Genomic DNA, 144,179 nt, shown 5'->3' with positions numbered 1-144,179 from the left:
GAGATGGCTAACATGAAACTCGATGAACTGTATAAGGGCAGAACCATTTGATTTTTTGGGGGGGGTATGGAGAAATGGGTATGGGAGCAATTTTTTTTTCTTCGTCACAGTGACAGCAATTTTTTTTTTACTGTCAGAGCTGCGTCATTTTTTTATTCAAATGGAGTAGCAATGCAAATTTTTTTTCTTTGTCATCAAGTTTGTGATGCGTTGTCATTATTTACGGCCTGAAACTCAGAAATTTCGAGTGACGCCCCCCCCCCCCAACCATGATGAATTTGAGTAACTCCCCTCTCTAACTCTGAAATTTTGACTGATCCCGCCCACTTAGAAAAGTTAAATACAAATACATGTATTTGTAAAATTTACAAAATACAGCAACAGTAAAGACCTTTGAAATCCTGATGTACTCTGCTAGACTATCATCAGTTATCTCATGATCGTTCAAAAAAGGTGAACCCATCAAATGAAATTGCAAGTCACAATAAAATAAAAGCTCACGCAGTATCTAACCATATAATATATTGTTTAATTTGGATGGGTATTATGACAGGGTTTTCACTAGGATATCTGACCGGGCAGAATTTGAAAGTACAAGGGGAACATGCGAGAGGCTTAGGGGGAAAGAGTCACAGGGGCTTTCCCCTATCTTGCATGGAAATTTTTAAGATATTGATGTGTGCAATGGTGCAGTCTGGTGCAATCTGAGCGGTGTTTTTTAATTTTTTTACTATGTGAAACTGTTATAACACCCCAAGGGGGAGAGCACGAGAGGGGGTTTCCCCCTCTCGTATTGGAAATTTTGGGAAATTGATGTGTTTAATGGTGCAATCTGAGAGGAGTTTCAGGTTATTTTGCACTCGGTAAAACTGTTTGAAAATGACATTGAACACTGCAATATTTTTTTACATTTTATGCATGATCAGTGTTTGTGTCACAATATTCAACACCAAACAATGACAATACAATTTGTGAAAAACAGTTCTGTTTGCCAGAGACTGAAGATAAATAAATTTACAGGAACGGAAAATCTGTGACCTTCTTGTGTCATTTCTCCAGCTGCCAGCTTCTAATGAAAAGCATGAATATGGTATGTTTAACTGTCAAAATGGTCACTAAACTGAGGTAAATGAAAACATGTTTCTGTGATAATAAAGGATGAATTCACAACAGTTCAATTTTGTCCTAGATCCTGTGAAAATTTGAGAAATTGATGTGTTTAATAGTGCAATGTAGTGCAATCCGATAGGTATTTTAAATTGTCTTTTACCAGTAAAACTGTTAGAAGACCCAAGGGGGAAAGCACGAGAGGGGGTGCCCCCCCTCTCGCATTGAAAATTTTGAGAAATGGATGTGTGCAATGGTGCAATCTGAGATGTGTTTCAATTTATTTCGCCAAAAAAAAAATGAGTAACCCCGCCCCCTTCTTCCTCTCCACATTTTGAGTAACGCCCCCCTGAAGTTTTCAAATTTTTTAGTGCATGACCCCCTCCCTTGTATTTCATTATATTTGTTGTTCCTCAATTTTTCATGGTCAACTTGTACATCTTCCTAATATATTTATATCGAGAGAATAATATATTGATTTTAACAATAGTTTATTGACTCCTGTCTTGTGTTTTAAAATTTTAACAATTTACAGAAGTCAAAAAGTCCCTTTAGATAGTGCCTTTGCCATTGAGATATTGCAACAGAAATCCTGAAATTTAGTCCGCCGCTGGAACGCTATATGAGAACTTATGGACTTAATGGTTATACTGCAGATTATCGGGACTTAATGGTTATACTGCATAACCAATCGGCCTAGTTTCCGCCAACCATTCATTAGTATCTTGATCATATAACTGTACTCTTTTAATATCATTGGCAGCCATTATCTTCTTGCGCGCCTCGCTTCTAACACTCCAGGTCGCCGCACAAACTGTACAAAACATGCTGGTTCTGGGGTCTTTCCAGTTTCAAACAAATCTTTATAATATTCAAAGTTAAGATGCTTCCGAACGCATCCGTTTGGTGCGCAACAACAGGTTGCGGTATTTCGTTTAAAGATCACCTATTTAACAGCAACCTTCAAATCAGGTCTTTCTGCCGTTTTCACGTCTACTTTACAATTCGAAGGATATTACATGAAATGGAGGTCGCCATTACCAGATGATTCTGTATTTAATGCATTAGACAATCCTTACAACAAAGTAAAGTATGAGCTTCTCTGCAGTGAATTTGGAATTTCGGAGATGTCTGATTTTCGTTACCGCAAGGGGCAAAATAATGGGCTAGGATATAGTTACGAGTATTACACTGGACGTGGACCTGTTCGTCAAAACAATGCTGTATACAATGGTCATGACTTTTTCATATCTGCTTACAATGTTTATTATACGGATACATTATTCGGGAAGAAAAAGCATATTCGTCCAGATAGTGCCAGAGCTCACTATTATTTCTTTAGAAATGATGGAACGGAGACCCAATACAATAGTTTCATAGCCAATGGTGAGGCGGGGTTAACTAACGCAGGATTAGCCCGGTTGAACGAAAGTATAGAAGCATATGTTTATTGTATATTTGGCGCCCAGGCGAATATCCGAAGCACTATAATAGGAAACACAGGCAGCGCACAACAGGTTAGAAAAGAATTCGCCGTCCTCCTTGAAGATGAAATCAGTAATAACGACAAAGTTATAAGTTACAGGCGCTATCAGGATACAATAACGAACACAGGTGTAAAGCTAGACCTTGCAATTTCGCCGAATTTACTTTTACTGCCTAGTGAGAAGGTTATTCTTTCAGGCCTCGCAATTGCCGGTTATAGTAATGAATTGCAGTATGCGACGGGGGATATGAAATTTGGAGTAAATGATGATATAAACACAGAAGTCAAAGAGAATGCAATACATTAAATGGAGAGACCTCCAGAGCCAGTACAATATCAAGAGCCGCCGCCAACGGTGGTAACTCCAGACATTACAGCTAAGCATGTGCCCGCAGAAACCCCAGACATCATCCACGAACTTACTAAAACTGAGTTGTTAGCCTTAGCGGTGCTGTTTAGTTTATTTTACGTCAATATATAGACATGCAATACCTAGAGCCGCCATTCAACATGATTAAACCGGACCGACCTGTTGTGGTAAGGGAGCCTTCAGTAATTACAGGGGGTGGGCCGGGGGAATTGGGGGGAGGGTCACTTTTTAGAAAACACTTCAATTGGGAGGGTCACTTTTTATAAATCTATCTTGGGGGAGGGTCACTTTCGACAGAAGCTGATTTTGATTGTCCATGTGATATTTCTTGAATTGGAAATCACCAACAAAATACCTACACATTATAGACCGCCATGCATAGTGAATTGACATTTCGGTGAAATTCCAAATCAAATTTCTTACACAACCATGGACTTGTAACCACTCTAGTTTAATCAAGAACAATAATCTAAATAATCAAGCATACATAAATGCACAGATTCATCTAATTTTTACTGAAAAAAGTATTCATAGTTTTATCATAGACCGCAATGCATAGTGAATTGACATTTCAGTGAAATTCAAAAATCAAATTTCTTGCACAACCATAGTCTTGTAACCACTCAAGTCGAATCAAGAACATTAACATTAATAATCAAGAGTACACAAATGCGAAGATTTACCTATTTTTGTATTGGAAAAAACTTTCATAATTTCATCATAGACACCATAATAGTGAACCAACTTTTTAGATGAAATTCAGAAATCAATTTCTTGTACAAATATTCACATTTTACTTCCCTATTCAAGCAAAGTACATTTAAATACATTATCAAACATATAAAATATACATATATAGCATGTTTTGTGGGGGTAAATTGTCAATAATTTGCCTAATAGACTCCCTTGTATTATGATTTGATGTTTTTGGTTGAAGCACTAAATCAGCCACATCTTTCCTTCTTATAGTTGCACAAAATATGGTGACCCTCCCTTAAATGTATGAAATACCATATCTCTTTAAAAAATTCTTGCGGATAAATTGCGACTGTCCCTCCAAAAACACAAGCCCTCCCCTTTGTAATTTGTCACTAACGTAACAATTGAACCAATTGTTATGTAAATTAGCTGGTACTGTTTTAGTTATTCCTGGGGAGAATACCGCAGTGGTTGGGGGGGAGGGTCAAGTTTTAGAATGTCGGACAAGGGGAGGATCACATTTTAGACGGAAGGATAGGGGGGGGGTCACATTTTACGGTACAGGTGTGCGCGAAATTCCCCCGCCCCCCTGTTATTACAGAAGGCTCCCTAAAACTAAATATGTTATGGATCTACTCACCGGTCCGTATTATAGGAAATTTGAATATGTAGTTTTCAATCGTCCAACATTTTTGAATAATAAAACATATAATCAAAAGTTTATATTCCAAGACGATGACGTGTTTGTCCTTCCGGTTGAACATGGTGGCAACCTTTAATATTCTCGTTAACGTTCACTGTAGTACTCATCGCTGCCATTGCGGTTTACATGTAATAGAAGTAAAATCAGTGACGATGTGTTTTTATTTGACGTAACACAGATAGGTCGCGTCAACGGCTGCCCGTGCTATGGCCTTCTTTTCACCATCTGACCACATACGTAACATTGTCTGTGCTTGAGGTTCGCTTCATACACTATGCCACAGTGAGGCCTGGTGACACCAGTAGCGATTGTTTTGTGAATCTGCATTGAAAAGTAGAGCGAAACTAACCAAACTCATTGCGTTTTAGGGGAACGGGTTTCGTCGTATTTCGATTATAGTTCGAAAACTAACTATATGCCTCGGTGAAGCTGTAGAAATTGTGTGCGTTTGCAATTTTCAATCGTTCGTTTACATGGTTACTCTACACCTTTTGATTTGAAGTATTTGCTCGTCAAAAACCTTCACAAGTTTAAATTTTATTCCAGCAATGTTTCATCATTATAATGTAATGTGTGAGTTCGTTTTGTCATTTCATTGTCGGATTTTTGAACCTTCGAATTGTCATGCAGAGGACTCGGCCGGGGGAGAAGTTAAACACATGACTTTTGTTTGCCACACGTACATGCACGTTTACATTATCCACGGTTCATAATCTGCACTGGAAAGAATTTAGAGCCTTCACACCGACAAACGACGAAATGTAGATGGTCATTTCTACATTAAAGTCAATCCACTGTGAGGGTCCTCGGGTTGTTATTGGAACACGAACCGGTAAGCTTAATCCTGGCACGGGTGAGTGAATGATAAAAATGGTTGGAAATATTTACCATGTCTACACAATGTATCTTATAAGAATTTAACTCCAGCAGAAAGTCTTGCTATGGCACATATATAAGTCCCTGGGCTGACGACAATGCACAATATTTCAACTAATTAGAAATGGAATTCGGATGAAATGTCAGTACTCGTCCAGACAACTGTGCAATGCTGTGTAATGTTATTTGGCGATAGATAGCGCCGCCAGCGACCACTGAGAAAACTACTGCGAACCGAAAAGCACTAGGCGAGTGATTGGCTGTGTTGCTGCAGCTTGCATTTTCCCTTCTTCCACGAAAATTAGAAAACCGTGAGCTACAGCATCGTGTTTGCGTATGACCTAGATATTCTTGAACCATGTCAAGAAAAAGGGCAGCCTGTTATGACAACAACCCCGGTTCATCGGCGCGCGGGGTGGTAACTTTATGGTTGCTATGGTAAAGAATTCAAAGCGCTTGCGAGAAGCAAAGCTCAAATATTTCGTCCGTTGCTATAAAGACCGTTAACAAACAAGTAATAAGGATTCGTTATTTTCAGCTTTAAATGACCTTTAAAAGCTGACCTTTAAAGTCAGTTTCCTGTTTGTTTATTTGCTTGCTTACTTACTTTCGAGATACAGAGAGACAGAGAGAGAAGACAAACAGAGAAAGAGAGGAGGGAGGGGAGAGAGACAGAGAAGATAAGAAGACAGACTGACAGACAAAGAGACAGACAGGGAGACAAAGACTTACAGAGACACAGAGATAACGTCGCACTAAGGGGAGAACAAAGATTGAAAGAGAGGGCCAGTCAAATACAAATTTTATTTCATATTCAATAATGCTCAGTAATAAACATACACTGAAGTAAAATAAAGCAAATAAAATAAAAATAATAAAGTACTGCAAGATTTAAAACTTACATGGATTGCTTGCTTTTACAGAAAAGGAAGCGAACGTTCTTTTCCAAAGACTACAATCAAAGGGAAAGAGACTTGGATTTTGAGAAAACGCGAGCTTTATTTAAAACCGCTGCAAAGTTTTCGCGTTTCGATGCGCAATAGCAGAAACTGTTGGGAATCTGGGTTTTCGTATGGAGACAAATGAAAGTAAACCTACTTTTGACGAAATATAAGGAAAAAACCGGCATACGGACATTTAGAGGGTCTGCATGCCTTAGGCTTCACCTTTAAGATGAATACCTCAATCACAGGAGAGATGGTTCAAGACATTGAGTACACTCAAGTAGAAAGATAGTTAGACCTAACATCTAGGGGCTGTGAATGTTGTGTTTTCCCTGAGTACTTCATCTTGGAAGCCCCTTTGATTGTTTGTAATGGCGATGATTCTCGTAGTATTCGTGCGGCAATTCAACATTATATTCACACAGTTCTTGACTTTTCTTTTAGATCAATGTATGTAAACCGTAGAGTAAGCATCGAATGGATAGCTCGTAGCCTAGGTGAGGAAACGGTCATCATTTGTTTATGTCTATATGTTAGCCTTGATGAGTCATCGCTATACAGAGTTTTGCGAAAACTCTTGCCCGGACGGATGTCCTAGCCTATTAGTACAGGGTGACAAACAGATGTAAAAGAGCGTTCAAAGAGCACAGCTAAAGCTTGCATTCGCAGTTGTATGGATCAAGAAATGGGGAAATTTATTCAGGCCTAGATACAAGTTATGATAAAGGGGAGATAGCACACAGGTTGCACATTTGAGTTTCCCAAACTGCTCCATTTGAAATATAAAAACCAAATAAGCCCTGTCTTTATTTTACAACTCCCTATCAATGTTTCACGGAAAATAAACACACACTGGTTGTTTACATTAAAAGTTACATGTATGTCATTTATCGTTTTTGGAAAGTTACCTGGACTCAATACCATGTGGACTTACTCACATTCTCTCGACAAACACAAACAATATAGCGCCAACAAAGTTAAATAATAATAACAATCCACTACATTTACGACAAGACAATTAGTATCTATTCCCAAACTGTTCAAACAAAAAGGCAGTAATTGAGCAGAAAGGACAGAAATTCCTAGTTTTCCCTTGTGAGAGATTCAAATTTTTTTCATACGTAATTCTCATTTGAAGTGGAAATCGGTAGAACAGAATATAGACATAAAGAATACCCCAGAGAGATGTATGCATATCATAGAGTCTGTTTGCTTTGATTCATACATCAGTGTTTTCCATCCATTCTATAGAAGCTTGATGTAACACGCACCACAGCAATGAATTTATCATACAAGTCACTGTCCACAATGTCCAGGCAGTGCTGTCTTTCTTCCAGATATCCCGTGAATGCATCTGCTTCTCCTCAAGAACGTAAGTCTATAAACAATCCCAGAGCTTCTGTCCAGTCGAGCGTTTCAGCTCTTCTCTCTCTCTGTAGGGTGGCCATGCATGCAACATCCTTCGTGGATCAAAGTTTTCGCGGTCATAAATTTGTAGAGATACTTCACTCCCCGCTCTGTCAGAGTTGAGTTCTCTCCGCAAAGGACACGATGATTCTCATTCTGAAGCTGGTAAATATTCATAAATATCTTATGGATGCACGTGAAGTCTTTCGAAATGATCGTGTTGCCGAACTCTCCATGCCGGTGTAGGCATACTCAAAATTTACGGGCGGGATGTCTGTACACAGCTGTGCAAAACGCTCAGTAACTCATACAAAACTCCGTAAACAGGAAATTAAATAATAGCACATACTCTCAGGCTGCACGAATGAAATTATTCGGGTCAGTGAAGTATGTGATATTCAGAGTAGGTTATCCACTAGGTTACACATGTGGTGACCAGTGTCATCAGAGAATGACATTCGGACGGCAACTGGATTACACATGTGGTAATCACGTCGATATGCACCTTTAATAATCAGTAACGACTAGGAGAGACATTGAATACTTTGCAAATTACAAATAAATCAAGAGTGGATTTGGCGACCACTGCTGCTCGGCCAAAAAAGTGGATGGCTCAAAGACGAAGACCATCAGGGGAGTTGTCGGTTTCTCCAGCCGAGGTGTTGCGGTGGACTTTTTTAAGGACATCAAAAAGTGGCCGACAATTACCGGAAAAAAGATGACCCCCCCCCCCATGCCAACATTGGAAAGCAGTGGGACTCCCCCTCCAAGAAAAATAGGGGGTTAATCAATTATGTTTCTTAAAAATGCTCTTCCATGACCTGTTTGTTAACACCAAACAGGGAATTTTATCAAAAAATGATGACCCCTCCCCTCTCCCTCCACACACACACACCACCATACCAAATCCAAATCAGGTTGAAGCCATAAATATCCACCGGTCCCCTTGTGTCGAAGAAACTAATCAGTCCTGTAGCCAAAGAATTACTGCACGTGTTTCCTATTGCCCACCCAACATGCACATTAAAAATAACATACCGGCACTACCCCCCCCCCCTCCTTTCAAAAATACCGTGCTACCGTGTAGATAGGTCCTCAGCGTCATCAAGTGAAATGTAACTAATGGATAGGCAACCTTACCGGGAAAATGTCAATATTGTTTGGTTTTAAGCTCACATTATGAGGCAAAGAGGCACAATATCACTATTATGATCAACATCCTCCCATTGCTGTGCGGCGGCGCTCTTTGTAGGAGGGCAAACCTTTAACCACAGTCCCTCCCAAAAAGTCACTCATGTGCTTTAGCAGACGGTTAGTCTCCACTCTTTCGACATTCCGCTCCAGTAAGGCACGTCAAACGTTCCAGAGAAGACAGTCCAAATTGCAATGGCTACGCTGTAATATAAGCAGAAAGGAAAGGTCGTTGGCCTATGTCACTGTATGTTATTTTTCTTACTTAGTAAGAGACAGGCAAGTGACCGTTCATGCACATGTGAGGGTGCGAGGAATGACCTAGGGTAATGTTCATCAATTCATCATTTATTATACATAGTAGTGTGACGCATGTGTGTATATCTCCATGGTACCATAGTTACTCACAGTCTATAGTATTTCATGAAACTTCATTAAACCATCAGAAAACTTTTATTATTTGTTTATTGTATTTTCCAAGAGGCGAAAGGCCAAATACAAAGTTAGGTATGCTCTTTTGCAAATGTGAGGTGTCTATAGTCCATGAATGGGCACAACACTGTGCTCAAGTCTCGAAGTCCCAATCCTTAGAAAGCGAGTTCAGTACCCTGCACCCTACGCCGCGCCATAGACTGTCGACAGTCCCTCGTGCCTTCTTTGTCCGGATTCACATTATTAAAGTGCGGTAGCAATCCAACGTAGGCGATCGAGCGCCGAAGGCGCGAGGCCGAGTGCCGAAGGCGCGAGATCGAGTGCCGAAGGCACGAGCTATAAATACCGGAAGCTACGCGGACCAAGCAGTACAAGCGACTGGCGAGAGTCTACCTACGCCACGATGTCTACTATCATCTCTATTGTGCCTGTGACGTCAGTTCAGCTTTCTCTACGCTGATTCCGAAGTATGAAAATATTCGTGAAAAGAACAAGAAAGCAAACAAAGTGTCACCCCGTGTACTGTAACAAATCAAAATTAAATTTATATACAGTTATCTTTGCAACACTATTCCTTGGTCCAAAAAATAATACACCAGAAAGTTATGTGAATGACCCTCAAGACCATAATGGTGTTTCTTTAAAATTAGAACAAACTCCATTGATCTCGAGGGATATAAACTAAACTGGGCAAATAATAAAGACATGGAAAGTGTAAACTTTGTTGTTGTGACGAAATAGAGGACACCAACCACTTTCTTTTTACATCTAATTACTTCACTGAAAAGAGAAATTCTTTTTTACCCGCATTTAAATGAGGTACTTTCAGAATCTGGTAACAGTACAATTATTAAGTTCAAGGAGCTTGGAGTTTAGGTTCAACTTTTTATTTAGTACCTTGTGGGAGATAGACCACAACTTGGGGAGAAAATGTTTCAAAATTGACCAAGACATACATAAAACTCTCTGCAATATGACGAACACTGCTTTTAAAGACACAACTTATTTGTGTTTATAATGATGGGCATTTTCTTCCTTTGGCGTCTTCTTGTATGTGTGTGGGTTTTTTAACTTACGGACACCTCTTTTTTTTCCTTTGCTTTTAAACCGTTTCAAAAGTAAAAATAAATGAATAAAATAAATAGTCAAGAGATGAGGAATATAGAGCGGATACGATTATGCTGAACCAAAATGTAAATTTCAAATAAATTTTGTAACCTTGGTAACGAATTCGAAACACATGAATCACTCTTAAAACAAATGTATTAAAATTAGCTTAGAGTATCTTCTCTTCTGTGAGACACAACTGTGCTTTTTTTTATCCATTTTAAAGGTATTACATTCCCTTAACATATTTTGTTACTTACTGTTTAATTTCTAGTGCGGCATTCTGACATTACAAATTCAAAAAAATTAAGCCTGTATTGTAAATTTAAGTCACAGCTTGAACCAGAAAAATACTTAAACCACATCAGCTGCAGTGGCATAGATAAAATTGTTTTTGCAAATTTTTGATGTTCAAGCCACAAACTGAATATTGAGATCGGTCGCCATTTAAGTGTATGATGTGAGCAAAGAATATGTTTATACTGTAACAATACAAATGGAGTCGATGTTATTGAAAATGAAATCCATTTTGTATTTATTTGTCCACTGTATAATGATATAAGGTACCAATATATTTTTCAGTCATATGTAAATTATCCATATGAAGGAAAGCTTATTCATGTATTATCCTCAGAAAATATTTATAAAATCAGAAATTTTGCCATTTAGTTACGTAGATCCTTTCATAGACGAGAGAAATGTGTCCCAGTACTGTCTTAACTTAATAACTTTTGTAACCTTTTTCTAAGTGAAACACATGTATATAATTGTACAATTACACATACTTTATTTGCTGGCTTTGTTATATTTTTGCCACATCTCCTGTTGTGTATTTTATTTAACTGAAATATACCATGGGCTGAGGCCTTGTACTGTAATAAATGAACTCAAACGAACTCATTCACTCAATTTCCAGTGCGCTACTTTAGAATTTCCTGAGTTACTGTGAACAGATGTTGTTTGTTACGAAGAGTGAGGTTTTTAAAAATATGTTTGCAACATTTCCGCATATTCTGTAAATTATGAAGCCATAGTTACAAAATGACGTTAGATTGACTCCTGTGGAAACCACACCGAGACTTTTCAGACGTTGAATGGTTCATTAGCTGTTGAACGTTGACGTGTTTTCTGCAATTTCCGTAATGTTTGCGAAGTACGGTTTCTCGTTCTGCTCACCAAATCACGTCGATATTGCCGGGTGTTCAACTTAGCTTGTCAAAACAATTGTTGTATGTAAGGACCAATGTTGTTATTGACGACGACTGAATTCTAGTCCGCACTGGAATTTGTTTGTCAACAATGAACCACACCTAGCGACGGTATACCACCAGAGTTTGACCAGTTCAAGTTCACGACATTTGTGCACGAGCGAAAGCGAGTATGGAGTGAACTGGTCAAAATCGAGTGGTTTACCCGTTTCTAAGTTGGTTTATTGCTATAATATCTTACGAAAAGCACTTTTTTCTCTGGTTTAAAGCTCGCGCCTGTTCAGACCGCGATATATCACGAATATAGCACGGTAATTTTCACACCTCGACCAATCAGATCGCTGTGTTTGCGCCATCAATGTCTAGCGTGATATTGTATTGCATATTGCACAAAATGCATTGTGTTCACAGGGCTAATACTTTGTATTACAACACACCAGTATATTGATGGCGCAAATACTGCGATCTGATTGGTCGAGACGTGAAAATAACCATGCTATATTCGCGATATAGCACTGTCGTAACACGCGCGAGCTCTCAGCAAGAGAAAAATGTCTTTTTTCAACATTTTGCGCCAGAATTTCAATATACTGTTATGATATAATAGTAATAAACCACCCCAGCAACGGGTATACCACTTGAGTTTGACCAGTTGACTCCATGTATGTGAACTCCATATATATATCGCTCGTGCATATATTTCGTGAACTGGTCAAAATCTCGTGGTATACCGTCGCCCGGTGTGGTTTGTCGCTCAATTTCATCATACTTTAGGCAGGAGAAGAACAATTGTACATGTCTTCTACAACAAAAATACAGCTATTATATTGTCCCTCTAAATACACACTAATGGAAAAGTACAGATAGGTGCGCGGGGAGGTTTATCGTGAAAGCGGCTGAAGGAGTTAGGCAGTCTGGAGCTTGTTTTCATCGCTGGAAAATACAGTGTATGAAAGCATGGAGGTAGGAAGAGATCTCTTCCTACCTCCATGATGAAAGCAAGAGACGTAGAGACGTGATTGGCAGAGCCATGTCTTACATAATAATATAATAACAGAAAAAAGTCCCAGTCCACTGATGTACGGATCGGCGCTGATCGATAACACAACCGTGACCGTGGAATTTTTCCATGAAACACGCAGCTGTCGGAGAAATTTCAAATCCGATAATTGCAGATAACTGACCCATGGCAGGTCATGTTGCACTAACAAAACAGTTGGTTTGCAAGACAGAGATTTGATACTGGGCATGACCTTGGCCTGACATCTGGGGGACTTTCTTCACCTAGAACAAAAATTGTCGTCTCTGTCAGTGTTAGAGCAGTGAACGCCGATAAATGCACTTTCAAATTTGTGTTTATACCCTTTAAGACCCAAAGACCGTCAGTGCAAGCCATCGATCGTGGAAAAGATACAACCAATTGTTTCAGTTAATGCTATAATTGCCCTTTATCGATAAAACAGAAAATTCCAAATAGGTGCCTGCCATTTTAACGATGCTGTAACTGTACCACTCGCATTCAATTATGCTTGAGTGAAATTTTTACGTAAATTTGACCGTCGCATTGTTTCAATGGCTACACTGATAGTTTACGTTTACATTCATATGAAACATTTGATGTGTTGTGTTGTGTTTCTGTGCTTGTATACTTATCGTATGTCACCGCGTTAATACTTCACAGCGTAGACAGTAAGGAGACAGGTTTATTCAATTATTTATTTACGCTTCAAACTGGCGACCGATTTCTGTGAATCTGAGTTATAAATATTCTTCGGGTTAAGATTTGAAAATATTTTGCAAATATTAGTACTGTATGCTAATAGAGACTCGTCTCCTACAAATATTTTAAAACTATCGATTATAAAACTAAAAACAAGATTGCCATCATTTACGAAGGGGTTGGGACTAACGACACGTTGATACCATCTAAGTTGTAGTCATGCATCTATGTCATATGGGTGCGTGTGTGGGTGGGTGTACACACCCATGTGTGTGTATGTATGTATGTATGTATGTATGTATGTATGTATGTATGTATGTATGTATGTATGTATGTATGTATGTATGTATGAATGGATGGATGGATGTTTGGATGCCGGGATGGATGGTTAATCTGGGCTGAAATGGAACATTTTATTTAATCCTCTAGTTCAATTAATTCGTTTCACGTCTACAAGACGAGTGTACAGCGTACCTCCGACGGATTTAAATAATTATGATCTTGAACATTACTGACTATATACACCTATGCTTCTAAAAGTGGTTCTGTCATAGCACGGGACTCGGCAGACGTGATTGCAACACATCACATCTTAGATGCGTTTAATAGAACAGGCGAGAATCTCGTAGAATAGGAGAACAGAGATCGAATGGGTGACTTGGGAATTCCGACGTTAAGCTTCAGGAATCTTCGTCTGACGCGCTTGGCATTTTAATTAATAGGTGCCAGGCAATGATACGCGCATGCGGCGTTTTGAGAATACCAATCTGGTTGAGATATGTTGTGTCAGTAGCCCTCTGCAGTTTGGTGCCCCTGGGAATGAGTTTATTCAACAAACGCCGTTATATGCGTTCGGTCATCATTTCATCCATATAGCTAGTCCTTTTCCCTCCTCGTCATTCCAAAGTAAAATTCTTGAGCGGTAAGACAAATATAATGGAGATCGTGCATATGCCTCGATGCATGATACTGCTGTCCACTCTTTAGTATTTGGGTTATGCTATTCTCGTCCTTCCACGTCATTCCGCTTGATTTGGCATATGGTCTTGCATGTTCACATCACCACTCCTCTCTTTTTTTCAGTTCAACACATTGTCAAGACGTTTTGATGAGCTTTACCGCCGCTCACCTCAAATGATTGCCATATACAAAATTTTGAATCGATCACATGAACAATCCATAGTTCGACATTGTCTTCTCAAGGCAACTAGAAAAAAAAAACAAAAACAAAACAAAAGCCCTTGATAGCCTGAAAGCTTGTGAAATACGAGCTGCGTGATCATTCTTGTCATTCGTACCTGGAGGATGAATCGAGCGATCAAAGATTACCGTCACAGATCGATAAATGGTTCTTTTGCTCCGATGCACTCGAATAGCCCTAGACTTGGAATACAGCGACGTCAAATTTGCTAATCAAAAGAAGCTGAAATATTTATTACTATACTTTTTATGGTTGGTAAGCCGTGGCTGTAAAGAGGGACAGAATCAGTGTTGTGGCTAATTCCCCGTCGCACAGGTGAATTTTGCCGGCAGGTTTATCCATCAACTGGGCTCGTGTCAAGACAAGTCAACAAGACGTTAATCGTCTTTGGGGCATCATCGCACCCCCTAGCGCAGAAGTAGGATTAGATTACAAAGTCCGTGACTCCAATCCGATCCGATCGAAGCTGACACAAGCGCAATAGAGCAAAAAGTCGTTAAAAATCGCTGGTGAACACCGTGGGACTCCAACTCGATTCATCAGTCTGTGTCAGGTCGATGCTGTTAATTTACGGTGGACGCAGTGCCTGTCCGCATCATCAGGTCACTACATATCAAACCTGTCTTCTGATTCTGCGCCATGCGCAGCTTGGTGTTCGCAGTTGGTCAACAGGTAGCTTCCGTATAGCACAGAACAATGTGTCAGGGGTAAACTGATATGTTTTCAAGGTTTCGAGTTTCATTCAGGCGGAGAGAAGAATTTGCATACACTTGATTAATATATCGCTGAAGAGGTTTACGGTACGCTGTGCGGAGAGAAGACGGAGAATGGACGGGATGGAAACGAAAGCTTCCGTCTTTTTGCTGGTCTTACTTTGGACTGTATGGCAGTGTTGTGGACGCGAGTTCATCTGTGAAATTCCGTCCGATTGGACCGGTATTAAACTGGAATCACGGGTCTATTACGCCGACGTGGTGGTTTATGGCATGGTGTTGAAACATTTTGCTTTGCCCGGCGAGCTGCAGCAGTACTTCCCTGACAGCTACGGTGCCGAAATGGAAGTGTTCTGCACATTTAAGGGCGGTCGGCTCCCTCGCTTGATAAACGTCACCAACATTGCTACGACCGACTGCAGTTTTACGCGCACTCAGCCATACGATCTGTTCGTTCTTCTTTTGCACTACAACCCAGACGGACAGCTGGAGCCCTACGAACCAAACATGCACTCAGCGGCGCTGAACCCGCAGGACGCCCGGATCACCCGCACTATTCTATCGGTGTGCGGCACGGGTATATCGCAGCCCATTGGTGTGCAAGTGAATGATAGCATTTGTCTTCAAACAACGCAATCCCCTTGTATAAGCGGGGCCCAACGTGGAACAGAGTGCGTCTTTCAGCCTCTCCTTGCCATGGCAGCTCTGGTCCTTGTCCTCCAACTTTGTTACGTGCGTTGAAATCTGAACGACCACAGACAAAAGCAACGACTGCAACCAAACACCGAAGAACTTTGCACTTTTAATTTCACAAACAAACCTTGTGGGCAGCGAATGACAAGACCTCACCCAAAGCGCCAACGACGAGAAAGCTCAATGGACGTAATACTTTGAAGATATTTCAGCGAACGAGATACGGTATGCTCACAGTTTAAATATTATGTTTCTTAATTTATTACGCACTATCAAACAAAATTTACTGAGCGTACCATATGTCCGATTGATCGTTCTTGAACGTGGACATTGACAATTATTGAAGAAAGTTTGTTCTGACAGTTATTTAATTCATTAATTTTTTCACGACGTACTCTAACGTCCGTCGAACTATTTATAACGTAACATTATAGAGGACCTTTTTTACGGCAGCCGAGCTTCAATTTACTGCTCGGTGGCAGCCAAAAAGAACCGCGTAATTATTGGCCATCGTTCTGAACTGATGTATGTATTCAGATTCCATGCTACCGTGAAGTCGAAAGGCCTGGATCTGTTGAAGACGGTTGCCAACTGTGGAAGTTGTTATCTTCCGTATGTGCAAGACATCGCCGTGTGCGGTGATGAGTTACAGCTTGGCACGCATTACTGCGAGGATACCAGATTTAACATAGAAGTATATTCTAACCAGGGTCGCTGTGTGATAACAGTCTCTTCAAGGGCATCTTTAACATCTGAAGGGGCGACATAATGATCAAAAGATAGAACATCGGAGGCTCAATCAATACGAAACCCAATAAACTGTTACAACACAGGGTGACTATGGGAGCTCCAACCAAACAAATTAGTCACACCATCGATTTGGAACAAAGACAGAGCTCACCGAACCAGAAGTGAAAACGTCAATAATAGCAAATTACAAGTGTTACAAATCATAAAAGGGACCATAATCATAGGTGTCGTGGAATGTGACATGACCAGGCATGTATGGTCTGATGGTCTGTTTGGCAGTTCATTGAAAGAGTTCACTTTTATCGGCGTCGTATTTTTAGAATGGCAGTATTTATTTCGTTGTCCATGTTAAGACTGGTCTATATCCGTCGAGAATATGTATACTGGTCTTCGGTTCCAACGAGTATTGCTGACGCTCTCCGAACATGATCCGGGTAGCAAATAGCCCAGGAGAACACAGCACCCTTTGTTTGAACACCTTTAGAATTTGACTATACGAAACCCATTATGAAGAGCGATTTGCCCTGAACAATTCGAACATTGTTGAAAATCAGTTAGGCTCATGGGCTAATGATGGGCGATAAAAAGAGAATCTCTGATGTTTGTGGTGATAAATATCGCCCAACGGTAAATTTGACTTTGTGGCTATCTAACGTTTGGCGTGTTACGTCAAGAAGACGATTTGTACGCTGCGTAGTTGTTGCCGTCACTGGGACAGCAACACAACACAGGAAACTATTTGAACTTTCTCAGGGTCAAATTTGACCTAAGTAGAAAACCCAAGAACCAAACTCCTAGTGTTTTACAATCGCAAGTGAAATATGTAAGTCAATCATTTGCATTCTTCTACGAGCCTAAAGCCACCAGAAAGCGAAGTAGAAAGCGTTGCCAAATGTTTGGTCTAAAAGCGAAGGCACATTTTCAAGTAGCTTTACAAAAAGTCATCTGATGCGAGGGCGGTATCTAACAATGAACAAACTGAATAGCTGTGATGACACAGAATTTCACCCCAAGGCCTCAACTTTATCTTCACGTTTCCTATTGTTAATATCAATGCTCACACAAATTCCCATCATTTCATTATGATAGAAAAAATACGATGGCCTTAAGTCACTGAATAAAGACCTTACTTGAGATAGAAATATACACAGATAATCAGTTTTCAGAATTCCACTGGCAAAGATCGGTGAAGAAGTGAGGTTAAATTCCTTGTTATACCAAGAAGAGGTATTTAGAAGTTGTGCATGCGAGGGTCAGCACATTGTCACGAGAATGCTATATTGTTTTTCAATACGTAGAGTCACTTGAATTTGTTCCCTCCGTACAAACGTACAGCACCTGTACGTGAAATTGATTCCGTCGTGTATATATTTCCATATATTTGCATTTCTCTCTACGCAAAAGAAGAGACAGTCTTATTTCACAATGCAACGTGGTGTTTTTTTTTCATAACACATCTTTGTCGACTATTTGAACGTTTTCCATCGTATTTTAATGTCTGCATTCTTTTTTTGTTTTATTTAGAGGGGGAGTTTTATGGGTTTTAAGTAGTTAACCACACAAACAATGTCGTCTGTGAGATGTAAAACATGACTTATTTTATATTGACGATACACGTTGATTCATATCCGATGTAAGGGTCAGGATGTGCTCACACCGTGCAAAATACTTGACACCCACATCTGTCCAATTCCTTTGCTACGCGATATCATTGTTCTGTTGTCGACTACATTTTCATTTCGGTTTTTTCCTAGTTTTCAACACATTCAAGCGCTTCTACCTTTGCTTAAACATTTTTTGATTACACTGGCGATGAACGGTCTTGCACTTCGAACACGGTTCAAACTGAAAGTCTTTCGGAGAAATTGAGAAACGACATTACGTCAACGTTTCTAGCAATCCATCAGAATGGTGCCATTTTCGCGCGGTGCAAGGGCACAGAGATGTTACCATAGAAACAGGATGATCCGAGATGGTTAGAGTGATCGGAAATGTTGCACACATGAAGAATTCGATCTCGATTTCCCTCCAAAGCGTCCATTGTTCATCTTTCTCTTCGTGTGCATTTTCCCTCAAAGTGTTGCATCGTAGGTATAATTATCTATATTGTCTCCATGGTCACGTTTCTGGGATCCCAGCATATTTAGCGTATTCATACGTTACCAAGGTGACGTTTGAGATGTAGGATTCATCACTATGGAAGTGTCAAAAGCGTTTTATATTTATTTATTCAGTGTATTGAGAAAATTTTGAAAAACAATTATTTACATATTATAATGTCAGTGTTAATGTAAAATCCAAAGCGAAGAATAAAGTTACATTTATGGACCATAAAATTGACGTGTTGTATATGTTACAATAATTTATGTGAAGGGAAAATGACAAAATCGCATTAACATTTCATGTCTGCATTATTTGATTCATTCCAAGCAGTAACCTACGACCTTTTCCATCCCATATGCTCAATAAATCTGTTGGATGTGTCCATTGATGAATTGAAGCGGTGGAAAAGGTTTAGTCAGTCTGTACGGAAGTGTGTGTGTAGTTCTTTTATCCACTCGATCTGTCGGTTGCCGCATCTTATTCACACCATCCAGATCTGAATCATGCTATCTCGCGCTGTTTTGAATTAAGTTACACAAATTAGTTAATGTGAGCAATATATCATATTGCGACAGCTATTCGTGTTAAATTGAAAAAAAAAATCATTGTGAATGACACCTTTTATCATGATGGAGCACATGTTTATCTTGTTTGACTTACTCCCGGAAAAGCAAATCTCATAACTTTACAAAACAATATCCTAGGGCCGGGAGAAAGTTGAGGAATTGTCACCCGGAATCGTCGTTCGCCGCAGATGCAACAAATCACCCGAAAATACTCTTATTGTGGTCGCCCTCTGCTTCATCAATCACCATAGCTTTTTTGATTGCGCAGAGAAATGCATTTGTTGACAATAATGTGTAGTTATCTATCGGATGTGTAAGCTTATTGTTTGATCATGTCTGTATTTTTCATGTCATCAATGCCAAAACAACCAAGCCACATCATGTCTCCTTGCATTTCAGCACGCTATTGCGTGTTATATGGTCATATAGCTATAATACTGTAACGCCCTCCCAGTGACCTGCCCATGAATTTGGCTGTTGGTTGATGACATGATATCAAACTTTATACCTCGATGCATCGGTCACTTGGACAAGGTGTGTGAAGGTTGAATCAATATTTTTCTGAGGAGAAAGCGCCACACCTTTAAATTTGTAGTAAAACTTGAATGAGAACGTTCGAGAACGAGATAAACATGGTGTGATCATGTTTTATCTTAGGAAACAATCAACGAGTGACGAACATTTCCATCAGATGGCCATACTCTAGTCATGATAATGTTATAGATATGTAAGTTTAGAAAAAAATATAAATTTGAAGAGGATGTAGGATACAGGAGATTCGACATCACGTTAGCCATCTCGCCTTCAACCGCCATCTTGGTGCGTCAGATTCAGTTACTGAAAGCATTGCGATCCAGATTCAGGTACTTCAACTCGTAGTCTTCAAACTACGTGCGTAACAATACTACTAGCTTTCCGGTTTAGTACTTTGTCAAGGAAATGTGCCTTAGTTATATTCATTTGGTGAAAGAGTTACCTGGGCTTTGTCATTACTCCAAACGATAAATGCAAAGCCGCCATATTTTTTTCCAGTTCGGCCCACCTGCACAGCACCTGCACACTAATAAAAGATCGAATCTTCAGAGAAGCATCGCTGGCATAGGAACAATGGCGTCAGAACGGCATCAAAAGTATACCGATATAGACTTAATTTGGTTGAGTTTGTAACAGTAAAGACAGAAGAAACTTATACTTTCTATGGTAACGGTGAATGTCATGATGTCATTGTAATAACATACAATTCAAACACGCTATTTTAATCCTATTTGAAAACACGCAAACTCTCGATGGAATTAGCCCTGATGCCGGTGCCTTGCCAACATTTCTCACGAGAATGTGGTGTATGCCATTACGTCCATGCTGTAGCTGCTTCGCCGAATAATCTCTGCAAATTTATTTTGTAGTAAATTCAGTATTGCCGCAGCGAGGCCGCAATTGAGAATGCAACACAAGCACAACGTAGTCAACAGAGTTTTCAGGTCTCGCGTGACTAAGGGTGTGACTTTTTGCTGCAGAGTTCAGCCTTAATTGATTTTATCGACGATTTGTATGCACATCACATTCAAGGGAAAGTTCCTTGCGGCAATCTTGACTAATGACTTATTCGGAGCGAAGGAATACAACATTTACCTTGGAGGCATGGTGGTTGAGATTTCATCGTCTCAGTGTGAATTGCTGTTTCGTTAATGGAGTTATCCATACCGGTGATTACTGAATCTGCTTTTCAAGGGTAATTAGCCAGAAGGACATAAAGGAAATAATAAATAAAATTGCGATTTAATTAACTCAAATAAACTACCCCGAAGGCGCACGAGATATAATTTTGTCGCCCTGTAAATGGCTGTTTTGTCAGAGTAGAGATTGATTTAGCAGATTTATTTGTTACTGTTAATCAGCCCGATTGTGATAAGAGACAAGCAGTAAAATAACAATTTGGTAATCATTTAACGTCCTGCGCTCATTTCTTGCAATTTAAAAGGTCCCGATAAAGCTATCATGGCCTTATGGAATTGCAAGCAAACAAGATCTATTTTTTACGATACGTCTTTGACCCTCGCATTACTGCTAGCTCAGTCCCTCTTTACGGCGTTATGGTTCGAGATAGTGTAGTGTTCTCCCTGAAGTTACGCCTCCTGACGAATATATACACAGTTGTTGATTCTGTAATGGTTAATGCCCCTGTAAAATGCCAATCGAGTCTCTGTTTAGGAAAACACAGAAATAAAAGTATTTAAAGCATTTCTATTGTTCCCCAGAACATCGTTACTACAACAAGGTTGATGGAAACGAGCTTTTCGATTCTGGAATTCACGCGAAAGGTTTGTTGTCTTGTATTTCTACGTCGTGTTTTTCTGTATTGTCGCCGATGATTGGCGATTTGACCTTCGGTGAGTCATCCGAGTCATAATTTATCTACATTGGCGGAGGCTTGGACTCTGATTGGACAATCAAATGATAATTCCTACGAAAAACATTAATGCATCCTGTCCTTTGTATTTCACGTAGTTTGCGAATGTGTAACTCTATATACAGATGAGTTATTCTTGTCACTAAACAGTTCAGGTTAGAAGATGGATGAGCTGATTGCAGTGTCTTTTCGGTCTTCATTTCATTGATGTTTATTTCATCGCTTCTCATCGTGTGAAATTGTAGCTCCTTTTGAAGCCAACCCGCGTGACAACACCATGATCCAACAAACGTGAGATCTGAAAGCAGGCCAGAAATCCCACTCGTACAAACAAAGGCTGAGCCCTCGGCGGTTTGAATTAGGATTTATAAGAGAGTTCGAAAAATCGATTGCATACTGAGGTCTTCTAAAGTCGTACAGGGTATCAGCAAAGAGTCTATATCACCCAGTCTATCAGCGCCAGCATAATTACGATTAGAAATGGCGAACTTTGGTACTATGGATGTACATGAAAGTGAAGCAATGACGTAAAGAAGGAGACAGTCCTTGAGAATCAACGGAATATGTTTCCATAGTATTTTCTGAAGTATTTTAAAATCTTTTCGTTAATATTCCACCATTGCGCGTTTCAATCTATAGACTCTATTATTTGTTGGTATGATGACAGTCGCTCCATCGAGGTAGTATGATAGAAAGCGTTGTCAAATTGTCGTCAAATGTGCTGTTACGTAATAAGACGGACGACGGGGGGAACGACCATCCTAGTGGCATTGCTGATGACAGATTTAGAGTTATATAGTCGACAGAATATTGCCCAAAAAATTATATCGATTTTAAAGTATTGTCAAAGATAACCACCAAATCGAATGGGGCACAGCCAACCACTGCATCCTAGTGACAAAAATCAACCATGTGAACGTCAGGAACGTTGATGAAGTAAAGTTTATAAGCTTATTTAACGACTTTGTCGGCTAACTTGTAACTTGCTGATGACTTTTTACCATAAAGTGCCTTTAGAGCATGGAGCTCCATGCTTAGAGTATAGACCCTTTGCAGAATTTATGCTTAGAGTGCCCGTTACATATACAAGAACATGTGTATGAAAGACAGTCGATTATATCCCCTCCCAACTATGTGCGGAGACGTATTTTCACGTGCATGTGAACGTGCAGCGGGATGCACTGTAAAAACAAGTATTTAATCGGCCACCTTTATTAGTCTTCAGCAACAAACACTGTCATCATGATCCTGCAATTATAGCAATTACACAGGGCAGACCCCATTGTTTGGTGGACGCTAGAAAGATGCAAATCAAACCCATTTTGGAGGGTCAGGTACGGACTGAGTTTTGCAAGGACCCCCCTGGGACGTGCCCGAACAAATAGTTTAGAACGTTTGGTAGCAAGTGGGCGATAAACACGATAATCAGTCGGATGCTCTATTGTTAAAGTAGATGTCAATTGAAAAAACACAAACATACGATGAATCTAAGCTGTAAATACTGAAAGTTTTCATCTATTGTTGGCGTTGTAATCTTGTGAAACTGAGCGCCCTCGAGAACGAATTTGTAAAACTTAGGAGTCCTTCTAGCGCAGCGTGTCGCCTGCTGAAGTAAAATACTGTAAAGAAGATTTCTGAACGTACAGTCGGCAAAGAGGTCAATGGCTTAGGAGAAAATCAGCCAGCACATGTACATTCGTTCCGTTCACACACGGTACCTCCTTTTGTGGAGGGACTGTGGTCCATGATAGCTCTATGAGTGCGTCGTGAGTGTTCGGCTGTTGGCCGCTTATAGAGACTACAGACTGTAGAGAGGCGCGTAGTCAACCCCCGAAAACACTTCAGATGGGGCTACCTCTACAACTAGGTGCCAGGGATCGGGAATACTGGTCATTTTGAATGTCACAGTGTGGTAAATTGGTGGCATTTTATTTTACCACAGCCATCAATCAATTTCATGATTTTTTTTCGAAAATGCGTCGCATTTTCTTCTGACGGGAACTTGAGAATGACGGATAGAGGTGTATGTGTTTGTTACACATCTACACACGGAGGAAGTGAAATATTTCAATGCGTACATTAACTGTCCCCCAGGAAAACTATTCCGTTCACTTCTCCTAACCAAATAAAAGAAACGAAATGACAAAGAAACCGCCAAACAGTCAGCACTGCTCACCGCGGAGACCAAATGTCTCACCATTTAATCTGCTCAATGAAACTACGTATATAGCAGCCCCGATGGGACGATTATTGAACTGAATTCCTGCACCTTATGTAATAGATAACATGTTCTTGCTATTATCGTCTTGTTTTCAGAATAAACCGTATCCGCCCGTTATTATTCAAATGAAAGTATTTGTCTCAGTCTATCAATCGTCAAACCTAATGTTTTACTAGAGAATGTGTAACTGTGCTGTCACGTCATTCTGGTCTTCTGACTTTTCCCATTTCCTCTCGTTTTTTTTCTTTGTCTTTCGATCCGTCTGTCCGCTTCTTTCCGCCCGTTTATCTCTGTGTGCGTGTGTCTGCATCTACCCTGTCTGTCTGCCTCGGTTTGTCTCTGTCTGTCTGTCCGTCCGTCTTTGCCTTTGTCTTCACTCTGTCTGTCTGTCTGTCTGTCTGTCTGTCTTTCCCTGTCCCTGTCTCGTCCCTGTCTGTCCGTATTTTCCTGTCTCTCGTCCCTGTGCAATTCTCCGTCGCGTGTCCCTGTGTCGTTCATTTCTAGCAGCTGCCTCAGGCCTGCTGCAACCTTGTACGAATGACTGACATGGCAAATTCTGAACAGCTTCCACAAGCAATTTTTGGGGGTCAAGCACGTTGTATGCTGCACCATCAGTCTAAATCAGCCATAAACGAATGCTATGAAGAAACACGGCCCCTCCACAAAAAGGACCGTGGAAGAAATTACGTATACTGACAGAGAGTGTTATTAAAAATTTATTAAATTGCAATCACAGAACCCCCCTCCACCCACAAAGCAAAAGTCCCTCTGTGAAGAAGTCTTGACTTGAAAATGTCACGCTTTCACGATCTAAGACTGATTTTGATTTTTTACGTTAAATTCAACAGCTTGTGGCTCTCAGGAGTGGTCGAAATATGACAATACACTTTTCCACCGTCAGCTGCTATTTTACATGTAATGTGCATTCAGAGCACTTTAACATCGATGGCAACGAAGTAAACTTTGTGGGAAGAATATTCAAATGGAAAAAGTAAGGCACATTTCTGTAGCAACGATTAATGGTGTCTAGGTATTCGCAACGTTTATATGATTAATATCCAGAAAGACGCCTGCCTGTAAAATCTAGGTTCACTACACGATTAATCGTCAACTTACACGCCGAATTTTGAGTGGAGTTAGGGGCAACATCAAAAGTTCAACATAATAAATCTAACTTAATTGCTTAAGTTTGGCCTCAGACCCCACCCCCCACCCCCCTTCTAACTTAACTGACCTAAAATTGAAAAACATTGCGGACTCATACCCTGTACTAATTCTTTCAAACGACGTACCAATGTACCATTGAATTAAATAAAAATTGAAAACCATTATAAAGTAACAAAAATACGGGTGACTGGATCGGTTTTAGCGTACAAAAAACAGCCTTGAAATTGTAAAATTTGCCAAAAAGACGTTAAATCGTTTTTGACTGCACAGAAATTAATTTGGCCAAAAACCCCCACCCCCAAACTTAAGCAATTAAGTTTTTTTTCAAACATCGATCTTTTGACGTCGCCCCTTAGGCTCTCCTTATCTTCTGCGTTTTCAAGCTATATCTTTAAAGGGGGTCCATTTTCGTAGGCACTTATCTTTAGCCCGCCTTTTCATCATTGAAATGAATCTAAACATCCGACATGTAGTATATATTTTGTTAGCTCAACAATTGAAGATCATATTGTGAGAATATTTCAAAATCTGCGTGCGTGTGTTTGTTTTGCTCAAAAATGTGTGTTTTTGAGTTTTTTCACATAAAATTTTAAGTACAAGGGGTAATATTAATGGTTACTGGTGAGCTGTTGACGTCTATATCGACAGCCATAGACCCTAGTTTTTTCTCGAGGGTCTAAGGTAAACCCGTGTCATGCATTTTTATACTCCGCTTTGTTTTTGCACAATTGGTCTTGAAAGTGATAAGTGGTGGATTTGAATAAATTCACGGCTTTCGTTACAGTTTGTCACGATATCTTTTGTTTTCACAAAATTATCATTATTTTGAGACACTGTTTTGTAAAAGTAGTCTACCACCTGTGCAAAGATAAGACTAATCCATCAACGTGGCACCGAGTTACACTCTGCAGAAAGTGCCATGCATTGCCAAAAACGGAACTGAGCAAATCGCAGAAATGTGTATGCGACCATTTGAGTCCCATAAAGTCAACTAAAAATCCAAGTCGCTCACATTTTTTGTGGAAAATTCCTAACCCTAGTAAAGGTCAAGACTTTTGACACAATTGTTTGAATTTGTGGTGTGAATGAAATAATACATGGCGTGAAAATGGTATCTGACGAGGTGCGCCCTCTTTAGTCGTCGTATGCTTGTGAGATGTCAAAACATTTCCCTGGAACGACTTGGGAGCAGCTAGTTCAGCTATACGAAACCATTTACCGCGAACGACCACTCGAACACCACGAGAGCATCTGTGATATACATTGACAAGCTTAAGATTTCTGTTGAAATTGATATTACTAAACATTCTTCATTGAGCATTGTAGCGTTTATCATTCTACATAGTAGCAATCACAGTATAGTAATGAGATGTTTTTGATTAAATATTTGAAGGAATTTTATGGACTCTTGCATCAAAATCGAATTTTGTACCTATGTATGTACACGTGTGTGTGTATGTATGTATGTATGTATGTATGTATGTATGTATGTATGTATGTATGTATGTATGTATGTATGTATGTATGTATGTATGTATGTATGTATGTATGTATGTAAAGTGTATATGTATACATATAAAGTACATGGACAAACGAATAAATCAATATGAATTCATTAAAAACTTAATAGTGAAGAGCTAGGGAGATTGATGAATGTGTAAAGAAAAAGAAAACTCGAAAATGTATGCACACGCAATCGTGAAAACGTCTTTATGATATCGTTTCTTGTTTGAGAAAAGAGCCATGGTCGTCGTATTCACGGCTAATTTCTCAGTATTGACTTTGGCAACATCACAAGCATGTAGAAACAATGATAGCTTGTCAGATGGTATTTATAAAATGATGGAGTCGGTTCAAGAAATACATGCATTGTACTAATCTGATAATTTCGGGTTTTTTAATCTCAAATATTGTATTTTCATAATGACGGCAATGCCCATTTGCAAATTTAAAGCTCACTAATTGAATGCATCATCTTACCTTACTAGTCTGTTTGATTCCACCACAGTCCCTCCCACGTGCGTTCGGCTTTTATGATTATGGTCCTAAATTATCCCCTAAATATTCCAGACTCTCATTTCCTTTGCGTCCCGAAGCAATTGTTTTGATGGCAGTAATTTCAAGCAATTTGAAGTGCGACACTCCTCTAGCTTTGATAACCCGGTCCCAATTCATGGTATCATTTACCAGCGATGCTGAGCGTAGAACTAATGATTTAGCTTTCAGGTATATCCGGTTTAGTCAACCTGTGATGGCTGTATAGTTTCGCATGCATGGGAGACGAGTCTGCTGGAGTATGGGTGTGATTCTGTTGCACGATGGAAGATTTGCCCATGCCTAAAATTAATGAAGCTGAGACATTACGGTAAAGTGCAATTTTAGCTCGTTTAATGTAGCTTGACCAAAGTCTATAAATAAAACGGCGGAAACGTTTTATATATAGTACACAGCAAATACGCCCGACCACAATTTGCAAACCATTATTAGCAAGACATCCTAGTTAATAATGATGCCATAGAGCTCCAGATCTGGGATATGCCATGTGATGCCTTGGGAGTTTTAATTTAGTGATTTTTAAGGGACTCGGTTTCCAGTCTGGTTTGGAAAAAAATCTAAATTAATAATTTCAAGGAAACAAATGTTTTCTGAACTTTCGGTCTTGGAAATAAACCGTACCATGGTGGAATTCTCTCAGTGTTTGCTTTCTCATAACAAGGGAATTTTCAACTCTCTTATCGTCGTTTCCGATTCATCATTAAACTCAAGTTTGGTTTCAAGCCACGGACACAATACCAGAGCTGCCACGATAATCTATGGCCTGCTATTCTGACTTAGAGCTGCGAAGCTGATGCTAGCAAAACAGTAACGACCTAAGTCTATGTCTTTAGAGTTCATGCCCTTCCGTCTGGTACAATAGTAAAAGAAACACAAACTTCTGAAGAACAAAGTAGCTGTTGCTTCTTTGCTAAAGATAAACGAAAGGATTCGAGGATAACCCTGTTTCAGTAATCAACCTGCAACAACGCCTTAGAAAAAAATCATATCGTCCGCGTGCATGCATGAAAAGTTGGCTCAGGTGTACAATTAGCGCTGTCTCGCTATTAGAATCATTTAAAGCTATGTTATGACTAATAGACGACCTTAATCATTAGCATGTACTTAGCCACAATAAACTGAGACCATCAATGTAGAGAAGTTTGTTCCACATTAATGTAGATTTTTAAATATTAACCTTCAAAGTGTTTGAAGTCTCAGTAAATGATAAAACTTCACGATATTATCGGTGTTTCACGTACAAGTGTATTTTCACAAGCGACGCTGTGCCCTATATTGACGAAACATGTCTAAACATCACGTGACTTACTATCGCTTGACTGTACATTGCAAATATGAGATACTTTTCCACTTTAATTAAGAACATGTCCGCAAATGATAAAAGTTTATTCAGAAGTGTATTTCACAAAATTTATGAAAAACAATGTATGCTAACCCTATGATTCATGCGACTTGTTGTTTTGTTACCTGCACTAACATTGACGTGTTGAGATACACAGTATTCAGCTGCATGGTCAACTCAGCCTGTACATGGGTAGACGGCATTATCATTATTGACAAATAAATTCTGGTCCGGGCTAGAATTCCAATGTAAACAACAACAGTGCATTTGACACGTATAGACATTATGATGACAAGCCACAACAATAGTGGGCGTTACAACATGTTTTGGGGAATGCAGTTGATATAGAATGCAAAAATATTGAAACCGAATCACTGAAGGTTACAGCTACTAGCACTGACGCGATCAACCTACCGCTATAATCAAACACGTCTCAATAGTCAATTACCACTGTTTGTAGATAACGTTCACGCTCAGCACAGCCTACGTACATGTGCTCTCACTACTGTTAGCTTTTTGGTTTTGTTTTATTTCATTCCCTTTCTTTTTCACCTAGCCTGTTCTACAGTGGTGAAGGAGTGATTTTCGAGGCGTATCAAGAAGGACCAACTGTCCTTCTACACCTCGTCACGGACAAGGAGAATTCTTCCCTTGTCTGTGAACTAGTAATCAAAACATGTACCGTAATTGATGTCTGATTGAGAATGCACCAGCAAATGTTGGCCATGGCAAGCTATGTATGGGTTTATGAAATGTGAAAACTTCACAGTTCACCTTCAAACCCTGCATCTGCTACACTGGAGATATGAACGAAAAAGTTTATGAAAATATTTTTATTGAAATAACTTAGGGTTTCAAGTGAAAAACAATCGCATGCTGCTGTCTGAATTCCGATTTATTTGTCAACACTTTGTGTTCAGTTTTGTGATTCTAACATTTGTCTTCAAGTTACTATAAAGGCTTTCGGAAAATCGCGGAGTTTCGATTCGGGAAAGTGAAAGGCCAAAGGACACGATATCAGTCTACAGAGGGCGCAACGCTGCGGAAACCGGACCTCTTTTCCTACACACCCTGAAGATCAACCATCGCTCTGATTGAATGCGGTGATAGCAGAGTATTGATCAATTCATCAGCTTGATAAGCACTTCGATAGGTTTAGGACGTACACTATACTGCATTTGAAGTTTGAATTGGCGTGTTCACGTGACACAAAGAGGAACACCTTGTTGCTTTTACATTTATAGAATTATGGAAGGTTTTCCTGTTCAGAGTTTAGACAATGTCATTATAAAATCAATTGCAGGTCATCTTATAGCTATGTTTGCTACAAAAGTTTCCAGAAAGAAATCATTTCACACGAGAATAACTTCAACCAATAAGGTTGCGTTTATCGACGCAAAACGTTGTTGTTGGATGATAAAGCCGTGTTTAAAAACTTAACACACACACACACACACACACACACACACACACACACACACACTATATATATATATATATATATATATATATAATATATATATATATATATATAATATATATATTAGTATATGAATAGTACATCTGATCATTGTGGAAGTGCATGAAAGTTATGACCTGAAATGTCCTTTTCGCGATGAGTAACTATTTTAATTGCAAACTACGCGACAAAGGTTACTATGATCGTTTCTGATGACAGGTAACGTTTTAACCGATATAGATATGAACGGAGAAGATACAACAGGGTGCTGTTATTAAGTTTTCTATCATTATATATTTACAAACTTAACACACTCATATATATATATTTATATATATATATATATAATATATATATCTAATTATATATATTATATATATATATATATATATATATATATATATATATATATATATATATATATATATATAAACAAGTTACTTCAAGCACAAAGTAATGAGAAGAAGTGAAAGGATTCTTAGCTCAACACTCTTATATATGTATGATCGGGACATACCATTCTATTTGTAGGTGGTGTTAAAAATTGATAAATAATATTTTCTTTGGTGGCGATGTTTTGAAACCAACTCCGAAATGTCGCCACCAAAACAAATATTATTCATCAAATTTTAACACCACCTACAAATAGAATGGTATGTCCCGATCATACCACAAGATTCCAACATGAGGGCTCGACAGTACAACAGGCTTGTTCTCACCGTTTTGGGGACACGCCAGACGATTTCGATATGATAATTTGTATACATTCCTCACGCGTGACAACACCCTGACAGGCAAATTTTAATGCATTACTAAAGACATTAGCTTTTCTCCTTCAATCGTAGAAGCTCCACCATGTTGGCATGAGTTCCTGCTTAGTTTAGTTTAGAATAATTTGTAGTTTACCTTCGTTAGTTAGAATATGGAGCTACCAAAAGGAGTAACGACAATTATCTTGGTGTCTCACCCTCAGAGTTAAAGAAAGTCTTCAGTTCAACCTTTCATCTTGGTATCAGACTCAGTATATTTCCAAGTAATTCCCAGCTCAAGTTCCCGAGTAGTCTGAGTACTACCTTGAGCTAACAAAAGAGAGTATCATTCCCCTCTCAGAGAATTCCCCTGGCTTCTCGTTGTTTTTTATTATTTCACGGTATTTTGTATTAATAGTGTATTTTAAAGACGACGCATGATTTTTCATGTGTCATATTATGTCAAAACTGAAACCCTGGTTATTTTTTTCATTGAATTGGAGTATCATTTTCACAGAGGAGTCCAGATTTGCTGTGCATACGCACTTGAGTCGAATGAGAATCTAGTTCGTTGTTATACAAGCAATGTCAAAGATAGCAATGACCGCGCTCGATATTCGATATATGGATCAAAACAGTTCCACAGTCAAAAGGATATGCAGTTGTGTTGAGTTATAAGCGCCAGGGAATTCATATAAGTAAGGTTGATTATCCCGGCAATGCTATCGAGATGACACAAATCAACTGCGTGTCGAACAGATCGAAAACAGCTCTTTCATGTTTCTCATGGTTAACATGCATCGCGCCGAAAGAAACTCGCCTAATGTGTACGCGTTTGGAAACCCTATTGCTTTTGGTCGCTCTGGCAACTTGTATATCCTCTAAAGTACACAAGAGTTTGTCATTTTAGTCCCCACTCTTTGCAATAGCTTTTCAGGCTTTCCTTGCATGCTATCCACTAAAGCTTGGGCATTGTACAATTTTGTTTTGCTTACCGACTATACGATATTACTTTGCTCTTCGTCGTAGAGTCTTTATGTCGGTTCAGAATAAGAGCGGCGTTGGAAGAAGTTCATAATTGATTTCTTTACTTTGATGAAGACTTCACTGATAATGGCATATATCACTTACACGGTGTTCTGTCAGTCTAGTGATTGGAGGGCTGTAATTGCCACAAGGTCATTATGGTGTGCAATATAATGGAGGAAGGGGAAGTAACCACGTCACGGTTGCAAAATGTTACATGATAATACGCTTCCATGGTGGTAAATGGTTCGTCATCGTGAAGTCTTACATGTAATATATGTCAAGAATTGATGATAAAAGACTGTCCACTAAGGGAAAGGGTGTCTGTCTTCCTCGAAGCCATTCATACCTCACAGCCATTAGATCAAAAGACGCTTCGACGTGACAGCATCGGTGATCTTTGGTTCAACACGAAGAAGGCACAGCGATTTGCCCTGAACTCGTCGCCTATCTTTCTTTCAACGTAGTCGAACCCAAGACAATGGTATCTCGGTGTAGAACTGGTCCGCAGTTCGTTGTCAGGATGTTAATCCTACTTGCGTGTTTCCGTCCATCATCATCTTGCATCTCAATTGGCGAGTGGAGAGAGTTCGATCTTGAAACGCGTGTCTTTATGGCCGACATTGTGGCTTATGTCGAAGTTGTGCGGCATTACCACTTCGACTTCAGTGATGAGTACACAAACGTCACATGGCCGAACTATCCATACAGCGAGTTCGGCTACATCTCTCTTTTCAAGATTCTCTGTCACTATTACGGGGAAGAATTACCTCTGTTCCTCAACGTCACGGGAGCTGGCACACGATCGGAGTCGAAATGCACCAACGAGGACGCCGAAGTAGGCCGGCGGTACATCGCTTTCCTATTTCGAAGCGACAACTACGAGGAATTTGGATATTTCGACGACATTGAAATCGATCCTATCAACAAACAAGAATCGCTCATCGAACCGAACGAAGAGAACTTTAGAGTGGTACATGGGGTTTGCAAAGTGACACCAAAATCCGTCCACGGAGATGCCGGAGAATGTCCCTTCGCCGAAGAGCTTAGCACGGGATCCTGTTACTCCTACGACGATTACGCCGCCAGGTACATCGAGAAGACGGAAAATGAAGCTGAGATGGCCCGCAAGACGACAACCGCAGCAGTCGTGACGGCTACGATAGCGGTGGAAAACCACCATTCATCTGTCCGCACCATAATGAGAAACAGCGAGTCTCCGTTCAGACAGGACTCAGTTAATGTTAACTCAGCCGCATCCATTTACAGAGGTCTGACTCTTGTATTCCTGATGGTCCTTATTAATAGATGGGTGAATTAGGAAGGAGTGACAGCCTCGAGCATATTTATCTCGTTCAATTTGCCCTCAGAAATTATTTCTGAAACTTCAGCTCTCAATCAATATCGTTGAAGACAGTCTGATATATGAAACGACTGCAACTAAGCCAAACAAGTCAAGTAAGGGAACTTATTGTTAAATATTTATACCGAATCTGAATATTGATGTTTACACTGAGGGAAGTGTCTTCCCTCCGCACCTCACCTTTTCGTTTATACGTTTTCATACTGTCTTTTTTGTTTTGTTCAGTAAACCTTTGCTCTTTTGTATTTCAATAATTCACAGTGCAGTGGACCTGACTCCGGTAATTCAAACTGTGTACATGTTTTGAAAATACTTTTATCCATCCTAACAACCTTGGGTGTAGACCGCAGTGAGCGTGGGCTCACAGCACGTGACTGAATAATAAAAAGAACCAGAAAAACAAACCAAAAATAGACAAAATATTCACAGTCTGGATATACTGACGTTTGCAATAGTCCAACTGTCAACAATAATGGTCCTGAGAGTCGATTAATTTTAGCGATTATACCAAAAGTGTTGGCTGTTGTCAAAGTGTGATAAGCTGTCGCTAATTCTATTTCCAGACTTTTTCCTTAACCGATATCTATTGGCGCTACATCGTGCTTCGAAAAAACACTTTTATTTCTTTGCGGTGACACTTTGGTTGATATGATCGATATTGAAACCACCTCTTGAAAAAGTAAACCTACGCTTGGTAGGGACGATATATCATGCTTTGGAACTCATCCGTTACCCTTCCGTGCTTTGCTTGCAATGGAAAATAGGATTCTGTATACACACACATGTAACTAAATAAAGAGTTAGTGGATCGATTTTATTTGGGAGACAGAATGTACAGTAAGTCAGTGTTAATTATTCTTGTTGTATGATATCAGTATATCATTTTGTTAATCTAAAATGTTGAGGGGTGAGATTTTTATTCCCTGTACGTTTATTCTTTCAATCCCATGTCACCAAGTTAGAGTTCTTGTCCGCCTGTATTTTCTGCCTAAGAAAACACTTTGCTCGAGCCATTTTCAATATTTTGTAAAATAACACGTTTGGAACTAATTTGGGATAATTGGTTGGTGAAGTAAGGTCGTTTTAACCTGCAAATGCAAGCTCAGATGCTTTTCCTTTAAAGTTACACACTTGTTTTTATGAGTAATTTGTAATATTCCAACATATAAGCTATATGTCACCTCACACTTTTGAGAAAAAATATGAAGATCCAATTATCTTAAATTAGTTCCAATGGTGTTAAATCCAAATCAACAGCATACCGACCTATAGGAAATTTCAAGGCGTATGTGTACCTGTATCTCAATTTGTTACAGTAACCAAATACGTAGTGACACTTCGCCTTGCGAGGCTGTTTCTGCCCACCTTCGGAGTTGGAGTAATTGCTCTGATATGCTTCAAAAGTTACTCATTGGATCGCCAGGGTATCATCATCATGGTCGTCGTTTTCATCGTAGTCATTATCATCATCATCGTCATCATCGTCATCATCGTCATCATCATCATCATCGTCGTCGTCGTCAATATCATCATCATCATCATCATCATCATCATCATCGTCGTCGTCGTCATCATCATCGTCGTCGTCATTATCATCATCATCATCATCACATCATCATCATCATCATCATCGTCATCATCATCATCATCATCATCATCATTGATAGGAGAATAAAGGATTAAAAATCATATAAACACTCGATGTCAACTTGCTTCCCGACTGATTCTGTCTCTCATGGGAGTGACGTCACTGCAATTTGGTTAAATCGCTTTTCTCTTTCCCACGCGTTATGCAATTGCATGCATCCTTTTGTATGAGAAACAATGTAATTAGAGTCCCCACGATATGATGTATCGTGTAGACTCCTTGGCAGGCCGGGATAGTTTTCCCTTCTGGATACGTGAGAAAATTGACTTTGTTTTCTTTACTGTGTTACCTCTCTCCTGCAAATTCACAGCTACAGCATGTGTGTACCTGTCTACCCCGTTCACCTACTCAGGTCAACACGTTTGTAAAACACAAGGTAATTAGATGAAATGCATATAATTTAACCAGATGATCGGGCAAGTATTTGACGGTGCCATATTAAGGGTCTGTCACGATGTATGTTCTATTAGATTTACAAAAATGTCATACTCTGCAGAATGTACAGGCTGTTATGGCGAGTTCTTGTATCTCATGTTTAACCCATTTATGTGCTGATGTCTAGTTTTATATGTAATTTATCATATTATACATATCCGTTTCTTCTGGAAAGAAATGACATCGTTTGTTAGAATCTCCCTTGAAAAGTAAATTGGGAATCGAAACTGTCACACTTCTGAGCACGGGTTAAACAACGTGCTGGACATGTAACACTGTCCGTTACAGTGATCGAGTATTCTCGGTGTATTCTGAAAATACGGGCAAGTTTACTCCACTTATTGGTTAGAGTTAACTGAATAGCATGTGATGATGTTGCATTGGAACACAAACTCTTGCCAACGAAGAAATAAAAGGACATTTAATTATACTTAGAAAGCTGAGTCATGTCATTTGAACCTACTTACTATGGTATATTCTAGGTCTGCATCTGTGTCCCTAATGATGTCAGTTTCCGTTCAATCACAGTTCAACTCACATGATTTGTCGTTAAGGAGCTTACAGCATAACTAACAATTTTCACAGCATTCATGCATCTAGTCTTACTTTGTAAGTCCATCTATCTGCCTGCCCATCTATCCGCTTGAGCGTATATCCATCCAACTGTCTGTCTATCCGTCTATAGCATGTATTATTCATCTTTATATTTATCTATATTGTCTCATCTATCTATCTATCTATCTATCTATCTATCTATCTATCTATCTATCTATCTATCTATCTATCTATCTATCTATCTATCTATCTATCTATCTATGTATCTATCTATCTATCTATCTATCTATCTATCTATCTATCTATCTATCTATCTATCTATCTATCTATCTATCTATCTATCTACCTATCTATCTGCCTATCCCTACCGACTTATATGTTAATTATATCCAAAGCTATCTGTCTGTCTGTGTCTGTCTGTCTGTCTGTCTGTCTGTCTGTCTATCTGTGCCTGTTCATTCTTTCCGTAAGTGCGTCCATATCCAATGTTTTGTAAAATAAAACCATAGCCGTGATCACAGCATTGTCAACCCATCATACCAGCATATATTCGAAGCAGGGCGCTGGTGAAAATTTCTGTTTACTGAAGTCATCCCTATAAGCTATACGACACTAATCGTCTTAAGCCTCCTTGTCCTGGATGGGCGCAGTACATGACAGTTCTAACAAACAAACAAACAAACAAAAACTGGATTGGAACAATTTCCAGGACCGTAGCCTGAGTAAGGGAGTGCCCCCTGGAATTTTCCACACTGTCAATATTTCAGTGTTTTAGCTGCAAAGCATTGATTAATTGACGATTTTTGTCTTAAATCTAACGCATCTGTCTATGGTACAATAAAATGGCTACATACGTGAATGTGTAACTTTTAGGCGTGCAAAGTTGCAAATCTTGAGCAATTACGCACGTTATTGTCAATGCTACGCATGCACAAACAGTGGTGCCAGTCCCTCTTCAATTCCACTGCATTCCCGTTTTCATGCGTGCGGCACGAGTGTATAAAGGCGTCAGGGCTTTAGGCTGCAACTATAGGTGTTTCACAGTGTCATTGAACTTCATTTGAATCGGAGATATCAGGTCTCAAGTATGTCCAAAATTAATATTTCCAAGAGACAACGTTGTATCCAGCAATCTACTTTGATTTTTGTCAACAAACAGACAGGGCAAGCTGTCAGTTTAGCATTGTAACGAAAACTGGCCGGTCAGTGAAAACTGAGAAAATTCAAGTAAAGATTCTTCCCTGCGCTCAAAATATTGACTCGAAGTTTGGCATAGTTCTTTTGAAAAATACGAAATATATCCCAAGCCCTAAGGTAGTTTATTCACGAAAAAACAACTGGGAAAAAAATTATTGAGCCAAGTAGGTATTTAGAAATTCGACCACGAAGTTGTGCTTGTACACTGATATTCACTATCTTTTATTATGAGGAGTAATCCTTTAAACTTTTTCATTCAAAACATACTAAAGCAATTCAGAGAATTAAAAAAATGGCGAAGGACACCAAGATATAGAACCAATCAGTACAATCTGAGATCATACAAGCACTATTCTTTCACACTTTGTTTTAATTACTAAGTCCTAATCAGAATTGAAAAAAAGAAGCAAAAATCATAATGAACATGTTTATAATCACAAATCTTTTAAGTGTGATTTTTATAAACTTTGACCGAAAGTATAGAACTCAGAATGTTTATTATTTCATATATCACACACATAAACTATATCATTGTTATAGCTTAGTTTTCGCGATGACCAGGATGTATATCCAGCGGATGCGTAGACATAATAATTGCTACGGTCGATGTTGGTTGATATTTAAATGCAAATAATATGCATAATATGTAAATTTATGTAAATTACCCAACGGTATGATTTAAAGGGTTGAACGGTACACTTATTTTAGCGTTTTGGAAAAGGTTACAGTTGAAAATCGTTACTATTTTCATAAAAGGTTATCTGAAACAACAGCAAACAAACAGGACACATGAAGGCAACGAATCCAAGAAATGAAAATACTTATATGACCGACATGAAACACTAATGTGTTACTTTTTAATCATGAAACAAAATTCTATCCTTTAACTATCCAAAATATTCCTAGGTATAAATCGGAGACTACAAAAAATTAAACAGTCTTTAAAACGGCTGATTTCAAAGAGCCTGGAACGTTTAATCGACGGCCTTTCAGTGAAACACATGGTACTCATTTAAATCACCCACAAAATAAAGTACTTGATTGACGTAATGTCTGGATTTTAAAATTAATTTCACAGTGGCTATGATCGTTCGTTGAATGTGATAAAGTCGTACGAACGACCATGAAATTGACGGAAGTTTTTGTTGTGAGTCACGACTCCATAATAACGACAGGGTTGATCCAGTGAATTAAAAAGCCTACCTTCTGTCAATCTCGACCGTTGTTTCGAAATTAAGAGTGTTTTCAATCCATATCCAATTAATCCATTGAGATGACTAATAGTAATCACGTGATATAATCTGATGGGGTACACAGTGTTCGACTGATTCAACAGTCGACCCAAGATAGTATGGTATTCACAGGAACGCCTTTAACTGAAATTAGTTTGTAAGGGTAGCTTGCGTCTCCGATCTTACTTTCATTAGTAAAATGACCTTTCACGTTCATAACTCTCATCTCTCAAATCACAGAGGTGATGGGAGTAAAAGGGCCATTTGGTTTGAGATACACTTTTGAGCTCCCATGTTCATATGCGTATATCGTACTGGTGTCATTGTGCGTGTGTTTGTCTGCATGTCTATTTGTCAGGTCATTGTCTAAAGAGAGAATTATCGAGAAACTAAATGGATTGAAATCGAATAGAAAATGCAGATACAAATACAGCCAGTAGCGAGTACAGATTAGAGTTTGGAGCTATTGATTTAAATAATAGTGAACTTGATAGATGTAATAGCTGTTAACAAAAGTAGCCTATATGAGTATAAATTTACCTATCATTTCGGTTGGTAGGTGAAAGTATTTGATGTAGTGCAATGTTGTGTTTAATAACTTTCATGATACGATCCGGCTTTGCTGTTATTAGGCGACCTTTCCCTTTGTCATTTATTGAGACATGCATGTTAGGTTGACCATTTCAATTCTAAAAGTTGACACAGAGAAAAACTACGAGTACTACAAAACCTTCAACAAACTACTATGCATATGTATACCAATGCGTTTTGCAAAATGCTCCCGGACCAATATGGCCGTTAGGTGTCGTTTTAGTAAATTGTGATGTTTGGAGCGGTTACTCAGATATGTTCAACCTGATTTTAAACTTTTAACAAGAACACTACACAAAAACGCAAGAATATTCAGTTCACATCATCTTATTTATCTGGAGGTAAAAAACGATAAAGCTAGACAAATTTAACCGGGAAATATTATCTAGCCCTCATAATATATATTGACGCAAATTTTAGCATAAACAGTAGAAACTTCTATTGTCTATGATTTTAGGGACAATATGATCACATATGACGATGTGATAAACTATAGCTAATGCAGTATTGTCGAGCAGTATTGTCGAATATAGCTTCCTCGTGTCTATTATGTAACATTATGTTTGAGGTCATTACCCAGTGATGTCAACTGACCACATTCAAAGTTGGCACATGGGCGATGTACAATGACCAGCATTTACTCGCTAATGTGGGCCATCGCGTTACCCTACGATCACACCACAGTCTGACAAAGTACAGAGCTTCGATTTCGCTATCACCACACCACTAACACGACAGCCTGTTGAAGTTTATTGGTTAATTTACTCAGTTTTGGTGATTGTATGCCCACAGACTTTGGGCAAACCTCGGAAAGCTAATGTTTCCCTCGGCAGGGAACTTTCAAAAGTATCTGCCTGGACGTTTGATTATGTTTTCCAAGAATATATCTTACACTGCAATAACATTGATTTGTGTCATACTAACGTCGGTAAAAATGATTAATATATATATTACTGCCTGAATACATGGGTTTGCATGCCCGAGAGCAGGTGACAATTTGCCCGACGCCAGGTGGGCAAATTGTCTCCTGCTTAGAGGGCACTTCAACCCATGTATTCAGGCAATAATATTTTTTTTTACATACCTCTTCACAGTTAATGCTATATGACATTTAGTTACATGCAGGGAATTTTCGAACAATTTTACCACTATCGACCAGCATCAAACAGATTTTAACGAAGGTCAATATAGCAGTGCGTACATTGATGTTACATCTAGTAACCATGGAAACCGGTCAGTACATCGTTCACCGGCCCGCTAGCTCCCCGGATGTTCCTATTCAAATCAATGTACTGATTTGCACTCACATCGAGGCGTGTAATAATCCAGTATGTTATTCTTACCCATGTACATAATCTTACTGAGAGAATATGATCAGAGCTTTGGTATTACTACGCCGGCCGATCAGCCGGTTTTAGAGAATGTTGCATATCGAGGTAAGTATTGGGTTTGCTGTTTGGTTTGTGTTAACACTTGTAGGAAAAAAGATCTACAATTACACGGCGGTCGGGTCTTGACATCGGTTTATTTCTCCAAGAGTGCTCCTTATGGGAGGCCCGGCATTGTGTGAGATGAGACATGATGGAGAAAGTCGACACAATGTGTGAGCATGATTTGGAACATATTGGTAATGGTGTATTTATTGATATGTTACAGTTTCTCGATATATTAAAATTAAGGTAATGGCACATTTTATTAGCTACACGGCGAACTCCGCAGCAAATGCTATCTTTGATATTGAGGTTTGTAATTGAGTGGCGCAAAACGTAATAGCCTATAATGAGCTCGACTCGGAGTCAGGGGTTCCAGGTAGTAGGTCATCACGAAAATTCATGGTTGTTAATTTTTCATTGATGTGTTGAGTGTGTACCGATTTTTTTTAAATCGATCTAGGCATCAAGCTGGTGGGGAGGGGAAACTTCCCTCTCCACGGTATTAAACAACATGGTATAATTTTCAAAGACGCAATTTTTTGATAATCTAAGGCTGCGTTCACAAATAACGTTGAGGGTGGGGGCTGGAAGAATCGCGATTGAAATCTCTTTTTTTCAGATCCCCTCAATACCCTCAAACATTTCAAGCGCCCCCCGTCTATATGATCAAAAGCGGTCAAGTCCCCCCAGTTATTAGCGATGCAAGCAAAGCAAGAAATAACATGTATATATTGGGCAGTTCTGCTCGCAGATGTTCGACACTACCAATTATAAGCACTTTGTTGAGCCATATTTCTAAGGCAAGTCCTTAAATTGGTTATTTTTCAAACGCATCAGTGGACCTTTTGGATTTATCAGTCTAAGTAGATTTTTTGGTAAATAAAAGTCTGGCCAGGTCAACGACACATGTTAACGAGCACACAAAATGACGATCATGAGAGAGTATGCAAATTGTGAATTCCTGGCTACGTTTTACCCTTGTAAAAAACTTAACACAGTGATCTACCAAAAAATTTTTTTCTGAAGTGCAAGACAGATATGTCTTAGATGCTGCTCAAAATTGACAATACTGGATGGTTAAAATATTCCATAAAATAAACGTTTTAATCGTGATATCTTAAATTCTGGGTGTAATAATGGCAAATTCGGTGAAAAATGAATAATTCCATTTAGTTGCACATTTTTTCATTAAATTACAGTCTTTAGTGTTCAAAGTTTTACTTTTGTTTTATTTTACGATGAGAGTATATGTAAAAAAAATTAGGAAATCACGCAAGGTGCCCCGTCTTCTTTCTTTAATATTTGGTTATTCTCATATGCCAGAATTCAAAAATTCCTGATACTTTCAAGTCTCCTGGTCTTCCTTATAAGAAGTATATATCAATGTAATGAGCGTCATTTAACCCAAACTTTTCTTCAACTATATCAGAGTCAGAGCTCTGTCACTGCTGGTATACAGTGACAGTGACACTGCAGTAGCAGGGCAGGATATGATAGTGACACTGCCCGTAGCTGTATTAACTTTGATCATTTTGACAATGTTGTTGTTCAGTTTATACAGCTGCGTTCTTGTTCTACTCCCTACAGCATGTTTAACTGCATGTCCAGTATTCAGCTTGCCAACACAGCCTGTGTATGTGTTCCTTGCATTTGTATCATTGACTATTAAATGGCTTTCAGTCTGGACTCTAATTTAATTATCGCCCAATACATATTTATAATTTATATACAGGCTTTGTCAACAAACTGAATATTGTGTGTTTCAGCATGCTGTAGGGAGACAGCAAGAAACTGCATTTGATATATTGCATAGAAATATTGAAAAAAGTATCAACAGTTGCCGCTTCTTGGCCGTTACTTGGCCCACATGTTTTTTTTTTTACAAAAATCATATGTGTTTAGATTTTGTTTGAGATTAAAAGTCATGAAATGTGGCAAAGTTGTTCTAGGTTTTGCTTTAGGGATACAGTCGTCGGAAATGCACTCAAAGGTTGTATGGGACCCATACGACCGTTGTAAACACTGTATCCAAGGTACCATGGTGATTGATGAAAGTTAAAACATGTCTGTCATAATCTAACATGTCTGTCATAATCTACTTCGTATAATTGAAATGTTGCAGCTTTGATGATGAGGTGCATCTAGATATCCTGCACGAAATATATTGTTTGTAAACAAGAAAATATCACAGGCGCAGTTCCGACGACCGTTTCCTTTAATTATTACTAACATTAGAACAATTGGGATGACATTAAAATGTTATTCATTTTTCATTTAATTGCCTACCAAACTTGGAATCGGAAAATGCGAAAAGTAAAAGGGAACGAACACATTTTCAGGTCCCCCTATATAGCAAACATTCAAGTTCCCATTCTTCCACCCCCAAAAGTTATAATCCCCTGAATCCCTCAACCCTCAACAGTTTTCTTGAACGCAACCTAAAGACGAAAAGACAAATAAAGAACGCAAGCTTTAGTCAAAGTACCGGGTACATAATACACGTATAGAGAGGCAAAACTTCAAAGTGTGCCTGTCCGTCAGTACGTCTGTCCTTCCGTCCGAACGCCTAGTATACAGGCCCAACTCTGCCTTCGTTCCATATTGAAGCTGCCCTGTTCGTCTCTCTCTCATTTTTACCTGTCCATGGACACGTTTTTGGTCTGTCCCTGTTCTATCGCAGAGAAGAGTTTCATCGCGTTTATGATTTGTTTCGAAGTACATGTGCGTGGGCACATTTCTGCACAGTGGTCGTGTTTGCAATGTCAACTTATGTTAGCCAATTGACTTTTTTCAAACATTTAATTTCTGTGGTTGACTCTCAGTGCCATATGTGCTTTGATTCCGTGAGCTGGTCTGGAGATCTCGTTAAGAAAAAAAGACCATTAACTTAATCAGCAAATTGTTGCAACAGCTTGGAGCAAATTATTTTACGTACTAATTTCCCTGCTATTATGTAATTACCAAGCTCAGTAGCGAGTGAAATTAAAACACTTGGGACCTATCTGTCATTAGTTTTATTCTCCAGGACAGCATTATTATTTAAAAGAGCAAAACACCGGCAGATAATTTGTTTTTGGTCGGTTTCATTTACCCTACTGAGCAACAAAACGTGTTGAAATGCTACCGCGGTTCCCCTGAAGATCTAGGAACTATAGTTGCTGAGCAAGATTCTCCTAGGTATGTTATCTGCAAAGCACGTTCATGCATATGCGTCCGCGTTGACAGGTACGCTCGTAATGGCTGGACACCAATTTTATACCTTCTCTCAATGACGCAATTTTGAAAGCAACATTAATATTCGTATTAACTTTTTTCTATTGAAAGCTAATGTTGGAATAAATAATGACAAGTGTGATCAAAACCTGGCTGGTGACGCAGTTTGCTTTACTGAAAAGTAGATTCTGAGCTGATCAAACATATATTTTGTGTCGATTGCAGTCGAGGGAGAAATTCTACGAGACGATTCCATCCACATCTGGTTGAATTTGTATGGTGTGCGTTTATAGGCTGCAGAGACGTTTGGACTTCTCACTTCGATTTCCACCAATGAGCCCTTGAATTGCTGCACAAAATTATTTGGGAAGTTTTAACATTATAGTTCAACTGCCACCGCATTCTCGTGTTTTCTTTCGTGTCGAAAGATGTTTCGCACAAAGGATTAAAAATACAAAATCAAATAAAAAATATCGCATAGCTTGTGTGACAAACGGTTATTCATTGTTGACTTGTGATGAACTGGTACAGGGGAACTGTGGAAATCATCAAACTTATACAAGAACGATGCTAATTTTTCACCGACAACTGACAAAAGTTACTGGATCAAAGAACTCCTGCCAATACCGGAATGGTGGGGTTGTTGATGTACAAGTGGAACGCCCAAAGCATCAATGTGACAATTCCAATCGCTGGTAATGCAGTAATACTTCGAACCAACAAACTCGGGGCAGGATGGAGGTGAGCGATCATAGATATGCACGTCTTTGAATTATTTCCCTGGCGTGGAGACTACGACTTGGGAGGAAATCGCTTGGTTTTGAATGTTTGGACCACGTACAATGTTAATGTATGTACTTAATGCGCTCACTGGTGGTCACACGTGTCACTCAATTTAACACCTCTTTTTTTATCTCTGCACACGTTGGAGGTCGCGTTGATGGCCGTCACATGTTCTGTGGGCAACAGATAAATTCTTGTTTTTACATGTAAAACAAGTGAAAACGTCATTTAATCCACAGTTCCTCTATCACTGTTTAAAGCTCCATAAGCTGTATCTTTTGGCTGTTTTTTCAGAACTTTTGTTTTGTGGTTTCCCTACACTTTCTGCATTGAATCCCTGAACTGTAATTTAATGCCAAGTATTTAGCATATCAACACAACCTATATGAGTATAATCTAAATTGTTATTGTTGAAAATTGTATTCAAGTCCGGACTAGAATTCATTTGTAAACAATAAACAATGATCACTACACACATACGAGCTGTGTTGACAAAAAGAATACTTGAAATTTCAGCATGACAAACGGATTAGGGTCGGACATGGTAGTTGATATATGAAGCAGAATACTGACAAACTTAACACAAGTTACAGCTTATGTATGTCCCTTTAATGGAAGGATCTCTACAGGAGTCCACAAGAGCAGCAGACCATAAACGTATAGCTAACACCTTACCTTACACAAACACACAGAGACACAAATTTCATTGAAATTCGTATATTCTTTATCGGAAATGATTTTGAAATTACATTTCTTAATGTATGACTATGCTAGGGAGATATAGCTTACATGGTACAATTGATACGGCAGAGCGGTTGATGAAAAAGTAAATTTGTTGTTCAGTTTAACATACCAAGGGTAATATTCATGAGTAGCTGTGATTGTAAACCCAGTGATTGACTTTTCTCTCCACCCTGAAGATGTTAATATACCCTAAAGAATAACGGTCACACAAGTAAATTGTATATACTGAATCCTACATGCAATACAACTATCTATGTGTTCTAGCAGGGTGTAGCTGATACACTGTGGAGAAAGCTCCGTCAGACCAGCCATCTCTGAAAAATACATTCAAACTGAATTTCATTCCAAGGCATCAAAAATGAAGAACTTGCCTATAAAATGGCAGTGGTGAATCACACAGATGCTGCAAATGGCGCCATGCTGTCACCCCTATTCACTGCACAAATTGGTCAGACCTCGCATATGAAAATGACAGAGGGCCATACCAACATCAACATGCAGTCAGCTGACAGGGTCCAGTAGCTAGCCATGTAGCAACTAGGCTGTGTAGGCTCAGTATTAATGGCAGTGGTATCAAGTTGCGTCACTAAAAACTTACATCATTGTCTACAAAAATATACATTACTGATATAAAAGAAGAAAAAAATATAACACTGATTGCTTTGATCAAGATCACTCAGGAAGAAGATAGAGACTTTTGCTACTATATACATAACAAAATAAAGATACAAATATCTAAAGAAAATTACATATTAGGAGAGTCTGACATACTTATTGACAATTAGTGGAATGTTCAATGAAAATATCATGGTAGAACAATCAAACATTTCAAATAAGCACTTTCTACTTAGACTACTACATTATTTGTATAACTTTTTGAAAATGAAAGAATGGTTTTTTTGTACAAGTGTCAACAAAAGATGTGAGATTGATTGTCTGGTCATGAATTTGGGTGATAATGACAGAAAAAAACACTGTGAGCAATATTCAGTGACATGTAGGAAATGCAATCACATCACAGACTGACATTCATAAGCTCACACACAGTACAGAATATCTTAAATGATTGCTGAAATGGCAACACAAAGCCTTACAAATATTCTTATCAAAGATATATTAATTTATAGAGACATTTAGAAGCATTAAGCCTCTAAGGAAAGGCAGTCTTTGTCCCAGATAGCATTGCATTCTGGGTTCCATCATTATCGGAGGCATTACTGAGCTCCAGTGGTAACCATGGTAACCGGACATACTGTCAGGGGTATGCAGATCTCAAACAAAAGATACACTTTGCATCTTTATCATAAACATGAGAAGATAATGTGGTGTCTAATGAGAACAAATAGGTTTTGATTGGCATGGCATTTACATGATATTTCCTGGCAATAATTTGGTTATCACTTTCCATGACAAGATCCGATATCTATATACACACAGTTAATGATGTATTTGATGCAAATCATCTACAAATTCAAGACAGGAAAATCAAAGATTATCCTCACTTTGAAAGTTCCATTGCATTACATGTCATTACATCTTGTTTTACCCTTAATTGTAAATAATCCATTTTTCGTCATTTTGTTTTGCATATTCTTGCCTTTACACTGCATATGAAAAACACCTCACAATGAAAAATGGGGTAAATTTATCAATGATAAACAAGTTACAATGTACCTTGGCAAAAGGGCAAAATTCTATGATAATTGTGAACATAAAGTCATAACTGCAACCCCTGCCCCTCAACCAAGAGAATGATAAACACCAGCATTCACTCTGTCTATGGCAACGCACATTTTCAACATCATATCTCGCATTTTTTAAAACCTGATAGCACCCTTGATGTCGACAATCCATGCCTGTTTCTCTGCTTGATGGAAAAAAAACTCTCATTGAGAACAGTGTACAAACATGTATTTTCAAAAATTACAATCAATTTGTCTTGTTGTGATTTCAGAGCAATCCAAAAGGGAATAGAAATTATACTGTTATGATGCAGTGGATGCTTGTTTTCCTGTAAGCAACAAGTACATTTTGATGACAAGATTATCCGCCATCTCACATGACAAGGTCTAACATTGGTTTGATATATCATTGTATTATATAACATAGGCCATCAGGTGAGAAACTTTTCCCCTATTTCCATCTGAAGCCAGAGACTGGGAAAACTATGGCTTACTGTGTCATCAATATTTAACCAAAGATAAAGCGGAAAAAATGATCTAACCTACAAAGCAGCTGACAAAACAAATGAAATGCACTTCATTGTATTTTGATAGACTAGGTCCAATATTTCTTTATGCCAGAGATTAGTCTACTGCAGAGATATACACTATCCTATCTCTTACTGTTGGTGAGAAAAAAATCCGAAATTGCAAATTTTAGTCTTGTAAATAATATTTTTGGCAGTTAAAAAAGGTAATTTATCCTGGATTGTTATAGCTTTGGTCAATAATATTACTTGATCATGTAATACAAGAATAACAAAACAAAGTTTAACAAACACACACACGATAGTGTTGCTAGCTTTATGATTTGCAAGACTGATTCTTCAATTTTTTTTTGTGCTGATATGTTTGGAGGTTCCAAGGTCACTTCTTGTTGGTCTCTTCTTGAAAAAAGTTGGTGACATTGTGGCAGTTTTCACGTTGGTTTCCCTCACAGGGGATGGATTTTCTCATTTCACAATATGCTGCTATTTCCACTGTTGACTGGTGACTTGAAGTCAATGACAGGGTCCGTGATTGTCATCTGTGTCATAGAGAAAAGACCAGTAGGTGTTTTATATAAAATTGTTTGGTCTAATATTGAATTTTCCTTCAGGGTTGTGATACGCAAAAGAAAATTACACAGGCTTACTCACGCCTCTTTCTGAGCTTTGAATTCAAAATTCAGCAGAGGACAAATCACATTCTCAAGTTTTAAATCCTGAATTTTAAATTTGGACGAAATCTCTCAGAGCTTGCAGAACTCAGAACATCCGGGTAAATATACATGTTTATCTTTTAATTTGTATAGGTCTCTCTCTCCCTTTCACTTTAGACAAACAAACAAACATAAGATAAACAACACCCACATTCAAAAAGAGCATGTGGATGGACCACAAGTTTACCACACACCTATGTATATGATAAACATAATAATTGGCAATTTATTAAACTGGAATTTGAATAGCCAACAGTACAAACAAAACCACCATCAAATCATACATATTATCTCTTGGGTGCACTTTGTCAGTAGAACACCACCTGTTGTTTTTATCCTGGAGTAGAAGCATTTTACTGTAACTGTGTATATACCTCACTTTGGGTGCCATCTGCAACCTTTTGCTAAACATTATTATACTTGTGTTTTTTATGTTATCTTCAGTCAAAACCTGTGAAGTGCTATATAATGTCTTGATTTCTTTGATTATAAGAGCAATGAGATGGGTCTACAATAGACCCTCTTGAAGGAAGTCAAATTTCACATTACTCACCGTTGATCTCAATGGTGACTGTCTCTTGAATGGCGAATCATTGAAATCAATTAACTGAAGAAAAAAAATATCAAAACAAGGTAACATTAAAACATGAATCATGGCTTTGTTAGAGTAGCAAATGTTAGACTCAAGATGCCCGTTATGATCTCCTATAAAACAGTCAAAATATAGACAATATTCTCTTACCATGTCCACAGCTGGTGAATTCTTGACTGTTTTATCAGTGGCTCTCACATTCTCTTTGTTTTCCACATGTTTATCATTATCATCATCAATAGAGAACTTTGGTGGAGGGTGTGTTACTATGGACCTATTGGTAGAAGAGCTGGCCCTGTGTTTTGGCTTTCTGATGGATAGTGGGCTGCTGAGAGGACTGCAAACAGAAAGGAAAAACATAATTTGCACTGCAGATAACTTGTAGATAGTCTCTTCTGAAAAACCTGACAAGCTATGTGGTGGGTTCAATCTAGACTTCTAGACTTTCTCCTTCCATGAATACATCATGGAAAAATACATTGACGCGATCGGTGATACATGCATTTAGCAAATAAATTTAGCAAATAAATTATAAAACTATGTACAAGGAGTGACGATGTGCACCTTTTGTCAACATTGTCTGTACATTTTAACATACTGAACAAACTACGATAATTTGTTGCTCTTTCTACCAGGCTCTGTAGACAAACCATAGAAATAAATGCCACTTGGGAGAAAGAGGATTAACCCTTTGAGTGCCAAAGTCAACTTTTGTTTTTCCTGAAAATTATCATGCAGACAATTTTCTTCAGATTCAGACAATTTTTTTCAGATTTTTCACAACATTTTGATCAAAAATTGTTGCTAATGAAAAGTTATAGTCCATTTGATCCAAAATTATCATTATAATTACAAAAAAGTTCATAAAAATTTGTGAAATGTTGCACTAGAATTTTGGAGGGAAAAATTACAGCACTCAAAGGGTTAACAATTGTGGTGACACAAGAGTTCGATCATCGATCACTACCTTGAAATGTGTGATTGACCAACAAAGCTGAAGAAAAGCAAAAAGGGCAGATTTGTGTCAGTGTCACTTTCTACATGTATGTATGGCTGAAATACGTTAAGTCACTTCGATGAAGTGTTTGCAATCGTCTACACAATGAAGAGAGACACTTTAATATGTATATTGCTACCTTGGAGGCATCATTGAGGTATTGGAACCGTATCTTGATTTCACAGATGCACTTCGCATTGGTGTAGGGATGTTTGATCGGCGACGTGTCACAGACTTTGGTGTAGCACTTACTGTTGACCTGCCACTAGTACTGTTCATTGGAGTGGGTGGGGTGCTTGCAAACACAGAATCCATGCTGCTGTTTGACCTCAACCTATTTATGGTGTGGAAAATATTAACTTGTGAAAACACATCAAAATAGCCTTAGAATGACACCAATTATATGAGATAATTATGCTGGAATGATGCTTCCAGAAAATAAGAGGAGCGATTTACAGCAGAGGGAGCTAGCACAGTGGAACAGCTGTAACGGTATTTGAATGGTTTGCCTAAATTTACATCACGAACCTAGGTCTACATTCATGTTGATTTTTAGTTTTACTTAACCCTTTCATGATAATGATTAGTGGCCAATACCCACAACAGTGAAATAGCATGAAACACAATGTACACTGTCAAAGCAGATGTTGATATTCTGATGATGACTTACTTTGAAGCTGATCCCGGGATACTGTCTGTACTGCTTACACTGCTTAGAGAAGATCCCATCAGTCGTTTTGGCATGCTCATCTTTTCCCTGGTCTTTGGTGTACTGGCTGTCACACCGGATACCTTGGGTGTGGCTGACTTGACACAACCTGGAAGACAAAGTTGCTCATGGTCAGTTTCGTTTGTTTGTTACATTTTACAAATCACAGCCATTCTATCAGATGAAATAATACATTTCAGTTCTAGCATAGACCCTTGGAAAATACGGTACTCTAGGGTCTATGGTTCTAGTGATGGCATCACTATTTCTGATTTGTATAGCCACTGTGCATCTTACTCAAAGTTACTTTCAAGTCATGTTTTCAGTTCAAAAACTGGAATATCATAATGTGTCCAACTCAATGAAAGATATATTTGTGTCTTTTCAACACTCACAAAGAGCTGATATTTAGCAGTCTGATATACCTTGGTATGGTATTACCGGTATGTTATAAACAGGTTAAAGTCAGTAAAAATCATGCTTAAAACTTTATCCATGTTTGTAAGGGTCTTCAAATGTTCAAGTCTTTGTTAAATTACAACATGTGGGACATGCTATGCCTGACTGTTTTTTTAAGCCAGCTTGACCTGATGGTGACATATGAACTTGGCAGGGTAAGGGTTAGAGTTCACCATGTGGGGGCATGCTATGCCGCACTGGTTTTAACTAACTTGACCTGATGATGACATACAAACGTGACAGGAAAAGAGTCTAGTGTGCGTATGGACAACGGTAGACTGATCACTTTGACCACACACATACAAGTATTGAATGTGATGCTACAGAGGAAATTTGGCCAAGCACTGGCATTGCAAAGTGATTTGAATTGTGATTGCCAAAAAAACAGCAAATGGACGATAATAGTGTGCAACAGAAACACTATTACAGTATATTACAGTGGATTACGATCAATCATGTATCATTATGCTGGAAGGTCACTGCATTAATGAGATTGATATCGCTTGTAATGACTTTCACTTGCCATCAAACACCTGATGTATCAGTGTTGCTCATCAAATTTATGTTATTTTTATATTTCATAGTACTTATCAGATCAGAGGCATGGATGTTAGGTTTGTGCTTTGAGTTTGAACAGTGTACAGTAACAGTGTTACATGCCAGTTATAAAATTGTAAAAAGGAGATCAAAATGGGAAACTATGAAGAATGCATAAAAAGGACTTTTGACTACAATTAGTACTTTCCAATGCCTGCGCTTAAGACGAACATGGGCCTAGACAATATTTGTGTCATTGTATCGTAGGATTTAATGTCAAAGGCGTTTTTTTTGCTAAAAAAATCAAACTTCATAGTTTAAAAGATGTCTTACAAAGTAGGACTGCTATGAGCACCTGCTGGGCCAACTTTGAGCAATCACACAAATTTTGTTTGAAACAAAAATCAAACCAGGGTGGTAAGGAAATTTAGAACTTACCCCTCTGACCAATTTTGCCAGGTGTTGCTCCATGTGGTATTGGTATCATGGCTTTCATAGGTTGCGGTTTGCTCAATTTACTGCCAGATGACATCTTACCAGCTTGGTTGTTTGTCCTGCTAACCCCTGCAGATTTCTTCTGCAAGGAACTGGGTCTGATCAGACTGGGCTTGTAAGCCGGTACTGGCAATCCACCTAATTTCTTACCTGCAAATTAAAATGAAAGAGAACGTGTAAGCTCTACAATGTCTTCTCCCTCCAACTGAATTATATTCTGTAATGCCGAGAATGAATGCAGTCGATATCCACAATTTCAATTTGATTTGTTAAGTCATCTGATTAAAACTGCTATCAATTGTGAGAATATGGATGGTTTATTTTTGAAATATCAAAATGACTATAAGAAGTTGGAATGGACGAATTTTTCATAATTTTCAAGATGTAACAAGCTAAACAGAGCTAAAGAAATTAAAACAAGCTTGAACTTTGTAAAAGAGGATTGACAAATATTCTGGTCTACAAAGTAATCAAAAGTTAGTGAACCAAATCTTGCAATATGATATACCGGTACTGTGTTGGCTTACTTATTTAATGGACCTCCAGGACAGATATTGATATTCAGATTCTAATTTTCAAAATACTTTTCTGATCTACCTCTTGTGTTGGCTCATTTGGAGCATTTGGAGTAAAACTTTTCACCAACTTATTATTGTGATAATCGAAAATTGATTTTATTCCATAGAGTTAACACAGGCATAGTAGCCATTTTGAATTTCAAATATCAATAAATTAAGGTAATATGCTTCTTTGGTGCCAAAATTTGCACAGTGATTCCGGTTACTTCTGATTTTGAAAGAGAATGGTTGAAAGTTTCCTTGAGGAAAGTTTGAGTAAAATTTAAGTCTTTCACTTTCGAAGGTTATCATGTAATGATGGTGAGGAACAAGCCCAGGTTTCTAAATGAACAGTGTTTGTGGGCTTCAATGTTACTTTAAATAATGCTAATCTGACACTAGCTTCACCGATAATCCTGTAGTACATATATCACATGCCAAAACAATTCTGTATACCACAAATACAGCATTGCAAAGTTGCAGAGTTCCGTTTCAAGCACAAGGTACATATGCTCAATCTTGAAAATAAATAAAACATGGTTAGCAGTGAAATGGTGAAAGGTACAAAAAGGAGAAAGAAAAACACTATTACCGTAATCTCTGACTGAGTCATTCAATGAATGGAATGAACTGTTACTGGACGCAGATGAAGAAGTAGAACTGAGAGACCTCATTGACGGTGGTCTAAGGCCGCTTGGTCTTGTCTACAGTAAGGTGGAAAACAGAAAAATGTCAATTAGCCAAATTTCATGTGTGCTACATGTGATCGGTAAAAGAAAAAGAAAGTGCCTCCTCATAAACTGCTAAGAAATGTTTTGCCATTAACTCACTGAATTCATCCTTAAAGTTTGATGGATAGCTATTTAGAACACATTCCCAAGAGAGATGAATTTTAATTTTGCTTCCATATAGTGAAGATAGGTTGCTAACCATTTTGTAATGTCCATAGTCCTTTAAACAATGAGTTACAATATACCAACCTCCATGTCATTTCCAGATTGAGACATTTCACAGCCTGGCTGTTGGTCAAGGTTTGTGACAGTAAAGGAGTACATGGAAGCACACAAATAGAAGTAAAACCAAAGGATGAATCAAATGATTAATAACTAGCAGCTTAGCAGGCACCAACAACTGTTTACAAGTATAGTTGCCAGTTTTGACATTGCTCTGTATGAATGGGAAACATGGTTGATTGACAGTTTATTGTTCTGTTTATTGGACATGCAGCAGTGAAAAGCATGATGACACTGAGGCAGATAATACATGAATGACTGATTTTCTAAAAGACAAGGCCAAAATTAAAAATATATGTGCATACTTGTGCTTCCTGTATAAACATGTCAGGGAGACAAACGATGTGAGTTTGTGTGACTCCTCTTTTTTTTGAAATGTTGAGAAAAGCTACCCTTAATTTGGACAATGCATAGAAAGTTACGGAGGAATGGTTTATGAAGAAGATTGGACTATTGCAAATACACACACATCAATTTCTTTGGGCTGATGTGCAGCGTCTTGGAAGTTATCAATTGGGTGGATGAACCTTACCGTTATTATTGAATAATACAAATAGATCTCTAACTTGCAGTGAAAAGTGACAATCGACCAATCAGATATAGCCTTCCGAGGACACTGCACATCAGATTTCTTTGGTCTCCAAAAGAATGAACATGCCTACTCACCGGTCTGTCTACTGGCAGTGGTCTTTTTCCTGATGATATGCTAAGGTTGCAACCATCGCTGGTATCTGACGCCACACTACATGTGTCTGACATAGCTTCCTCAGAGCCAGCGCTGTTCAGTCTTTTCCTCTTAGGTGGGCTGTACACCTTGCTTGCATTAGCAGATGGAGACTAAATATGAAAAATAGTGACAATAATCACTGTTCGCTCCCATATAGTTATCAAAACAAACCAACAATTGTATGAAACATGGACATACACATACAGACAGACTGACATTCACAGACTGACACAGAGTGATGACATTGACCCCAAGTGTGCCTTGGCCCATGAAGAGTGATAAAGATATAACAAAAAGCTGAATGTAATGATAAAATAGTTAAGTATAGGCCTACAGACACTGAGGGTGAATATGTTACAGCAATTTGATTAGTTTCTTTTCGTTTTCTACTTCTGTGATAATTTTTAAGACAATCAAACTGCAAGGCAGTTTTAATATGTATTGACAAACATGTTATCTTTTACAAGCACACAGCAAACTGTTCATGATTTTTCATTTACAATATTTGACATAGACTGAAATACATAACATGCAACTGATATTTACATTTTGCCCATGCACCAGATACATGGAGAGATTTCAACATACAATCATCAACTCAGAAACCCTACAGGGAAAAGTAAACATTGTTGTCTTCCAGAACAGCTGGTACATCCACATCTGGAGCAACTTACAAACTTAACCAATTACACAAGGATGATGACACAAGAGATAAAGTTAAGAAATTTAACTGTGGTGAACTTGACTATTCCTTTCAAATCCTTACCTAACTTGATTGACATCTTAAACTAAAATACACTGCATGGTTAATTGCACACAAAAATACATCAGGGGTGTACCATTTAATAAAAGGGGCTTGTCTGGAAGATTGATGAGGAACATTATCTTTTTTATCCGATACATTGTACATTCTTTTTTTCCCACTATCCCACCTTTTCTTTTGACAAACCTTCTGTGGCTGATTTTTTTTATTGACATTTGTTTGGATTTTTTTCAAAATCTGCCAGGACCCCCCACCCCTCCATCACTCTTTAACATTGAAAAAACTTTGAATATATTTGTTTGAAACCAAACCTGCTGAAATCAGCTCAGCTATGTTTTCTCATCATTTTTTACTGCATTTCAACACCAAATACAGTAGTTTACCATTTCAAATGCTTACTGAATCACCGCATTATCTTAAACATAGGGCCAATGTCCCTGAAGCTACTATAGACATGGATACAAAATTAAGTATTTCCTCACTGTATGAAATCATCTCACTAAGGTCATCCTAGGGACCTGTTAGCCAAATATTAAAGCTGTCTGACCAGCGGTTTTAAAAAAAACAAGCGACCCAATAGTCGACAGAGCTCTGCTGTGTTATGTAGAGAGCAACTTTTCATGACATATGTATTGATGAAGAAGATTGAGATCTTTGATAGCTCATTTCAGGATGGCCTGACCTAAAATGGCAAAATTAGCTGCAAAAATACAAAATTGATGATTTCATCATAATTATGTATAAAAATGTATACCAAATATCAAAGCTATCACATGAGTAACTTTTGAGAAACAAATATTTTGACCAAAAACGGCAAAAATTGACCCAAAAAATACAAAAATTGAAGATTTCATCAAATTTCACTATATCACACTAAGAGAACCCCTAGAAACCTGTATACCAAATATCAAAGGCATCAGACAAGTACTTTTTGCGAAACACATTTTTTGACCAAAAATGGCAAAAATTGCACCAAAAATACAAAATTGCAGATTTCATCATATATTCTATATATCATATTTAGTTTATCTGTAGGAACCTGTATACCAAATATCAAAGCTGTCAGACGAGCGGTTTTGATGAAATAAATTTTTGACCAAAAATGACAAAAAAATTCCTTAAAAATACAGATTTGCATATTTCATCACAATTTGAACAAATCCAAGTTGGGTTATCCCTAGGGACCTGTATACTAAATATCAAAGCTGTCTGACCAGCGGTTATGAAGAAGAAGATTTTTTACCAAAAACGCCTTTTTTGGCACTAATTTGCATATTTTCAACAATATCAAAAAATCAAAAAAAGCACAATTATTTCAGGTCAGCCCAAAGTACCTACATGCAAATTTTTCATGTAATCTGCTCAGTGGTTATTGAGTTTTTCAATTTTGACTGTTTTTACACTTTTTCATTTAATTTGCATATTTTTGGCAATGACAACTTCATTTGAACAAAATCTCATCTACAGCCCATCATCCATGTACACACCAAATATCAAGATGAAATGTGCAGCGGTTTTGGAGTTTTTGATGTTGACGGACAGACATACAGACATACAGACATACAGACATACAGACACACAGACATACAGACATACAGACATACAGACATACATACATACAGACATTTTCCTAGCCTATAAGAATAGCTTCCATTGCCATATATACATATGGCTATGGGAGCTAAATATGAAAAACAGTACAGTTCAAACATCCATTAAGTGCAATTAAGTCAGCAGATATAGTATATAGCAAAGGGGAATGCTAGTGAAAGGGTTATTAGCACTGCCAAAATGGTTAGCCAGTAACTGAAACTACAGTGTTCATTGCAGTTATGCACAAAACAATATTTATTATTGACATAGAGTAATGCAATACTTTTACCATTAGTCTGTTGTGTACTTGGATTACCAGATTACATGTAACTTAGGTAAAGAAACAAAATTGTATTGCATGTCGTTTGTCTATTTCTGTGATGGACTACATAAATTGAGGAAACATGTATGTATGAGAGATTACCATCTAACATATTCTCTAAAGCAAAAATCATTTTCACAGTGATAAGATATTCACCTTGCTGTTTGTTGTACCTGGTTTGACAAGTTTGCTGGGTCTGGTGAGTTTTGACTTTGCAGCAATGCTACCTGGTTTTTGCAGAGATCTCCTCTTAGCGGGCTGTTTGCAGTCCCTGGCAGTGGATTGGGCAGTAAATGTATGCACTGGAGGTGCAGTTCGTGTTGATATCCTTGGTGATGCCTGAATTTTTGACACAGCAGCCTGCTGTGTAGATGGAGTACCTAGCTTACTCTTCTGTGGTGGTTTTAATCCTCTGGTCTGGTTCATACTGGAACCCTGATACTTTACCGTTGTTTTTTGTTTTCGCTGCAGTGCAGGTGGCATTTCATGTTCTGAACTGAGACCCACCACGTATGTTTCTCTCCTTGGCGACCTTGGGCTCGTCTTGGAGTCCATCTCAAGGACAAAAGTCTCTCTTCTCGGCGATCGTGGACTCTTGATCTGAACTTGATCATCCAGTACAGCCTGGCAGGCCTTTGTTGGTGACAAGTTCTGAGTTTTATTCTTCATGGTTAACTTTCCCAGCTTGACGATTAAATTCTCATCCTCTGTGCTCGACTTCTTCTGTTTCTTTTTCTCCTCTTCAATGCTGCATTTCTCAAAGAATAGTGACAGAGTGATTGCCTCTTTGAATACCTCGGCGTACTGTTCTCCACTCAACGGACTCAGAGTTTTGTATTCTTTCTCCTCTTGCTTGATTTCATGATTCACAGCAATGCATTTTTCCTTGTGACCGACTGGTCCAAAAAACACCTCTTCATCATCATCATCATCATCATCATTATCATCGCCATCATTGACATTTGTCTGATTGTCCACTGTCTCCTTACCCCTGGCAAGGCAAACATGGTATGAAACCTAGCATGCTTTTTTTGTAAATCTTAAATTTCAGTGTTATGAACACAAACACGAAACGATGTTTCACTTGCAATAGAAAACTGGTAAAATCATTTTTGTTACACCGTTACAGAATAAATGAAGTGATTTCTGCAGATGGACCAGAAAGTTTGATTAACCTTTACTGAGTGGATTAGAAATACACAAATAGCTACACCATGATTAAAAGAACAAAAAAAATGCAGCACACACACACACACACATTAACACACAGACAAATATAACATTAAAAGATCAGCCTTTGGGCCAGACCCATCCATCTATGTAGAGAACAAAAACTCAGAGAAGCATAAAAAGTTTGTCATACCTTTCCGGAGGAGATATCGGTAAATCAAAATCAAATACTTCATTCTGAATCAGCTGCATTTCTGTTGATGAATTAATAAAACAGACATTACTAGACTATATACTAGTATACAAAGGGAAAATGCGTGATATATTTCTTATTGGTTTGTGGGATAGTTTAATGGTTTACCTGCTAAAGTTGCTCTACGTGTCCCAAGAAGACTTACAGCACACTTTATAATAAGTGTAGAATTTATAGACTGTTCTTTCTAACATTATGTTTGCAGAAAAATGCCTGATACGGCATTTTGCAGTGTTAAGGAACACCATCATGGTGATTTCAGTAGTCCTGAAAACTAGATTATTGTTCAAAATGTAATCGTCAAAGTTCAGTTGATCTAGTTTTCATCACTCTGTACAAATGTAGCACTTTCAGACTTACAAACGGGTTAACCCACTGGCTTCATCCAAACAAAATACTTCATGTTTGACAAGATTTTCAACATCTTGGCCCACTAGATTTTATGCTTATGCTAATTTTTTTCTTTCAGCAAGTGTTCCGGTATATGCCGATGTTTTTGCGAGTGCATGTTGTATACTGTATGCCACTTGGTACATATCAGATATGCACAGATTCATTCTGATTAAATTCATTAAATTTATCACTCAAATTGTTTCATTTTTAAATTATCTCAAGTTGTATTCCAAGCTCAGAGGCATGACCAGTTCAGTAAACCTCCATGGTCTTGGTTAATACCCTCTTTCTATCACTGCTGAACTACAAATTTGAAGTGCAAATATTGGATGACAAAATAATGATTTAAACAACCCAAAACAATAAAATAATGGAATACGTGGTCCAAAGTTCATATTGCTGACAGGGTTTTGAATGATGAACATTTTATAATAAACATCTGAACTGTGATAGAGCGTCAAACATGCTGCACATGTTTACATGGTTACCCCCACCCTCAAAGAAGTCACAAAACCCAGGACCTGACATGATGATAGGCTCATAAGACATGTTAGCATGTAAAGAAGAATGTATCAAAAGAAAGTTACATATTTGTCCACGTCTAAATATGGGACTTGTATTGCATAGTTTCTGAACAATTATTTCCTATGGGTGCATAAAATGCTGCATACTTTTTACACATTTCACATTAGTTAAGGTATTACATGTATCTTATACCTGAAGTTGGTGATAAAATGCTATCACACATCCAGTTATTCTTCTTTGTTTCATTTTCCATTCCATTTGTGGTATTTCCATCATTTGTAGTAGCTCCATTGTTTGAATTCAAATTTCCACTGGTAGCACTTTCACATTTATCCTGTGAGTCTCCTGTGGAAAGAATAACACAAGAAATACTGGCACTGTAAATATGTATCAGTTTATCATTGAGACACACATGCAAATGTAAACAACACTGCTGAAAAGTAACACTGGTGAATTGTTATCTTTACGTAAAGATTTAGCTGTACTTTCCCTGTTGGGCTATTATTACAGACTTTGTTCAAATTTACATGCAATTTCCATGTTACAAGGTGTATTCACAAATTTTGGTAGTACACCAAATTTCTAGGGCAAAAATATACCTCTATAGGAGGGAGTTGGTAAATTATCATTAGCATTTATAGTGTCTGTTCACCATTACTGTTGATTTGCAATTTAAAGACTTCATTGATCTTATGAGAGAGAAATTCTAAAAGTGGTTCTGTGTAAATTCAAAGTAGCTGGGTATATGAAAGTAAGGACTCCTTAGATGATTGTCAATAATTGTCATTAGTCACTTGCACATATAAACCTAGTCTATCACAGAAAATGCCTTTACATAAATAGATGTTGTACATGTAGGCCATAGCTTTCATACATAATGTGTCCCCAAAAGGTACAGGTCAAAACACGAACCACAGTGGTACCTTTGTTTGGATGTTTTCAGTCAGTTAGCAGGAACAATGGAGCTGCCTTGTTGACTACCAACTCATTTTGTTATTCCCTGGAGGGCAATCTTATTGAAGGAACAGTATTCCCTTTACTGTAGACAGGGTGTTTGGTCTTGTAAATTCTTATTTTTTCAGTTTGTGGCAGTATGATTGCTCACTATTGAATGTTTAGAACTTTCATACATTTTGATCTTAAAGCCCCAGTAACTTTCAAGAATTTTTTCATTTTTATTTTATAAATCAATTGTAACTTCTTATTCTACTCCCCAAAGAATGTTGAAACACCCACTATTGAGCTTGTCAACTTAGCGTCAACCAGTATATGTGTAAAATGCATGGTTATTGTTTACATTTGACTTCTAGTCTGGACCAGAAGTCAGTTTTCAACAATAACAATGCAGTTTACAACCATAGGGGCTGAGTTGGCAAGCTGGATACTGTGTATATCAACATTCTTTGTGGAGAAGAACGAGGAATTATGGTTCACATTCAAAATAAAAATGGTGAAATTATCATCAAAAGTTAGCATGATTGGGGCTTTAACTGGCAAAATCCTGGTAATTTTTTGGAGCACTAAATGATTTTCACAGCACTACTTTCATTCCTGTTTGTTGCCATGAAGATTGTCTTTGTTGTCATACGGAATAATCATATTGGCCACACTTGCTTACATATTTGTTTTAACATCATTTCATTAAATAATTTTTTATACGACCTGACATAGTGTTACTGATTGAAGTCCTGCATTGAATTACAATCTGCTATGGCTGGAGGGACAGTGATTGAATAAATGTTCTTCATGTATTTTTAAGAGTTATATTGATCAAATACTGTATCACATCTAAAGTGTTTTTCCCAATGTTGTAAGATTACCTTTTATCAATTACTTTCTCAGGTGAAAGTAAGACATTACATCTTTCCTGTCATTGCAAATTATTCCTATTATTTCAATTTGTCTGTAGGCTTTCATTTCTCACATATGTTTCAAGCATATTGAGTTACACAAGAATGGATCATGTCCCATGAAATCAGATACTGTATATGCATCATTAAGTTTGATACACAAAACAATCTCTTTACTTCAAATATACCTGTACTGTGATTGAACACAGTACAATCGAGTCACTTTTTCTGCTTCAACTGATCATTCATCTTTGTACATGGTGAAATGGTAAAAATCACATTTGCAGCCCTTTGTTTTCAATGTGATTGTACTTGAAGGTAAAATAAATATAAAATTCATCTTTGTTCCGGAAGACAAGAATATTTTCTTCCTTAACGGTCTTAACACTGGCAGATTTGGGCAAATAGAGCTGGAATAGCATCGGCCCAAGGCTTAGATTTATTTTCCTTTTAGACATGATTCCAGAGAAAAGATACGCTGCCGTAACTTTAGCTCTACATGTCTGAGCTTTGACCTTTCAAAGTTCAAAATGGTGGGCATGGATAGCATTGCGACATTTGTACTGTTCATACTTTTCCGGAAGCATTTTACGCACAAGAAAGGCTAATATGACAGCCACTTACTATTTTAAGCCTCAGGGAGACAAATTTAGCATATCTTTACTAAGCGTACAGGCCAAATCAGATAAGTAGGCTGTGTTTTTAACGGCGGTGTTTTTGACGACACATTACAGTAACATATATGTCTCTCAGTAGAGTATTAAAGCACTGTGAATCAGGTGACATTATCTCATTTGTGATGCAAAACTTGGTGATAAAATGTCGTTCTGATTGCACGGATGATAAGGGCTGGATTGAAAACTTCTGGTAAATGTGAACTTGACTGTTTGACAATCAAACTATATAAGCTAAAACTCTAAACAAGGGTCTATGATCAAACTTGGCAATCATCTGAGACCACTGAGAGCTGGCATTAATGCATCCACACTCAGAAATCTGGGCTAACTTGGATTTTAAGTCTATCCTTGACCCCTTCCTATCAGGACAAATTGGTCTGACACTGGGCCGATGCAGAGAGTTCAGATTGCTTTTACAACACAGATGTTGGTGAAGCAGTGACGCAACTTGTGTGAACGGGTATTTATCTCCCTACAGTAGGTTGAAATACGAAGAATTAGCCTTTCTAATAAACACGACAAAGTCTGCAGAAATGCAAAGTTGTTGTTGTTGACAAATGAATCGTCAAGTCACTTCAATGTGATTATGGGGATGGAACAAGAAACCCCACACTACAAACAGGATAACAAATTACTTCAAAAGATAGAGTCAATGGAGCCTTACCGACAAAGTCTGTCACAGCATTGTTGTTGTTGGAGTTTTTGGTATCACTGTCTACGCTACCAAACACATCATCCAAATCCAACAGTAGACCAGTTTTACAACCTGTAGATGTGAGACAATAGACAGGGAGAGTACAACAGACATGAAACTTTGATTTCTGATTATTCTATTCTTTTATACAATTCTGAATGTTACAAGAGTATGGAATGGCTGTCTCTCAACTAAAATAAGAAATGCAATGTCATCTTTCTCTATGCCAGCCTTGTCGATCACTATCAGGTCCAGTTTGTTACTTAAAACAAGTAAAGCATCACATGTCCTTTACAACACCACATTTAAATTAGAAGACCTGACCATTTATACATGTTGTACCTAAAAGCATATGATTTTCACAAATTGGCCTTGCTAAGAATGGTTGACTCACTCATGTGACTTGATAGTGATGAAGTATGTCATTTCAGTGTTTGTAACAGTGATCCTTTTGGTAGCTTGATTTTTTAAAAATGAATGCTGAATGTCAAGATAGCGAAAGGGGTATAGCAGTGATTTAATAATGTACTGTACAAGCAACATCTTACATCACAGTGTACCTATTATTATTAAAAACAGTCTAAAACATGCACACAATTATGTGGTACTTATGTTTCAATATATTTCTCTTGGATGAGTACTTCGATACAAATACACACAAGTCGTGCACATAAAATTGAATGGACAAAAAATAATTTCTCAAGTCAAACCAATAATATGCATTAGCGTTAATAGGCTGTCAGTAAACGAGTCAATCAACTTGATTTATACAACGACATATTGCATAGGCTGCCGGTACTTACCTGGATTTTCAGATTCACTTGTAGTTGGGGCAGGGTTTTCAGTTTTATCATCTAAATCACCAAAATCAATTAACAATCCAATATTGTCACCTGTAATTTAAACATTTCACTTCAAAATCTGGACAAAAGAGACAGTTTAAGGTAATGCTAGCACAGCGACTTTAAAACATGATGATAGAGGGCCTGTAGGCACTTTTTCCAATTGACACATACATGTACATGTAGTTACCAGTCTCCTATGAACAATTTATCCCCTCTTTACATGTATACACAGAACTGCAGTGTTTCCCTGAATAAGGTAACAGGGGCGTGGCGCCCTCTTGTAAATTCCGAGCGCCCCCTTGCCAGAAATGAAAAAGATTTATTTTTTTGAAAAATAAAACAATAAAATGTACGGGGAAAAAAGTTGACAGTGATTTACAAGCAAAATGCGAGCGTGAGCGTCGATCCTGCAGACTGCAAAGGTAATTCTCATCGATCTTGCAAATCTCGCGAGTTTGTGATGTCATCCGAGATCATAAGCCCATGTGCAACTCATCGAAGGCAGCCATATTTGCATGGCTCAGTCCGTAACGTACGTTAGCCACGGTCCCTCCATAGGGACCGTGCATTAGGTAACCGACTTAGCTGAGTAAACATGGCAAGGAGCTGGAGGGTACCCAAGGACAGCAGAGTACACTGAAGTTTTTATAGGAGGTTAGAATTTCGTTCGTGTATTCCTTCCCAAAGCAAAACAACCTAATTTTAGGCTCGGTCGGACGTGTATCAGGATGAGAACACGTGAGTGTTATGGTGATAATTTTGACATCGATGATAAATGTATGTCTCTAGACACGCTATGTTTTCGTTTTCAAAAAATGTAATCTTCATTAAAATCCGTGAACTGTAATAAAAGTTCTGGAACACTGTTTCAGATCTCTTTTCCTTTGAGTTTTTTATACGAAAAAAATCTGAAAAAAAAAATGCTCCCCAAGCCTGAGTTTTATGGTCACCGTGATAATTTTGACATCGATGAATAAATGTATGTCTCTCGCTATGTTTTCGTTTCCAAAAATGTAATCTTCATAATTGAAATCAGTGAACAGTAATAAAAGTTATGAAACACTGTCTCAGATCTCCTTTCCTTTGAGTTTTTTATACGAAAAAAATCTGAAAAAATACTCCCCAAGTGCCACCAAAAAACACCATTTTAATCTCTGTTTTTCAAAAGCTCCAACAGCAGGAGGGGGGACACCCCCCTCCTGACCTCCCCCCGCGACCGCTAAAGCGGTCGCTTGTGGTGCTTCGCACCACGTCTTCGCCCTCTTCTAAAAAAATCCTGGGGAGAACACTGGAACTGCTAAACATTCCCACATTAGGAATTTTTAGAAAAAAATAATCAGCATTTTCAACTTGAAGGCTCCTCAGGCCCATACTGTCAACATGATTTTTACTGACTATAGCTACTATAACAGACCTAGCCAAGTAGATGAAAATATGTATGGTTTTGGCTAAATACCACTTTTTATTGTTTTGTCAGATGGGAAAGTGATACTGTCTGGCAGGAAAAGGGTTAAAGCCCTGTTATTAGTTGTTTGATATTGCATTTTGCTCAAACCAAAATAATACCATCCAATTATCGGAGAGATGTGTGTAATTCCCCCTATTGTCTTTGAAAATGTCACTATTTCAATTTTTGCTGATGGATTTGGTCGATTGTTCACAGGTTTTTTGTGTTCTTGCTGTCAGCATGGAGATACCAGAAGATGCTCCCAGCAGCCATACTTGACTTGCCAGTAAAAAAAAATTGTTTAGTTCTTGAAATCTAAGTTGTATGTTCACCACTAATGTTTGAAAAATGTTGCGTTGTCCCCCTCCAGTAAGAATTTTTCAATAAATTGCTTTTGATTTCAAACCATCTTTAATATAAAAAAAACTTGCAAAATGATATAGCTGATGTTTTTCTAATAAAGTATAAATAGTGAGCATTCAAGCACTAGAGGGACTGTGATTCAAGTAAAAAACACACTGAGGATAATCTATGGTAATCAGGTTGGTAAAGGCATCGGAATTATTAGCCAAGTAACTGCATGCAATAGGAGTTCTTATCATGGTAGAATTGGCATTTTTGAGCAGGTAAAAAGGATTTACTATAAGTCTAAATGATTATGTGTTTTAGGTTTTGGTAGACTGTACAAATATTAAAAACAAATCAGTAAAGGCAAACTGTACAGAAGTGTTGTACTAATTGAATACCTTGTTTGCAAACATCAGCCATATTTTACACCTTGCCAGAAAAGAGCTCTTCTGTAGCTGTCTTCATATAAAAATCACAGGTTGATTTATACCTCTGCAGCTGTGCAAAATAAGACAAACAAACATGATAAACATGTCATGATCAGGTAATAATTAACCATAGAATATCTGACTCATCTTATGGAAGGTATTGTAAAGAGTCAGTCTAATTCTTATCTGACAATACCATTTAGAAAAAAAAATATGGTAATTCTGGAGAAATTGGAGAATGAATATGTCTTAATAAGTATTTGACTTTGACAGATAATTTCAATTGTATTCTTTTGTGAAGTTTGAGTCATCAAATGAAAGATAGAGGTCACAATTTCCAGAACATTTCACACACCAATCTTGCCAAACAAACAATGCAATCACCCTTTTGTTTGTTGACATGATGAATCATAGAGGTGGAAGGACAATGCTGAAGCTTTCTCTGGGTTAGCAGTCAACAGTGCATCAAACAGCACTTATTTATAATATAAAAGCCACCTCTCGGCTTCTTTGAAGTTAAAGTATATGGGGTTGCGGGTTTCCGTATCGCTGCATTTGAACTTTTAGTAGCCTATACTTTGGTTATGTTTCGAGATACACTGTAACAGAAACGTAAACTGATGATTCTTTATTGATATATACCACTGCCTTTCTGAAGCCCTTTCGTAACAAAATATATCCAATAATAACCTGAAGCCGAACGAACCCCTATCGCCCCACCTCTTTTAATTTTTTAGCAGTACAACAAGGTCACAGTTCAGCAACTATTAGAACAATATCCTTTTGAATAAAGTACATAATTTATCGACAAATTCAACCGGCCAGTTTTGCCACTCCGAAATCCTACTGCCCCATCAGTATTCAAGTACAACTGTATTAAAGTAATTTTAAACCTTGCAAACATCGTAACTGAACGACTTTGCTGGTAACTCAATTTGACTTTATCTCGGATAAATACGAAAATCGAAATGTCATTGACATTTATGTCCTAACCAAGCGTTACCTTGTACCATTTCTGTTTCGGATAACAATATTTCAACTCGGACATAGTCATGTCACACACCATTACCGAGGCACTATTGAAGCCATACAGTACGAAGACCATACCATGAAAATCAAACTAGTAACAACGGCTATTCCATATTGGCAGACAACTAACGGATCAGACTTACCTTTTTGAACTTCGATGAAAATGTATCCTCTGTAAATATTTTGCAGACCTGAAGCAGTTGCGTAAATTTAATGGAATTAATAAACGGTTTTCCACAAAACGCTGAATCGTTAGGGTTTCCACTTCTGCGAGAGTGGAACTCAAGTTGTTTGTCTTTACGATTTCAAAGATGGCGCTTGGGATTTAAAAGTCACATGTTTACTGTAGCAATCTCTCATTGGACAAGAAGGTGTCGTCAAACGTCCTATTTGTCGTAAATTGTAAGTGACTATATTTAGTTTTAACACTCATTCCAGACGTTTTCGACGCTTTTAAATTGTTATACCTACATAATAATTTTATTTTAATGGTCCAAACCTTTTCCAGCTTCGCATTTCATCATCCTGTTTAACAGTAAAGTTTTATTCTCAAGCAAGCTTTATATTCACATTGAAGTTTTTATTAGTTCGGATTCAACAAAGTCAGCTGCAAAATCAAAAGGTCGTCGTTTCTTACCATATCTAAAAAATCTTCTAATTGCCTCTTAACTATAAATGCTACATATAAATTCAACTTTGGCGAACTTTATCGAAAATATCCCACAAATTTTGAATTGATTAGCGTAACAACGGTCCTCGGTAAAATCTCGATTGAATCCAAGGCCGAGTTAAACTGTATCAACAAACTCCAAGATGGTGGACGTGGAAGTTGACGTGGTTGACAATTTTCTGCACTACGGTCTCCTGTTAGGAGCCGTTTTTCAACTTATTGCAATATTTGCTATCGTCATATTACCTCCCAAGGACGATGAAAAGGTGAGGATTCATGCAAAAAATCACGAGAAACCGTGATGATAACAGGTGACAAAGGGAAAAGGTTACCCCTGTCACCTACGATGAAGCACAGTCGCTCGAGAGCTATTCAGCTCTGGGACTATTCGCCCCAAAGACGAGTATCGAGAGCTATTCAGCTCTCAGTCTGGGACTATTCGCCCCATAGACGAGTGTACAGAAGCGAGAAATACCCCAAGTCAGGAAACAAGAATGGCTATAAAAACCGCGCCATGTAACATTCCGTGTCCGATTTCACTGTGAAAATTAGCAAGTTCATCTATCATGCAACCGTCGATCGTTCCCTATCATTCTAAAAGTTCATACCTGATACTTTATCTGATTCAAAAACACTCGTTTCGTGTGACTTTCGGCCGAATTCGACGGACACCTCGCCAAAACCTGGGGTGAGCAACATTCCGGTCACCTCTTGGGTACCTCCACTTTACTGACGTTGGCGCCGCCTACCCATGAGGGGTGACTGGAATGTTGCTCACGCTTATGTTTTGGCCAGGTGTCTCTCGAACTCGGCCGAAAATCACAGGAAATGAGCATTGTGTAAGCAGATGAAGTATCAAGTATGAATTTTCGCGTGATTTTCGGCCCAGTTCAGAAGACACGTCGCCAAAACATAAGGCATGAACAACCTTCCAGTCACCCCTCATTGGTACGCGGCGCTAACGTCACGGGAGGTGCCCAACGTCCACTGTGAGGTGACCGGAATGTTGCTCACGCTTATGTTTTAGCAACGTGTCCGTCGAATTCGGCCGAAAATCACACGAAACGAGCGTTTGTGAAGCAAATCAAGTACCAGATATGAATTTGAGAATGATAGGGAACGGTCGACGGTTACATGATAGATGAACTTGCTACTTTTCACGGTAAAATCGAACGTCGAAGATGACATGGTGGCACAATCCCCATACGAAATAGCCATTTCATTTCCTGACTTGGGGTATTTCTCGCTTCTGTACACTCGTCTATGGGGCGAATAGTCCAGAGCTGAATAGCTCTCAAGCGACTGTGGATGAAGTTTGAAATTGATACATAGACAGCAGAGGCCAAGGGGCAGAGACTGTCTATGGCTAATCACAGTCACTCGTGAGCTCTTTAGCTCTGGCACTATTCTCCCCATAAACGAGTGTACATAAGCGAGAAAAATCCTACAATAGTGACCATTCTTATCCAGTTTTGACCATAATATTTAGTGGTCAATGGACCCCACATCAACAGTGGTAAAGTAGATTTTTGTTTGTCTGTACCTGTTGAATGGGAAATTCAACATCATTGGTCACACCCATAATAGAACATGGGGCCCAATCTCCATCATGAAAACAATGGAGTTTCCTCAGTGAGCAGTCCTGTCCCTTATTGAAATGTGTGGTCATGTTAAGGTGATGTTGATTTGTAAAATCGTTTGAATTTGGCACAATTTTCACACTTCTTGAGTCATCTCTAGAATTGAAGCAAAGAATATTTGTTGGTTCCAGACTACAGACCTCTTGGGTTGCTTATCCTTTGTTGTTTAAGTTTTTGACTGTGAGCAAATAACATGCAACCTTTCACACACGCACTTTGCATTAGATCTTGAGCTAACTGCCTAATACATGTACATAGTAAAGCAACAGAATATTCTTTCGACTGACAATAACATATTCTATCGTATTTCATGATTTGGTCATAATCTACCAATTATGCTTATTGATTTGTCAGTAAATCATAGTCCTTTGTACCATAGAAGTGAAATAGAAACTATTTTACCCATCCATACCCACTGTACTTGGTATCATTGATTTGTGTAGACCGGTTTACAGGGAATTTGAGTGTACACATTAAACATGACAGAGCAGCACAGTTCCAATTTGTATTCACTGTAGAATTTAAAGCCAGTTTTCTTATTAATTTGACCAAGAGGTTTGCAATAATAACTATTGCTAGTTTTATGTGTCCATATTGAAGTTGCTCCAAAAATTTACTATGTTGCCAAATACCTGCAGTGCTTTTTGCAGCTGTACAGTGGCACATAGCACACATAGTGCTTTGTCTTTACTAAAAATTTGGCTAAACAGTTCACCCCAAATTTCTAGATAAATGTCATCACAACGTCTAGAAATTTACAATTTCAGCAGTGGTACGGTTTGATTAAATATGTGTGATGACATTGATGATGGCATCATCTCTGCAGGTCTCATGAGCTCATACCAGCAAATTACAACCACCATGTGCTAAAAAGGAGTAAAAAGGCTCACAGACTCTCTTTATTAGCATACAACATAGCCAAAAAATCTCAGAACTAATTGAACATCTGATCATCTACCTGAAGTTAATTATTCAAATACTGATACAAACTCAAAATGAAAATTTTCCAATCATGAAGTTGGCATTGTATTAGAAATTGCCCTGTTACAAAATGAAACATAAGTTTCAGATGTAAGGAATGTACATCTATACGCTACCTGAATTGCATACACTGCAGTTAACTGTAAACATTCTTCCTTGATTACTGTTTATCCCATTATCCATGTAAGTGTATTTATATCATAACCGTATTTCTTAATTTAAACATTTTGCATGGTGTTCTTTAAGAAAGCTTGATCACACAATGTTGTAATCATCAGTAATTCACATTTGTCCCTTTTAGATTGAAGTAGAGGCTACCAGCAAATCTCCAGAAACCAAACGCCCTGAAGGATCAAGTCCAAGCAAAAAGTCCAAGAAAGAGTCAAAGAAAAGGAGATGAGAATAGTTCAGGGGTAAGTTTTCACTGACCAGTGCCCTGGTCTCATTTTAGACAACAGAGATGACCAGGTGTGAGGTCAAAGGTTACAGAGTTTTGTTGCTACTTGACCCCACTTTCACTAATGTTCAGCATCTGGGAAGCTGTTATCCAGTTGGTTGGCTGAATCTTACTGTTATAATGGAATAATACAAATAGACTCCCTAAGTTGCCGTGAATAGTGACAACCAACCAATCAGATATAACCTTTCAAGCACGCTGCACATTAGCAGCCCTACTTTGTTAACTGGGCTATTACAAATGCTGGAATTAGCAATTCCCTCCAAACTTTTGGCTTCACCGGCTTTTGAAACTTGTCTAAATTCAAACTTAAAGAGTCATGAACCGGTTACATTTATATGTCTTGGCCTTTGCCTAGTCAAATACAATTGACTTTGCCATGTATCTGCGATCTCTCAGCAAACAAAAATGTGTGGAACCTTTGGGTCATTAGCATAATTTATGAGGATTGCTTGTATCAAATTTTGTGTCCATTGGCGATACCCAACAGTGATGCAAAATGTCATTGACACAGGCTATTGCATACTAGTATTCATGAAAGTTTCATGGAACCCTTGCACTTCTGCTAGATGAACCTGAATACTGTAAATGCTGCATGGGTGTCCTTGAAAGTGAGATTGATAGTACCGTACTCGTCCGAGTATAAGCCCCCGGTTCGGCAACACTAAACAGCGGTAAAACTAGGGGAGGGGCTTATACTCGAGCAACCCCATGTTATCTGGCATGGACGCTTAATTTATGCTAATTTTATGCACGATTTTTTTCAACACCACTCGATCTTTCTATCGCTTTCAAAATCGACTTACACATCCAAAGAAATTGATTGTACAATCTCTGAATACAGAAGTGACATTTTGGTGAAATTTCAGCGTCGAAAAAAACCCCAAACTTGAAACAAAGACGTCATGTATGCTGCTGATCAACAGTAGTACTAGTAATGTGAACAGGCATGCATTGCCCACATCGAAAGGCAACTCAATATTCCAATAACAAACTGTCTACATCTTGTGAAAACAACAACATAGCAGTGAAAATTGTAATAGTCACCAGGAAAAGTCTTCACAAATGAAAGGATAATTGCTTCAAACAAAAGAAACTGCATGTTTCAAGCTTGAAAACATCGTGGCCGTGAATGAAAATAAACAATGGCGGACGTGAGTGAGACTATTCTATTTAGGCGACGGGGGTGAGTAGGGTCAAAGAATCAAGATAGTACTTGGAAAACGTGTCATTTTCCTTACGATATTGTCAAGGGAACTCCAGTTTCCCATTGTTTTAACATCTTTTAATAGTTTCTTTATTATCTAAAATTAATTTTACCACGTTAAATGACCAAATATACTCTCCTAACCTTTCTGTATTTGAGTTACACTAGGGTAGGGGCTTATACACGGATGTAATGCATTTTCTAAAATCCTCTAAAATCAGTAGGGGGGCTTATACACGAGCAGGGGCTTATACTCGGACGAGTACGATTGATAGTATCACACTTAGTGAGTGACAGATGGGAGCAGCCAACTCTGCGGGCCGTTTACCTTTTCAAAATGAACGGACTTACATGTATGAAGTTTGATCATCTTCAAATAGGCCATCACAAGTAAGATTTTGTGGTGGTCCAAAGTGAACCACCAATTTTCAGAATGATTTAAAACAAAAAACTGGTGGACTTTTGGACACTGAGAACCACCGTTAGTTTATGATCATGATCATGATTGGAATCCCATGCAAATCATCGTCATCACAGCGTCATTATCTCATCATTATCATCACCAAAATGTGGTGATACTGAGATAACCCAATCGTACTACGTGCAATTGACTCATGCATTTACTGTGAAAGATTGAATTCAGCCTGTTGAATTGGAAGAATAACTGTCAATCATTAATGACCATATCTTTTTAGGATTTTTCGCACTGTTATTCATTGATACTTGTATTTCCCTCTTGCAGACAGATCGGTCTTAGCCTGACATTGTTGATATGCTAGCTCCAAGCAATAAAGTTCCAACTATGCACCAAACAGAAGACACAAGTGCCTCCTAAATTTAAATAGCAAGAGATGTGACTTTGTCCTAATAGACTCACCATGGATCTCCCTGACTGCTTCTTTATGCCTCATGCAGCTTATTTCATATGAAACTGTATAGCATCCTTGAGTGCATTTAAATATGTCTTATATTTATAGCGTTTGTCACATGATATCTGGATCAGCTTTAGCTCAGATGTATGTAGAGAATATTTTTCTATTATAAAGGGAACTGTAGTTATCTTCAATGTGGAATTGATAATTAGATTTTGTATGGTGCCGCAATGATTTATATTTAAGTATCATAAATTATGTAACTTTTTCTGAAATCATATTTGCACATTTGACAAAAAAGTTAGTTTTTTCAGAAATGGTACATTTCGGAAATCAAAAATAAAGTTGAATAAGGTTTGTAGAAAGAGTTATTTTTGTTGAGAAGACATTTCTGTTGTTTGCACACTTGTGCTGGAGTATATGGGAGTGTGGATGAATTATTTATCGCAATTTCATTTCATTTGTGTTTGCTAATTAAGGACTTTAACATACTGAAATTATCAGTATGGTAAAAGCATTCTCGCACTCAATGGATCAACAAAATCATAAAATGAAAACATGACGTGTGTATTATTACAGATCCTGGAGTGTGTATGATACCCTGTAGTATCGCCTGTTCTCCGTTTGCCCGATTGAGGGCGCTCTGACCACAGTGCCGCAACCCACCAGTTGAGAAACTGCTGTCCTTTACCTAGTTGTCATGATCAAGGTGTGTGGAGGGACTGTGCTCTGAAATGTCCAGTTTTGTCTTTCTCACATATCATTTAATGAGACCATGAATGATGTAGATTGCAGTAAATCAATCAATCTCTATTATCCCAATTTTGCAATCAGCATTGCAGCAGTGACAAACATACATCAATTAACGTTGAACTGTACAGGTATTTTTGCCTTACCACACTTCGTTGAACTGTACAGGTATTTTTGCCCTACCACACTTCTTAAGTGTGTTGTTGCACAATAAACATTATTATTACAATAATGAAAATTTAAAATACATGTATTGACATTGCGTAATACCATACAGATGTTTTCCTCTTCCTGCCATGAATACATATTTGTTCAGAGACAAAGTAAAGGAAGGGAAAATTTGTCCATTTGGGAGCAACACAAATAATATTGCAAGGCAGTTTTATCAACAAACACAAACCATAAAAAAACTTACCTGGCAACTTCATAAGTCACAGTGTACATGTAGTTGACTTTACTGTAGCGAATATTGTGTAACTGAATGGTTTATTGACCACAGATGTGATGTATAAATTGTACAGTGAGTCAGCGACCACCTTGCATCTCGATAAACCTTGTTTATACGTCTAGTTTCGTTCCCACTTTCAAAACCGTTAACTTCAGGGCTATTTGAAATTCTTCACCATAGTAACGAGTAATTCTACAATCTCTTTCCTGAAAGGGGATAACTCACAAATTTTTGATTGAAATTATACAAATAACGTCAAAATCTGAATTGCTTACACTCGCGATGAGAAATTTGCTTTTGTTTTGTAGTGTTCTTCATTCATGAACTGATTTCCATTTTGATTGTTGCTGTAATCATAATTTTTAGAACACTTTTTAAATCATTCTAACCATCTGTCTTTCATGGTTTAGAAATATAGGTGCTTGGTTCTTTCTTTTGCTATTCATGCAAAACAAGTCTACCATCACCATTGATAACAATGGGTTTGGGCCAAACCATGGTGGTGAAAGGTTAAATCACCAAAAATGGAACATTTATTGATTACGATCTATCTAAACTTGATCTAAAATTTCCATTTGAATGCTAAGTTGAGTGAGAGAGGATGTATCTTTGGACACAATGCATCACAAAACCAGATGATGGTGCTAGAGTTTTGATTGTTGTGAGGTGAAACTTCCAGTTTCATGTTAACTACTAAATATGGTCTGTTGTTTTTGTTATGATTTTTCAAAAATTAGCCCTAGGTACTATGGCACTATGTTATTATTTGTGTTGGTTATTTTCATTCAGTCAACCATACACTAAACAGGAAATACTCCTATTAGACAGTTCATTGGTCTTCCAAATGTGGATATATCCAATGTTTTACATAGCGTGTTTGGGCATTTTGCAATAATTGTGGATCATCAGTTTACAAAAGGATAGTTGGAGAAACGAACAGTGGTATGTACTTTCAGCTATTTATGACGCTCTGTTGGGGAGTTGCTAATGAAAGATTCTCTCTTTCCCTGTTTCTGAATTATGAATTGGTATATTGTGGTCACTTCCACCGTAAAGCTTTGCAAGTAAAACTTCATCACCACAGTGCACCGATACTGGCCCAGTAGCTTCCTTGTATGTGGCTTAATCAAGGACGAAGGCAAATGGGACTGGACAAATGATAATGCTTTCAATTAGGTATAAGACAGACTGTTGTCAGCATTCGTGTCTGACATAGCAAAAATACAGGCTCTTGATTTGTGTTTCGTCATGTTTTTTGAGAGGTACAACACAACTTTTCTAGACAGACAAAAATACAACAAATCGAGCTTTAACGTACATGAACAAATCTTATAAAATCATAATTTTATTAACTTCACAAAACTGCAGATTGAGCAGCTACAACTTATTTTGGGGATACATTTACATTTTTACCATGGTAACAATATGCAAGTGAGAAAAAAAAGCCTTGCCTTTCTCGAATAGCCCTTCTATGTGCCCAATTTCAAGAATTTGGAGAGAGAAAAAAATATCTCAGTATGTCTCCATAAAAGCAGTGTAAATTTAAAATTTGAACTGATGGAAGTTGATGGTGAAAATAAGTATATGAACTCAGCAGCTTTAAGGGGAAAATAATCAAAGTTAACACCTTCAAAATTAAGGGGACGAAAAAATCTAGACATTGTCAGTCATCTTGTGTCTGTATTAACAATGGTACAGTATTCAACCCCCCCTCCTCACCTTTACCCTCACACATTACATACAGTTCATGGGTTATTTAAATCACTTCTGACGAAAAAATGTGATCACAGAATTTCCATCCCTGCATGATAAAGTTGTGAGCAACCTTTACCATCAAAACTTATAGCTTGCGTAACTGACTAAAGTATATACAACTGACTAAGATAGCTACCTGGTGTATTTGGCTCCTAACGTCTACAGCAGCAGGATACAAATTGATGCTAACGAAAAAAATTATAAGGTAAACCTGGTTCACAATTACAGGAACGGAAATGTAAAATTCGAAGTAGTCAATACTTTGTTGACTACTGTAGCTGTGTCAATGTGATGAAACAATTTTTTTATACAATAAGCTATGCAGGTTTGACTTTTATATCAGTGGTGCTGGGACTGTCACAAAATGCCACTCCTGGCGCAAAACTAAGCACTTGTTGATTTTGAAGGTTCGTCCTCAGAAGCGCAGGTGTCTGAACACAAGAGGGCGCTATGGTTGTCAACATCAGGAAAATGCAACTTAATATTATGTTCCCAGACAAAATAGCAGACGAAGTCTCCCAGATGCAAGATACCGATACAGATCTTTCAGAACATGGTGTCTGCATAGTATTGGTGCATTTGGCTTTCCTATGAATCTAAATACAAGTTTTGGAATAGGAAATACAAACCAAAAATTCATAAATTGCTTTGGAAATAAGAAGCTCCGAATGCAAAAAAAACCCAACAGGAAATTGAGTTGGAGAGGCAAAGAGTATTGAAACTTTCCACATTGTACAAAGAGCATTTATACAGAACATAATACATCTTTCAATTCAACTTACTGATATGCACTCAAAACATACATATGTTGTACATGACAGGCATGAATAGAAAATCTACTGACTACTATAGTCTCATTTCTACATTTCACATTTATTTTTTGAAAACATTCTCTTTGCCGATTAACTTCATTCAGAAAGACAAGTCAATATTGCTAACTGCTACAATCAGCTGAATAAATTCCTAAAATGCTTCCAGTATTGTAAGTCTTACTAAATTACCATGCATAATTTTTTTTCCCCATTTAGAATGTTTTTCATTTTTTATACACTTCATCAATACGAAACTTCATCCAAAGGAAGCAAAAGTAAATAGATACAAATCTCCATAAATACAAAATATTCCATTATGTAGCAGAGACGTTCAAGATTGTTTTTCCATAAAATGGTACCATGCATTTTGACAAAAAAAAGAAAATTTTCACGAAGTGGTACATAAAGACCTTCCAACCGAATCTAGAGAAGATGTGCTTGCTAATGTAACACTGGGGAAATTTTCATCAAAAGTGGGAATGTTTTCTACTCTACACAAGCACTTATCAGCAGTTACGGGATGCCGTCTGTTTGTAAACGCACATGTATGACATGTACTGTTAGTTCTTTGAAATCCCCTGCTGAAATGCGGTGCTATCAGCCCTGTACGTTTCCAAGGGTGAAGTCGGACCTGGCTGAAGTGAGAGGGGTGTGACAAAGCAACAGCGGGACTTGAAAAACTTCCACGTTGAGGGCAGTTTTATTGATCCTGTTCCTACATTGAAGGGATTGTAGCTGTTAACCTGATAATTGCTCTATTATGTTTCTGGATCTGAACACAACAAACAAACAGGCTGTAGCCATTGGTGTAGGGTAGAAAATTGTCGAGTAACACTTGTATATTGCGGTCATTTCAAAAGCATAGACAAGGCATCAACAACGTGACATTATTCACACTTTACCATAGACTGATATTCACTGGTAAACTGTACAGTACAAAGAACATTTACAATTGATTTAGTTTTAAACTGAGCACAAGGTGATTAAAATCTTTTTAGGGAGTAAGAATGAGGAACTTGCCGATATGCTGAAACCTTACTCACATTTACAGATGCAATCCCTTCAAAGATTTCTCATAATCCTTACATCAAGAGTTCAATACCAGCTGATACAAAATAACAGGCAAAAAGAAAAGCAAACACAAAGCTCTTACACCCCTTTCAATACAGAACCACTAGACTGCCGGACTTTGGAAGCAAAAAACATACCACATGCACATTACATGTAAAATCCTAGCCACACTCAAGCTGTGCTTTCCACTGTAAACAGTCAATAGATTTATAAAATGGAATCTGATTACACATACTTGATATATGAATTGTTTTGTGAAACATTGAAAAACTTGTGCTGTGTCATCAAATTGTAGAAGGGACACATATTCTACTACCGGTAAAGGGAACATAAGTCACAGCAGAATGATTCACTCAGACAACTTTTTCCCCACTAGTCTGTGTTTTTGAGTATGGCAGATGAATTTGAGCCAGATTTTATCGCTATACAACAACCGATCTGTCCACAAAATTTACCCTGAGGACACAAAAATTATAAGAAAATCTCTAATCTTTGAGCTAATTATATGATACTGCATATTTTGTCATTAAAATACACTTGCTGTAAGCATTTCTATGTTGCTTTGGAAACAGCACTGCTGTTTAAAGCCTTTGTTGTTCGAAAATATTTCATTATTACAAATAAAAGTCCACTTAACAGATAATTATTGTGACCCAGGGCTACTAAATATTACTAAATACTAGATTCCTACCCCTGTCACCTTCCACCCTCCCTGCCCCCTCCCTTCTCAATGATACAAATGTATACATGCATAACTGACGAGTTGGCTTCTCTAGATTCTGATTGGTCCCCTAGCATGTTCTCTTCTTTTGTGATGAACTCAATACTGGAAGGCTATTTGATGAACGAGTAAAATGTTTAAGAGATGACGATAATGATGACGGGACAGTAGTAGTGGCTCAGTGACTTGCTTTGGAATGCTGGATTAACCATTGTAGTGTGATATCTGAAAGAAAAGCACACAAAAATATGAATATTAATATCTGTTGCATTACAGATATATGTATTGACCTGTGATGAGAATGTGCTTGAGTCAAACTTTCACAGAGACAGCTGTTGTGAAAACTGCCTTGCTCCTTTTACCATGTAATTTTGTTTGCCATATTAGTATATAAAAGAACAAAGTAAGTCATCAACAGATTTGGCAAAATTTATTATACGTATGAATGTATGATGCTTTAAATAGATATCCCAGTAGGGCACACATTTGTAGACTTTCTAAGTGAAAGTGTCATTGACCTGCAAAGCATACGTGGCCAGAGCATCATAGGATTTCAGTCACAGAGATAGTTACTGCCATCAAATATTACCACTTTGCCATTTCATATGATGTTGTATGTTCCTAGAGAATTTCACGTAGCTCTTGATAGTACCGGTACATGCAGCATGGCAGTATCCATATATACTGAATTGCATTTTTGGTTAACATATGGATGTGAATTTGACCATCAGGTAAATCTCTGCTATGACTGACAAATATACTCAAAGCACTATACAACTTGTGCTGGGCAGAAGGCAAACTGTGAAGATGTGTAGCATAGCAACTAAATCAATCACCACTGCCAGCTTTTCATACCTGTGACCTTTTGCTAAGCATTTTATCATCAAATGCTTAGCAATTTATGATTTTATCATAAAATGCTTAGCTATGAAGTGTGATTCACACTTCATAAGTATGTGTTTGGGGCAGTGATTTGCTGATTTTCTTTTCATATGTGTTCATACTCATTGAAGTGCTTTGACCAGATTTCCTTAAACGAATGTTAAACACACAAGTTTTCATGAAATCCTACATGTAATAACGTGTCATCAGCTATTGGCAAGGATTGTTCAGTACGATATATTTTTCGTTCATTTTGGAGTTAACTATTGGTGAATTAACTATGAGTTCATGCAAAAAGTTCAATTTTAGACCAACTACTGTTTAACTATATTTCAGCCTATTTCATGATCTCACTGAAGGTTATATTTCTACACACTCACATGTAGATAATTATATCATAATGTGATTGGACATGGAATATGGCACAAAACAAAGGCTACTAATTTTGCTGGCATTGCACATTTTGTAACTTTTGCCACTCAAAAATAGTCAATATGTAAGGTACAAGAATATCCATTCTGTACATCTAGTAATAGATGCCATTAATCAGAAATTTTACACCTGCTGGTGTTAGTGATTTACTTACACTGTATGTGTGTAAATGAAATTTGGGATGTGCACCACACTTGTTGATTTTAGCCAATCACTCGCTACAAATTTATGTTATTTTTAGCTAATTTCAGTGTAATCTCACATTGAGTTCAAACGTCACTTTCTAATGACATTAAACAGTCAATCTCTGTACACTTCTGTTTACCTCTCACATGTCATGCCATCACTTTGTCATCACACCTCTGTCACTGCAAGTAGCCAATTTAATACACAATTTTCACTTGACAAACATCACACGTACCTTGGCTTTGAATTTGTTAGTAAAACACTTATTGTATCTTTTGACATATATTTTGACCTTTTGCTGTAATAAGCACATGAGATGTAGTGTCTAACTGCTGCCTAGGTGTAATCCTTGAACCACAATACATGGACACACAGACCATGTTATACAAACGGGAAAAACAAATTTTTAGTAATTTTAGTTGCAATTATGAATGACAATAAATGCAAACAAGACTTACAATTACAAATATTCTGCAAATTTTTATATTATTATTATTATTAATATTATTATTGTTGTTGTTGTTGTTGTTGTTATTACATCTATGTGCTAAATATTTGTGAGTGTACACTGCCATCTTCAAACACTTTTGTCCTGTTTTGATAAATGACTGCTGTCACCATCAAATTAATATTCATAAGCAGATGTTGCTGACAGTACATTATCACAATAGTACAATGCCAAAACAGGTTGAATATTTCTTTCTCAAATAAGAATTTCAAAAGGAAAAGAAAACTGACATTTCAAACAAGATGACATGTAAGCTGGATATGAGTTTCTTTCAAAGATGTCAATAATTTACACTACAGTTCAGAGAGTCCACGACAAAGGGCATATACTTAGATCTTATCTCTACTGTGGAGGGACACATAATGTAATTATTGAAGATACTGAACATATTGTACAGTTCTCTTTGGATGAAGCACTGCAGCTACTATCAATCAGATTAAAGCATTACACAAGGGTATGTGGAAATACAAGGGTATATGTATAGAGACCATAAACATTTTATGAACGTCAAACTGCGACTGAAGACAACTTGTGTTACACAGATTTCAACAAGCATCTGCTGTTACTGCTCTTTTGCCAACATTACAAGATTATGTAAACTTGAAGGTACCGGTACGGGTGATATTCAGAAAATCCAGTCAATCTTATGCAATTTCATAAATGTAAGCTATATCCTTTTCATATTAATAATTTCTGAAAGGTTAACGAGTGCAAACTAATTGATGATGAAAAGAGACTAGGGAATTGTCTGCGTTTGATTTTTGTATCCTACATTAGTATTACATCATGGCCTTGACAAATTCAGCACAATTTTTTCTGTTTCTCTCCAATGACACTTCTTTCCCCAAGATTGACCATAATTTACAAGAACAGTTGAGAAAATGAATACCAAATCCAAGTCACATATATACACTGAACATCCCTTTTCCCTCCTTGCCGCAACATATAACAATGACGCCTTGAAGGCCACACTTCAAACTAATCAACGTGTACATATTTTATGAATGTTTGACAGACGTCTTGAGGCAGCACAGTTTTCATACTCAGCTAAAGCTATTTATTGACAGTGGGTTAAAACTCAGTAGCACTTACAATTTTACAACCACAAAATACTGATGAAGTCAATTTTCATGTAATATAATCTGAATAGTGGCCGCCCTGTACCATAATCATTCCACGCCATTGAATAATGGATGATGAGAAATATTATGCAGTGACCTTTGAACCCAATGTCTGGCAATTTTATACTTGTCTGGAATCTCTACACACAGCTTAACAATTTCCACATTTATTCTGTAGGATTCCTGAGATTGGAAGTATGATGTTATTAAGTACATTGTAATTCTGATATATTTTTGATGTAAAGTTTATAATGACATGAGAGACTGAAAGTAGATCAATGAGATTACAGTGAGATTTGAGCAGATTATATTACATCTTCAGTAGATTTGGTGAGAAAGAGACAGAAATATTTTTCAACATTTCAGAATCTAGATGCATTTCAATCAGCTGTTCTCATGGAGTATATCTTTATTTGAAGGGTAATGAATGTGAAACTGAATTTTCAATCCACCTCCACAATTGATTGAGCCTTATGACACAATGTATGAATGAAATAGATGGAAATATTTAAGATTTTGATATTGTTTTGTGTTTTGTGTATCAGTTACTGGAAGGCAGATCCTGGACTGTCAGAATCTGGTTTCATTTGCCCTGTGGCTGTAATGCTATCTTTTGATTTACACGGAACACCTGAATCTTTTTATCAGACATGGCATCAAGGTTTCTGTAGATTTTCGAAATCACTCTTACCGATATTGTCTTTCTCTTTGCAGGAGATGGAATAACAACATATTTCCCTATCTTGAATGGCTGCCAAGTTCATTCTTTCGATCAGCTCTTTCTCATCCAGGGAGTTGGGCAGATCTTTCTTATTACCTAGAACAAGCACCTGAAACGAAACCCAACGTACGATGTGTTTCAGTTGTAGAGGTAAACAAGTTGTGAAATTCTCTGAGAAAGAATGGCAGCAATAATGGTTATTCTTAACATGTTCCACATGCATCTAAGTTTTATCTACAGAAACAAATCATGCCTGAGGCTTTGCTGGTCTCTGGAGACTGGTTTTCTATAGTGTACATGATTGCCAGTTCTACGCTACATCATAGGGTCACTGGCATAACCATAATACTGTCTCCAAGAGGGTCATATTTCCTGATCCTGAATTGGCTGTGTCACACATAGACTAGCATGCACTGATAACCTTTGAACTGTAAAGGCCAAGCATGTTCAGTTAAAATAATGTGAATACATATATGTATAATGTCATCATTCCACAAATACAGCAAACTCTGTCAAAAATTACTTGCAAGTTAAATCAAGATGATATATTTTAAAACCCAGCTATATTACCCACACTGTCTTGTAGCAATGCAGTGATGTAAAGATTCAAAATAATTTAACTCAGCAGGGAAGTGTTCCCTATTTCTTTATCAAATTATAGGATTTCTTCTTGCTCAGTATTACACTAGCGTTCATGTCTTTTTATTCAATCATCACAATAGCATCAGGATCATTCAAGGAAAGAAGTTTGCTTTCTATTTCAGATACTTTAAATTTTGTAGTTACTCACCGGGATACCTGCAAGCTGTGGTTTGTCGAGTAAGTTGTGTAGTTCATTTCGTGATGCTTCAAGTTTTTCATGATCTGCTGCATCTACCATGTAACTGTTGAAAGACAGTCAAAGGTCAGTCATGGCATCAATGTGTATAAACAGCTGAATGTTTCAAAAAGAAACAGCTGAATTGAGACTGAAATTAATCACTGACTCTGACAGGATAGACTCTTCACTTGACATAATGGCAAATTCAGAAAATATGCTTATTTCATGAGATGGTGTTTTTGCAAAAGTTATGTACCAATGCTGTAGTCCACTCACATACTGTAGTTGCATTGATTGGTAACATGACGGTAATACATGTACCACTGCAAATGACTTGGGTACCACCCCTAACAAAAACTGTGTACCGGTAATATATCTGTGGTATGAATACGCCTTCATGTAGGTAAGGCTACTCTAAGCTATATTCAGCTCGTTCTTCACCTAATTTTGGTAAAATACCATCATTTGCATGATTTGCTGTTCCAATTTGGACCTATACACAGTAAAATATGGTAGGGGGTGTGACAGGGTCAAAGGTTGGTCTGCAAGTTAACAACTCAAATCACAGTGTTGAGTTTCAATGAATGAACAAAAACATCTCATCTATGGCAACCTCAATGAAAGAAGATCTCAATAACACAAAGCCTTATCTTTTGCTTTAGAACACTACGGTATTACAGTACTTCCCTTTTACATGATTGGAAATAATGCTTTTCCCTAGTTAAGTCTAATATCAAACAACAATTTTGTTTAATAGCCTATGATAACTCTAATATGATGTAATTGCAGTGATCATCAGAAATAAATTGTGCTTATTCATCTGGAATAAACCCCGTATATGTATGTATGTTGCTAAAATGTTACACTTATCAACAAGAATATTTAAGATGAATCAACCTGTCTTCATGTTTTGTTTGGTTCTTATAAGGATAGAAATATTACATCATTCCAACTACCATACCCAGATATTTCCTGGAAAAATTTCACTAGATTTATATGCTGTATACTAGTACACTTGCACTGTCTTTGTCAAGTTTTATGATCGACGCGGATATTTTGTGATAAATAGAAAGCTTACTGGTAATCTAGATGACATATCAAATGACAAAACATCTCAGGTAGTTAATAAATGTACAACTACTGAGCTAGTAAGATAAGATTGATATGCTAACTTGGTTAACTCAGGGCATACATGTACCTCACATTATGTAGTGTCATTTAATTTGTTGTTTTCTAGATTAACAAATCAAAGATTTACAAAAGTAAATACTGAAATATTTAAGACCTGCATTCAAAAGTTTTGTTGATAGAAATGTAGTGTGTGCAGTTCTACTCTGCTTTTTCACTGAAAATAAAAATACTTTCATAAATTTTGACATTTACTTCCACACACTGTTACATGTAGTTACAAACTGGAGTTTTCATTTCTCATTTCTATGTTGAAAAGCTGATGAATAAATTCCACAATAATCTCATCTTAAATAACAAGAGCCAATACCAGCAAAACAGCGACTACCTATGTAGAATGTGACAAGCAATAGACAGCTTTGGGACAGGTGTACATGAATACCTGACATACTGAGGAGAATTCTCACCAAGGACCTGTCAACTGTGATTTCACTGAAGGTCACTGCCATGGCAACACTACTATTGATACAAGGACATTTTCACACAGATTTATTACAAGGTTGAGTAATGCTAAAGGACATCAGATGTACAAATTATGGACATTTTTAAATTTTTAAATTTCCTAAACCATTTGTGGTTTTCTTAATTTATGACGGTACCTGTTTTTTTGAAACGATTGACTTCAGTCTGATGCAAAGCATCCCACAGTTTATGTCTTCCCACACTTCAGATTGTTACATCTTAACAGGGTCACTCATGTCTTTTGGAGCGCACTTTGCGATCTCCATTATGAAGGGAAGGGGATTATCACTTCATGATGAAGACTAAATTTGAAAGGGACAAAAAATAAAATGGAGACGGTAAATAATGACAGGATATTCATCTGGCTAGTAATTATAGCTACACTATCACTCAAGTATCTAGTTTGATGACTGGTACCACGTACATAATCCTAAATTACAAATCAGCTTTGAAAGCTACGATTACAATGATAACTTTTAACAACAACAACGGAAATAAGTATAGATAATATTCATATTAAAATCGTCATCATCATAATACATCATCCTTATCTTTACATTACACCTCCTACTCACTCACTTGATGTCTACTGAAGAAGTTATCATTATGTAAAGAACAACTGCAAAGCAAACATTTTCTACATGACCTTGAGTATTGATTTAGCCAGGAAATTGATCACTACCATAGAAATTATGATGTAACAATCACAGCTTTCACTCTCTGAGGACAAATGCTATATGTGATATGCTGTTGTAAAACCAGCCTTCTGAACGTAGAATTTGTTGTGTTTCAACCACAGTCCCTGATGGAGGTACTGTATTTTAACATACCTACTGTTGTATGGGGAAGAACACTATTTTAACAGTTCACTGGGAAATCATGTGATATTTATGTATCTTAAATATTTTCCAAAACGAAAGCTGGCCTCCTGTAATAGAGTAGCATACATATATATGCCAAATCTTTTCTTATACTGTATTTGACACAAACATTCCATGAAGTTATGACTCTGATTGGTTTTAATTAAAAATTTGTATAGGAAAATACATCTTTCTGACTGGCGTACTTAAATTCACAAGCCTACCGAATGGTAGAAGGGACATAATGATATGTAAAGCCTATTTTAAAAACCAAATTCAACTAAGCTTAGTGTTTAATATCAGCTGACAGTTGCACTTTGAAAGGTGTAAGATGTACCTGTTACCTTGCCATCTACACATTGTCCAATAAAGGTCATCTGTTGCTAAGAAATAAGAGAAGAATCGTGCTAGCTTTTCAAACGCCGTCATTGAGCTTACCTACGTCTCTCTACATAAATATTACCTTTAAAAATTAAAATTCCAATAATGGAAAATATTGTGAATCACTGGATAAACAAACTGTAATTTATTTTCCTTCTTTAATCACAGCTCACAGATCATGAATCAATGACTATTTGAATATATTTACTATTTCAAAGATTGGCTTGTATCACTCCTTCTATACTTGTCCTTCCTTGATAATAATCATGTCCAGGTTTTACGACAACATAAGCTCTATCAATCATCACGCAAAAGAGATTGCAGAGTAATATTGGTTTGCGTAAATGAGAGAATTATGATTGATGGATAAGTAGAAAGCTGAGTATCCTGGACTATGGATGTCAATCCTGTCACTGGTTACTAAAACAACACACATTTGAATCACAAAGGAAATTTGTTGGTTGATTAGCAATCTGGCTGTTACAATAAAGCATTCTGATTTGAATTTGGTGGAATACTTGATTTCTGTTACATAATGTCTGTCAATTGAAGCATGCCAAACCCCACCCTTCAGGCACAGTAATATTAAAACTACTCTGCATGTAAAATCTGAGTCGTATTACTTCAGGCGAGAATCAGTAGTTTCAGACACAAAAACATCTAGACACTCAATGACTGGCATACCTAAAATATAGTTTAAGAACAGAACAATATTTCTAGGATGGAATCATCTGTACACAGTTATATTTGTGTAAAACTAAGCTTTATCATTATTTTACTTTTCCTTTTCAAAAGACTCTGTGCTATATTTTTAACTCAATATCATTGACTGGGTGATCAACCAAGAATAGTTTGGAACAGAGCAATGGAAAATTACTCTCTTATCCATTGAAAAACACAAACAGACAGGTATTCGTTCATGTAAGGCACATTACAGCAAAACACAAGACATTACCATTATTTGAGTATTTGCTCGGTCTAATGTGAATGTTGACATTATTTCAAGTATCTACTTACACTATACAATTAACACCCCTACAATATCTCTCCCACATGCTCCTGAACCTTGGTTGGCCACCAATATCCCAAACCTGAAAGAAAATTAACTTATTGTCAACAAATTGTAAATTACTGAATTTCTCCCTTGTTGCAGTTCTATAATTGTATCATATAGTAATATGTAAACTGTATATGCCAGAATGTAAAACAAGAATTGCGATTCCAGGAGTAATAAATATTACATGTACAATCTTATTCACATTACTCCTTATCATCTGAAAGTGGAATTTGAATATTGTGCCATAATGACAACTGGCTGAAGATAATATCACAATATCTGTCATTCTTAGAATCAATCAATGCTTCGTGTGAGTGATTTTCCTTTCATTTCTTGACCTTGCAGTATTGATTACTTATTGAAATACTGGAACTGTTGGAGTAGTCATGTGAGCAAATGAGGCACATGACAAGACAATGAAAGTCTGATGACGTAGCAAACATATCTCTGTGCTCTACTACAACCTTGCCATCTTGATGACTCAACAGGAAAATATCCATCACTGCTCTCACTTTTATTGACAAATTTGGCGATAAAAGTTGTTAGGGCAATGGGGTTACAGACAAGGGTGCCCAGTTCCTTTCATTGATATATGTAAACTGCCACTGCATCGTCTTTGCCCTAATACATTTCATTACATGCCACTCCCATGCAGCAGAAGTGTCACTCAATAGAAATTGAGGAAATACTACAGAATGCGATTGTTTGTATTTCCATAGTGCGACCCCAAAATGAAGAAGAAGGAAGGAAGCAGAGGTGAAGTTGAAGCCAGGCAGACGACTAAGGACACAGTGAATCCATAAAAATACTTTTCCATTCTGGATACCTGGTTGAAGCACAGGCATTTGGCCTGTCGCTTCGCGAATCCCTTATGTGATGTGACGGGCAAAACGCCTATTGGTTGAAGTGTCACATGTGATATATAATACTTGTTTATAGTGTTTAGAAAGAAAACTAAATGTTCCGCAGTTATATGTATATACCAATATATTTTAGGAGTTATAGACTAATTATAAATCAGGCTACAGAGCCCTTGCTGGTTAATGAATCAGAACATGTGACACAAAGTTTTGAATGTTAAACACAATATCAGAGTTGCTCAAGTCCATGAATGAAACACTGATTTATTGAATGCAATGCAGTAGGAGTAATTGTGGCCACTTTTTTCTGACCACAACGTAGTGAAGGAGGTGATTCTGTGAGAAACTACTGCAAGTCGCATTCACTCCATACATGCACAAATCCACTACACAGAGTTCGACATACAAACATAAAGACAGCATAAGAATTTATTGGGAAATCCCATTTCAATTAAAAGAAACATTAATGCACTAAAATTTGCTTAAACTATGTTATTTTTAAAAAATCACTGACTTGAACCAGTTTAAATGAGAATGCAATAAATGCAATTTTAATTTCCTTGTGAACAGATGAAGCGCCAGCACATGACCACCTGACCTGAAAGCAACAGTAAACCCACACACAGTACACTCACTATTGACTGCCTTCCACTTCCACTTCATTTATTGTTTCATGTGAGCTTCCTGCAAACGCCACATTCACATACGCTGCATTATTGTTCATACATACTTCACATTTAATACATGTACATGAGTGACTCAGTCTCACACATCATATGCACATCTACCAACATACAATCAAACCAACGGAAGTGTGTACAAAAAAACAGGAAGCCAGGGCTACTCTGATCATGACCTGATAACCTCATGACATTTGTGTCAGACTGGACAGTATTAGTAATTACAATATTCCATCAGAGGGCAGGGGAGATACAGTACTGACACTACCAGTAATACTGCATAAGATGACCAGAGACATTTTTATTTCATGTGTCAATAACCTCCATAAGAATGGTTAGCCTTTTCTGTATAGGCTTCATTTTTATAGTTCATACACTGAAATGAATATCAAAGGGCAAACAGACTCCCTCACGAGGAATCAAAGTATAATTTTAGAAACACTGCTGTCAGTACAGTCATTGAAAGATACTATCTATCAACTACAATTTTCATACTTCTTGACTTTTGGTTTTTGAGTTTTATTTTGCTTTATTGTTTATCTGTAAAAAGGATACCGAGGGAAAGATTTTATTTGTTAAACTTTGGCTTGTAATGGGCTTTGAAATTTTTTTATAAATGCAATAAATTTTGATATCCCTTTGTGCGCCTTCATATCTCACGATACATGGTTTGGCTTTATATATGGCACTGTATGTCTCAAAACTGGGTTGTTTCATATTCTCATACAAGGAAAACTTCTGTAGGATTTTACACTGAGATAATCTTTCAACCTTGACAAACGTCCTTCACCCTATACCTTAAGGTAATAAGAGGTGATTTCAATATATCATGTTTGCTTCTTGCGGAAACTGGAAAAGAAATTGTGAATGTTTTGCCGAGGGCAATCAGGAACAAAACATTACCAGCAATGTATAACTCAAATGTGAAGCTGGACAATTTTAATGTCATTATACCCTTCACAGGCTGAAAATTTTCTTGCAATTTATCTTGTATCACTAAAAGTACAATCAAATTTCATGATACAAAAATAACTTGCAAAAACTTACACAAAATACATGCAGACCTTTGTCAGTTTACAGCAGTGATTTCATGAAACAAATCAGAACATCAGTACTGACCTATTACTCCATTACTTGGATATAGTGACATTTTGTGATTGTCTTTTCATTAAAGCCAAATTATGTGTCATACACTGGTCTAATGCTATCAATTTCAATAGACTGGAATATGTAAATTTGCCAAGATTTGGGAAGATAGTATAGGTAGATAGTTTGGGAACCCTGATTCAGTTACTTGCATCCTATAACATGTAGTATTATGCCATTGTCTGAGATACCATGAAACATGTGTAACATGACTGGGGAAGTCTGGTAAACTATCACACTTAACGATAACATGTACATGTGTCAGGTACAGGTATGCTTGTACCGGTACACCTGTAATTTTGACATGGAATTTCCTTGCTGCTTTGTCACTAGTATACATGGTTTTTGAAATTGCTACAAGTCCATTGATAATGCTTATGATAGCAGAATGATTTAACTGGGCGAAAGCAACTCCTGTTTCCTGAGAATGAACACATGTATGACCTTATTCAGCAGGTACTGGTGAGCGAACAAAGAAAACATTTGGCGTTAAAAATAAATAAAATGCTACACAGGCCAACTGAAATTTTGTTTATTCCCCCCCCCCCACCTTAACTAAAAAGTAAGTTCAGCTATACTTAACCACCTACAAATTCACAAGAGTCCAATATATTGCTCAAACAGACACAACTGTGTTCTAGTCTTATATCAGACTATTTACATTATCTGGCTTCAACCATCACTGCTTCCCCTTCTCCATAAGAGTGTGTTTAAAGAATTCTGAACAATGAAATCCATGAAAAAGAATTTCTGCAAAAATGGACATCAAATGATAATGAGACTGTGTCAACAGTAACACTTATTCTATACTCTTAATCTGTATTAACGAACCATGTAAAGCAACATTCCTAAAAAATATTTCTTTGTTGGTCATTGCACACATAAATGACAAGATTCCACATTGAAAAGACACTACAATACAAACTCAACATGTATAGACACACACAGAGGCTTTGACTTAAATACTATGATGCAGAAACCACATGTGAAAAATGCAAATATTTGCATCACAGTTCTGTGTCCCTTATTTCAATGCTATCTCATTCATTTGGAAGGACAATTAGAAGGTCAATATAAGTTACCACAAACATAATGGCTAACTGATAGTGATAGCCACAATAAAGCAATTATCTCTACATTGCCTGCAAACAGACATGTAAGATTTTTGTGTACACTAAAATGATTCTATGTAAAATAAGTCAAATATTACCTTGATTGTGACATTGCCCTTTGTAACTTTCCTCATGTTAAACCCTACTGTTGGAATCATATCTTCGCTAAATTGACCAGACTGCAACAGAATAAAAAAAATAAGAATATGTGTGTCATTGAAAGTGCCGTCAACAGTCTGACACATCGCGTGTTTTATTTTTTTATGCCACAACAAGTAAATGTAATTGTGTATGTTTACACACAATATAATTCAGTTGAACGTGTTTCTGTAGAGCGTTCAGTCAATAACATTTTCACTTTTCAAACAGAAAACACAATTGAGTTCCAAACATACTTGTGATTCAAATAAAAAAAAATGTGAAGGATAACCGATAATAATATTGTATCTTGAATTCTCAAAATAGAATATGCTGTCAAACAAACAGGACTTCGGCCAATAGTACCTTTTGCCATGATAAATGATCTGTACAGCTTAATACCGGTACGGTGAACTCCCCCTAGAACTGCCCCATCACATCACTCAATGTGTACTGTAATATACTGTACAGGTAATACAGCATTCTTGAAAAATACCGTGCCCCCCTTGAGTCACCATTGCCGCTGTATGTGTCACTTCGAAAAATATGGCCCACATGCCGTTTACTCATCGAAGACGTCGATGTACATATTCGTAATCACTCGAACGAGAAAAAAATATGTACTTACAGCTATTACATTCACGAAAGTAGTCTTCCCCGAGTATTGTAAACCAACGAGCGTTAATTCCATTTCTTCTTTCCAAAACAGGCTCTTAAGCCAGTCCAATATTCGACTGAAAAATGCTATCATTTTTGTTCGCTGATTTTCAAAATGTACTCAAAATATTTGAATGAAGACACGCCGTTTTGACTAGATAGATGAAAATGAATACATTCACGACGAACAGACTCCGTCATGTGACTGAAAGGGGTGACGTAAGGTGATACTAAACCCTTCAGCTTGGTAAAAAAGTTTGCGCTGCAGGCACAAAGTACAAGAGGTCATTCTCACATCGCCGCGCTTGAAGAGTCTTATTAGCATATAACGGAGTCGACACCTTTGTTTTGTAGTTCTGAGTTAGTGTGAGTGGTAGGAAAATGCATTACTTCTGTTTAAATACCATTGACCCCGGAAGAGTTTGGTCGCAGCACTTAATATCACCATGCAGTTAAGGAGTCATAGAAATCTTTCATTCGATCACTTACACTCGTACTCCAGTGCAATACATCGGACAGCAACATATGCCCCCGAAGCACTTGTACTTTTTGCATGTTACTGTAACACGTGATACCATAAAATAATGTCCAACTCGTGACGTGACTTATTCAAACTTGAAAAAAACACCCCAGTTCGAAAACGCCCCGTTCCCCGGTACATCGCTTTTATTTCATTCAAAGCTAAGTTATGTTTCGTACAATGATGGGATCTTCGAGTGTTTGTATGGTGGTCTGCCTCGTTGTCTTTCCTCTGGCGATCTTAGCGGATACACCGGCTAATTGCACATTTGAAGACCTTGCTGGCAGCTGGACATTTTCCATCGGCGATAATGGTCATGACAATACTCTTAACTGCTCTGGTTTCACAGGTAAACGTTTTCATTTACGACCATGGAACTTTCTCGTGTTTCATGGTTTACAATGTATAGTAAAGTGTATAGAACTTGTTTCAGAATGACACCATCATCACAACGTAGTGCAGCTGAAAGGTTCCACGCCACTTGCATTTAACTCAACCACAATCTGACCTGTGTATATGAAGCCTTTCTCAACTTACAAAGATTCATGGCATCCTCCATCAACACTACCTTTTTGGTTTAAAGAAATAAGTTTTAATCAACATACCCATCCTTGTACACATTCACCATGGATGCTACCAGTGTACCACTGACAAAATTCAGCTTACATGAAACTCCCATTGTAGCTAAATTGATTGCACAGCTGGGGACATCAAAAAAAATCCCCACACTTCAACAAAAGGCAAAGTTTTGAATATATGAATATTTTTTTCACATTGAGAGGGCATGTACATTTCAACTTTTTTTCAGAGAAAAAATGTGCGATATTCATCATGCCATAATATATGTACACTTATGTGTTCACTTAGATGGTCCGAGACGGTCTCTTGGCTTTTCTTAGGCGTATGCAGCACTTACTGGTTGGCCAAGTGCATTCACCCCAACGCAAGCGTCTGCCCAAGTACATGCTTCACTTTACCAATATGATATTTATATGCCCACAGACTTGGGGCAAGTCATTCTAACACTGAAACATTGATGTGATATGTTGACTCCTCCAAACTCCTCAGTAAAATCAGAGCAGACGCATAGCCATGAGCTGTCAAAAACCTGGTGACCCTTTAACTCTGATATTTGAGGTCAAATTGAAGTCCTTGACAATTTCATGTGAAAGGAGGAATATGATCTCTTGGTTTGACATTTTTACCAGGTTATTGATAATAATTGAAAGTAAAACCATCCTTGATTGACAGTTTCACCATCTTCAAGCAGCACAGATATCAAAAGCAGACTTGGATTGCATTACACTTACTACCTCACAATACAGCATAAAGTTCCATAAAACATCTAATGTTCACTTTCCTGAAAAAAGTTCATTTATTCATTCATTTAAAGTATATCCAAATCATATAAATCACCTACTACAGATTTACTTTTCTAAATTATGACATACACACTAAGATTGATTATGAATATTCTAAGATATGCAGTCACAGAAAACTCCTTAATGTAATGTGCGCTCAGGAAAATGAAGTTTTCAACTTTTGCCCAAGGTAACTTTAAAGCATTCTCTTTCATAGTAATCAAGAATAAAAGTTTGAGATCGGTGCAAAGTTTTAGATAAAAGAAACAACAATATTGGAAAATCAAAATGGACACTGTACCCGGTGTTGATTCTTCAGGGAAATTATTATTTTTATTTTTCTCAAAAAATCAAGTTGTTGAAAACTTGACTCAACAGGCTTCAAATGAGTCCACACAAGTTGCTTTAAGAAGCAGACCAAAAGTACAGTGAAAATGTAAGCGTACCAAAATTGTTCTCCTTGGCACATTTTATGACGATAAGAGTTGATTGTCTTTCTCATTGAGGTAAAATTGAACTTGAAGAAACATCAAACCTTTCAGATACGGTAGATACCTATGTTTCTCTGTTCTGTTTCACCCAAGGTCCTGTCACTAAAACTGTGACAGTGGAACTGTACTTTCCTGATGCAGCCTTTGATAACTATGGCAATGAAGGATTCTGGACACTGATCTACAACCAAGGTTTTGAAGTGGTTATCAACAACAGGAAATACTTCGCGTTTTCGAAGTATACTTCCTCTGGCGGAGGCAACTACACCAGTGTGTGCTCTGAGACCATGCCTGGATGGTCCCACAATGTTGACGGCAAGGACTGGGCGTGCTACTTTGGAAAGAAAGCCAGCGACATCACAGAACCAAAGTCCAGCTTTGTAAAAGAAAGGTGAAATATCACTTAAGTGTGCTGTTAAAAGTGGGAGGTAGAACATTTTAAGTGCATGTCAGTGAGCAATAAAAGTGCAAAATTAGAGCAGTTGTTTTATTTGAACTGTGTCTCGTGAATAGGTGTGCAAACAATGGTGAACAAGTAGAATCATGTGATGTTTCAAGCCGTGAGATTATTATCAAAAGTAGGAAAATAGAAACAGTGCCCGATCACCTTGAAGGGGTAAGCAGATCCCATGGTCCAAGGTCAAGACCACCACATTTTGGTTTAAACTGATGAATTAGTCAGATTGCTGTCCCCTAACAGACAAGTAAAACACTTGTGTGAAGTAGAAATGTAAATAGGACAAATCAAACTTTATTGATTTGCTGCTTGATCTACATTGTTACTGATCATGGTACCTGTATTTGATTGGCTAAGCCCTGACCAGGGATAGAAAAATGATTGAATTAATGTCCTTACCTCTAGTAATTAGCTGATAAGGTAAGGCACTTTTCACACCTATGTGAAAAAATCATGGAATATATAATACATAATATCTTGAGGAAGAAATCCAGGCATATTGCATATCCGGGTCGCTCTGTACTGTCAGCCTAGCTAATGGTAGATCAGTGCAGTCTGTAATGAAAATTGAACTTGTTATACTACCTCTGGTTTCAGGGTTTCCAAGATTATGAAACTTTAAAGAGCTAGAATATTTGTTTTCCAAATTCTCATCTAACACCGACATTTAGAGTTATTATTAGATTGCTTCATATCAGTGGTCAGAAATTTATTCATATAAGAGGGCAAGTTCATTGGTTTGAGATCTGGAACCATCAAATTGTACTCAGGATCTCATTTGTGTTGGTCTGACAGACCAGTGGATAAAATGAAAAAACAGTGAACTCTGATAAGAATGAAAGCAGGACAAGTAGCAGGACAGCTTGATTTATTTTGATCTATTTTGATATTGGTCCTTAGACCAACAGTTTCAATATGGATTTTCTCACCCCTGGTCATAGCATTAGTTTGATATGGTTGCTCGCATACTAGATGGAAAAATATGAAAATTGTCTTTGAGCTTAGAGACCATTTCAACATGTTTTACTCCCACCTCAGTACTGCATATCATTTACTGTTTGTATTCCATCACCATCAGTGGCATATCACACATATCACTGTGTCTACTCATGCACACTGTGTATAGGATTTCAAACCAGTGATTACACTACATGTATGCTCTAGTTAACAGTTTGCATCAGAGTGAAAGGACAACTGTCTTCAAAGACCAAATGCTTTGATTTCCTCACTTGCAAATGCTGGACATTCTCACCCTCTTTAGGTGAGAATTCAAAGACAGCTTGGAATAAACGAAAAGAAAGAAATTCATCAGGATTAGCAAATGGGGCATGGTTCATTTGTCCTGAACACACAATAACTGGGAACATGGACATACAAATTTCTCAACTGTTAGTGAAGAGTAACTGCAGCTTATTTTGAATCTTTCATCTTGCCACAGTTTCAAATTACCTGTAGTAGCAAACATTCTCAGTGATGCAAATTGTCTGAATGAAGAAGTTCCCAGATTTCTTCCTACTTTAATGTTGTAGTGACTGCAAAAATTATTCTTAAAATGAGAAACAAAGCTACTTCAAATGTTTTTACAATTTGCTGAAGTCAAACAATCATGCAGTTCACAGTGATTTGCTGACATGTGAAATATGAAATATCTTGGAAAACATAATATTAAAAAGAGTACTGGGTCTGTCTATCTTGTAAAGTTACAAATGCAATAATTTTCTTTGCTGCAGCGCCTCACTGGACAGACTGTACAAACCAAATGAGGAGTTCATTAAGCAGATAAACTTGGCACAGAAGTCCTGGACAGCTACCATGTACAAAGATTATGAACAAAAATCTGTGAAAGAACTGATGCAAAGAGCTGGTAACTCAAGAAGCAAATTTCAGTAAGTGTGCTTGCTGTAAGTCAAAGGTCAAACAAGCCAAATCATCTCTCATCTAGCATTTTTAAGAGTCACTCTTTCAGAGCTCATTTTAGGACTAATTTTGTAACAAAAAGCTGTAAAAGCAGCATGGCAAAGTGTTTTTCACATTGGTTGACTTCAGTTTACTCAGTGGTAGCGCTTGATTTCTGGATTTCACAAAGTCGCAACTTTCATTTTGCTACCGGCTAAGATTAAAACAAACCATTCATTCAGTGGAACTAATTGTTGAAAATAGCTTGTTTTTGTCAAGCATTTGCTATGAAAATAATTTTGCAAGGGAGATTACCTGTGCAGGTGTCCACATGCACTTTGACATACAGTGATCTTCTGATCTGTTAGCTTTTCCAAAGACACACCTACCAGCTTAATGTCTCGTCTGTCAACAACATGACTTACCTATCAAATTCTTTGGAAACTGTAATATACTGTAGATATCTCCAGTAACGGGCGCTATATTACACATCTTTGGTTGAGATTATGAGAGTGACTGTATCCTTTTTTATACCCATTATTTTTATTATAATATGTATAATTTCTACATATACACCTTTGTTCTCAGGCCACCTAAACCAGCTCCTGTGACTGAGGAAGTGGCAGCTACTGCCTCCAGTTTGCCGCTGGAGTTTGACTGGCGTGATGTTAATGGACAGAACTTTGTCACACCTGTCAGAGACCAGGCCCAGTGCGGTAGCTGTTTTGCATTCTCGTCCACTGGAATGTATGAAGCCAGGTTAAAGGTCATGACAAACAACACGGTCAGTCTAGTGATGTCACCCCAGGATGTTGTGCAGTGTAGCAACTATTCACAAGGTTAGAAATCAACCTTTGAACTTTGAGTGTGCTTTGATCACTTGTTTGTGAGTATGCTTTTGTCAGAACCTGACCTCTGATCGTGCCAGTTTGCAAGCAGGAGTCACATTTTCAAAGTTATGAACCCCACCCTCAGCTGATCGTAATAAATTATTTAATATCTTACTATTAGTGACAGTTCATTATGTATTAAAGTGAAACTAAACTTTCCTTTACAGTATTAAAATCTCTTCGTACTTTGTCTCTTTGTACTTTGAGTCAACCTCATGGGTATGTCTCAGTCTGACTGTTAGAAAAATGATTGCTGTAAATGTTTATGGGACATTGTTTGTAGTCGGAAAAGGCTGCTGTCAATATTACTGGTGTTTTTATGAGTAAGTGTGTTGGTAATTTCAATTGAGTAAAGGGACTTTTCCATGATTCATATTGTTACCTAATTCTACCCTATCATTTCAGAACCTGTCGTACAATTACCCTGGGAATTTCCAGATTTTCAAAACTCTGTTTAACATTTCATTTTATATGTACATGCATTTATGAGACAAAATACGGTACATCAATGAAAACTCTGTTTCCAATACTTCAAGATAACCTGCCAAGCAAAATAAACTCCATAAAGCATGAGAGAAATAGGAAATACTGTTTCTTAAATATCTCTTCTGGATAGAAGACCTCAATTTTCATAAACCAGTAAATTTTCCCAATACAATAATCTTGAATGCGTAGTCTCTACTGGTATTTCATTGCATCGTATCAAACAAATGTACCTGTTCACTTTGTAAATAAACGACAATGGGTGTGAATAAGCTCTTGGAAAAAGTTACAGTGCTAAATCAGTTAGGCTGACTGTTCAAAAATCTGAAAAAAGTATAGAATCGAGAATTCTAAAATCAGGGCTTGCCTCAATAGAAAGTTTTGGCCTTACCAGAACCATTTATACAAGTCTCCAATTTGGAAATAATCACAACGAACAGCAATATTCATAGCTTTAATTTCTTACTATTCTGCATTGCAGGATGTGAAGGTGGGTTTCCGTACTTGGTTGCCGGCAAGTATGCCGATGATTTTGGTTTTGTTGAAGAGTCCTGTCTGCCGTACAAAGGTCAAGACGCACCTTGCGATCTTGAGAAAAGGGGCTGTAAACGTTACTACGCCACTAAGTACCAATATGTCGGTGGCTTCTATGGAGCGTGCAATGAAGATCTCATGAAAGTTGCCCTAGTGAAGAATGGCCCAATGTCCGTATCATTCATGGTGTACTCAGATTTCCTCTCCTACAAGAGTGGCATCTATAAGCACACTGGTCTGGAGGATAAGTACAATCCTTTGAATTACCAATCATGCCGTTCTGCTGGTTGGCTATGGATATGATCACACCACCAGTGAGAAATTCTGGATCGTCAAAAACAGCTGGGGTGAAAGCTGGGGAGAGAGTGGCTACTTTCGTATTCGTAGAGGCACTGATGAGTGCGCCATTGAAAGCATAGCCGTGGAGACTTTTCCTATAGTGTGAACACATCATGCATATGAAACATCACATATGCAAGCAAGGAAGGTACAACCTACTATCTAAATACGGACATATAGTTAATCAAGAAACAGTAGCAAAGAGTGAAAAAATTGTGTCAAACTTTGCTGACCACTATATATTGCAGTTTTTGTGTTCCATCAGACTGGCAGTTTGGGTGAAGGTGATCATTATCCATTGGCTAGCTATTGCACAACTCAACAACCACTTTTTTCTTTCTCTACTACGAGTGCCCTGATGTCATGTAGTAGCAATCTATTGAAGGTCTAGACTTGCAGAATAAGATGGTTTGGATTGTTACCACTGTTGAGACTATCACACCATAGACCCTCCTCACTCCAAAGTCTATGGTCACAGTTCTGTTCTCATCTCTGTTTTCTATTTTGTTCACTCAGCAGCCTTTCAGCATATGATACTGGTTCTCTTCACTTCAGAAGCCTTCATAACTAAGACAGAGAATAGAAAACTATTTGCAGCATGTCATAGGAAACACAGAATTTGCATTGTCTGAATATGTTTCTAAGAAGAAATAAGTATTGAACTGACAGTTGTGTGACAACTATTTTGATCATATCATAAATTATAAAAAATCACATGTTTTCATTTTTCATGGGTGTTTGTGTGCATTTCATGATTGAATAAATTATTTTCATCAACATGTTCTTTGTAATTTACTGAAAGTTATCTGACAACTGGCTGATAGTTTTAGTGAGTGTGTTTTTGTTGAGTGTAATTTTGAGGATTTGAATGTTGAAAATGTAAAATAATAAAATTTGTCTGCTATTATGCAAATATTTCAAACCTATGAACACCTTGATTATAGGGTCTCCTCCAATCAGCTGTCTTACCCACTGAGACGATACCAAAACAAGAACTACATGGCATTTTTTGAATTTTTTAACCTCCAGCATTGACCTTGACCAATGTTTTACTTGACAGTTTGTTAAAATAATGTGAGCAGCTGTTATTGTTACTTTCAGTCTCTCGTGTCTTTTAGACACTGAGTGGCCGGGGTCAAAAGTTGGACGGATCCAAACCATATACCATAGAAAAGACCCTGGGGTCTATGGCCAAACCGACTCAAACGGGACAAAATTGATCCAAAAGGTATCAAGCTATCCAAATGGACGACCCTTTAAAGTGAAAAAGAAAGTAAACGGAGTCACCTGTAGACTATCTCGGTCAAAAGCAAATAACACAATAAAAACTGACCCAAGGCCGAGGGGGAAGGCAGAAGGTTAGAGAGCCGAGCCGTCATAATTTACTGCGAGGAGGGAGGGCACTACCAGCGCCTGATGAACAATAAGACGGTCTGTTTCAGTCGCTTTGGCCCCGTTCGGGTCGGTTTTGGCTCAAGGCCTAGTTTGGCTCCGCCAAACTTTCGAATACACTCGAGTGGTCATGCTTGTGTCGAGTTCAGAGGAGGTATCGGGTAGTATAATTAATATTTGTCCACACACCCTGCTGCCAAGTGCAAAGCGAAGTACAACAGCTAGAGAAAACAACCACACGTTTCAATTGTATTCTGGTCATGTTTCAAGTACACGTTTTCAGGCTGTGGAAATTTTAGAATTGTTCTACAATCTTGCCAATTTTGTTATTTCATTTTTCGAAAAGTGCCTCAAAAATAACAAAATCAGTCATAAATACTTCAAAATTGTGATTCCTATTTGGTACATCACATCTGCCAGAAACCATATTTTGTGTGTTTGTTTTTCCTTGTGAAACATTCCCTGTCAAAATGTCATCAGAGATTTTTACTAGCCGTCCCTCTTTCTTGTTCAGAAAGTATGAGGAATGATTTCCTCCCATGCGGTGTATTTTTAATTTCTTTGAACCATTGAGTGTACATGTCTTGTCATCCGTGCTAAAATCCTGCTCAGCTAGTTTTGTTAAATCTGTAAACGTAAGGTTATTCAAATTAAATGAAGGTAAGCATTACTCAAAGAATGAAGGAAACACTTTTTTTAAGTTGCAAAACTACGACTAACGAGTCCCGCTTGGCCATGCATACCGTATATATCACCGATCATCGGGCCGCTTCAGTGACAGCGCCACCATTAGGTAACATGACCGTTGCTCGACAGGTGCGAGTAGCCAAGTCGTGATCGATGCGTGTCCGCACTGTCATTATTTTATAAAATGACCGTATATTAGGAATATAAATAAATTAAAAATTTTGCTCTTAACAAAGTTATATCAATGCTATTTTTCTCACACGCCCCGTAAACCGAACGTCGCGCCCCATAGGATTCGACCGTATGAAACTTTTTGACCCGGGGTCACGGTGAGGGGTGGGGATTGGGCTGGGGATTGGTACTCATGATATTTTCATGTGATTGTGTGCCGCCTGAGTTGAAAACATACGTATATTTCAAAAATATGACCAATTGTTAGGGTTTTCTTTGACAAATTTTGGGAATTCTCACCTGTATTCTGTTTGATGTGAAGGTTTTCCTAAAGCGTAGTACAAACCAATATTTAGGAGATTTTCGGATAAAAAATCTACCAATGTTCAGGGAATTTTTTTCGTGAAAAAGTGACCCATTCGGACGGCACATACCCGTATACCTTTTCTATGGGAGTACCCCCCCCCCCCGGCCTTTTGATGACGTACCGAAGCTGCAGTAGACTTACCCGTGACGTGGGGAAAATGGTCACCTGCCCTTGTTGAGGTTATAATATATTCATTTATTTGGAAATAAACAACCTCACCCAGGTTCACACAAATTGTCACTTTTAGTCTCAATTGCAGTTGCACCACCGCTGTATATATTCAAGTGCGCACATAATTAAGGGAGCTTTCAGTTGTTATGAGGGGGATGGCTGAGGGAGTTCGTGGATGGTCACATATTGCAAACTTGGCCTGGGGGCCGGGTCACATTTTAAACTTGCCAATTTTATGATGAATGCAAATTCTCAATAAGTTGTTTACAGTATAAAGCTTTTCACCATAATCCTATATGAGAATTGCAAGAATTCTTCCATTGTAATAATATATTAGTGTATTCACAATGCATGGAGGCAAAATGACATAAAGAAAGGACACTCCTTCTTGTGCTGGTAAAATCGTTTTTAATATACAACAAAACATGTCTGTTGTGAGCGTCAGTTCACGTTTTGACAAAGGCAATGTAGTATTTGTTGCACCATAACAAAGTGTGTAAATATGATATGACCATATGACAAGGAAGATGTGCTTTTAAGACAGAATGCGCCTCGAGAACAGATGTCATCACCGTAGACCACTATTTCATTCATTTGTAAACTTTCAATGATTTTATCAGGTATTGCAGAGCAGAAAGTAGGTCCTACATTGTCCCTGATGTGATATACCAAAACGGTTTTATAATGAATATAACTTTCCATAATTAGGATATCAATATATTTTCCAGAGTATTATCAATCAATCAAATGCATGGATTTCTATTGCGCCAAACTTTAAAACACAGTAGTGTTCAATGGCGCTTCACAGAGTTGTACAGTGTGATCTACTTTAATAGAAAAGTTTGAGTTCTTATCACAAGTACCAAAAGTGGGCGACTGGCGCACTTCTAATGGAATATTGTTCAGGGGGAGTCAGTGCGTGGGAAAGTACAATTGCCAGAGGTTTTGCGGTTTATACTCAGTGGTTAACTGATATACAAGTATCTATTCAATGACTTTTGATAGAAACGCTAGGTTGGTGACGGGTCAGAAATTCGTGAACACATTCTTGTCAAGTGATGGTTTCTTGGGTATCAATGTGCAGGTGCCGCCAACTAAGCTGTTCGTGCAAAAGGTGTTCGTGCGAAGTTTTTCAGCGGGCGGGCAAATTTCAAAACTAATCAGCGGGCGGGGAGAAAATATCGATATTTACTGTGGGCGGGGAAGAAATTTCATTACTTTCAGCGGGCGGGGAGAAAATTTTTGACAGTGGGCACCGGAAAATACGTAGAGGGAGGGGAAAGCGGCGTGGTTGATAGAACTTGAGGAGAAATTAAGCGCCTAACTTAGAGGGGAGCAATGTTCCAAGTATACTGCTAACTGCTGGCATGGTTTTGGGTTGATCTGGGTTGCCTAGTGGGCATCTAGTTGGCAATGTGGATTTTTATTAGTGGGGAGAGGGCAGCGGGGAGCTTGAATTGTTGTGGGGAGCGGGGAGCGGGCAGACTGTAGATACCAGAGGGCAGTGGGCATCAAAATTCAGTGGGAGGGCACATTTTCAGTGTATGCCAGTGGGAGGGCAGTTACGAACAGCTCTCACTTTCCCCTCCAAATTTTAGGTCAAGGTCAAAAATAAGAAAAATCGGTATATCAGCCTTCAAAACATGTTTTGTGATGATTTTGCGAAATTCATGAAATTTACCAGTTGGCGGCACCTGAATGTGACAACAGCTTTCTTTAGTGAATCAGGAACAGTACCAGTAGTGAGAGATAAGTTGGTGATCATAGATATAATGGTCAGTAGTTCATCTAGTTTGAATATGACCGATCCATTTATGCAATCTTTAAACAGCATTTGGATAGCAGGGAAATAAAATTACACTATTAGGTCTACAAATTCGGGTTCCTATTAGAAAGAATTTTCCAAAAATCGTAATAAATATACGCTCTATTATGAAAATAATGAACCCCAAAGGTCCTCCATACAACTGATCGCAAGAAGCTTTAAGTAGAACTGACTTAACAGGGTATACTTCCAGAACTTTCTAATTAGAAGATTAGCTGATACACAGAAAAAGCTAATCAACTGCTCCATGTAAATGATTTGTCAACGCGAATCCCAGATGTTTTTTTTCTTTGCAAAATAAGTTTATCTGACTCCATTCAGATATTGGAGGGATGCGATGAATTTTAGAATGCACAAACGTGACGCACATAAAATTGGTCTTCATAATTGTTATTGAATACAGTCATGAATCTAACCATAGTAGGTACATATATTAACAACGCCTGCTACTCATAACCATATCTGTGTCTGGATGAAGTTAAGGTGGCGCAGCACCGATCATTCCTACAGCTTGCAGCCCTTTAATGGCGGTGGTGATAAGCGGTCCGATGCTGGGGCTTTGGCACAATGTCTGTAGCGAATCGATCAGTTTCAGGAAGATGTCTGTGATGTTTTGTAGTGCTGTCTCCGACAAGGCAAACATCTCATGGATCAAGGTCAGCACGACGCGCTGTAGAGACTGTATCAAAGAAATGGCGACACCTCCCAAAGTGTCTATCAGCCGAACCGTTACGCGGTCGACGACACCTAGCAATTTCTCGGCAATGGTCACGACGATAGAGGGCTCAGTGATAACAACAGTAGTAGACGCCATGATTCTTCCTACTTCGGCTGAAAATAGAAACAGTGAATGTGCAAAAGTATAGAAACTATGCGAGTATCTTGCCAGTGTATCATGAGTTTACTCGTAACATCATGGTACACCTGTATGTGTCTTATACGCCAATGGGGTATATCTGTAAATTTAAAGTATACGTAGGAGTAAATATTGCAATTGCTGTGCAATGGCTGTGTATTGGAAGGCGTCACAGACAACACTCAGCCCTGCCCCGCAGAGCTAGCTCGAATATTGCTGCAGCTCCGTAGTCTGCGACTTTCCCCGGTGATTTTGTGTAGTACAACAAGGTGCACGAGCCTTTGTGGTATTTCCCACGACACAAATCCTCGAGGAAAGCTTTAGGCTACTGTAGCAAGCCTGAAGATTGAGGATGTCGCACTAGAGGTCAAAAATGAAATCATCTGTTTCCATGCAGTAAAGCGTTAATGTTTGACACTTTTAGTTTGTACCTTGGTCATTTTGTACAATGAGTGACTTTATGCAAGTATTTCACGTTTTCTTGATATCGCAAAAAAAGTAAAAATGAGCAACTTTGTCCCTTTAAAAATACTTACAAAGCTTACCGAGGATTGTCTCAAAGCATTTATGTTTGCACTCGCCTAACAACGGCCGCAATCACTGCGTCAAATGTCTGCCGGTTTATCGCCTACGTAAGTTCCTGGTATAAAGGTTGATCAGAACATTGGGAATTCTCGCTGGATGACCTCATCATCATGAACACACAGGCTTTGATGTTTTGCGCATAGGTTCATAGTACAGAGCAAAAATCTCCGGGTCTCCAGAATAGGTTGACCGTGACGCAAACCGCTCAACCACCTGTGTTCATTGGAAGCGACACACAAATATGTTTTATTACGAACTTAAAAAATAAGTAAATTTTACAATTTAACGGGTAAGACGAACGATTATTGAGCTGAATATGCCATAATAAAGAAAGTGTTGTTCGAAAGAAGCTTTACAAACAAAAAATTGGAACGCGAAAAATGCATGTGATGTCAACATTCTTAACTCTCTCATCAGTCCCATGACGGGCCATCATGTGCGCTCAACTCACTGGTTCAACATCTGGCGACAGATGCACGTTATACTTCTGAAATGATGATCTGATTTGAATCACAAGATTCCTAGATGACCTTACACAATAATTTAAGAGTTATCTCTGATATACTGGTGCGCTGGTTTAAAGTTTGTTAGCCGAAAATCTAGAGCTGCGCAGTGAGCGCGATATTGGCAATTTAAGCAAGTTCAAAGTTGACGTTTAGCGCTTCGTTAGCGCAGGGCTGTATGTTATCAGTTATGCTCATCATACCAGAACTATAATCCCTGTTGTTCTGGTCCTACGACCATTGCCTCTCCCCGCCTTTCCCTGCCTTCAACAGTGCTCGTTCTTCAACATAATGAGTTGACTCTAAGAGTACGGCGTCGGTGGAGGGCGCTTTCGTTGATCAAGCAACAGATCTTACAGGATCCCACTGCAACTCACAGGATTTCATGACCTGAAGGATTTTACAGGGTTTCTGAAGCCCTATATACGCAATTGGACTGACACTTGAGAAGGCAGTCCGTCCATGTATGTATCGATGCGAGAAGGACACGAGAACTTTTCAAATGCCTTCAAACTATGGTGAAACTAACGACATCAGATCAAAAGTATTATTCTCAGAAACCACTTCACCGACCATAGCTTTCTTTGAGACGGAATTGTAGATTTGCTGAAATTATTACAAAAAATTAAACATGGATAGTTAAATTTGTGCTCACATGAACTGTGTTTATGGTATTGTATCAGTGTGCACCAATTAAAGGGCCAGTAATGTCAACTTTTGATAATTTTTTCACCATTTTTGTTTTGAATGTGAACCACAATTACTTGTACTACTTCCCAAAGCATCATGATGTTGATACACGGCCTGTCAACTCAGTCCGAACATGTGCAAACTGCGTTGTTATTGTTGAAAAGTGATATAACGATGCATTATACACATAAAGACGCTAAGTTGACGAGCTAAATAGTTGGTGTCTCAATATTCTTCGGGCGTAGAATAAAAAGTTGCAATTGACTTACAAAATAAAAATAATGATAAAATCTTCAAAAGTTACCATTGCTGGCCCTTTAACGTGAAACATACTATTGAGACTGAACCCGTAACATGTGGACACATGCGTTGATCTTTGTCAAAATGAGTGCGTTGATTTATTGACTGTGATTTTGTAACCCCAGAGCACAGGCAGACAGACACACACACACACACACACACACAACACACACATGAATGAATTATGAGTTATAGACATGGCAGTACTAATGTACACACACTTCACCGTATTTCATTTAGAGTAAAATCTCGCTGTCTTTCATAATATTTTGATCGCCTCTTTATCATTGTGGAATGAGACACAATTCGAGAGTTCCACACTGCAATACAAATAAAACGTCATATACAAGTACAATATTTTCATCAATTGATTTATTTCGCAAAGAACATATACATTTTAACATTTTGGACAGTTTTTTAGGTATACTAAACAAGGAAAACGTAATCTAATGCTACACTGAGTCACCTGACCACAGCCTGCACATTGCATGATGGTATCTAGCTCTTGAAGCAACGTTTGCACTTTTTCTGATTTGATAAAACACTCGTGATGTTGACGACAACCACAAGTTCCTTTTTAAGTCTGCCAGTGAATAGTACAAGCTTACAGGACAACCAGGCAAACTGTTGGAAAGCTTACAACGTTTTCAAAATGAATGCGTCCCTTTCTTCGCCTTTTTGGAGCTCCCACTGTCTAGCAAAATGTCATTAAAAACAGGTTACAGCAACTCCAAACGCTGTACACGAACGTCATATTCCTAATTTTTATTCCCGATAAGATTTAGGGACAAACTCATGCTAACCGTCATCGACAATACAGTAACGAGAAACAATGTAATTTCAGCGCGTTTTAGTACTTTTTTAAACTCACGAGACAAGGAAAAGGGCAAGCCCTCTATGCACACCATAGTTTGTACTGCTTTCGATGGAAGTCTCAAAAGTTTAATCACAGTCGCCGACATCTTTATATTTGATTCGTTTGCTTTATAAAGTCGACGGTCGTTGCAATTTCATTTGAAGGCCACATACAAGGCTTATCACGATCGAAGAGAAAGTCGGAAGAGAGCCGACTTATATTAACATTTGCCTTACAAAGTGGACATAAATTAGCTTAATTTGCATTAGCATTCGCACTCAATTATCACAGTACAAATTGATGACAATATCCATCGCATCAAGGTCAACCTCGATTCTCAATGCACAATATCTTGCTAATCCCATTCATACTGACAAAATACCTGTCTATAACGTTACAAAAAGCTACGTACTTGCTCACGTTCTTGCTGTAACATGGGCAGAACATTCGAGCCAGCACGTGTTGTATACTCTATATTACAAAACAGAACGGTTTTTACAGTACTTGTCATTCAAACGGTAGGTGTATGACATACCCTGGGCAAGAACAATTACAAAATACGCCGTAAAGGGGTCAATGATTCATGGCAAGAACATTACAGTAGATACACTATTCGAAACAAGGCTTATAGAAACGTTTGGCGCCGACTATATATAAAAAAATACTGGCGATGTTGAAAGGATATTAAACAAATAGAAACTAATAAATTTACTACATGTATTTTTTACCTTTTAAACTAACTTACGTATCTTGCAAGGAGTTGTGCAGCGCGGCATCTGATAAATAACTTATAGAATGGAATCGTACTTGCTATTAATACCGTCCCATAATACTATCCCATAATCCCACCATATATAACGTGAGAGACGAAGGGTTCACTTCAACGTGAAAGTGAGGCATGTCTCTTGTAAACCGAATTGTTTCCTTGGCAACCTGCTATCGATATTCGTCGTGAGGTTGTTACCATAGAAACTTGCTCAGATTTGCTTTAAAAATATATTGTTGTATGTTCATTAGGTTTTACTTTTTTAAATTTTGATATATGCATGCAGGAGACTTTTGAATTATTTTTATCCATGGAACTTAAAAAAATATGATGTCCTTTATAACATTGCAGCTGGGAAAAGTCTACATCGGTATCATGTCACAACAATGACTTTAAGTGTTAGTATTCTACAAGTGGTGTGTTGTACCATTTGCCTAGTAGTCCGTATCGGGTAGATGGATGTGTAGTCTGGGATACAAGTTATGTGGCATGGTTGAGGACGGTTTCCATGGCGGCCGCTCATAAAGAGAGATTTTGCCATTATACCTGGCTGCAAGCTGCTCGGCTGTAATTAAAGAAAAGAAGAAAATCATTAAACTTTTCTTCCCGACATTTATTGAACACGTTTAGACGAATTTTCTTCAAAGATCGAACTACTACACAACGTGTGTTTACTTTAATTTGTGCTCGTATAACTGTTGCTATATATAATAATGCTTTTCTGTCAAAATTCGATGTAGGCTGCACATAGCTGACAAAGAGACAAATTACGTTTAAAGGGTGTAAACTTGAAAAGTTAGGATAGGGATCTAACTTACAGTAAGTTCGTCTAGATGGCGGTGCTGACGTCACTCTTGTCTTTGTTTTCTCTCTCGATGCCTGCCTGCTGAAGTTCGTTTGTGTTCCCACTGTTGTGCCCTGTCGACTAGGTGGTCTTGCGGCTGCTGTGGCAGGCCTCTCGAGGGCGCTGTTTCTGCTGGATGGTCTCTGATTTGTCACGCTGGCTCGACTCGCAGGACGCTGTCCGCTGCTGGCGCTCGCAGGACGTGAACCAGCCCTTGATCCTGACCTTGAACCAGAGGGTTGAACGGGCTCTGGAGCCAGCAAGCTCTTCGGGTTATCCTTGAAAATGCGCACGCCGAGACGGTATGTTATATTCGACCACTTTGTCACCTAGAAGTTGTGAGACAAGTACAAATATATTGCCGAGTGAATGTCTGGTAAAATGTTTGAGCGCAATTGACCTCAGAAAAGATGCACGATCCCCTCAGTGATGGGCTTAGTGTTGCATTTTAACCATGATCGTTGATACGAATCATCAGTTCCGTTTCAACGTAACCTTAGACCCCGACAACAGTTGTGTTATATGACGCAGACAATGCAAGACAATAGACAAACAGACATGGTTTGTCTGCAGGATCTTCCAGCTGCGGTGATGAATTTGTGCCTGGATTGAACTCGTGGGACCCGAGTAGCTGTAACTATACATGACTGTTTGCAACTTCATTACACATTTTTGACCCAAGTAGCTATACTAACCAACGTATGATGACATTCAAGTGCCGGCAGTGGTCTAATGTTGGCTTTCTATATACTGTCCCGTGTGCCTTCTTTGTAAAACTACCGTGTCAAGGTCAAGTAGGATATGCCTACAGGTACTTATTTGGTGCTTACCAACCGCAGAGTGCCAAGGCAATTTTTCAGCACTCTACACATACATTAATGTCGAGCCTTTACCGGGAGGAATCAAAAAGACCAAAATGACAAACATACAGATAGTTTAGCGTGACGTTATCGCATTGTTGGCAAAAATTCGTTGAATTGCTGTATGAAACTTCCGACAACTGCTTTGCACTACCCGTCCAATCATCTCCTATAATTTAACAGACACTACCCGCCCGATTCTCTCCTTGTTGATTGACTCACAGACTTTTGAGGCTTTACGATTAGCTGAACGACCATATATGGAACGACAAGAAGATTCAAGTTTACTGACGTGTCGCAGTGTATCATATTTTGTTTTATTTCAGCTCAACTTTGTCTCCCCATTAAATCACGACCCTTTATATATAGAGACTTCAAGGCGTGCCCATACTAGCAGTACCCACAGCAATAAGACAGTGGTTAGCAAATCGGGTGATTTGTTTAGAGAAATGGACGTTCATTACAACACAGAGAGCGAAAGGGATAATGTTTGTGCGGAAAACACACCTCATCTGTGATTCCTTCCATGGTTTTCAGTATGACCGGTAACAAATTGACCACAGCCCCATAGATGCTGACCTCTCCGGTATTCAGTCCGCGAAACTCCTCCAAGGTTTTGTACTTGTGTAAGTCAGTGAAGTCGTTGTCCTCGTTCAGGAATTTTTCCCAAAATGAAAGTTCGGCCAGAATTTTGCTTCCAGTGTCCAACTGATGTGGGTGTACGGTGAGGTGCTCCACGGGTTCACCAAGCCACTCTCTGGCGTTGACCGCTAGCTGGCGTAGCGTGTCACTGAGGTGCAAGAAGTACCCAAGTAGTATCGTGTAGTGGGTTTTTCGCTCTCCGTCCAGTTTCTGCGACACATGGAAACAATCCTGCACTTGTCGGATCGTCAGAATGGACGGTCCATAAGAGCGATGGCGTGAGAGCGGACATCTTTCCAGTGCATCGATGAAACTTCTGGTCTGTTGGAACAGTTTCTTGTACTCGCTGGCTTTGAGCTTGCGCACTTCGTTAGACAGTTGGGTATTAGCCTCCTGCATGTGCTGCAGCACTGCAGATTGATCGTGCTTCGCTATGTTTGACATCTTGCAAGATTCTGGAAAAACAAAAAACAAAAAAAATGTGATGAAGTGTAATTAGACGGTACCCGATTTTCAGCAGAAGAAGATGTAAAATTTGATCGATTAAACATTGAAACTGAACTACAAAAAATAGACATGATATAATGGACCAGGTACACCAGATCTCTCTCTCTCTCTCTCTCTCTCTCTCTCTCTCTCTCTCTCTCTCTCTCTCTCTCTCTCTCTCTCTCCCCTTACGCAATATATATATAATATATGTTTATAGAGCTCTTCTTGGCATCGAGCACTTTTTAATTTCCCACCACAAAAAATATCTGTATACACTTTCGAAAGCCAAGTAAGTGTTGATATGGAAGATTCAAAGACCCTTCGCTTTCAGCGTTTCATTTGCAGCTCTGAATGATTCAGGGTTGGTTTCCAAGTAACCCATGACGGATATTTGTCATGCATAACGGCAGTGATTGTGAAATGGTTTGGATTACTTGACAATCTCACAGCCCTGTCACCATTCACAGTCGTACAGTGTGTAAATGTACCCAGTGGTGTTTGCAGCTCTGCGTGAATTCCAATTGATCGATTGGTCGGCCTGCTTGAGGTGTGATTTGTACAGAAAACTGCAAATTTAATTCAGTTGAACGTGATATAGACATGACTCTCCAATTAAAGTGTACTTAGAATGATTAGTTCTCTGAGAAAGCCAGCAGGTCTGCTTCTCAGATTTCGTAATGTGTGCATACAGTGGATAGCGAGGTTTAGCAAATCCTCGGGGGTCACGTGACATGTACCTTTGTCCTTATATTTACTCCTTCCTTGAAGTGATCTCGCTGTTGGCATCGTCGCGTCACTACACAATTCAACCGCATCGAAAGAATTCGCTCCACTACACTCTAACAAAAGCACTCGATGTAAATTCCGACGGAGAGAGGCTCTCCCAGGCAACGATCTTAAGTTGGGTGTCGGACAGCGTTACATTACGCCGATTTTAATGAGGAATTTTATCTGCTGGATATGGGGTCTTATTCATATGTGATGACTGCGTTAAAGCTCTATTACCTCTACTTTTTGAGGTGTAAATGTTTCTGTTATTTTTGCCGTAAAATCCTGAAAGTCAAGTCGAATGGCTCGACTTAAATTGTCCATATTTACATAAATATAAAGTCTTCTGTGTCGACAACTGAATTGTAGCCCGGGCAAGTATTCATTTTTAACGGTGATATCGTAAACACACTTCTCTTCAGAGTCTAAAATAACAACATCAGCAAACTTACAGCTATATCAACCCATTACAATAACTCCATTATTGCTGGTGCCGGCAATACTGCGATATCTTTCGATCAAATAGTTTGAAGTCTGTTGCCTATTTTGTACACTTTAGAGCTTGTAAATCCGCCACTTTATTCAGAATTAGGAAAGAGGAAAGTTGTACGTGCGGTTTGGAAGGAGACAATCTGTAACCTAATCTGCAATGGCATTCTCATGCCTTTCTTTCAGTGGAGGTAACTGTCCTATGAGATTAACAAACAAACAATAGGCCCTGCATTGACGGGGCTTGACCAAAGACAGCAAAAGTCGGCGGGACCGCGCGACCTTAAAAAACGGTCAAGCAGTCTGAGCGGCTGCACGCACGTACGCTTCCAATTGGACAATAGAAAGAGTCAATTTTCATCTTTTAGAGGAAACGTTGATCCACGTAAAGGCACTATGATGAAAGGGAGCGATTTCGATTCTTTCTGGCGAGTCTAATGCACAATAACACCTGTGTGTGAAGGCAGTCAATTTATTTCTACAAACTCTATTGTTGGCCGAAGTGACGTGGAGCCAGCGGGGATTAGCTGTTTATTTGGAATCGCCACGGTGACGAATGGCTTGGGCCAGGAAGGTTAAACCGCAATAGTTGAAGGGACCCAAATTGATTGTTTATTAAATATATGTACAGGATTTATATATAATATAGAGCATGATATATATCGATATTGTGAGATCTCCATCAACCTGCCTGTTTCTTAACATTTCAATAATTATATACATATCTTTATATATATATATATATATATATATATATATATATATATATATATATATATGTGTGTGTGTGTGTGTGTGTGTGTGTGTATGTATGTATGTATGTATGTATGTATGTATGTATGTATGTATGTATGTATGTATGTATGTATGTATGTGTGTATGTATGTATGTATGTATGTATGTATGTATGTATGTATGTGTGCACTAGTACGTAAAGCAGGATAGGTAGATCCCCTTCTATACATTGCAACAAATTTCCTTCACACACAAACACACACACACTCTCTCTCTCTCTCTCTCTCTCTCTCTCTCTCTCTCTCTCTCTCAACCTCTCTCTCTCAACCTCTCTCTCAACCTCTCTCTCAACCTCTCTCTCTCTCAACCTCTCTCAATTTCTCTCTCAATCTCTCTCTCTCTCTCTCTCTCTCAACCTCTCAACCTCTCAACCCCTTTCTCAACTCGTCACTTCGTCACTAGAAATCTGCTCGATGCACAGACGTAAAGCTGGATGACAACATAATTCCAACACGTATCAAGTAATGAAGTCCGTAAAAGTACCAGTTTAATACAAGTGTAAATTCAAATGTATTGTTTCCGCATGGTATTAATCATTTATGTAGATGTGCACATTTTCTCGAAGCAATGAGACGTCCGGCGCGTCCTCCCACTTTCAACAGTACTTCTCCCACTGTTTGCTCTACGGCCCCATTATTCACATAAAATGTTAAATTAACGGGTCGCAGGTCGAAGAAGCAGTCACGCTCCATAGCGCTAGACAGCCAGAGTACAATCGTCACCTTATTCTTGTTCACAGGTTCAGTTGTTTGACTTTCGCCATGGTTATTGCGCAAACTGCTGTTGAACTCATATGATCAGCAAACAGACCGCCACGATGCTGTACGCATGACGAGAGCCGCCCATCAGTAAAAGCGTAAAACGGAAAACTAAAATGAATTCTGGCTGTACTTCACACAACTATATATGTGTATGTATATACAATAAACCTTTACTGGCAGGCCCTGGTGCTTCATTCGTACTATGGCTACACTGGTTGATGTGAGGTTCCTTCAGCCACCGTCCCTCTGGAGGGATGGTGCTTCAGCGATCTTCTGTACACCGTGCACGATCCATGTACTCTTCAGTATTTTATGCTGCCATAAGGAGTCGTATCATGTACATATATGTATACATATATCGGGACATAATTACTGAAGGGTTCAAAGCCGCGCTGTACGGCCCCGGGGTGTACGGCCCTTTTCTTGCGTCGAAAACCCTGAAAGTTGGTAAATTAATGACTATTAAATAGTTTTGTTTTCATGTTTCTTCACGGCTTACAGATCAGTTCGATACCAGATTAAACGTTAAGTCGAATCTCTATAGGCCTAAACCTTCATGGCACGGGATTTGTAATTTCAGCAACCTTACTCTGTTTGAAAAGTGAAAGTCTGTAGGTTTTGAACATGTAGCACGCGCTTGCTTGTGCCTTCTTGCTGGCCGGGGGCAGTTGCATCGAAATGTAAGTGATAAGTTGCCTTTCCACTTTATATGGAACAACGATGGCGATCTCACACGTCAAGACGTACTTGATAGGGCTGCCTAACGTAATCTTAAACGGCGTTGATGACCGATGTCTGTCGCGTCGCGACAAGTCCGCTGCTACTACGCTTATGGACGTACGTCCATGCTACTACATTGGCCGGTTCCTTCTCCTTCTCTGCAATCACTGAGTAACAGTGTCCCAAGCCAAACTAATTGCACGTACACACCAGATGTGTGTTGCCAAAAGGGATTTATAAATGGCCTCGGGTAACCGGTAAAGGCGGAAACAGTATGCCTTACGATAGCACAGTATTTCTTGCAGTCGCAGCGTCCTCAACAACAAACACAAATATTTAGCTGTCAGATACCTACCTTCAGTGTACGCTGACCGTTGTATTTGGCTAGAGGCTTATTCTGGCCCGTCGTTTGTTGACCGAACACACGTAAACACCAGTAGTCTTGCGGCTGTAGCGACTTGCGAGCGGTAATCACGGACGTATTGGCAACATGTAGCACCTTGTATGCTGTTATCGTAAACACAAAGCCAAGATAGCAACGACAAGCAACCAATTCTCATGCAAATTACCGACATGAGTGCGGTTGAAGGTTTACCAACAAACAGCGCCCCCACTAGGTGAGGCAAATCGGGTTATTTTATAGTACTTACGTATTTGCATATTCGAAATCAAGATATTATATCTGGTAAAACAAGCGAAATAATGAAGACGAATGATATACCTTTAGTTGCCACCAAGTATAACTCAAGTATAATACCAACCCTGCTGGCAAAGAATATTTCTGTAGCAGTGCCAGTAGGCAGGCTGAAGGAGGTATGAATTAAGTTTCCAAGATTTTTTAGATAACCTGATTTCGGTTCCTAAATGTCACAAGTTCACGATCATCATCATCATCGTCATCGTCGTGGTCATCGATTTTCAACAACTACAAACCTTCACTAAGTTAACTGAGTTATACTACATGCAATTGACTCACAAAATTTGAAAGAATGCAACAATTTTTTATTTTTTTAAGTATTTCTTACATCTGTACAACATCATGATATTCACACAAGAAAATTCTCATCTCTTAAAGAACTGGACGGATGGAGATAATAGCAATGCTTTCGCAGCTCGAAGTACGTAAATGGATTCATCTCACGACAATGACCTTGAGAAACGCCGATGGAAAAATATGACGCGAAATGTCAGCGATAAATCATCATAGCAAAAATGAACAAACTGAAAAACAAGAGGAATAGTAAAGCTGATGGACTGAGAACATGAATGAAATGATCGTTGTCCTTTCATACCAATCAAACCTCTTTGTAATGTACGAAACTAAATTAGTTCCAAAAATGCAGGCCATGGACTTTTCAATTGTAGATCGTATGTAAACCTGAGTGGATGCGATTTAATCAAATCTCGGAAGAGCAATAAAAATTCATTTCGGGGTTTTGTAGGGGGTCACAAAATGTGGTTGTTCCAAACATCTTTGTATCGTTATATTGGTCATTCTACAGAGGTGTACTATAGAATCTCACATTCCTTTCTTTCACAGATGCAGAAGGAATTTGTTTTCCGAAAGGATATAGTCGATAACCTCAAATTAACATTCGAACGATATTGATCGACTGAGCTCTACTACTTTGACAATAATGGAAGCTTTAAATGGATACAAGATAAAATGTGGCCAAATTCCCGTCCAAATTGAGTTTAATGTACTCTTCGACTATTTTGTGGCTGTCGGAAATGTCGATTTGTATGGGCCTATTGTGTATATCGCCAGTATTAAATCAACATAAAATCCTAATGTATATGAATGTTTGGAGAACCTGTTTTGCTGTATTTGCAGAGGCATGTGCTTTCAAATGAATTGTGTTTCTCCACCAGGACGACTATATCGCTGTTGCTATGGTTACATTTGTGGCTCAAATCAGAAGTCTGAAATAAAATATGTTGTCGGTTTTAAATGCACGACTCAGAACACTAGAGGTGGAAACGGCATAACCTATTGCAATGCGATGAATTGCAGGATCCTGCCAGTGTGTACAAAATCAAAGACTTCAAGTTCAAGTTGGTGTTGACTTCTTTAAAAACCAATGTGCAATTTTTGATATGCTGTACAATGCCGGGCTCGTGGTTTGTGAACACAGACCTGCATTTCTGGAACACGGTCCTTCTCGAAGGTGACTGGGTTTTTTTTTGAAAACTGCTACCCCTGTTGAACGATGAAGTTCAGTTCAAGTGTTTATCGACATAGCGTATCACTGGCACACACAAGAAGCGATGGCAACATCAGTCGGTAATTAGCCAGATGGAACGGACGTCAGTAATTAATATGGTCTTCTTAATAAGGGCTGATTATCCAGTGTTTGAATTCAAGATGTCTTCGCTGCCCTGTCTGGATTAGTCATGTCGTAGAAAACTGCAATAGCATCGGCTAATCTTGTTTATATGTGAAAGTTTCATCATCATTGAATAATTGTGACATTGAACTTTAGCCTTTAGGTTCAAGAGTTAATGTATTGACATTGTCTTGTTAGTATGCGATGGACGTTGAAAAGGGGTTTTCTTTCTTCGGCTATATGCTAGTGATCAACCGGAATGTGCATGTGCAGCCGTGGAAACAGGTTGTGGGGGTACTTTGACGATGGTTTGAAGGACGCCCTCTCCAGCGGCGAAATCCAACCTTTCTGTTTGGCCGCGAGTTTCTCGGCTTTGAAGGAAAAATATGAAAGTGCATGAATTAAGGAATATGAAATGAGAATAAAAGTAAATGAAAAAAATGCTGTTTACGATGAGAGTAAAAGAAATGTAGACCTGGTATAAAACTGGTAACATGTGAGTGTCATCAAGATTTCTTCTAAAAAGTAGCCTAATAGTCGAATCTTTATATGACAAATTATATACGTGCGGCCTGGTCTGATGTTGTTGTTGTGACTCAGTGTGCTTAGTTGCTAGGATTTAGCAGTGTATCTTGTACTTGTAGTGAGACTACAATCGACAGAATCATTGTTAATTGCTACTGGAGTTAACAAAGCCCTAATAGGTCTGCTCACTGTTGATCTTCGCAATGATCACAATCTTTCTGTGTTGAACAGTTCCAAACAGTATCAATTAGGTAACCAATTTAGTATCACTGAAATGTTTAGCCGAAGACGACACATTTCAACCAATCTAAACATGAGAGGTCTCATTAGAAGTATAGAAATAAGCAAGTGAGACAGTATCGAGTGTCACGTGATCTGCGCAACCATAAACTGGAGCACGATACCAGTCAATCATAAGTCACAACATTAACAGTATGCCAGCGATCATCTGGTCACTTACACATCCCATAACTGTGGACAATCTCCTCACACCTACAGGTATTGTGTCATCAGAAAGTGTCATAAAGAAAGGCAAACAGTGTTATCAGAAAGTCACATGATACGCAAACACACTGAAGGATTCACTTGACTCACTGTACGGACAACGAGGTGTCTTCGTCTCTGGTGACTTAGTTCCGTATTCGTTGTAATTCACTCGGTGACCAGGCATCTTGAACTCGATTTCCCCTGAACTTCACTGTACTGCAAGACAAGCAGACATATAACTGACAAAATATCGACACAAAAATACCACTATCACTTCCAGATGCAATTTTAGAATTAGTTATTACATTTGGGTACCTTTCGGTATCGTATTTACAATAACCGGATAAACAACAGACAAAACATACAAACAAAACAGAGTAAATCCAAATGCTAAACTGTGAAAGTATAAACATGTTCTTCTATTTCACATTTTTGGTAGTTTTCTCAAAACTCCCCAAAACATATGTGTGATACCTAAAATATAATACAACTGAATTCTCGGTCAGACTGGCAGTCTGTTAGCAATGACATTGAAGAATGCACACGACTGGTTGACTCATAGCAAGACCTGAAGGCTAGCATTTTGAATTTGTACGTGCGTAATGGGAGAAGACGAAGAAAAACTACTTCTTGAACAAATGTTATCAAATTATCATCAAAAGTTACAGCTATTGACCCTTCACATGCCGACAGCATATTATAAATTACATTTATTTTATCAAAAAATTGAAGGTAAACGGCAATCAATAATTTTATAGGAATTCGATTTTAGCTGCAGCGATTGTAATGTGAAAAATACAGATTGAAAGAGGGGTAGTCTTGAAGATCAATAACAGTGTAATATGAATAATATGGGAAGTTTTCGTTTTATTTAATCAATGAAAAGTTTACTACATCTCCAACACATACCGACGGTGAAAGTGTGTGGCATTGGGCATCTGAGTCATGATTGTGGCATCTACATTAAAATGTCTTAGGTTAGCTTGACGAGAAAGACATGGTTTTTTTCCACATAGAGAAACTACATTCACCATTTGATGACGTCAGTTACCTAGATCTAGTGGAGGAACTGCGCTCTACCAATCTGTCAAAGCACAGTCGACGTCTCTCATCACTGGGACTATGGTCAAAGTAATCTGTTTGCACACTGATAGAGGGACCGTGGTTTGCAGGACAAACTTACATACCAACGAGGGAAGGTCACAACATATGCAGATTGTAGTCGTAATTCGATCGCACCCGACTGAAGTGCCGTTGCAGACACAAATATATCATTACACGAAATGATCGATAAATACGGGCTCTGACAAGCTGGTCTCAGATTAAAGGCTCTATTCATATCTACCCTATGTATCTTGTTAATTTCCGTTTGATCTTTACCATTCTTGGTTGAACGACAATTTCTTTCCTTGCCCGTCCTATCGGTATCATCCTTACGCCATGACTGCATATCACTAATTAGCTGTACGTCGTGACTGAACAATAACTTCCGTGTTGAGAGATGACCTTGGCTAGGTGACGGTAACTATGGCGAGCGGTACGTATGCCCCCGCGTACGCCATCCGAAAATAAAATCGCCAAAGAGTATCGTACAATAGTTACCGATGGTGACGGTAATTTCGGCGCTGCCATAAACTTGTTGGAAGTCAAAGAGTCAAATTTTCTGGGTGAATGCACGGTGATAGAGAGTCGACAAAGTACTACCAGTGGGGTAGCAAAAACTAAACAAAGAGAGACGACTGAACTCTGACGCGATGAACTGTTGCGGCGATTATCGGGCGATTACCGTATGTCTTTTGTGCTACAAAAGTGAAAGCAGCAGACAGGTGGAAATATAATTGAGGCGGTAAGGGTATGGCCATGGCAGTTGCTCACTTTATAGCAACAACCAATAGTTTCTGAGTGTTGTCGTTATTGCAACATTAATTGGTTACTGAGTCTGCTCGCTTTGATCACATCATGGCTGAACAGGTGTTATTGTATTCCGTTGGCTCCGTGAATGCGTGACAGATAAGACGTGCGAGTACAAAAGTCGATCAGTGATATTACCTGTATAATCCTGGCAACCAAGTTTACTCACCTTTTTCAGGTCTTGAGATGAGCTAGGTCAGAGAGACAATAAGAAACGGTTGTTGGAATTGGCAGTCAGTCCTGTTCCTTGGCACTGGGCAACCTTCGGCTGGGGGCGACAATCGAAGCTACGACCTAGCTTTTAATTGCTTCCTGACAACCAGCTATTCTCATGTAAATTTTAAATATTCACACTCAGCGCCCTCAAAGGTTGCGGTGGGCATACTTCGTTTATGTTATCGAAACAACACAGTATCATGTATGTCCCTGTTCCGCCCAGGACTCGTTGGGCAAAGAATGTACGTAAGTGACTTTACACTCTCTGAAGAGTCTTCCATGCATAAAATAATTTTCAAAAGAATAGTGTCGGAAATTTTCCCACTGTTCAGCGGGAGAAATGCAGGTATTAATTTCCAGGTAAAATAGCGTATGAGTGACATTGACACTGCATTTATATGCAAGTTTAGTTCTCCTTATGACCCGTTATAAACTAGATCCACCGTTATACATTTGTTTAGGAATATTCTCTTTCGGGATGTCCCTCATTGTTCAGAGCAATTTCATTGCAGAACTTATCATTTGCGCATGCGTTGGCCAGTGCCGCGTCATGGTGAAATGATCTTGTCCATGACTGTGTCGGTCCACATGCTGTGTAAACTGTAACCAACAGTACTGACCATTTCTTAATTTACCTAAGCCTCGCGGGGACGTTGTGATGCCTAAGAAATTACGCTATAAATTAAAAATTGTGACTTTGAGAACAAAATTCCGCGATTAGGCGATACTTCAATGATGCCGTAAATAAATGATCTTTGTGACGCCATTTTCTGTGGTAATGTCTCCATCATGAGTCGCGAGAACAATTGTGAACTCAGATCTGAAATGCAATGCAAATAGAACCACCACACCGTGTCTGTTTCAAAGCGGCATGTTTTCTGGGCTGAATAGGAACCATGCAGGAATAAATGCACTGCTGTCAGACTGAGTAAAAATATGCTGAAATCATCAGTGTATCCATCTTTAAGAAATGATGTCCAAGCTTGCAAGACAGAAACCCCGTACGATGCACACCGTAGTTATAAAACTTTATACTCATTTCCACGTCGATCAGAACTGAACATCTTAAGGTGGAAAATACTCAGATATATTGACAATCGCTTATATGGTGTGGTCTTAAATGTGGTTGTAAATGTTTTCAAGTCGGTGACATAAGGTGCAAATATGGCAGTGGCGAGTGTTACCGCGAGTGACTTGACTTTATTTTCTCTGCATCATCTCATGAATGTCTTTCCAGTGAATAGTTTGAAAGTATTTAACCCCGGCCTTCAGTGTGCACGTTTACATGAAACGAAAACAAGATAATCGATATCTTGTGCACATAACTCCGATCGTAAACACCCAGAAAATCGCAAATTGTAAACCGTCCATGATCCAGTAAGACTTCTCAGATTGCATTTTGTCGGCTTCGGTCCCAAAGCGATTTAACTTTCCAGGGGGGGGGTTCGTCTGAACTAACGATTCGAAGAGTGTACAGAAATTAAAACAAATATTTTTACTCAAGCGACAAATTATTAACACAGAACGTTTACACAGTTAACGTTGCACTGTGGACCGTATGACTTATCTTAAAAAAATAGAACAGAACGTCTGTGTTTGACAAGAAACTTATAAGTACCTGGATTTTCATCTATATGATAACGTGCTTATTTTTTATCTCATTTGAATAATTTTTTGTCGATTCACATGAACCAGAAATAAAACTGTTTTCACTCAGAGATCGATGTTCCACTTTCCGAATTTCCATAATTGGATCTCCCATAGAGATATTCCATTAAAGATCCAGTATACAGACTAATCAGGAATATTCTTCTTCAGACATTGATTTCGAATAATCTGTATTGAATTATATTTTATCAAACTGAATACCATGATAAGAAAATCACTGAGGACTGCAGTCGATAATACTGAACTTACTGAAATCTACAATTAGCAGATTTCATGCTGGTAGAATGATTCATTTCGAGTCGGTTAGTCATACATATTACTGGCAAATTTACATGTTTAGCTGTGGCATTTGCTGTCTATTGACTGTCTTGCATCACCCTCTCCAGCAAACAATATTTTTCAAGCATTGCACATACACAATTATTCCGCTGACTCAGCTTATGGTACACGAATGTATGTTGTATGTATAAGTGTTCTAAAAAAATGATAAAGAAGCAAAAGCACAGATAAAGTATAAAGTATTTGCATAATTTAATAACATGTAATTTACTTAGCACACCATCTCCCCTTCTTATGGATATGCTACGATGGTTATGCTGAAAATGTATAGGGCTTGCTAATGAGTTGTTTAGCACTAGGAACCAAGGTGATCTTATTTTCTGAAATACAGGAATGCTGAAAACAAGGACAACGATCTTGATAGATATGCAGGTCATCATCAATAAAGTTGGATTTTATGAACTATGAACTTTGATCTTGATGCAGGTTTTTTGTAAAATTATTGTTTTTAAAGACGACTTGAAATTCGTGCATAGGGAAGCTAAAGCATATTGTACTGCTTACCACGACGAGGTTCTTGCAAGCAACAAAGCCTGGCCAATCCTCATTCCATGGCGATTGGAATTTGCATGGATACTTGTGAAACTACTGCAAACATTCCCTGGGAAACGTAAGCTCATAAGATTTGAAATACGGTCACTTTATTTGCAAAGTCGTCCATACATTCCCATTCTACCATTATCCGTATACTGAGCAACAAACCGATTATTTTTACGAGACTAACTGGCGGACAATTCGTTCAATGCAATCCGTACGTACTCGATAGAACTGCTAAACTGACCATAAAGTACACTGTCACGCTTTGCCGAGATATCCTTTGGCAGACTGAATGGTCTCTCTTTTACTGAGATCACCTATACGTTTAGCCAAGGTAGACACAAGGGACCTAGCCCCGATTGTCATTCCAAAAAAGCCGTTTTATTAACCTGTACATGCACTTTGTTGAACGGTTTCATTAAATCACCCGACTGATCTGCATTCAACTTAATCAGTATCGTCACTAGAGGTTTAGCTTGATTTTATCTGAGTGTTTTATCAACGTTTCAAATGCAAGGTCGATGATGACAGATGAGTTTTAGTCATTTACCCCGATGATTTAGAGCCGGACAAGTGTGATCGGAACCGATGTCGGCCTATCGCATTTATCAATTCGCAACGAAGTTCATGTTTCGTTGCTTTATTTACGATTAATGTCAACGTTATAAGATAATTTCTCTAGATCTCGTTGCAATTTATTGCCGTGTTCTTTGCAAGCGTATCATTAATTAGACGGTGATAATTAATTATCGCCGGAGATTGAAATAAATTAAGTGTGAACACCCTTAATGGAGATACACTCATGCCAATAAATTGTAGAATGACACTTATTTTGGAGAAATTTCATGACGTTCGAAAACAACAATTAGCAGATTTCACGCTGATAGAATGTAATAAGGCAAATGATTCATTACGAGTTGGTAGTCAAACATGCTCATTGGAAATTTACATGATTAGCCTGGGCCTTTGCTTTCTGTTGAATGGCGTCGCACCCTTCCCACGAAACTGTATTTTTTCCAGCATTACACACAATTACAAAGCTGCCTCAACCAGTTGTACACGAACGTATGCTTGTATGTACGAGCATACAATTAAAATTGTAAAATTGTAACTAAAACGATAAAATAAAAATATCAAAAGCGCGGTAAAAGTATTACGACCTTTTACTCTTTTTAATTACATGTAATTTAGCTGGTAAATGACAAGAACAATTTCGATCACAGTGTTTTGAGGTAAGGAAAGAAATCGTGCATAAGAGAGAAGTAAATGAATTTCCTTACTATTGACTATTACGAACTAGTTCGTAAACAACAACAACAACAACAACAACAACAACAACAATAACAACAACACAATAATAATAATAATAATAATAATAATAATAATAATAATAATAATAATAATAATTACAATAACAATAATAAAAATGACGACGGCGACGACGACGACTGGTACAATAGTGATCCGCACAGGGTATCCAACGGAATTCCCCTACGTTGAAGCTGTGTGTGTTTTTATTTCATCATCAAAAATATATAGGTAAACTTACGCGTTTTCTCGCGATACTGCTGGCAGAAAATTTAGCGCAGCCTTAAATATGTAAATTTGGAAACGGTATGGCCATGTAATTTGCTTGGCAAATGAGCCTGCGTTGAATCAGAGTTTTACTGTACTTTGCAGTCACACGTATTGCACAGAGCAGTCAAGATACTCAGACAAACAAAGCAGATCGCAGTTTCAATAGCGAAAACAACCCACTTGGATCAGCCGCATTATACCTGAATAAGGTAGGTGTCAAATGTACTCTCTTTCGGGTGTATACGTACTACATATACTTATCTTCTTCTTGTGTCGCTGGCCACATTGATCTGGACGGAAAATAAGATGTTGAAAAGGAGTTATAAAATGCATCTGTTTCCATGTACTGTTCTCACAACACCGAAAGCAACCTGTCTACAAGTTCTTGCGACTCCGGTACGATCATTATTAATTCGTAATGTCGTTAGATGGGTAGCATTCTTCTCTGGCGTCTGCGGCGCTGCAAATAGATGTGCCCCGTCCCGTTACCGTTATTAGCCTCTTTCTATACTTGCCAAACGTATCACTACTCGCCAGGTCTTTGAGTGGTGTCACAGTGGTGTACGTATACGTGATTCACATGCGAACTTTGCAAAAAAAATTTACACCTGCAATTCGGGATTTATATGACAAAAGTTGCATATAGCCCTGGGATGATTAAGGTCATAAGCTTCGTTACGTTATCTGAGCAATTTACTGGCGAAACTTAACGAAAAGTTACGGCGGCTGTCGTCTACATCAATGAGTAAACATTACTCTACTCGTGACGCAATGTTATCGGTTTTAGGCTCCGGGTGGTGCTAATATATATTAATCTACCGTGTCTATTTAGAGAGGGTCACATAATTGAAATCGAATCACGGCCTAGAGCGTTTGTATGTATCAACTGTATATGTATGCTTGTACCAGTGCATTTAGCTTTAGGTACGTAGGAGAGTAATGCAGTACTACTAAGAATTGTACATTTCGTCAGTTGGGATAAGTGCTGAATGATGTGGTAATCAGACTTTGTACGAAATCCACAAAAAGGAGCAAAGTGTTCTCAATTTCATAGAAACCCAGTCACGAATGCTCGACGAACGAAAAACGCAACGAGAATGTGAATGTCTTGGTAAATATGCATGAAAATAAACTTAGGTCAGACTTTAACTCTCAAGCTTATAATTAAAGGCAAGGCAGTGACTTAAACAACGCAGCAGGGAGTTGATTAAATTCGTTTGAGGTCGTTACAGAATGTCCAGTGCCTGCTAATGACCCCATAAATCGTGTTCAACCTTATATTTAGTGATACAATTTACATGTTGAAATTTTGAGTTGCCTTGTACAATGGTATCTTCGACATGGCATGGATGTAAGCAACGGTATCCAATACAGACTTACTAAATGTCTAAAAATTTATGACACTTGTGTTGGCTCGGGTCGAAGGCTTCTTTATTCTGCAAAAGTCTTTCGAAGAAGGTTTGTAATTTAGACGTTATCACATTATCAAATGTATTTGTTCTCCCCACAGTATTGTACTATTATCAAATCCTATCATGGTTCACTAAAGACCACTTTTTATTGTTTTACATGACATACGACAAACAGTATAGGATCACCCCTTTTTGAGGCAAATACCGTGGTTAAAAATATCACCGTTATAAGCCAGTTTTCTATGTGAGATCAGTCATTTAGGGCAAAGCTAATAATAGTCTATGTAAAAACTGCAATCATTCATTCAAAGTAAATAAAATGTCTGTGTTCTTGATAAATCCAATACTTTAAATGCGGCTCCGGGCAGAGGGGCAGTTTACATGTCGGTCCCCAGGGGTAGGGGTGGGGATAGAGGTGTTTTTTCTTAAGGAACCGTCATTTTTTACGACCGACGGGGGTTAGAGGAATCTGAGGGGGGTCACTCAAAAAATTGAAAGCTACAAAGGGGTTGCTCAAAATGTGGAGAGAAAGAAGGGAGGGTCACTCAATTTTTGGTGCAAAATAAATTGAAACACCTCTCAGATTGCATCATTGCACACATCAATTTCCCAAAATTTTTCGATGCGAAATGGGGGACATCCCATCTCGTGCTCTCCCCTCGGGGTATTCTAGCAGTTTCATTAGTAGAAAAACCAAACTGAAAACACCTGTCAGATTGCACAAGACTGCACAATAGCACACATCAATTTCTCAAAATTCCATGCAACTGAGGAGACGCCCCTCTGACACTTGCCGCTTCAGCCTCTCGCATGTTCTCCCTGTACTTTCAAATTCTGCCCTGTCAGATATCTTAGTGAAAACCCTGTCTTCATACGAATCCAAATTAATCATATTATTAACAATATATGATTAGATACTGGTTACAGGGTGAGCTTTTATGTCTATATTTGTATGACTGTTCATTTCATTTTGTTGGTTTCACCTTTTTCAACCGTCATGACATAACTGATGATAGTCAAGCTGGGTAAACCAGGATTTGAAAGGTCTCTACCATTGCTGTATTTTTGTAAATTTTACAAATACATGTATTGATGTTTAACTATTCTAAGTTAGGGGGCATGGTCAGTTGTAATTTCTGAGTTAGAAAGGGGGGTTATTCAAATTCATCATGGTTGGCGGGGGGGGGGGGGTACTCGAAATTTCAGAGTTTCCAATAAAATTCCTCCAACCCGCAGGCCGTAAATAATGACTGCTTCCTTATCAGGGGTTTTCGTTGATATTGTTTATCTTAATATACGTTTAGATATGATATGCATTTTTAATAAAGATTTATTACTACAAACGTTGGTGTCTTATTTTCATCTAAGCATTGGTTTTGAAAAATATTTCTTATTCTCCTTCACTATGTCATGTATTTTGTCCTTTGACAATCTTACGCGAAGTTTTATCGCTGTGTTGTTTCTATTGTCTGATGCGTTCAAAGCCAAAGCAAGCAAGGGTAAATTACTGATCTGTGGATGCTGCCACCAGATTATCACCGGATCAACTTTGACAAAGTCAACAACGAACGTACCAGCAAGGGTTTCTGTTATACCCTTGCTGGTGCGCTTTTGGCAACCAAAAGCATCGGATAATAATTTTCAGTTTATAATGGGTCGAAGTATGCCAGGCCTAGCGTAGATACTCGATGTATTTCTGTGGCTTCGGTATACACACAAAAATACATACACGTACATACATACACAGGAGTACACACAATGACAATAACAGTGGCATTTTGTCATGAATATATTCCGGAGAACTCATTGATGTGTGAACAGTGTCACGTGACACGTATCGCCAAACTTTGTTCCCAGTGATAGTATGTAAGTATCACTATAAAATGTCTGAAATAGTGCTTTCGTATGTCGATGTCGCTTACTTAATTGTCTTACGAGCGACGTGGGATAAAGATCAGGTTGAATTGTTCATTTCAGCTTGTTCTCTTCTTTTGAAATTTATTGCAATGGCAGTTTTCAAAAGAATTATTTGTACCCTGAAAGCACAATGTCCATTTCACTCTATATTTAAAATAATATAATGTACATTTCACATCCACGTGATAAATAACAACATATTGGAACAAAAGAAGTGCATTGTTAAAATAGATGAGACATGCAGTTAAAAGTTATATTCCTGTCTTTTAAATTTTTTACCTACCTGCATTATTTTTTACACGGGAAACCAATATGTTCCTGTTCGTTTGATCTTTTGAAGGTTTGTGTTGGATTACTAAGTTTCAATGCAGTCAGCAAAAAATGAAGATAAATGTTGTAGCTACACAATTAATCTAATTGTTATGCTGGGGTGTAAATACTTTGAAATACCCTCCGCGCATGCGTACTGGAAACAGAAATGGAATAGATAGATGCGTCATCAATATGGTTTTGTTTAGATAACTAAATACTGAGCTTGCTGGCAACACTGAATACTCCAAGAGCTTTCTAAGCTGCATGTTATATTGAAATATTCATTGCTTTGGTCATCTTATTCAAGTCATCTGATGAAGTAAAGTTCGCCATAGAACTCTTGGTAACTTTTACTCAAGTTGCATCGACTGTCTAGCTGAGGGATCAGAGGAATTTTGAAAAAGCTGGTAGCAATTTCAAGTTATGCAGCTTATCTTATTTTAAAGATTGGTAATGGGTCAAAAACTGAAGGTAGCGCTGCCCTTAGCAAACATACTTGGCAATATTCAGTCCCTATCAAAGATGTCATGAAAAACCTTCATACTATACAGAGAATCTAAAGTTTAATATGATAGCAATAGTTTACTCGTGCAACGGCACCTTAAAGGATACCAGGAACGGAGCACACCAGTGGATCTATCGAGTTTGAGTAACAACTGATATTGCACCAACAACTTATCAACCATTTGTAACCAAATGCATTCCAGGAACATATCGCAGTGGATCAGAATACACAGATGATATTTTTATTTTAGCCTTCGTTATTTCAATGTCCTTTTCCCCGCTCATAAAAGATATAAAATATCAAATATATTTCTCAATACATGTAATATTCTTCAGCTACAAAGAACATTCCTTACCATCTCTATATCGGTAATGCAACCTTGCAGGCATTGGAATTTCACAGCCATTACTAGCTGCAGGCCTGGGACATACTTTTGTAGACATACTTATCAGAGTTTAACGTTATTTCTTTCTCTAAACTTACCCGCTTTGATGTCAACATCACAATATTGCTGTCGACTCGAGAATCTTGAATTCATGCAAGCCATGACGTTGACTGTTTATAAGCATTTCATTTCTACACAGTAAGTACGGCATCTCATAAAAATACGACACTGCCAACAAAGTTGAAATGCTTGACCTTGAAATAAAGCGGCCGCTCAACATTAAAGTGAGCTACATTGAAAAATGAAACGTGAGTATTTGATAAAAACGGTATTTTAATTGATAATTGAGATATACTCTTAAATGCCGTATGCTTTAGTTCAGCAAAACGACGATTATTCAAAATTTACGCTTGTAGACTCTGGCATTGGACCCTGAAATTGCTTTGCTCATGCATATGATCGCTTTAGGGTCATTTCAGATGACGTCACAATGGTCCCCAAAGGTGCGTCGCCACGTAGCACACCCGTTTTGTCGACTAGCTTGCCTTGATGCAATTGATAAAGATAAGTACACGTCCAGTGAACGTCTGTTGCGCAGTTGGACTCTATTCGCACAGAAATAGAGGAAAATGAAATAATGAGGATGAATACACAGCATACTGAAGGAATTAAAAAAGAATGAACTAAAATCCGATGATAAATTAGAAGTACATAAGAAATAATAAAAGAATGCATTCTATGAAACAAAATAGGTTACACATTCAACTACTTTTAATTATGACAAGCAGCCACTGTATAATTAATAATAAAATAATGAGAAATTACAGCAACACTTATTGTGATTGATGTCCATGTGCTAAGAACCCTGGCCTTTCCTTGGTTCGCCCCAATTGTAGGAGATAATATTAAGCACTATTCGGCATATACTGAGATCGCAATTAATTTTGTCGTTTAAAATTGGCTAAAACTTACTTCTACACAACGGTTTTCTTAGAGACATACCTGACCTTGAAACCTAATCGTAAATTACAACAACTCATTTTGAAAGTATTTCTTTGGAATCTCATTAAAATTCTATACAAATTAAATGTTATTTTTCTCATTATATACAGAACACAGTTTCCTTTTTTATTGCACAAGTGTGCAAGTTATTTTCCATTAACATCTTTAGCAATCTGTTTTCCGAATGGAGGTGCCTTCATTGCTTCGCTGTAGGGTATAGTGAATTAATATTCTTAGAGTCAGCAATAATTTTAAAGAATAAAGAATCTCCTGGCAAGGTCTAAACAAAGTGATCAAGTTCATAGCAACAGCGATAACTTTCAATGAAGTATTGGACACTTGCCGTATTATAGGACTTCCAGTTGGAATTTGAGTGGCAACCCTTCTTCTGGCCTTTACAATTTTAAAGTTACATAGTCGCTGTCGATGTCATAAAATATACTATTTCAAAATTAAATTTGAAGTCGGATGGAATCGATTCTAATCGCTATGAATTTTAAAAAGAACTTCTACGTGAGGTACACAGAGTTCGGAAAGAGACAACATATCATGTGACCGCTTTCGTTATCTGTTGTCACCGTCAGCACGTTAGAAACTTACATCTCGATCAACTCTCATTCACCATGTCCCAAGCTTGTGAGCCGTGTGCATAATTGAAAAAACAAAACATCAGAAATCAACTGAACAGCGTTCATCGTCGAAACAGGTAATAAATGCCATTTACAGAGTATTTTTTAAGATAACAACGGCTTTTTAGGTGTTTCCCCGTCCCCAACAGCCTCAGCTGCTTCTGGATGTCATAAAACTACGAAGACCAGCTATCTCAAACAGTGGAAGTATACAATGATAAATAGATAGCTACATATAAAGATGCACATAGATAGATAGATAGATAGATAGATAGATAGATAGATAGATAGATAGATAGATAGATAGATAGGTAGGTAGGTAGGTAGGTAGGTAGGTAGGAACGTTGGTAGGTAGGCACGTACATAAGTAGGTAGGTAGGTAGGTAGGTAGGTAGGTAGGTAGGTAGGTAGGTAGGTAGGTAGGTAGGTAGGTAGGTAGGTAGGTAGGTAGGTAGGTAGGTAGGTAGGTAGGTAGGTGGGTGGGTAGGTAGGTAGGTAGGTATAAGGTAGGTAGGTAGGTAGGTAGGTAGGTAGGTAGGTGATGAAATTTTAAACAGGGGATAGAGAAGTAATGCTTTAAAGTACCAAGCAAAACTCCCATGTTACATAGAAATGAAGTACAAATCGGAGACAATGATTTGAAATTGACAGTCTGGACCCTGACTGAGATAAGTAGCCTTACAGGCCCATAAAACAAACCCGGATAAATTTAGTACTCATAAAGCACAAAATAGATGAGTTAAGGTCGATATGGAGTATCATAAGTGAATTATGAATAGATCTGTGGATTATATTACAACCCACGACTGACAACATGTGTCAGGTCGCCCTTCGGGGAGTAAAATGTTGTTGAATTATATGTCATTAGCGAGTTCTAAGGTGTCTCCCAGGAGTTTGCCAAGGAAACGCTCCTGAAGATAGAATAACGAATGGGAGTAGAAGGAGACATCTTTCAAGCATTTTGTATCACAGTGTGAACCTATCATCGATGACAGTTTCTTAAATAGAAATAATAAAATCCTTCGCGAAATATGTTTGAAGTTCATTTGTACTGCAGAGACGATAAAGGACATTTTGATGGTAAAACATCCATTCAAAAGAAGAATCTGAAATCTATCACGTTCAATTCTTGCACGGTGTTCGCCACCAGTGTTCTCCGAGTCTCACCGTACTGTTCGCTTTTCTTCGCAAGAATCGGATGCACCAGGTTTACCTTCCATTCAACAGCTGATATCAGAGAGAGAGAGAGAGAGAGAGAGAGAGAGAGAGAGAGAGAGAGAGAGAGAGAGAGAGAGAGAGAGAGAGAGAGAGAGAGAGAGAGAGAGAGAGAGAGAGAGAGAGAAGGGGGGGAGAGAGAGGGAGAGTGTGTGTGTAAATATAAAGCAATTCACTCTATTAGATCCACCGCTTGAAAAAGTTATACGCCAGCATATGGCATTACAATACGTGCGACAAAATGCTTTAACTATCAAAAGAATCGCCATATTGTCAGATTGCGACTCGTTGAAGATGTAGAGAATGACAGATAACATGACAAGAGAAACGTTCCTTTGAAATGGTTGTCTATTGCTTTTGAATACGATGTCGGTTATTTTCAAATCCATTCGTCTCTACAGTGAGAGAGACTGAACTGGATAGAATGTGCGCTCCAAAAAGTAACAGCTTAAATTCCTAAAGAAAGCCTATAATTCTCTATCGTAGCCAAGAATAAAACTCGGAAGTCACCGCTTAAATCTTAGTAGTAGAGAAACAAATTACTTCAAATTTAGCGATATTTGATATTCAAAATGGCCACTATTTTCTCCATGGTGATAAAACTGAATTTTCGACTTTCACTAAACAAGACGATGACACCTTCATTTACTCTACGGGCTTCACAATGAGTCCACACAAAAATAAGACTATAAGGGATTTGTAGAAATTTTATTGCCCGAAAAATATCCAAGCGACACACTCTCCATGAATAGAGCATTGTTATCATGAATATCTTTTCAATGTTGATTCAGATTCATATCTTTTTGGTCAGCAAAAACTTCAAATTCAACGAAGTCCCGTCTTTTTGTGGTCACGTAAACTGCATGCAGCTCGCAAAAAGTAGTAGTGTGTAACTAAGACGGCCAGATTTGAAAATCTAATTTATTGACGGATCAGAATGAAAGCTGCCTGGTTGTCTGCAGTCTTCCTGTTTAACGTTCTTCTACTGGGACTCGTAACCTGCTCTTTTGAGTTTCTGTACAGCTATAAGAATCCAAATGAGTACACGTTCCGTGATGACTTTTAACAACCTGTAGCCATAAACTCTTCGTGGGCGATTGTGGCATTTATATACTGAATGTGAGTTGGTGTACACTCTACATGAGAAGCCCACAGCCTTGGTAAATATCAGTGACTGAAAATACAGATCTGTTACCCATTATTGCCTTTTCTTAAATTCTGATCCGTATTGGTACCGTCGACTCGACAATGCATGCTGGCACATGCACGGTTGACTGGTTCGAACTACAGAAAGTGTACCAACAACGTTGCGTTAAAATAAATCATCAATAAGATGCGATTCACAAATCTACTTTCTATACTCCGTCATGTATGGCGTTGGAGTTTGAGGAGACAAATACAAAGTGTATATTTCAGTCTAATTCGACCGCTTGTTTTTGAAACGTACTGTATTCGACCCAGTGAGAATAAACCTTTATCTGTGTGTCAGTTGAACTTAACTTTGCCTCTACAAAATATTGAGAATAATTGTACTTTACGTCGACTAATTTCTTTAAACCCTGAGTAGATTCATTATGCTTAGTCAGGTGGATCTATATGAGGTTATAAAGTTGCTGTAAAATCTCCAAATGTAATTTACATATGTACACTTCATTTGCATATTTCATAATTGTCTGCGAAACATAAACCGCATTATCAATGAAATCAGGAGACGATGCAAATAACAGAAGAGGAAATATATGATTGGTTCAGTCCAGTAGATGTGAATAAATGAACAGTAAAAAAGAAACTTAAATGGATTACGTAAATATGAAAGAGAGTCCTGGGATTGATGGAGAAGGTGATAGAGTGAAAACGATGATTAGCCAATGTTCCCAACGTCCTCGAACCTTGACATACGCCATGCATGTCACCGAATGCGCTTCAGAAATATAGAACTAACAGCACAAGACAATGCAATCAACATCGATGTGTCACAAATGTCGATGGCCGAACACACCGCCGTACAAAATCAATCAGTAATAGTTCAAATTACACTGTACTTTCATTGCGTTTTCTGAATACATCGTTAACTATACATTTAATCAGAGAGATTTCCCCGGTGACACGGCCAAGTTAAAGACAAGCTGTGTCATCGATTACCGTGTATCTTCATGTTCACATAAACATCAGTCTGTGCACCTATAGCTATCCTCAGCCATGACACAAAGTCATATCTAATCATCACAAATCGATGTCTCCACGTGCACCTCAAATGATGAACTTTGACATGAATTCGGAGAATGTATTTAATATTCAAATGTGAGAATAATATAGACAAATGATAAAAACGTTCTTGACCATGGGTAAGACATAATCAAAAAAAAAAGGAAAAGGCAGGGGTTCTAAATTCATTAATTTCAAAGTTAAGACATTCAAGCACATTTATGCAAAACAGGATTGATTAACTCGTGATTATGATCATTGAATATCAATCATCCTTTGCAAAGGAGCAAAATCATTTTATCGTTGAAAGCAATGAGATGATTATTAATTGTAATTGCAAAATGTCTTTCATGCGGCTATTAGAACAGTGAGACTAAATAAAAGTTACAAAGTTACAGCTACTGACCCTTAAATACCGTTTGTTCAATTTCCTGACATAACCTTCAATTTTAAATCATTCTATGAGTCGGTATACGAAAAAAACATAATTCTATAACAGACCAGAAGGCGCTGAATAAGATTGATTTTGATATCCGAAGAGATTCTGAAAACAGTGCTGCGTTCATGCCCTGATGTCACTCTACGGTTTCGTCAGCATATGATGTCATGCAGAAGTGTGAACATTGGTCTTGGAGCATGTAATTCGAACAAAGAATTTAACAAAGAAATTGAAAACACTGGGAGGCTATAGTTTGTGTATCTGTATGCAGAGAGGTCACATTAGATCAGTATTTCTGCCGACGTCGTCTCATTGATGATATTCAATTTGCAGTTTCTCAAATGAAAACAGCATCTTTGCTCTGGGTGAGTATAAATCAGCACCGCCTGCTCGAGAAGAAAGGATCGAAAAAGATGTGTAACTTAGACTACTGCAAACCCCATCGCGCAAAATCTTAAACCCAAATGTATTCATCTACCAACCGCAATTATAGTTCGTTACCGTATTGAATTCCACGCCGCCGATAATTGACCCGGGCGCCCAGGAAGATGTTTAGCGCAAAATCTTAAACCCGAATGTATTTATCAACCAACCGCAATTACAGTTCGTTACCGTATTGAATTTCACGCTGCCGATATATTTGACGTGGGCGCCCAGGAAGATGTTTAGCTCCGTATTTAAATGACACACCTCCTCTGTCACAATGTCATCCACGTATAGGTTTGTCGAAACCTCCTGTCAACTTTTACATGGCGAAGTTCTTGTCAATTCATTTCGACTTTCAATACGTCACATCGATGCTAGATAACATCTTTCCACGAGCACTGAGATACCCCGAAGTAATCAATGTCAGGTGTACTGTCGCCGTCTTAATTTGCCGATACATGCACTTCATTCGTCCCTCGCATGTATTTGCACTTATTTAGTTCCAACACCGCCTGCATTTAGGGAAGACTGACAGCATCCATTCTATAGAAACGCCCGGATGTTGGTCATTATCGTCAACGGGTGTGACAGCAAATGCGCCGAACACCCAAATCAGACGGACTTTCTGAAAGCAGAATTGAAAAGTCGCAAACAGTTAAGCATCTGTAGCTTTCGTTCTAAGACTTCTATTTTAGGCAAACGATGGCAGATAAAAACGAATCGGTGGTACAGATCAACGATATGGAAGAAACCAATTGCCTCAACGAACCAGCAAGTCAGACGAACGATGGCGATGAGATTTTCGACGCCATGGACGAGGAAGACGTCGAAAGGGTCCACAGACTCCTACAGGTATATGGCATTCAAGTTACTACATTCACATCATCTTAAAGACAGTACATCAGAATATTGAAATAATAGTTAAAATGAACCATGATCAAGCTAGGCAAAATTTCACTGCTGTATGTCCACATTACACAGAATGCATATATATACCAAGTTCAGGTTGCGTAAGTAACGACTCTGGTAGACTATCCGTATGACATGACTCCGTGCATTGTCTGGCAAATCTCCTTTGGGGTTGTGAACTCAAATTTTGCAATATTAGCGTTCATTTTTGAAGGCTCCAAAGAGCGGGAAGCTAGAATACACCAGGTATCGACACTTCATGCAGTTTACATTGAGGAAAGCTTGAACTATTTTCTCGTAGTTATGTTATATGCAAATTAACCGACCGCAAATTAACGTGGGACACTCGGTCAGTCATGGATATTTTTCTGTACGACCATCACGGAAAGATTGGTGATAAATAAAATATGAGAAATCTGTCAAAACTCTGTTTTGTATGTATCTCATCCGGATATCATACTGGATATGTATATGTGTTGTGTCAACTACAATTTTGGTCTACTCTGTTGATATTATAGGCTTTTTGTCAGTGTTAATGTAGTTATCTCCATACATTAACTGTAACTCATAATTTCAGGATTCCAAAATTAATATAAACTGTAGAATCAGAAGACCTCCCGACATGCAAAGCGTGTCTCTAATGCAACTGGCAGCTCAGAAAAACAATTTTACCCTGGTTAAGCTGTTAAGAGACAACGATGCTGACCCAATGGATAAGCCTCGACCTCCTGTCGGTATGCATATATTTATATGAAATACTGCTTTGTCTGTTATAAAATCTACTGATGTTTCTCACGTTGCCTTCAAGCATAAAGAAATTCTCGCAAGTATAGAAACCTAATGTATTCACTGTAGACTTGCCACAATTGACATAATAAGGTAGGGCCGACCCTGATCTATATTCGGCAAGTAAGTAGTCACCTTGTCATTAAAGATATTATAGATCTCATTTTGAATTTCTCAATTACTGTCATCTTGACAGAAACATGATGTTTTTTTGGAAAATTTCTATCCCATTAGACTTACCTGCAAATAATTGCAACCTCACTACACAATTGAAACGTAATATAGAATATAAAAGTTTTAGTGATACCACAGACTTCGGGGTCATTTGCGAATTGTTTTGTTTCATTTAAGAAACTTTTGATCTCAAAATGGAATCGCGCCAAGCCTATTCAGAGTGCCCATGATCTAAGTTTAACCCTGTCACGCATTCCATCGAACACATCTCTGTGCTTAACAGGCTACAGGGAAGATTTGTCCGATGTTACTCGCCGGTTGATGTTGTACGACGCCCTCTCCAGGCCAGCCTACCTGATTTTGATGAACGAAGATCCCGTAAACGCAGCTTTGGAACTCTCTGAGAATATCCATGCTTTGTCAAATTCAAAGGGTGTCTACGACACGTTCAAGGTAAGTTGCCATATCAAATTTAAATATCGCTATGGATATTTTAGTGTCAGTATTTCTCACTGCTCGTTTATCTTATGAGACATTTTGCAAATCGCCATGTTGTCGTAACATTTTACCTTGCCTTTTTATAAACAATATCAACAAGACGTTTAATTCTATTTTTACTTTCTCTTTCAGCAATTAAATCATGCCACATAATGTTATCACGTTCCCTTTCAATCGTATATGTTCGCAGTTTCTCTGCATTTCTCTGTGTTTTGTTTAGTTTTACCAGTATTTCCGCAAATTCCACCACATCATCTCTCCTCTCTGTTAATCTCACACACTGATGGAAAGGCCACTGAATCCTTCCGTTGGTTTTTAGGACAAGTACATGACCCTAGAGGAAAGAGTGAAGGATTTGGCCGTGGAATTACTTGATTGTTGTTATTCCGGCGAAGAAGTTCGCGTTTTATTGCATGGCCCTAGGAAGCCCTCGGGGTCTGTGAACGAAGATCTCTTTAGGCCGCAAACTGTCATGAGAGCTATTGAGCTAGGACAGAAAGAGGTGAGGGGCATGCGTATTGTGGCATTGTGTTTACATCATCAGGTGATTTGTATGATAAACAATTCAATACATGTGCTGCGATACACTGAAATAATACTCGGTCAGCTTATAGCTGTAACTCCATTGCCTCATAATATTTATGGAAGTCAGATAGCCAGCAAGGAAAATAGTTTCTAAAATGATGATTTAGAAATCAATCAATGTATCTAGCGATTGATATGCTGCCTGCTTTAAAAATTGTCGATCAGTGAAGCTTGCAAGAAAATGAAGTGTTCATAGTCCAACAATTGACTTGATCAATTAGGACGTTCTACCGATAGTTTGCTCTATGCCTGTATGGAAACAAAGTTCAATATCAACATTCTTGTCAGCAATACAACAAAAATTAAAGTTTCATTGATGGACATCACCTCTTTACTATTTTTCGAACAGTTTGTTGCGCATCCCAAGTGTCAGCACGTTATTCGAGCCGAGTGGCTGAACGGTCAGCCAGAGTGGTCAGAGAGGAACGGATGGCGTTGGATGGTCCTCTACAGTCTCTACTGCTGGTTCGTCTATGCGTTTTGCCAGCCCCTCCTGGCGTTGGTCCATGTCTTGGCGCCGTGCACACCCCTCTCGAAGATAATCGAAACGCCCAAGGCGCGGTTTCTCATGTATCTGTGGTCATACAGTGCTTTCATCTTGCTTTTCTTTTGCTTCGGTGTGATTCACTATCTCTTGCCTTACGCCACCATCAACTACAGCATCATCTACTACTCTCTTCTGATCTGGGTCATGGCCATGCTATGGCGCGAGCTTCAACAGCGCATGTTCCACGGCCAGAAAATCTACTCCTCCGATCTGTGGAATATCTTGGACGTGGTCATCGTGGTCTCCCTGCTGACTATCCTCCTACTCTACCTGGTTATCACGAAGAACGAAATCGACATCAGCACCAGCGTCGAGTGGACCGTCGTCTTCAACCTCAGCGCTTTCATTCTGGTCCTATCCTGCCTTCGCTTCATGCAGAATTTCTACCTGAACACAGTGCTTGGCCCGATGCTTCTAACTTTCACCTGCATGACCAGCGACATCTATCGCTTCCTCTGCCTCTTCAGTTTCATCGTCTGTTCGTTCGCCGTTGGGTTTTTCTACGTCTACACCGAAGTCTACCCGCCCAACGAGTTTTCAGGGTAAGTTTTATGCACTAAAAAAGAAACAATAAGAGATAAGGAAATACAACTATATTAACTACACCTAAAAGTCATCTAGGCTAAGAAAGAAATTGTTTTCTGGTCATGCCTCATTTTTAAACTTCATATTTCTTGGCGTGGAGGGGGTGTTTTCAGTTAGTCAGTATGATTTTTCAAACATAGTTACAGTGGAATTTGATCGAGTGTCCGGTTTGCCTTGCAGAGCTCGACGAGTCTCCATGTTGCTTATCATTAGAAAAGTAAACATTTGCAACAAATTGAGTCTTCGTCTTTGGTTGGTGTTAGATTACAGCGCACGGCAAACGTTTCCCATACACTGTCTCGTCACGATCACTGCAGTCGTTTCAGCATGTCACTCACAACAAGCATAACACTGCACTACATGCACACCACCAGTTTCTTTTGATGTTTACTTTTAAATTGGGAACTTTATGAAGAAACAAGTAAATTCTTTTAAAAAAAAACTTTTCTTCTCCTCTCGATGTCAGCAATCACGACAACAGTCCCTTCAGCATAAAGTCTGTAGCATTGCCAGTGCAGTCTACTCTATCAACAAGTTTGACACGGTACAACACTGAATATTGTCAACCAGAAAATGCTAAACACTCCTGCATGAAACTTTAATCCCACTTTCTCTTTTGTCTCAGCTAAATGAAACTTTCTGAATTGACACTGCTCTGAGCTACAAAATAGACTTGAAGAAAAGAGTTGATTTTGCACATGCAAGTGCAATTCAATCAACACGGTACATTTTGTGCCATTGAATAACACACCCAGTGTTTCTGAAATAATTCACTGTATTTTGGCACTTATTAATTTCCCGGACGGCATCATACACGGCAACGGGTTAGCATGAAGGGGCGGTGATATCTCTCTGCCTTCAAAATATTCTTTACCTTGCTGAAGAAATACAATGTTCTACTATAATAAAACGCCCAGAGTCAGTCCGGTTGATGTTGAGGACTTTCCTCGAGATATAATTCTCGAAAAATATGCCAGTGAGTTTTGTCTGAGTTGTATTTCTCAAATCAAAGTACACAAATAGCTGAAAGAAAACTTTGATGATGTGCTATAGCTATAGTGCGGTGTCAAGCTTGTTGTGCATGAGTGGCATGCTGAAACGACTGTCATGATTGAAGACTACGTAGACAGTGTATGGGGAAACGTTCGCCGCGCGCGCTGTATAATCTAACATCAAAGACTCAATTTGTTGCAAATGTTTACTTTTCTAATGATAAGCAACATGTAGACTTGTCGAGCTCTGCAAGGCAAAACGGACACTCGATCAAATTCCACTGTAATTGATTTTTATGTGATGTATTGAATTCTGGTGATTGAATGCTAGTGGGGGAGAGGCATTTGCATAAGCATAACATCTCGCTGTTTTTGTAGTTCATTTTCTGGATCGTCGATCTTTGCTCCACAGAAACAGAAAAAAAAGTTGACGCGATGCGCACACTGACCAGAAAGGACTCTCTGTTTTGGCCTTTGCGATAAAGGTGGATAGTTTTAATGACTTGAAAGCATGCAAATTGGTACATCAATCATATCTGTAACAAAGTATTTTACAACATTTTAAAGTTTTATTTTCATAACCTAGATGGCTGTGTGGCTTATGAGATCGGTTGATCATTAATGTCCTAGGTCTTTTTGAAACTGTTCTTTCGGAATGAAACATTTCTAAATTATGATATTTTCCTCCGAGTCACAGTGTTATTTTATTGTTCAGAAGGGCGTAGATTTAGATGGCAACTGCCTCTATACAATTTTAATTTCTTCATTCGTTTCACTGTACTAGCAGGCTAACCGACGTAGAAATGTCGTAAGACACACTCCAAGTCACTTAACTTAGCAGTCTTTAACGCTAATATTAATGGAGTCTGAAAAACCTCACTCATGGCTTTCTTCTTTCAATGATTTTCAGGTTAGGATCTAGTGTGAAGCAACTTCTTTTCTCAATATTCGGTAAAGAAAGTACGTCATCGCTGGACGCAACGCTGGAGAAGGAGATACCTATTTACAGTGACAGCGGTGTGACACAGCATGGAAACGAAGTAATTGCTAACGCCACCAACGGCCGAAATCTGACTCTGACTCTGGCGGATGACGCTGTAAGCTACGTGCTGAAGGACTTCGGATACATATACACCACCATGGGACTGACGCTGTACGGATTATTCTGTATCATAGTTATGCTGGTGTTGCTGAACCTGTGTATCGCCATGATGTCCGACACTTACACCAAGATAAAGGTTAGCGACCTCCCACTAGCAAGTTATGCCGCCATGTAAACATTCGACAAAGTTATGTCAAACCCTGTCCTCAAAATACCAATGAGGATAAAGCTATTCAAGCCTTAAATTCGTTTCAAAAACTTTAAGAAACTCCTCAATCTTGATTTTTTCCCAATTAGGGTTTGCCAAGTTTTGCAGTTTGTTGATTTAATGTACATTGGATGTAAGTTTATGCTTGCAGTATCTGGTTACTGTTTTAGTCTAAGTGCTTTGACTGACTTGATGTAGACTGATTTGAAGCAGTCTTTACATCGAACTCAGACCTGTACACTTTCTGACTTTTATGGTAAATCTATGACAGACTTCGATAGTCCATCTTTTACCTCTACTTAAAACTTTCAGGAGAATATCGACGTGGAATGGAAGTTCGTGCGCACATGCATGTGGCTAGATTTCTTCGTGGGTCCCGTCCTACCTCCTCCGTTCAACCTGATCCCGTCACCCGAGTCGATGTCGAATGTCGTCAGGCGACTCTTCCGGCGAGTTCTGGGGAAAAGGTACGAAGGGGTGAGAAACGAAGACAGTGAGATGGAGGTAAGTGGGCGAAATATAAAAATATAAGAAACAAATTGGAACTTAATATCATTGTTTTATAAATATGCTACCTGTGTGGTCCAGTGAATGCAGGAGATCGGTAAAGATTGTACTTTTTATTCATATAATCTGGGAAGAAGCAGAATATCTCATTTAACCGTCATTGTGATATTATATCTTGTTTCGTGCATCTTTGCAATAACCAATGCGTGAATTTATGTATATGGGATATGTATCTAAATTTCATGACGTCACGATCGTGACAGAAGACACAAAGAGGTGTAACATCTATTAGATACACAATATGCTTGTATTGCTGTGTTTGTTCACAGATGCGAAATCCAAAGGAACGTTTAAAGTCGGCCGGTCTCACCTATGAGGAGGTAAGCAACAACGAACGATCGGCGAATTTCATGTTTCGATGTCGGCAGTCCGCCACTTCATCAAAATCACCATGTTCCGGTGATACTTCAAGACAGATGAACACAATCTGGCAAACTACATTCGTTAAAGCCATAAAAAAATTCGCACAATGTTTTAGTATAGGCACACAGAAAGAGGACAGGCAAACAAACAGACTGATAAACGTATATACAGATACACACATACAGACAGACAGGCAGGCAATCTATTACGTAGGCAGACAGCCGGAAGGTAACACGAAGAAAATATCGTCATCTCACAACGTTAATTGTACATTTTTTACTTTTCAACGTCAACGTACATCTTCAGCTCATGCAAATTCTAGGAAGACGATACATGAAGAAACGCGGGCAAGAGTATGCAATGGTAAGATGCAGAAATAATGATCCCGTTCATCTCGCGCCAGATCACGCTTCACCGTCATCTGATAAGAACGCTAACGTAATGATGTGAGAGCCGTGTCAACACGTGCCGTAAAGTCAAACCATCGCAGGGGAAGCTAATGAGCAGCAACACTTTGCCGGGTGCAGGATTGCATATCTATCGGCACGGGATCTCTGAGGATCTCCCTCGTGTACTTCCGAGGTAGTATCTCTGACTTTCCACCGAGCGTACTAATTCAATAACCAATCAACATGGAACTATAGATTTTCTCTATCTCGACTTTTTAAAGATACAATTAAGGAAGTGATGATCGGAGGCTGCATTACGTATGCAAGAGAACTGCACGTACATTTCATAGTCTGTGAGATTCCGCAAAGAAAGTCGGACGAAGATAGATAAATTGACCGCTGATGGCGCTGTCGCCGAAAAAATAACTTACAGGAGCTGACGAAGCGGGTGGCATGGAAATTCGGGTGATGTTGCTCCTGTAATAGCTCTAGAGAGTCTCTGATTTCAAACATGTAGGGAAATATTAGGTAGATCGGAAAAAACCTTCAGGGTCCAAAGAATTTCGGAAAGCTTTGATCAAATTCTACAGATCAAATTTTTGCATGAAATGATGTGACTGCAGCATATCAGTCAGTTGATCATCCTCAACACTTCAGGCCTTAACGAACTCCCTTGTCCATGCAACAAGGATACAAATAATAAACTGATTCCCGCTGGGTTTTCCCCTGGATCCGATTTGATTTGAACACATGGCATAACATTTCATCGTTCGGCAATTTAAGTATATCTATTTTGCACAATATTTCATGTTATGACTAAGGAGGAGTGGATTGGGATCTGACAGCGTTCTATAGTCACGACCCAACATCACCGCAGGTGCTGTTGTTGATAGGACGTTGGTAGCACGCCAACAAAGTTCCGAAGAGAGTAGACTTACTCGTGTTGGTCAGAAATTTAACCGATCAGCTGTTTGTTTAATTAATTGTACAAGAGATCCTATCAAAATGTCAAGGTGAAAAGTGTAGCAAATTTTAAAGTATATACAATTTGAAAAGTGAAAAGATGTATGTAAATGAAAAATCACACGTATAGTAATGTACTTGCAGGATATCCGTGTGTCAGCTTGCCGCAACCAAACTGAAAGCAGGCAAGCTGGTGCATGCAATAAAAACCGTGGTGTTTAATGACACATATTTAACGAGTCTGGTAATAAGAAAGGGGATTAATAAAATGAATACGACCACACCTCCCATGATTTCAAATGACCCGAACTTTATCGGATATATGTGATGAGGTTTGTCTCTAAAGCATTACGGCTGCGGTCGTAGTTCTTTCCACTTTTTTGGCTTAGTGTAGAAATAACAGTCGTTGCGTCCGCTACCCGACAGAGGAAATAATGTTGACGCTGACCTTCGAATAGCAAAAATTCAACTTCAACGAAAATTGTTACACACACATTTCCGTTTGGGGAACAGTTTGCATTTCCTTCGATAAATCAAGAGGATATCATGTGCATTCAATCTGACGTTATTGATCGGTTTTTAAAGTCTGCATTGACCAATAGATTAGATCATCATCAGAATGTCCAAATTGCTTCTTTGGATTTAGAAGTCGACAACCCATAGACTGCAGAGAACTGGGCGCTTCACGTAGACAGACCCACGCTGTTCATTGAGAAAGGTATTGCCCGAGAATCGCTCGGATTACTAGCTCGACTTATCATATCGAGGAAAATCTCGACTGAACGGCGTCTTGTTGACAAGATACATTTGATGTAATTGAATAATTAAATCAGGATGGCTGTAGCTTTTTGAGAATACTTCCATTAAAATTCATTATTATCATTCTTAACACGATTGGAACTAATTTGGGATAATTAGGTAGTGAAGTAATGTCGGTTTAATCTGCAAATGTAAGCTCATCTGTTTTACACTTGTTTTTATGATTAATTTGTAATGTTGCAACATTCGGCTATAGCGCACCCAACACTTTTGAGAAATTTGAAAAATATGAATTATCCAATTATCCCAAATTAGTTCCAATCGTGTTCATTGTAAAACAAGTGTATGTTCCTCTTCATCTCCAAAAGTTGAAGAAAAACAAGTCATGAGTCTTACCAACAGTGCTATTATTGACTAGTGAATTCTACCCTGGACTAAAGCTCAGCTGTCACCCGTATACTAGACACACCAGGGCTCTGTTTTCAAGTTAATCACACAAAATGTCACATGATCTTGGGTAGAACATGAAATTACAACCAGAGTAAAAGCAAGGTCACTGCCAATTAAACTTTCATAAGGAGAAGAGGACGATGAACTGTGGCATCAATAATGATTAATGATTGAAAATATGTAGTATCCCATCGTGACTCCTATCCTTAAATTTATTCAATTAACTTCTCGTGCAGCTTTATTTAACTAGGAACTCTGTGTGCAAAGAAATTATTACCAATCTAGCGCCGGAATGCAATTATGCCTTTGTTTGTACATCAGGAAGGTAGGAGTTCTTTTATTTATTCCGGCCTTTGACCTGTAACTCCGGAATCAACGAGGATGAATAATTGCGTTCAAGATGATCATTTATGTGAACAGTCTCACGTTCCAATTTAGAATTTATCTGAAGTAATAAGTGATGCTGTAATGATACACGTCTTGTTATCTCATGTCAGAAGTCGGTCACATTGTTATTTACCGACGTGACATGTGGCACATACACAGTTGTCATTGATGAACTCCGTGTTTGTGATCGGTACACAGACCATGGTTTCTTGTTATTTGTTTCAAGTAGAACTTTTGGAGATAAGAGGGGAAAAAGAACTAACTTTTGAGGACAGGTTTTTTATGTCTCATAAAGTACGTTCACGTCGCTGTAAGTAGTGTAAGTTCCGCGTCAGACTAGTCAATTAAGGCACTTTAATATACCATTAATGGCAAATTGAATACTCATTAAAACAACGTGTTATCATAAAAACAAAGAATGCCATCTGACAGCGTTCTCAGAAATTGTTCGTTTATCACATTCCTTACTAGTCAACCATTGACATGGCTATGGTCGGGGACTCGGGGTATTTTGTTTCACTGGTCGGTGTTGTATAA

The 144,179-nt window shown here is 38.2% G+C and overlaps 6 protein-coding genes and 2 long non-coding RNA genes across 10 annotated transcripts; 3 read left to right on the top strand and 5 right to left on the bottom strand.

Moving 5' to 3' along the window:
* Positions 1 to 44,853: 44,853 nt before the first annotated feature.
* Positions 44,854 to 66,574, bottom strand: LOC139134689 (G2 and S phase-expressed protein 1-like). 3 transcript variants are annotated; one of them, XM_070701654.1, is made up of 16 exons: positions 66,385 to 66,551; positions 65,183 to 65,282; positions 62,948 to 63,037; positions 62,115 to 62,216; positions 59,116 to 59,268; positions 57,946 to 58,006; positions 56,739 to 57,573; positions 53,844 to 54,014; positions 53,145 to 53,183; positions 52,757 to 52,868; positions 51,551 to 51,757; positions 50,078 to 50,225; positions 49,547 to 49,741; positions 48,561 to 48,747; positions 48,372 to 48,425; positions 44,854 to 47,644 (listed from the first exon to the last, which is right to left on the bottom strand). In XM_070701654.1, the coding sequence occupies exons 2-16, from the start codon at positions 65,202 to 65,204 to the stop codon at positions 47,576 to 47,578; spliced, it is 2,445 nt and encodes an 814-aa protein (XP_070557755.1). In that variant the 5' UTR covers positions 65,205 to 65,282; positions 66,385 to 66,551; the 3' UTR covers positions 44,854 to 47,575. The 3 variants fall into 3 exon arrangements, with proteins under 3 accessions (XP_070557755.1, XP_070557756.1, XP_070557757.1); XM_070701655.1 differs by having other exon boundaries at positions 65,183 to 65,284; positions 66,388 to 66,528; XM_070701656.1 differs by lacking the exon at positions 53,145 to 53,183 and having other exon boundaries at positions 66,385 to 66,574.
* A 449-nt stretch (positions 66,575 to 67,023) lies between these two features.
* On the top strand, positions 67,024 to 72,426 carry LOC139134692 (protein MANBAL-like). Its single transcript, XM_070701659.1, has 3 exons — positions 67,024 to 67,177; positions 69,834 to 69,945; positions 71,939 to 72,426. The coding sequence occupies exons 1-2, from the start codon at positions 67,055 to 67,057 to the stop codon at positions 69,930 to 69,932; spliced, it is 222 nt and encodes a 73-aa protein (XP_070557760.1). The 5' UTR covers positions 67,024 to 67,054; the 3' UTR covers positions 69,933 to 69,945; positions 71,939 to 72,426.
* A 2,167-nt stretch (positions 72,427 to 74,593) lies between these two features.
* On the bottom strand, positions 74,594 to 91,208 carry LOC139134691 (ADP-ribosylation factor-like protein 8B-A). Its single transcript, XM_070701658.1, has 6 exons — positions 90,808 to 91,208; positions 90,140 to 90,220; positions 86,204 to 86,277; positions 82,266 to 82,359; positions 81,446 to 81,584; positions 74,594 to 77,850 (listed from the first exon to the last, which is right to left on the bottom strand). Exons 1-6 carry the CDS (start codon positions 90,928 to 90,930, stop codon positions 77,804 to 77,806), a joined length of 558 nt encoding a protein of 185 aa, XP_070557759.1. The 5' UTR covers positions 90,931 to 91,208; the 3' UTR covers positions 74,594 to 77,803.
* A 90-nt stretch (positions 91,209 to 91,298) lies between these two features.
* LOC139134690 (dipeptidyl peptidase 1-like) lies at positions 91,299 to 98,584 on the top strand. Its single transcript, XM_070701657.1, is given in 6 exon segments — positions 91,299 to 91,705; positions 93,302 to 93,599; positions 95,396 to 95,551; positions 96,150 to 96,400; positions 97,416 to 97,728; positions 97,730 to 98,584. Coding segments are annotated over 6 exon segments (1,383 nt in total). The 5' UTR covers positions 91,299 to 91,524; the 3' UTR covers positions 97,914 to 98,584.
* Positions 98,585 to 100,980: 2,396 nt separating this feature from the next.
* Positions 100,981 to 103,899, bottom strand: LOC139134688 (uncharacterized). The gene is made up of 2 exons (XR_011552838.1): positions 103,813 to 103,899; positions 100,981 to 103,251 (listed from the first exon to the last, which is right to left on the bottom strand). It is a non-coding gene; the product is annotated as an uncharacterized lncRNA (long non-coding RNA).
* Positions 103,900 to 105,711: 1,812 nt separating this feature from the next.
* LOC139134687 (uncharacterized) lies at positions 105,712 to 113,929 on the bottom strand. The gene is made up of 4 exons (XM_070701652.1): positions 113,700 to 113,929; positions 109,188 to 109,777; positions 107,795 to 108,149; positions 105,712 to 107,541 (listed from the first exon to the last, which is right to left on the bottom strand). Exons 2-4 carry the CDS (start codon positions 109,764 to 109,766, stop codon positions 107,411 to 107,413), a joined length of 1,065 nt encoding a protein of 354 aa, XP_070557753.1. The 5' UTR covers positions 109,767 to 109,777; positions 113,700 to 113,929; the 3' UTR covers positions 105,712 to 107,410.
* Positions 113,930 to 114,324: 395 nt separating this feature from the next.
* LOC139134686 (uncharacterized) lies at positions 114,325 to 118,910 on the bottom strand. Its single transcript, XR_011552837.1, has 3 exons — positions 118,763 to 118,910; positions 116,791 to 116,898; positions 114,325 to 116,042 (listed from the first exon to the last, which is right to left on the bottom strand). It is a non-coding gene; the product is annotated as an uncharacterized lncRNA (long non-coding RNA).
* A 3,862-nt stretch (positions 118,911 to 122,772) lies between these two features.
* Positions 122,773 to 143,831, top strand: LOC139134684 (short transient receptor potential channel 4-like). Its single transcript, XM_070701651.1, has 10 exons — positions 122,773 to 123,140; positions 134,074 to 134,230; positions 134,865 to 135,021; positions 135,531 to 135,700; positions 136,065 to 136,247; positions 136,680 to 137,419; positions 139,365 to 139,692; positions 140,077 to 140,268; positions 140,601 to 140,651; positions 141,001 to 143,831. The coding sequence occupies exons 2-10, from the start codon at positions 134,081 to 134,083 to the stop codon at positions 141,142 to 141,144; spliced, it is 2,115 nt and encodes a 704-aa protein (XP_070557752.1). The 5' UTR covers positions 122,773 to 123,140; positions 134,074 to 134,080; the 3' UTR covers positions 141,145 to 143,831.
* The last annotated feature ends 348 nt before the right edge of the window (positions 143,832 to 144,179 follow it).

The sequence above is a fragment of the Ptychodera flava genome, chromosome 6 (assembly GCF_041260155.1).
Source record: "Ptychodera flava strain L36383 chromosome 6, AS_Pfla_20210202, whole genome shotgun sequence".
NCBI classification, from domain to species: Eukaryota; Metazoa; Hemichordata; class Enteropneusta; family Ptychoderidae; genus Ptychodera; species Ptychodera flava.
Note: the sequence above shows the minus strand (reverse complement) of the source record. Positions and strands in the feature narration are given on the sequence as shown.

Coding starts and splice junctions, on each gene's coding strand:
- LOC139134689 (XM_070701654.1), bottom strand. CDS start 65,204: ATGGCTGATGTTTGCAAACAAG. Junction 49,742..50,077: donor ATCCCGGGATCAGCTTCAAA/GTAAGTCATCAT, acceptor CACCATAAATAG/GTTGAGGTCAAACAGCAGCA. Junction 48,426..48,560: donor ATTCACCAGCTGTGGACATG/GTAAGAGAATAT, acceptor TTTTTTCTTCAG/TTAATTGATTTCAATGATTC.
- LOC139134692 (XM_070701659.1), top strand. CDS start 67,055: ATGGTGGACGTGGAAGTTGACGTGGTTGACAATTTTCTGCACTACGGT. Junction 67,178..69,833: donor CTCCCAAGGACGATGAAAAG/GTGAGGATTCAT, acceptor TGTCCCTTTTAG/ATTGAAGTAGAGGCTACCAG.
- LOC139134691 (XM_070701658.1), bottom strand. CDS start 90,930: ATGATAGCATTTTTCAGTCGAATATTGGACTGGCTTAAGAGCCTGTTT. Junction 81,585..82,265: donor CACAGCTTGCAGGTATCCCG/GTGAGTAACTAC, acceptor GTTTCGTTTCAG/GTGCTTGTTCTAGGTAATAA. Junction 77,851..81,445: donor CAAAGAGAAAGACAATATCG/GTAAGAGTGATT, acceptor CTTTTCTTTCAG/ATATCACACTACAATGGTTA.
- LOC139134687 (XM_070701652.1), bottom strand. CDS start 109,766: ATGTCAAACATAGCGAAGCACGATCAATCTGCAGTGCTGCAGCACATG. Junction 108,150..109,187: donor TGGAAGGAATCACAGATGAG/GTGTGTTTTCCG, acceptor CACAACTTCTAG/GTGACAAAGTGGTCGAATAT. Junction 107,542..107,794: donor GCCATCTAGACGAACTTACT/GTAAGTTAGATC, acceptor CTTTAATTACAG/CCGAGCAGCTTGCAGCCAGG.
- LOC139134684 (XM_070701651.1), top strand. CDS start 134,081: ATGGCAGATAAAAACGAATCGGTGGTACAGATCAACGATATGGAAGAA. Junction 134,231..134,864: donor GGGTCCACAGACTCCTACAG/GTATATGGCATT, acceptor TCATAATTTCAG/GATTCCAAAATTAATATAAA. Junction 136,248..136,679: donor TTGAGCTAGGACAGAAAGAG/GTGAGGGGCATG, acceptor TTTTTCGAACAG/TTTGTTGCGCATCCCAAGTG.